Source organism: Phaseolus vulgaris, chromosome 5 (assembly GCF_000499845.2).
Source record: "Phaseolus vulgaris cultivar G19833 chromosome 5, P. vulgaris v2.0, whole genome shotgun sequence".
Taxonomy (NCBI): domain Eukaryota; kingdom Viridiplantae; phylum Streptophyta; class Magnoliopsida; order Fabales; family Fabaceae; genus Phaseolus; species Phaseolus vulgaris.
Genome location: NC_023755.2, coordinates 505188 through 649366, shown reverse-complemented (window position 1 = coordinate 649366; position 144179 = coordinate 505188). Strand labels below are relative to the sequence as shown.

The 144179-nt window shown below is 29.4% G+C and overlaps 11 protein-coding genes, 1 long non-coding RNA gene and 3 other non-coding genes across 21 annotated transcripts; 11 read left to right on the top strand and 4 right to left on the bottom strand.

Moving 5' to 3' along the window:
- The first annotated feature begins 8424 nt into the window (after positions 1 to 8424).
- Positions 8425 to 9130, top strand: LOC137834633 (uncharacterized). The gene is made up of 2 exons (XR_011084930.1): positions 8425 to 8732; positions 8826 to 9130. It is a non-coding gene; the product is annotated as an uncharacterized lncRNA (long non-coding RNA).
- A 16356-nt stretch (positions 9131 to 25486) lies between these two features.
- On the bottom strand, positions 25487 to 26621 carry LOC137834632 (21 kDa protein-like). The gene has a single exon (XM_068642716.1). It carries the CDS (start codon positions 26183 to 26185, stop codon positions 25616 to 25618), a length of 570 nt encoding a protein of 189 aa, XP_068498817.1. The 5' UTR covers positions 26186 to 26621; the 3' UTR covers positions 25487 to 25615.
- A 4693-nt stretch (positions 26622 to 31314) lies between these two features.
- Positions 31315 to 31386, top strand: TRNAD-GUC (transfer RNA aspartic acid (anticodon GUC)). The gene has a single exon. It is a non-coding gene; the product is annotated as a tRNA-Asp (tRNA).
- Positions 31387 to 43607: 12221 nt separating this feature from the next.
- On the top strand, positions 43608 to 43679 carry TRNAD-GUC (transfer RNA aspartic acid (anticodon GUC)). Its single transcript has one exon. It is a non-coding gene; the product is annotated as a tRNA-Asp (tRNA).
- A 15239-nt stretch (positions 43680 to 58918) lies between these two features.
- Positions 58919 to 58990, top strand: TRNAD-GUC (transfer RNA aspartic acid (anticodon GUC)). Its single transcript has one exon. It is a non-coding gene; the product is annotated as a tRNA-Asp (tRNA).
- Positions 58991 to 59236: 246 nt separating this feature from the next.
- On the bottom strand, positions 59237 to 62802 carry LOC137836183 (receptor-like protein EIX1). The gene has a single exon (XM_068645035.1). It carries the CDS (start codon positions 62438 to 62440, stop codon positions 59450 to 59452), a length of 2991 nt encoding a protein of 996 aa, XP_068501136.1. The 5' UTR covers positions 62441 to 62802; the 3' UTR covers positions 59237 to 59449.
- A 3586-nt stretch (positions 62803 to 66388) lies between these two features.
- LOC137834629 (DNA damage-repair/toleration protein DRT100-like) lies at positions 66389 to 68266 on the top strand. The gene has a single exon (XM_068642713.1). It carries the CDS (start codon positions 66704 to 66706, stop codon positions 68153 to 68155), a length of 1452 nt encoding a protein of 483 aa, XP_068498814.1. The 5' UTR covers positions 66389 to 66703; the 3' UTR covers positions 68156 to 68266.
- A 1448-nt stretch (positions 68267 to 69714) lies between these two features.
- LOC137834628 (uncharacterized) lies at positions 69715 to 72319 on the top strand. 2 transcript variants are annotated; one of them, XM_068642712.1, is made up of 4 exons: positions 69715 to 69867; positions 70600 to 70728; positions 71132 to 71269; positions 71921 to 72319. In XM_068642712.1, the coding sequence occupies exons 2-4, from the start codon at positions 70600 to 70602 to the stop codon at positions 72107 to 72109; spliced, it is 456 nt and encodes a 151-aa protein (XP_068498813.1). In that variant the 5' UTR covers positions 69715 to 69867; the 3' UTR covers positions 72110 to 72319. The 2 variants fall into 2 exon arrangements, with proteins under 2 accessions (XP_068498813.1, XP_068498812.1); XM_068642711.1 differs by having other exon boundaries at positions 69733 to 69867; positions 70590 to 70728.
- Positions 72320 to 74290: 1971 nt separating this feature from the next.
- On the top strand, positions 74291 to 79490 carry LOC137834627 (uncharacterized). Of its 2 annotated transcripts, none has more exons than XM_068642709.1 (9): positions 74291 to 74422; positions 75191 to 75410; positions 75550 to 75659; positions 76121 to 76161; positions 76254 to 76330; positions 77185 to 77293; positions 78064 to 78077; positions 78809 to 78910; positions 79323 to 79490. In XM_068642709.1, the coding sequence occupies exons 2-9, from the start codon at positions 75366 to 75368 to the stop codon at positions 79437 to 79439; spliced, it is 615 nt and encodes a 204-aa protein (XP_068498810.1). In that variant the 5' UTR covers positions 74291 to 74422; positions 75191 to 75365; the 3' UTR covers positions 79440 to 79490. The 2 variants fall into 2 exon arrangements, with proteins under 2 accessions (XP_068498810.1, XP_068498811.1); XM_068642710.1 differs by having other exon boundaries at positions 74349 to 74422; positions 75171 to 75410.
- Positions 79491 to 80453: 963 nt separating this feature from the next.
- Positions 80454 to 94089, top strand: LOC137834626 (mitochondrial intermediate peptidase, mitochondrial). The gene is made up of 17 exons (XM_068642708.1): positions 80454 to 80664; positions 81082 to 81163; positions 81757 to 81809; positions 82374 to 82428; positions 83195 to 83333; positions 83432 to 83486; positions 86321 to 86543; positions 87427 to 87522; positions 88239 to 88358; positions 88462 to 88587; positions 88679 to 88834; positions 89193 to 89309; positions 89767 to 89892; positions 90730 to 90797; positions 92373 to 92508; positions 92645 to 92810; positions 92937 to 94089. The coding sequence occupies exons 1-17, from the start codon at positions 80486 to 80488 to the stop codon at positions 93203 to 93205; spliced, it is 2166 nt and encodes a 721-aa protein (XP_068498809.1). The 5' UTR covers positions 80454 to 80485; the 3' UTR covers positions 93206 to 94089.
- A 1108-nt stretch (positions 94090 to 95197) lies between these two features.
- Positions 95198 to 100412, top strand: LOC137834625 (vacuolar protein sorting-associated protein 9A-like). Its single transcript, XM_068642707.1, has 6 exons — positions 95198 to 95445; positions 95911 to 96058; positions 97258 to 97428; positions 98815 to 98991; positions 99442 to 99742; positions 100054 to 100412. Exons 1-6 carry the CDS (start codon positions 95339 to 95341, stop codon positions 100311 to 100313), a joined length of 1164 nt encoding a protein of 387 aa, XP_068498808.1. The 5' UTR covers positions 95198 to 95338; the 3' UTR covers positions 100314 to 100412.
- Positions 100413 to 100606: 194 nt separating this feature from the next.
- LOC137834624 (peroxisome biogenesis protein 5) lies at positions 100607 to 112647 on the bottom strand. Of its 2 annotated transcripts, XM_068642705.1 has the most exons (16): positions 112344 to 112620; positions 112135 to 112263; positions 111872 to 112001; positions 110890 to 111083; positions 110044 to 110295; positions 109080 to 109196; positions 108255 to 108413; positions 106546 to 106739; positions 105842 to 106088; positions 105083 to 105167; positions 104615 to 104724; positions 104059 to 104283; positions 103533 to 103598; positions 101843 to 101937; positions 101234 to 101317; positions 100607 to 100969 (listed from the first exon to the last, which is right to left on the bottom strand). In XM_068642705.1, the coding sequence occupies exons 1-15, from the start codon at positions 112458 to 112460 to the stop codon at positions 101236 to 101238; spliced, it is 2202 nt and encodes a 733-aa protein (XP_068498806.1). In that variant the 5' UTR covers positions 112461 to 112620; the 3' UTR covers positions 100607 to 100969; positions 101234 to 101235. The 2 variants fall into 2 exon arrangements, with proteins under 2 accessions (XP_068498806.1, XP_068498807.1); XM_068642706.1 differs by having other exon boundaries at positions 100607 to 101317; positions 112344 to 112647.
- Positions 112648 to 116622: 3975 nt separating this feature from the next.
- On the top strand, positions 116623 to 122749 carry LOC137834623 (ankyrin repeat domain-containing protein 2B-like). 4 transcript variants are annotated; one of them, XM_068642700.1, is made up of 9 exons: positions 116623 to 116866; positions 116989 to 117044; positions 118025 to 118173; positions 118822 to 119031; positions 119118 to 119266; positions 119378 to 119546; positions 120576 to 120668; positions 122149 to 122288; positions 122399 to 122749. In XM_068642700.1, exons 2-9 carry the CDS (start codon positions 117011 to 117013, stop codon positions 122496 to 122498), a joined length of 1044 nt encoding a protein of 347 aa, XP_068498801.1. In that variant the 5' UTR covers positions 116623 to 116866; positions 116989 to 117010; the 3' UTR covers positions 122499 to 122749. The 4 variants fall into 4 exon arrangements, with proteins under 4 accessions (XP_068498801.1, XP_068498803.1, XP_068498804.1 ...); XM_068642702.1 differs by having other exon boundaries at positions 116727 to 116900; XM_068642703.1 differs by having other exon boundaries at positions 116792 to 116866; positions 117558 to 118173.
- A 1942-nt stretch (positions 122750 to 124691) lies between these two features.
- Positions 124692 to 127049, bottom strand: LOC137834622 (immune-associated nucleotide-binding protein 9-like). Its single transcript, XM_068642699.1, has 6 exons — positions 126945 to 127049; positions 126509 to 126733; positions 126060 to 126328; positions 125622 to 125786; positions 125441 to 125536; positions 124692 to 125068 (listed from the first exon to the last, which is right to left on the bottom strand). The coding sequence occupies exons 2-6, from the start codon at positions 126711 to 126713 to the stop codon at positions 124862 to 124864; spliced, it is 942 nt and encodes a 313-aa protein (XP_068498800.1). The 5' UTR covers positions 126714 to 126733; positions 126945 to 127049; the 3' UTR covers positions 124692 to 124861.
- Positions 127050 to 128068: 1019 nt separating this feature from the next.
- On the top strand, positions 128069 to 133503 carry LOC137834621 (immune-associated nucleotide-binding protein 9-like). Its single transcript, XM_068642698.1, has 8 exons — positions 128069 to 128132; positions 128268 to 128493; positions 129039 to 129307; positions 130142 to 130306; positions 130646 to 130871; positions 131781 to 132049; positions 132704 to 132868; positions 133103 to 133503. Exons 2-8 carry the CDS (start codon positions 128286 to 128288, stop codon positions 133328 to 133330), a joined length of 1530 nt encoding a protein of 509 aa, XP_068498799.1. The 5' UTR covers positions 128069 to 128132; positions 128268 to 128285; the 3' UTR covers positions 133331 to 133503.
- Positions 133504 to 144179: the final 10676 nt, after the last annotated feature.

Genomic DNA, 144179 nt, shown 5'->3' with positions numbered 1-144179 from the left:
CCTGGATCAATTCACAAAATTGAAAAATTGACTTTACACACAACAATTCTATTCCTCTTGAAGAAAAGTCCAAAGCTTTAGGAAATCTTGGAAAACTTGATTTCAAAAATGCAATCTGAATCTCTTGAAAAAAGTAATTTCAGTTAGGAGTATAAAGCCCTTTTTATAGCCTCCAAATAGTCCTTAAAATCGTTAAAAACAGAAGCCAAAGTAGTTTAAAAAACAACAAAAGTAGTTTTAACAAATGTAACAAAACTCTATTAAGAAATTTCAAAAATCAATCGGTTGATTTATCGAAACAACCGATTGAATTGGTTTGACATCGATTGAAACGATAAATCAACTAGCTGATTTTCCATTTAACTTTGAAAACTTATCTTTTTTAAAAGGTTTCAAGATCAAATGGTTTTGGATCAATGCTTTGAAATGGATTACAAATTCAAATACTACATAATACAAAACTAAACAAGCAGCCGCAGAACTTCACTCAATTCTTCAAGATTTGGAGTCATCAAAGCTTTTTCTCAATAAAATTTTCCAAAAATAATTCTGGTATCAATTTGTTATGGTAATACACAAACTTAAAATGTAATCAAACACAACAAATTGAGAAAATATGGTAATATGAACAACATATCAAATCTCTAAAAAAAATCATAAATTTTTTACGTGAAATGAAGTTAGAATAAAATTGTGAAATTATATCAAAACCTAATGAATTCAAAGAATTAAAGAACAATACAACAAGACACAATGGAGTTTATGTGTTAGATACTTACTAATGAAAAAATAGCAAGCCAAAAACTCAATGATTAGAAAAAGAAAAAGATTCAAAGGCTTATACAATGAGAAACATTTTCACAAACACTTAGTGTGCACTATAAGAAGCATTTACACAAACACTTTGTAAAATTCTTGGACAATTAATGGGAAAACAAGACATAACATACAACATGCAAGAGTTAAAACCAAAATTTAACCACTAATGCACACTTTGACCGATTGAAACACAAGAATTAAGAAAGAACACTAAATTAAACTACAAGCAGTGAACACACCAAAAATGCAAGAACAAACATGAATTTTTTAGGTTAGGCAACGAAATCATAGGAAACTTTTTGAAAAAATTAGGACTGGCTAAAACACAATACAAACTTTTTAAAAATTTTAGAATGATGATTAAATTGTGGAAAAAAACACAATAAGCACAGAAAACACAAGATTAAACTGTACAAATGTGAGTAAAACCGTGAATGAACACGAACAATGAAAATAAATTGTAGAACTTGAATATAATGGTAGAAGTGAATTATAAATGATGGAAATGTAAAAATAAATGGTGGAAATTGAAGAAGAATTAAGATAATACGGAAACAAGCTAAAAAAATTTGGATCATACACTTAGCTAGATCATGATACAACAATTATGGATCTTCTTTTCTCTGGTACCACATGATTCAAGTTGTCTTCCTTAATAGAATTTGATGATAGTTTAAATAAAAACAATTTATTAATACATGACTTGTAAAAATGAAAAGAAAGATAAAAGTATGGAGGGAAGTAGTTGGTAATTTTTTTGGAAAATATATAACAAATACTATTTATTGATTTAGATTTATTGCTCATCATTGTGTAGGAATAATATTTCTTCTAATAATTTTTCACTCAAAAATTCTTGTTAGTGAGAAATTCTTGTTACAAATTATAACTTTTTTCCACACTCTTGCATGCAAGTATTCATCATGTTATTCATAAGACCATGAGCACCTGAAAAAAAAGAGTAAAATTAATGGTCAAAATCATAACAAAGCAAAGTCAATTATCAAAATCAGGAAAAGAATAATTAATGAAATCAAATATAGAGAAAAACTAGAAAACCGTGAAAATAAGTAAATGTTTTGAGAGAGTACATACCAATATTTATAGCAATGGACTTCATTAAGCGACAACTAATAATACAATTATAAAAAGTATTAGAGGGTAATTCACCACAGTGTGATTGTGACTCACAATCTGACATACAAGTTGGTTTAGGATTTTTTTCTGATATACATATGAGAAAACATTGCATTTCACAAATATCTCTATCTCTGCTATTTAATTGGGCTTGTGTAAAACTCAATAGAATCATGATCGTGATTACAACTCCAATAGTTTTGATCTCAATTTTCCCCATAACTCTTATTTGAATCCTCTCTAAAGATTTAAGATTTGTGCAGAAGATCAAATCGACTTGTGGTATTTCAAGAAATCTAAACATAAATTTATAGAAAAAATATTCTAATATTATATTTTTTACTCTTGAAAATATTTAGTTAATAAAATATATTTTCATAAGGAAAAATATTAATGTAATATATACACATTAATTATTTATTTATTATCTTCTTCCAATAATTAATATATGTAATCAATGTTACATTTTGACTATGTATATTTTAAAAAAATAGTATATAAATCGTTTGTAAATATTAAAGCCGATTTAATTTAAATATATATATTTTTGGAAACTTCTTGTAAGTCCCGTAACAACGAGGCCCCATAGTCACCTTTCTTATGTGGAGTTAAGGAATATTTCTACCCGATCAGATTTTCAAACATAATAAGTTTATTTTTTCCCTAAAGATTCTTTATTCTCTGTTTTTCTTTATAATTTAGTCATCAATCTTAGTGAGGCTAGTTGAGAAAAGTGTTTCTCTCGACTTGATTAAGCTCATACTAAAATTTGGTAATGTTTTGGATAACTTGCTATAGGTTCCTAAATTTTGGAGTGTTCCCTATTCGAAGTAGAATTTCCATGAGTGAAATTTCATGTAAGAGAAGCTAACTTTAATTTTTAATAGCACCCTAGGCTAGAAAGGAGACATGGTCCCAATATTCAATTTTCCTTGTAGGGATGTTGTGTGTTTATATATTGTGTTGTTTGTTTATATATTATTTAAAATTGTAGAAATATTATATTTTCATGGTTTAGTATTTAAGTGTTGTTTTTTATGTTAAATAGATTTTTGAATGTTGTGGATCGCATTTTGAATGATACTGTATGATGAAAATGGTATGAAATTGAATTCATAGATTTGGAATAATGCATGGACTAATGTTTGTTTGTGTATTAAGTATTGATGTCTTTGTGGTAACAGACATCTGCGAGCTTCACTGATGATCTAAGTTACAAAGACTAAGATATCAGGTGGTATTGAGAAGCTAGTGGGGGAGTTCATGCACACCGTGACATATGAGATGCACGGCTTGAGTCGTATTGAACTTACCCTGATTCTTTCTCTTAGATTCGCTGGTAATTTTCAGATCAGGTGTTAGTCTCTAATAAAAGGTTAGTGATATTTATTCACAAAAATAATTAAGAATATGTTTATTTTAATAAAATGATTTAGAGTTCTACCATTCAAGATACTATACAAATTATATAGAAAATAGTATATACGAATGGTCATAGTGTCAAAATAAAATTTCAATAGTAGTTAACTATATTTTTACTATAATGATAATGGTATTTATAATTAGTTAATAGTTTTCATAATAGTTTTTTTATTTCCTCCATCACTTTGGTAGTCCAAAAATCATATTCTTTTGTTTTCTCTTGTAGTTAAGAGGGTGTGAAAAGCTTATTATTTGTTATTTTTATCAAAATAAAGAATCCATGATAATAAACATTTTTCTATTTTAGGTTATGTGATTGTTTACGGCTGTTGTCCAAATATCATATGTTCATATGCTCTTGAGTTTTCTTTTGACAACCAAAGAACAATTCACTTTGCTATTTTTTGTTTCAACAAATTAATCAATTTGATGATTTCCAGAGTGACAAACCCTTTAAACATGTCCAAACCTTTTTCAATTATAACATAATGGTCTACCTTATTCCAAAAAAGTTATATTTTATGATTTTTCTACTTACAAATTTCACAACATTTATTGAATCTCCCATTATTTTCTCTTAGTCTCTTCTTTTTTCATGAGGTTTTATCCTCTTCATCCACTTCTTCCAAATATGCCTCCTTTACAAGACTCAACATTATTTATTGATTCATATTTGAGATTATTTCAAGAGTTTAAACACACTTCTTATTGACTTTTCAACACCATACAACAATCTTTGTTCATAAAATCTAAATAATCACGTCAACCCTTGAACAGTCATGGTTGATAAGTTCATAATTTTTTTCTATTCTACAACTACAACAGTCGATCGAATTGTTCAACTAAACTAATAAAAATTTCACCAAAAATTATTCAATCATCAATTATATCTCATGAGACATATTTAATTGATAATTCATATTATAATGTCTTACGGTCCATCTCACACACAAGTTACAGATAACTTTCTTTTAAGAATATTTTTTAGTTGTCTTTCTTAATAGAATTTGATGATAATTTAAATAAAAATAAATACACCACTTGTAAAAATAAAAAGAAAGATAAAAGTATGAAGGGAAGTAGTTGGTAAATTTTTTGGAAAAGAAATAACAAATACTATTTATTGAATTATATTTATTGTTCATAATTGTGTAGGAATAATATTTCTTTTAAGCATTTTTCACTCAAAAAATCTTGTCACAAATTATAATTTTTTTTCACACTCTTTCATGCAAGTATTCCTCACGTTGTTCATAAGATCATGAGCACCTGAACATAAAGTAAAAGCAATGGTCAAAATCATAACAAAGCAAAGTCAATTATCAAAATTAGGAAAAAAATAATTAATGAAATCTAATATATAGAAAAATTAGAAAACCGTGAAAATAAGTAAATATTTTGAGAGAGTACATACCAATATTGATAGCAATGGACTTCATTAATTGACAACCAACATTACACTTATAAGAAGTATCAGAGATTAAACCTTCACAACGTGATTCACAATCTGAGATACAATTTGGTTTAGGATTTTTTTCTGATAAACATTTGAGAAAACATCTCATTTGGCAAAGATCTACTTGGGCTTGTGTAAAACTCAATAAAATCATGACCGTGATTATAACTCCAATAGTTTTTATCTCAATTTTCCCCATAACTCTTATTTGAATCTTCTCTAAAGTCAAATCGCACTTGTGGTATTTCAAGAAATCTAAACATAAATTTATAGGAAAAAATATTCTAATATTATATTTTTTTACTCTTGAAAATATTTAGTTATTCAAATATATTTTCATAAGAAAAATAATTAATCTAATATATACACATTAATTATTTATTTATTATTTTCTTTTAATAATTAATATATGTAATGAATGTAACATTTTGACTATGTATATTTAAAAAAAAATAGTGTATAAACAGTTTGTAAATATTAAAGCCGATATATTTAAATATATATAAATATCTTAGGAAACTTCATATATTTATTTTACAGTTAATTCTATGATATTAGCTTTAATTGAATATTTGTTGGGACTTTAAGTTTGTATGTTTTTTTTTTATTGAAAATCTCATTTGAGAGATACTATTTTATTAAGATTAGGGAGTCAGTAAAAAAAATCATTGAATAAAAATCAATTTTAGAAAAAAAAAATTAGTTGTTATAATGACTAAATTAGAGATCATTTTAGAGACTAAATAATTTTTTGTTTCTAAATTAGTTTCAATTATTGTTAAATAGTTTCTAAATTGGTATCTAATTAGATATCAAGGTTTTAACTACTAATTATTTAGATTCTAAATTTTGTAGCATAAACCTTGGTAGCTAATTAGATACCAATTTAGAAACTATTTAGCAATAGTAGAAACGGATTTAGAAACCAAAATTTTTTTTAGTCTCTAAAATGGTCTCTAATTTAGTCACTATAGCAACTACTTATTTTTTATCTTTAAAATTGGTTTCTATTCAATGATTTTCTTGTATTGAGTGTAGGGTTACGATATTATTGTGTCTATTTATGTACATATATTCAATATATGTAATGAGAAATAATAATTGAGAATTATTTCTTTTTATTTTTTTTATTTTGGAAAATATATTTTTACTTGTGTTTAATAAAAAAATTAATAAATGTATTATTACAAAAATGTAACCAATTTATTTAATGTGTTTGTTTATTATAAATTTGATAATAAGAAAAATGACTCTTGAATATTTTATTATTAAAATGAGAATAATATAGAGATAAAAAAAATAGTGATTCATATCTCAATTTAAAAGAACCACCATATCTCTTTAAATTTCCTTTTTTCTTCTCTAACTTTTTGAACCCCTTTCTCAAACTAACGATTATAGATCGTCATTGGAATTATGACAACAATTACTACAAGACTGTCTGATTAGAGATTTAGTTAGAGTAAGTTGATTTTTGTACATTTTTCTTTGAATCACTTTTAAACTTGTTAGGTTTGTCTTTGATATAGGTTTTAATATGTGGTTAAAAGTAATTATTTCATGTGTTTATATGATTTTTCCATAAATTTTGGTTTATTTGCTTTCTAAGCTTTGTTGTGATTAAATGGTTTGATTTTGTATAATTTAATATATGAAATATGAGGTTGTAATCCAGACATAGTATTTTCAGAAAAGAAAATTTCATGTTCAGATTGTTAGGATATTCATTGGCTACTGATTCATATAGAATGAGGTATCTTCACTCCACTGATATAATGAGATCACATAAATGAAATTATTTAAATGGTGATAGTTGAATGGGATTCATATGACTTTGTCTGAAATTTAAAATAATAATTTAATCTGACAATTACGTGGTTTGACATGTGCAAATATCGGAGTATTAGTCAATGTATGAGCCTTTCGAAATTAAAATCAAGTATTTATGTATGATGGTTATTATAAGTCTAACCTAAGAAACATGAAGTTATAAATTATTACATACACTTAATAAAAATATTTAAACCGTTCTATTCTCTTATAATATAAATAACTGATTTATTGGAACATATCCTAAGCTCATACTTTATATTGATAATATTTATTTAGAACGATAAATTTATATTGATAATATTTATTAAGAACGATAAATTGTTAATCATATATAATAATTTATACTTTAATATTTATATTTAATTATTTGACTATACTGTATATTTAATTTTATTATGTATATTTTTTTAATAATAATATATTTTAAATTAAAAAAGGTTAGTAATCACATAAATAATTAAGAATATGTTTATTTTAATAAAATGATTTAGAGTTCTACCACTTAAGATACTATATAAATTATATCGAAAATAGTATATCCGAATGCTCTTAGTGTCAAAATAAAATCTCATAGTACTTAACAAATTGTGATAAAATATTTTATTTTCTATATCTTTACTATAATGATAATGGAATTTATAATTAGTTAATCATTTTCAGAATAGTTTTTTATTTTAATAATTTTTTTATAATATGTTCTCAATTATAATTTTATTAATAAAAAAATACAATTATAATATGTCCATAATTATATTTTATTGAAATTTAATAAAGATATTATGTTTTACAAATACAAGTTAAACTGTTATAAATTTGACGGTTGAAAATGATTAAAGATTACATACATCAAATATAATATACATGGAGATCACTAAAGATAATACATTTTTATCTATAAAATTGAACATGTAAGAAGTCAAATCTGTTCCTTCATAAAATTTAATCTTCAATAAAACTAATGATACTTCTACTAGTAATATTGTTACAAAATTATATATATTCAAATAGTTAAGTATATTAAATATGATTAGAAAATCATACCATCCTATTGTAAAATATCAAATTTTTAATCATTACTGCAATTGCAATATTATAAAAAAAGTGTTATGTTTTTTCTTATTTTTATAAAATTTATGATGAAATAACACATTAAATAAAGTGGTTAATAATGCATTTATTAATCTTTTATTAAACACAAGTAAATATATAGTTTCAACTTCTCACCTATTATTTCTCAATAAATATATATAAATATTTCAATTAAAACTAATATGATAGAATTAACTGTAAATAAAGTGGTTAATAATGTATTTATTAATCTTTTATTAAGCAAGTAAATATATAGTTTCAACTTCTCACCTATTATTTCTCAATAAATATATATAAATATTCAATTAAAACTAATATGATAGAATTAACTGTAAAATAAATATCAGAAGTTCCTAATATATATATATATATATATATATATATATATATATATATATATAAATTAAATCGGCTTTAATATTTACAAACTGTTTATATACTATTTTTTTAAAATATACATAGTCAAAAGGTTACATTCCTTGCATATATTAATTATTAGAAGAAAATAATAAATAAATAATTAATGTGTATATCATATTAATATTTTTTATTATTAAAATATATTTGATTAACGAAATATTTTCAAGAGTAAGAAAATATGATTTTACATAAATTTTTCTATAAATTTAAGTTTAGATTTCTTGAAATACCACAAAGTGAGATTTGACCTTTTGCACAAATTTTAGATTTTTAGAGAGAATTCGAAGAAGAATTATGGGGAAAATTGAGATAAAAGCTATTGGAGTTATAATCACGATCATGATTATATTGAGTTTTACACAAGCCCAATCAAATAACAAAATTGATGTTTCATTTGGATGCAAAGCGAAGTGTTTTTTCAAATGTAATGAAGAAGCACAGCCTAAACCAAATTGTGTATCAGATTGTGAATCACACTGTAGTGAATTACTCTCTGATAGTGTTTACAATTGCATTACTAGTTGTCGCTTAATGAAGTCCATTGCCATCAACATCGGTATGTACTCTCAAAATATTTATTTATTTTCATGATTTGATAATTGACTTTGTTTTGTTATGATTTTGACCATTAACTTTACTTGCTTCTCAGGTGCTCATGATCTTATGAACAACGTGATAAATACTTGCTTGCAAGAGTGTGCAAAAAAGTTATAATATGTAGCAAGAATTTTTTAGTGAGAAATTCTTAGAAGAATTTTTATTCCTACTTATAAGAGAAATAAATGAATAAATATGTTTGTGTATTGCCTAAATTAGTGAATCAAATAAGTCCCATGGAGATTTAGTTGATGATTGAAAAATTGTTGGTAAATTTTTTATTAATTTATTTGAACAATTCGATCAACCGTGGTAGTAATAGAAAAAAGTAAGATGAACAAATTTTAAGATTGTCAATTTGATAAACAATTTTTATTAGTTTATTTGCTTAAAAATGACAAATAATAAGTTTTTTACAATTTTGTTCAACTCCGCCTCCTCCTCCTTCTGCAATTTTCTTTCTTCAATTTCATTCCGCTCAAATCCTGAAATTTCGTTCAATCGACGTGTGCAAACCAATGTCACTATGTACGTAGGGGTGGCAAAGTGGGGCGGGCCGTGCGAGCTGACCCACGACCCACTGAAAAAAAAAACGTGGGGCGGGTTGCTTATTTCAACCCACTAGCCTGCTTAGGTCCATCCTGCATAACCCGCAGCCCGTGTGGGCCAAGTGCGAGGCGGGCCGGGTTGGTCTGCATAATCCACAAAACTTTAAAATGTATAATTTTTTTCTACACTTCCATATTTTTTTCATGTAGCCTCATATTTTACATTCCGAAATTTTTAATAACATCTTATTACGCATGTTTCATGAAAATAATATTATGAGACCATTTACCTAATGCATCTAAATAAAAAAAAAATCAAAATTTTTATTTAAAAAAATATTTTTTATAATAAATATTTTTTATGCGGGCTGGTCCGCTGGCCCGCAGACCAACCCTTATGCGGGACGGGTTAGAAAAATCAGCTCACAAATTCTATGCAGGGTGGTCCAACCCGCATTGCCACCCCTATTTGTACGTCATGCCATCAATATTTAACGTCGTGAGTGAAAACTTAACGAATGGGAACACTTTGAACTTTGTATGAAAATTTGGGATCAAATTGATTTTTTAAAAACCAATCTATTAAATTAAATATTGACCTCCAATATAAGGACCAAAAAGGTAAATTATACATAAATATTATTAATATTATAACTATTATTAATATTATAAATATATTATAATATTATTTATATTATAAATATATTATAATATTAATTATATTATTATATTATTATATTTATATTATTAATTTTATAATGTTAATAGTATGCATACCTACCAACTCTAGTTCGTAGATAATATCAACCAACTCTAGTCCGTAGATAATATCAATCAACTTTAGTTTGTAGGTAGTACCCATTAGTTCGTAGGTAGTACCCCAATGTGTAGCTATTACTTACTAATTAGGATTTGTAGGTAATACCCACCAACTTGAGTCCGTAGGTAATACCCACCAACTTGAGTATGTATGTATATAAAAATATTTATATTAATAATAATATTGAATTTACTTAAGAATATAAATTCAAGAATATAGACTCGTGAATAAAATTTGTGAATAATGTAAAATTTACTTATGAAACCTAAATACCTTATTTTTTTATTTATATACTCTTTTCATTCTAATAATAAAATACTCAGGTGTCATTTAAAATATAACACTATTTTCTAGAGTCTTACATATTTTCATAATTTTTTCCCCTTTTTTATCAAATTTATAATAAAAAAACACATTAAATAAATTGGTTACATTTTTTAATAATGCTTTATTTTTAATTTTTGATTAAACACAAGTAAATATTTTTAGGAATAAAAAGATAATACACTAAATAATTTCCACTTCTTAATTCTCATTACATTATATATCTACATTTTAAGAGAATCTAACCATTACTCGTAATAAAATTGTATTCCAAATTATGAAATTTCAATACAAACAAAATATACAGACTTAAATCACAATAAATGCTCAATTAAAACATATAAGATAGAATTAAAATCAGAAAATTAAATATCAGAAGTTCCTAAAATATATATATAAATTTAAATTAAATAGGCTTTAATATTTACAAACGGTTTAGATACTATTCTTTTAAAATATACATAGTCAACTGTTACATTCATTACATATATTAATTATTAGAAGAAAATAATAAATAAATTATTAATGTGTAATTATTATATTAATATTATTACAAGTTTAATCCATTTAACCTAAAGGATTACTATCACTCGTAATAAAAGATAGAAGATCATTCTTATTAAATAAATGAGAAGAATAAATGAGAAATAGGAAAAATCTGTAGAACCCAAAATAAATATTGAATAGATTCCTCGTGTTTTTCACACAGCGTACACATAAAACAAATATGCATACCTATATTTTGAATATGTTGAACGGTAAGAAGCTTCCCATGAAAAACTTTCCTACCACATGAACTCTTGAATCCAAGAAAAAAGTCCTAGGTGATTTAAGAGTGAATCGACCAGACTCATATAGAATCCAAAAGGATGGACATCGTATAATCAAGTATAATATAATAAAACTGCTTAATTTCAGACCAAAAGATATGAAGATCTATACACCATTCGAAACTCGTATTTTGATTTAAGAACTTTGGTTTTCAAGAGCAAAGACCAATAGAAATCACTTTAAATACAAATAAATTTTTAGTCTCTAAAATAGGATCTAATCTTGTTAATATAGTGATTAATTATTTTTTGTCTCTAATTTTGGTTGTTATTTAATGAATTTCTTGTAGTGTATGTTTCCTTATTAAAATATATTTGATTCACTAGATACTTTCATGAATAAGAAAATCTAATATTACAATATTTTTTCTATAAATTTGTTTAGATTTCTTGAAATACCATAAGTGAGATTTAACTTTTTTTCTCAACTTTATATCTTTAGAGAGAATTCGAAGAAGAGTTATGGGGAAAATTGAGATAAAAGTTATTACAGTTATAATCGCCGTCATGATTCTATTGAGTTTTACGCAAGCCCAATCAAGTAGCGAAATTGATGCTTCAACTGGATGCAAACTGAAGTGTTTTTTCAAATGTAATCAACAAACATTTCCTAAACCAAATTGTATACATGATTGTGAATCACACTGTAGTGAATTACTCTCTGATGTTGTTTATAATTGTATTACTAGTTGTCGCTTAATGATGTCCATTACCATCAACATCGGTATGTACTCTCAAAATATTTACTTGTTTTCACAAATTTATAATTTTTTTCTATATTTCATTGATTCTTATTTTTTTTCATGATTTTTATAATAAACTTTGCTTTGTTATGATTTTAACCATTAACATTATTTGCTTCCCAGGTGCTCATGATCTTATGAACAACGTGATGAATACTTGCATGCAAGAGTGTGCAAAAAAGTTATAATTTGTAACAAGAATTTCTTTAATGAAAATTCTTAAAAGAACAATTATGAAAAATAAATCTTAATCAATGAATAGTATTTTTATTTATTTTCAAAAAATATCCTGAATACTTCCATCCATATTTTTATCTTCCTTTTTATTGTTACAAGTTATGTATTGATAAATTAATTATTTTTTGAAACATTATCATCAAATTATATGAAGGAAGACAATCAAATACAAATTTAGAAATTATTTATCAATGATAAAAATTAATTTAGATACCAATAATTTCTATTTAATGATTTTCTAGTAATGGTTGATGTAATTTGTTAAACTCATACGTAAACTTTGTTATATACATTCAATTCAATGTTTTGTTTTATTCTATCTCATTTTGTTCTTTATGATTGATATTTGTTTTTGGAATATAACCAATTGATAGATTATATTTTAACATAGGATTTAGGGAAAATTGGTAGTTATTTAGTATTTATGTTCAAATAGGTAAATATAGAACAACCATATATAGATGTTGAGAAACTCAAAATTATTCTTATAATAAATTCATTTTTCACTAAGAAAAACATCTTCATCAGATACATAGTGAGAACAATGATGATGTAATTGAATTTTGGGCCATAACAATAATGAAAGAAGCATGCAGAATGAGACAAACAAAGATCCCAAGTTTGGTGTTAATCTCTTAAGGTGGAAATTTGGACATAGCCCTAACCTAAAATGTCATAATCACATTATTGAAATCTTTAGTTTCAAATTAACAAACTTTGAATATTTTCCCATCTTTTCTTTCTTACCTAAACTGAACTATTATCAATATGTATTTGTTATTTCTTAGGATTCTAAACTAACATAAACTAATCCTGAAACTAGTAAAGTTATATAGAAAAACTTATACTAAACACAAATCTAACAAGTTCAAAACTAACTCAAAGAAAAATGAGAAAAAAAAATGAACTTATTCTAACTAAAATTATGATCGGATAATCTTGTAGTAATCGTTACCAGAAGTTCAAGGACAAACTCTGATCATTCGTTTGATGATGATAAAGGGGTTCAAAAAATTAGAGGGAAGACAGAGAAAGAAAAATAAAATTGTTAGAGAGATTATAGTTATTGTAACATCTGAATACCTTATTTTTTTTATTTATATACTCTTTTTATTATAGTAATAAAATACTCAAGTATCATCTAAAATACAACACTTTTATTCTAACACTATTTTCTAGATCCTTACATATTTTCGTAATTTTTTTCCTTTTTTATCAAATTTATAATAAACAAATACATTAAATTAATAATGTTTTTTTTATTATTACACACAAGTAAATATATTTTTAGGAATAAAAAGATAATACACAGAATAATTTTCACTCCTTATTTCTTATTACATACATTGAATATATGTACATCTTAACATAATCTAATCATTAATCGTAATACACTACAAGAAAATCATGAAATAAAAACCAAACCAATTTTAGATACCAAAAATAATTAGTTGCTATAGTAACTAAATTAGAGATCATTTTAGAGACTAATAAATTTTTTGGTTTTTAGAGCCTAATAAAACTTTTGGTTTATAGATTAGTTTCTAGTTGGTAAATAGTTTTTAAATTGGTATCTAATTAACTAACAAGATTTTAACTACCAATTATTTAGAAATTTTCAATATAAACAAAATATCCAGACTTAAAGTCTCAATAAATGCTCAATTAAAACATATATGATAGAATTAAAATCAGTAAAACAATTATTAATATTTACAAACGGTTTAGATACTATTCTTTTAAAATATACATAGTCAACTGTTACATTCATTACATATATTAATTATTAGAAGAAAATAATAAATGCATTATTAATTCATTACATATATTAATTATTAGAAGAAAATAATAAATGCATTATTAATGTGTATTTATTATATTAATATCACTATAAGGAAATCATCAAATTGTAGCTAATTTTACAGATTAAAACAATTAGTTACTATTGGACTAAATTAGAAAGTATCTTAGATACTAAACAAAAATTGGTATATAAAGTAGTTTCTATTGTTAATAAAAATTTATAAAGGAGTTGCTACCAATATTAATATCCTATTAGCGAATTTAGATACCAATCTAGAAACCATTTCATAAATTTTTATTAATAATAGAAATCACTTTAGATACAAATAAAAACAAAATTTAGTCTCTAAAATAGTATCTAATTTAGTTAATATAGTGATTAATTATTTTTTGTCTCTAATTTTGGTTGTTATTTAAAGAATCTTGTAGTGTATGTTTCCATATTAAAATATATTTGATTAACTAAATACTTTCATAACTAAGAAAAATAATATTACAATATTTGTTCTATAAATTTGTTTAGATTTCTTGAAATACCATAAGTGAGATTTAACTTTTTCCCCAACTTTATAACTTTAGAGAGTTTCGAAGAAGAGTTATGGGAAAATTTGAGATAAAAGCTATTGGAGTTATAATCACCGTCATGATTCTATTGAGTTTTAGACAAGTCCAATCAAATAGCGAAATTGATGCTTCAACTGGATGCAAACTGAAGTGTTTTTTCAAATGTAATGAAGAAAGATTTCCTAAACCAAATTGTATACGAGACTGTGAATCACACTGTAGTGAATTACTCTCTGATACTGCTTATAATTGTATTACTAGTTGTCGCTTAATGATGTCCATTGTCATCAACATCGGTATGTACTCTCAAAATATTTACTTGTTTTCACAATTTTATAATTTTTATCTATATTTCATTGATTTTTTTTTTCATTATTTTGTTAATTAACTTTGATTTGTTATGATTTTAACCATTAATATTACTTGTTTCTCAGGTGCTCATGATCTTATGAATAACGTGATGAATACTTGCATGCAAGGGTGTGCAAAAAAGTTATAACTTGTAACATGAATTTTTTACTAAAAAAATTCTTAACAAAACAATTATGAGAAATAAATCTTAATCAATAAATAGTATTTGTTATTTATTTTTAAAAAAATCCTAAATACTTGTCTCCATATTTTTATTTTCCTTTTTATTGTTACAAGTTGTGTATTGATAAATTAATTATTTTTTGAAACATTATCATCAAATTATATTAAGGATAAGAAGACGCTAACATATATATATGGATGTATAAAATTATGATAAGTTTAAAAATATTTAATTAATTTATACTTTTCAATTGTACAAAAATAAACACTTCAATTTATTTTCTTTATTGATGAATCAAATGAAGTCTCATGGAGATACAATTGATGATTGAATAATTATTGGTAAAAAATTTATTAGTTTATTTGAACATTTCGATCAACCGCGGTAGTTATAAAATAAATTAAGAACTTATCAATCATGATTGTTCAAGGGTTGACATGGTTACTTAGATCCTATAAACAAATATTGTTGTATGGTATTGAAAAGTAAATAAGAAGTGTGTTTCAATCTAAACCTATGACATAATCTCAAATATGAATCAATAGATATTGCCGAATCTTGTAAAGGTGACAGATTTGGAAAAGGTGGAGAAAGTGGAAAAAACCACTTGGTAAAGGAAGAAGCTAAGAATAAATAATGGGATATAGAACAAATGGTGTAAAATTTGTAAGAAGAACTATCATGAAATAGAAAATTGTTGCAATAAGGGTCATTAGTGCAGAAAAGCTCTTAATAGTGATCTTTAGAGCTCTTAAACATTGATTTTGCAATTGCAGGATAGTTCCAAACCATCGTTTATACGACACATTTAGACGATGGTTATTTTGACCAACCGCAATGTATATTGAAAATAAAATGTGGTCAAAGCATATCCAGATAAGGGTATAGACAGTATTTTTGGCCAAAACCATCGTCTATATTATATTTTAAAAGACGGTTTTGGCAACAACCGTCGTCTATTATGCAACTTTTTTTCTTTAGTTAATTATGTTTTATGTGTTTCCTCCTCTTAATTAACTTGTTCAAGCCAAATATATATTCAAGTACATTCTTTCAAACAATCAAATTATATAGTTTCTAAATCATTTAATTAGCTACCAAGGCTTTAGTTACCAACTTTAGAATCTAAATAATTGATAGCAAAAATATTGGTAGTGATAGATGTAATTTTTTAAACTCATACGTAAACTTAGTTATATACATTCAATTCAATGTTTTATTTTATTCTATCTCATTTTGTTCTTTATGATTGATATATATTTTTTGGAATATAACCAATTGATAGATTATATTTTAACATAGGATTTAGGGAAAATTGGTAGTTATTTAATATTCATGTTCTAACAGATAAATATAGAACAACCATATATAGATGTTGAGAAACTCAAAATTATTCCTATAATAAATTATTTTTTCACTAAGAAAAACATCTTCATCAGCTACATAGTGAGAACAATGATGATGTAATTGAATTTTGGGCAATAACAATAATGAAAGAAGCATGTAGAATGAGACAAAGAAAGATCCCAAGTTTGGTGTTAATCTCTAAAGGTGGAAATTTGGACATATCCCTAACCTAAAAGGTCATAATCACATTATTGAAATGTTTAGTTTCAATTTAACAAACTTTGAATATTTGCCCATCTTTTAAACCTTATTTTCTGCCATAAACTCGAGCCTTGTGCCATGAAAGTGATGAATCACTTTCATACAACTTTCAACAAAATCTCTTCCATGGTTTTGGGACCCTCAACAAGGAAAACTACCACAAAATTATGCTACAAAGTCCCAAATTTCGGTACTCTTATCCTCAAAAGCTTTAGCTTATAGAGGTTTGGCCACTTCTTTTTCTTTTCAAGTATATCTTCTTTCAGAAATCATATTTTTTGTTATCAATAATAAAATAATAAATAAATTTAAATAGATGTTTCTACTCTTATACAATTATATTTACATATTTTAGCTTTTAAAACAAGTGTATACATACGATTATAATTTATTTCCGTATTTTTATATAAAAAAATTATTATGTTAGGTATTATTGTAAAACTTAACATTTCAACTAAACTGACACCTCAAGAATCAACTATAGTCTCTTATCATATGAAAAGAACATTATTAAAAGAGAAAAAATAAAAGAAAAACAATCATATATGAGAAGCCAAAATTCATAAAAAAATTTAAGTAAAGTGATACTTAGATAAGATATATCTATTAATAAAAAATTTAAAAAAAAAACCTATTATACCATTAGAATTATTTCTTATAAATAGAACCTAAGTTAACGAAATTATTAATACAAGTATTATCTTCAAAAAAATATAATAAATTTAATTTTAATTTTCCTATAATAATCAATACATTTATTTCACATATTACAGAGAATTCAAGAAACATCATTAATCCTAAATCCTTTTAAAACCAGGACAAATTAATTCTTCTTACAAATTTAAATCTTAGTTTATCACTTTGATTCAACTCTTACTAGTTTTGTTATGGAGCCCTCCTATTTGTTTTCATAGTAATCACAAAACGATTTGGAATGAAGTACTAGAGTCCAAATTCTATACGTAAGTTGATTATTCAAAGAATCTTATTTTTCAATTATAAACCTCCTCTTTTTACCAATTCCAATACTAATAAGAATACTATATATTTATTAAAAAGTGATACACACTTAACTTTTCAGCTTGTAAAATATTATTTATTGGGTCAATTATGATATCTAATGAACGATAAGCATGAAAGAGATAGATAGATAGAAAGAAATAATATTTTACATTTTGTGTGCAAAATAACATCCTTTTATATTTATTTATTGGATCATAATATATATTAAAAAATTATTTAATAGCAACTAATTTAAATATAAAAAATAATTAATTATTATTTAATTAACTTAAACATTATTTTTTAAATTAAAAATTATTGTATCTAAAATATTTTTTATTATTAGTAAATATTTATAAAAATAATTTTTAATATCAAACATTAATTATCATTTTAACTACTAACTATTTTAAATTTTAAATTAATTTCTAATTTTAAATTGAAAATTAATTCAAAATCTAAAATAACTAATAATTAAAATTTTGATAATTAATATTAAATATTAATTTAGAAATTATTATTAATAATAAAAACTATTTTAAATATTATAATTTTTTAATTCATAAAATAGTATTAAATTTAGTTATTATAGTAATTTATTATTTTTTTTCAAAATAAGTTACTATTAAATAATTTTCTTGCACATGTGAGGTCAAAGTATCTAAGTAAATTGTTTTATTGGTAATAAAAAATATAGGATTTATCATAAAATTATTGCTTTGTCTTAAATATTAGAAATTAATTTTCAAAAGACGATTATTTTTTAGAAGGGGATTATTTATTGTAAGTGATTTACATAAACTTCTTCTTTCCCGGTTTATTTGACATTTTAACAAAATAATATTTAATGTGATTATATTTTAGGTTATGTTTGGATATCAAGATTAAAAGTAAAAATTTATCACCGTCTCATTTTCCCTAATGTTTGTTTACATAAAACATTTATGATAATTCGATTCATATTTTGATAAATCAAGAAATTTATAACTTGATTCTATTCACCATGAATTAGTGAGTTAATTAGGTTCATGTTTCACTAAACATTAACAATAACTATAAGTAAGTGGTGAAGATAGTAAGAGTTAACTTATATAATATTTGAACAAATTTAAATACTATTGAACAACATTCTAGTATTAAAAACAATAAAGTGTCAACTTACATAATAAAAAATAGTCAATAATTAAAATGAAAAGATGATGAAAAGAGTTATAAAGGGATTTGGGTCCATTTTGATACTCTAACTTAAAAGGGGAATCAAGAAAATATACAAATGGGGAAAATGGCTTCCCATGACCAAATGATCATAATTTAGCATAATAAGAGATTGTCAAAATTTCTATACTTATGATACATGTAAGGATCATTTTATAAAAAGTATCTAAAAAACAAGTGTGAATAATAAAATTTTACAATATAATTTTAAGAAAATAACATTTTTATTTCATTATATAGTATTTGGCATATCTCTTGAACCAACAATTTCATCTTATCTGGTATTTGGAATGATCATAATAGTCATCAAATAAACAAAATAACATTATTTTTCTCTAACCTTAATTGTTGTTTTACTAAATTGTTCCAAAAATTTAGGAAAGGTCCTATTTTTTTCCTAGGATGTTTGATTTGCAAATCAAATGTATCGCTACAAACCTAGTCTAACATAGATTCTTCTATTGATTTTAATCTCAGAATGAAGTAACAAAAACATTTATATCTAACTAAAACAAGAAAATAGACATTGAGATATGAAGGAAGAAAAAATGACACTATTTAAAATGTTAATCGGTCAAAATTGAGCATCATTTCGTCATCATCTCATGGACAGTATTTCTTGAAAAAGGAAAAATTTGTAGGCCTAATTACCCTTTTAATCCTTATATTAAGAATTAAAAGTCAATTCTCAAAATTTTAAAAATTCAATATGATCTCAATTTTTTTTTAAATAATTAAATATGATTTTTTTTTTAGATTGTACTCATTTAAACATCTTTATCTCAATAATTATTTCAGTGTACATTTAAAAAAGACTTAGATCACCATATTGAATTCGCTTTAAAATAATTGAGACTTCATTGAACTTTCAAACAAAATTAAGACCAAATTGAATATTTTAAAAAACATTAAATTGACATTTGATTTTTTTAAAGTTAGAAGATAAAATTAATTTTTGACCATTAATATAAGAACTAAAGGGATAATTAAACATAATTATTACTTTTTGAAATCATTTCTACACAAAACCAAATTCACAAAGTAATTATACACATGAGTATCTATTTTAAAGTTGATTAAGATTTGATTGTATTATATTTAAAATATATTTATATTTAACAAAATTGCATTATAATTTTTTAACTGTAATGTTACATAATTTATTTATAAACATATATAATATAAATTTAAAAACAATTATATAAATATAATTCACATAATATCTCTTTATTTAACACATTTATAGTTTTTTAAAATGTTGAAGAATTTTATAATGATAAAATAAGGCAACAGTATCAACTGAACTAGAAAATATTAATTTAAAATTTATATTAAACTAAAATTAAACAAATCCTGAATTGATGTTTTTGTTTATGTCATAAAAAAATGAATAAATTCGTAATTGTGATGGTGAAACCTTTCTTAATTGACAAGTGGGAATGGTGACAAAATGATGAAATGAGTGACATGTTTATGAACTATGAATCTGTTAAATTTGTCCTACATTCATACAATCAACATCTTTGACTCTCACACCACACACTTCTTCATCTTCTTCATGACCATGAAAACCCTTTGAGTTCTTTCCCATTCATCATCAACCACACACCCAACTATTGAGTTTATTTTATTTAATTAATGATTTTATCTCAAAAATTTCTACTTTTCAACTAATTATTGAATGTAGAAGAATGTATTACAAATTCTCTTATTCAATTCTCTTATTCACACAAATTACTAACTCTTAGTTATTTAAGTTTAGAATTTAGGTTTTAGAATTTGTATACGGACTCGGAAATCATAAAGTGTCTTTTATTATATTCTATTTTTATAAAAAAAATCACAAATCATGTCCCAAAACAATTTTAAATTTTTTTATGCATACAGTTTTCATCACACTCAATTTTTTTTACTAAATTAATTATTAAAATAGATAAAATTTTAAAAAATTATTAAAATATGTATATTGTGTCTTGACACAATTTTAGTGTGAAGAAATATTGTCACTTAACACGATTTAGTACATTTGAATTGAAATCGTGTTCAGATGGTGTTAAATCGTGTTAAGGTAGTACAATTTTGTTATAATTATATTTCAATTAAAATTGTTGACACCTTGACACAATTTAATAATTATTACACTAAAATCATGTCAAAATAATACATATTTCAATAATTTTTTAAAATTTTACTTATTTTATTGATTAACCTATAAAATTAATTTTAGTAAAACTAATTCATTTGACTTTAATTGCTACTCAAATTCTCAAGTATAGAATATATATATTAAAGGAAACAAAATTATTATGAAAAAGTTGGCAATAATGCAAAATGTTTACAAAAGAACTTCTGAAAGACCAGATGAAAACCACCACTGCTGGGTTATATATGGTTAGTATAATAATGCAAAGGGGAAAAAAACTAGGGTTATAAATAATTTGTTTCTCTTTTTTTTTTTATCTATAACAAACACCATCAATGATGTTTTAAATAATTTTAAAATAAATAAAATATTGAAGTAGCATCTTGATGATTTAAGCAAAATCAAACTGAAAAACTTAACAATAATTAAATAATAGAAAAAGGTACGTATATAATTTGTTTTCGTTTAATAGTCTATTTGGGTTGGTTAGACGTGTACCATTCTAGTTTTAAACAATTAATATAGCACGTGTACTTTTTAATTTACGCTAATTTTTTAAATATAAAGTAACTGAAATATATTTAAATTTAAATAAATAGATCAGTAAAATATAAATAATTCGAAATTAAGAACAAAAGAATAAATGTACATAAAGAAAGTTGAAAAGTAGTTATCAATTTAATATTTTTAAATAGACAGACTAAATGAGACAAAAAATTATTTTATAAAAAAGTTTGACCCAACATATCGTATAAAAGGATTAACAAAGCAAAGTATTTGAACCAAAAATAAATAAACAAAATTGTTTGGGAACTTGAAGATAAAATTTAAAAAATAGAGAAAAAAATACCAATACTAATAATTTATATTTTATGTATATGCTACATAATGTACTATAATAATCGCAGTTTTGATTATAAGAGATGAAGAAACATTTACAAGATTTTTACTGATATATTATAAGTCGACAACATAAGCAAAATTCTCACACATATAATTTGAGGGAGAAAAAAAAAATACTTAAGAAGATCTTCATCAATAAATTGTAAGTGAACCACAAGTAAACATAAGTAACACATTTAATCTAAAATCATGAAATATATATCATATTTTATTATCACATTTGGTAAAAAAAATATTACTTTGATAACTGTATACTGAAAAAACAAATGGCTCTGATACCATATTATGAAGTGGACTTTAAGCCTAACTCAACCCCATAAAATCGACTCATGAGGTTGAGGTTTGCACTCACTTATATACAATGAAAGGCTCTAATCTCTAGTCGATGTGGGATCTCCAACAATTATTTTGACAATTGCACAGTGAAAGATACTGGTATACAACTGTGATGTGCAACAATGTAATTTCAAAATTATTTTATTTCTTTACATGGAGGCAACAATTCAACAAAAAATAATTATCTTTAGTGTTATCTTATGATGTTTGATTGTCAAAATATCAACACTCTTTTAAAATTAATACATTTTAATACAAAATTATTTTTCTCTTATATAAGGTTATCAACATTAAAAAATTTAAAAACTATTTCTAAATGTTGTTGAATTAAAACTTGAAATTCATAGGTGTCCTCCATCATGGGTTTTTAATAGAAAAAGTTGAAATTTGATGGTGATAATTCAAATTGTAGAATAAAGATGAAGAAAAAGTAGGTTAGTAGGTAAGAGTGGGGAAGAGTAGAAGGTCCATTTGAACCAGTGATCACTTCAGACTACTTTTATTTCTTCTTCTACCGTATTCATTGCTCACATTTCTAGACTTCGATTTCTTTTTCTTTTTTCATCCATAATTTACGCTTCAGCATTGTAGGACATGGGTCTTAAATGTTTAGGGCTGACCTACCCTACAATTATCTTTTCACTCATAAATGTTTTGGTTTTGAGAACATGGTAGGAGTCCAATATTCATTAGAGAAAATTAATATAAATAAGATATGTTTCAATATTTTTAATATTGTCTCACGTTCTTAAGAATAGTCTATATATATCTTCTTTTCTTTTCTTAATTCTTTGAAGGGTATTTTAAATACAAAAACATCACCAAACTTTGAATTTTAAAATTAACAATACTCTAAATAAAATAATTAACTCTAACGATATTATCTTAATATTAGATCGGAATAATATATAAATAAAAAAATTTACAAATTTATTGTGGTAAAATTTTTTAAGAAAAAAAAGTTATAAAAGCTTTCATGTTAGGTATCATTATGCAACTTAACATTTCAACTAGACTGACACTTCAAGTAACAACAATTATTTGTCATTACATGAAAAAAATATTATTAAAAAAAAGAAAAAATACAAATATATGGGGACTAGGCCAAAATCCATATGTTAACAAAAACGATACATAGGTAAACTATACTTATTCATAAATAATTCTAAGAACAAACTAAATGAAAACCTATTATACCAATGAAATGATTCTCTATGAATAAATCTTAAATTAATCAATTTATCAGCACACGTATTCCCTTCACGAAAAATAGGAGTAATCCTATAAACCTGATTTTCACACAATAATTTAGACAAGTATTTCATTGATTACGAAGTATCTATAAAATATTAGTCCTAACAATAAATGCAACACAAACCAAGGCAGAATCACATTGTTCTATCACTTCTCTTCGATGAATATTTGCTTGTTATGTTCCTTTCAAAAGATTAAGCATTATTCAAAGTCTCAAATTTAGAATGTTTTTAATAATCTTCTTTTCTTAATTAATCTTGTATAATCTTTAGAATTACACTATTAAGTATAATATTCAAAGAATGACAACTTATTACATTAATATTTTTATTTTAAACTAAATTATTAATATATATTATTATATTATTAAAATAAAGTTGTAAAGCGAATGTTTTGTTGATAGAATAATTTTTCTTGTTACTCAATGTTACGTGATATGCTTGTTTTCTTTCTAATTATTAAAATTATGTTAATACTCTCAAACATAGTGAATAAATATTTGGATATCTTAAACATATTACCTAACTAAACGAATAAATTTTCGAAAAGCGTTTAGTAAAATAAAACATTCATTAATAACCGAATTTAATAGAATTGATATATTAACTTATTTCTTGACTTGAAGCAACTCAAAACTAGTTTTACATGTTTTTTCTTTAATTTTTTGTCATCATAAATTTATTTAAAATATTATTCCCCATTGATAAAATATATTTTAGTTAATTTAATTAGCTGTCTTATAATTTACCACAAATTCACAGCTAATCCGAAACATAATCAATTGAGTTTTACGCGCTAAGAAAGCGTGTTACGTTACCAACATTCCTTTCTGTCGGAAAATTTTCCGTAATTTCCTCCAATTTCCAACCCCATTGTTTCCACTAAGAAAACATTATTATAATTATTATTAATTCAACGAAATTATAACTACAGTTTTTTAAATAATTATTATTAATCCACTTTAAATGGCAATCTAGATTGAGCCTTAAGTGAGAAAACCAAATATGATTTTCGAAAACATTAATGAGAATGTTCTTCTAAAGGACAGAGACTAATTCTAATTGGATGAATAATTTTTTTTTTCATTTGAAAGGGGTAAGTATTTTTATATAATAAATATAAAATAATAACTTATATTTGTGCTGGTGGTATTGTGATACCTACTTATATGGTTTTGACGACTATTAAAGTAATGATTAAAAATATTATTTAATTTTCCATACTACTTTATTTTATATTTATGTAATATAGATATCGATACAAATAAAAAAAATCATTCATATCTATATATTTGATAATTACAAAATTATATAAATTGATAATAAAAATTTATAGATATAAATATGTTTTAATTGTTTTTAGCACAAAGATGATTTTTATAATTGTTTGAAAAGATTTTTCCTTATTTTTTTAATTATATTAAAAATTTATATAATAAATTTAAATTTTTAAAAAATTAATGTATTTTTTTTCAAAATTATCTTAAAATTATATTAAAATTGTCAAAAATTCAACACATTTTTTGAATTAAACATTTTACCAATATTTATTTTACAAGTATCGTATGAGAGTTCGTGCCATTTAAGAAATATATCCAACTTGATAGTATTACTAGTCATTCTTAATTAGTTGTTAACTTACTTTAATGTATTTTTTTTTACACTAATTTTAAGTTAATTGTTTACCTAATTTGATGTATTTTTACATGAAGATCGATTAACACCAAATATGGAGATATATTAGAGGCATTCTACAAGAAGTAATTTTGATCTTAGAGTATCACCTTATGATGTGTTACTAACCTCATATTTGACATTTGTTTGAGAAGAGGAAGAAGAAGCATGAGAATTATAACAAGATTCATATTTATATTTAAACTTTGAAAGTGGCTCACTTCTCTTACATACACAAGGACGAAACACACAAAAAAAACAAATTTTTTTTCTCAAAAGCAAAAGAAAAGGGCAAAAACTTGGACTAGTGTTTGGCAGCATACTGGTTGATGAGAGAGAGGGCATTGCTGGTGACCTGAGCCACATTCACCATTCTGCCCCTGATGGCGTCCTTGATCTTCCCGCTCAGCGCCTTTCCGGCGAACCCGTCGCCGCACGTGCTCTCGTCGGTGAGCGCAGAGCTGACCCACGTCTCCACGTTGCTCATGTGCCAGTCGAAGTCCTGGCCCTTCAGCTTGCAGAGCTTCAGCTCCTTCAGGGAGCGCGAGAGGCGGTCCACGCCGTCGCTGATCTCCTCCACGCAGTCTTTTAGGGCGGCGTATTCTCGCGGCTTCAGGCCCTTGAACTTGTTGCACTTGGCCACGAAGGTTTTGGTGGACTCGGTTTTGTTGAGGGCGAGGGAGAGGGCGGTCTGGACCAGCTGGTGGGGGTCCTGCTGGATGGCGGCGGCGTAGACGGAGAGCGACTCCACGCAGAGGGCGGGGTACTGGGTGGCGCTGCAGGAGGACTTGATGAAGTTGGTGGGGTTGGAGAGAGTGAGGGCGCACTGGAGGGTGCAGAGGAGAAGCAGAAGGAGAATCCCAGAGTTTGCCATTGTTTTTTTTTTTGTTTGAGGTTTGAGAGAATTGAGAATTGAGATTTGAGAGTGAAGGGGAATTTGGATCTGGATTTATAGAAGAAGAAACTCTCACACACAAACACTGCAACCCTGTGTCCGTGTCTATCTCTCTACCACTGTTTGCGTGGGGTAGTCGCACCACAATTAAATAAATCACGCTCTTTCGTGTGGGCTCTCCATGCCAAATATCTAGGTATTATACCTTAATTATTTTATCATTTTTTAATAATTATTTTTGACTTGAAACTAAGAAAACGATTATCTTCCTTCCTCCTCCGTTCATCTTTCCTTATACTCGAATGATTTTTTAGTATCCTTTTTGCTTTTATACTCTAAGTTTATATGAATTTTGGGTTGGATGGTATTTGTAAAATGTTGTTGCTATTAGTATGAATGATGACGTATTTGATTTTTGGAATATGTGTCTATTTATATATTTATATGATTGTTATAGACCTTTGTTATTACATTGGATTAAGAATTTGGATGGTAATTAAGAGTGTATTATCTAATGTTTAATCACTAATTAGTCTCGTTAATTTTTGTTTGGACATAATGGTTTGAATCGTTTTGGTCGATCTTGATCGGATGCTGAATCTTCAAGAAGTGTCGTATAGACCCAACTTGGTAGAATAATTATTCTTAGAGAAAATAAATAAATTTGTTGAATTTTGTTAGAAATCACACTTCGACTAGAGATTAGAGTCTTTCATAGTATATAAGTGGATGCAAACCTCATCCCATTGAGCCGATTTTATGAGGTTGAGTTAGGTTTAAAGCCCACTTCTTAACCAATTTTGAGGTGAAATAATTATGAAAAAATAGGAGTGAGCAATGTGGGAGTGTAGCTTTGGGTTTGATTTTAAAAGTTTACCTGGCCCCTACCGACGTTGTGAACACTCTATGTGAAAGTTTCTAAGAAATTCGCGTTCACACGTTACTCTCTCTGTTCTTCTTCTTCTCTCGGAGAGCGTGAAGTGTCTTCCAGTTAAAAATTAGAGACTAAGGTTTTGGTACACTCACAAATTTACAAGTGTTTCAATGTCGGTCAAGAATAAGCTCTTCTTCTTGGACCAATACCACAAAGACAAATCCACGGTATTTAAGAATATGCCATGCATTCAAAACTAATATAAACAAAACAAATAAGTAAATAAATATTGTTATGATGTAGTCTTAAATAAAATAAGAATGATAATTTATATATATATATATATATGTCTTTTTAATATATTTAAATGTAATTATAAAAATTAAATCGTAAAAAATTTTAAAATTGTTTTCGAACGAAGTTGGGACTAAAAAACGATTACCTCCTTTCTCGATCTGTTGGTCTATTCTCACTCTCCTCATAACAGATTCCTTATTTTTCCTTCACTCTTCAGCTTCTCGTTTTCGTAAACTCCAAACTCGGATGACAACAGCAAAAGACACTCTGATGCTCAAGTGAAATTTTGATATTCAGTTTTCGATGCTATTAGTACTGAATGATGACATACCTCATTATCAAAATTTATGTTTATTTATATGATTATCATGGATTCCTTATGATTAGACTGGATTAAAATTTTAGATTATGATTAAAAGTATATTAACTAATGTTTCATCATTAGTCTTATCAATCCTCTACTTAAGCATAATAAATTTAATCATGTTTATCAACACTTGACCAAGTGTTTAGATTTTCCTTGTTGTACAAACTGACTGGTACAAAATCAATATCTAGTAATTGCATTAACAAATAAATAAAATCATTTATTATGAGAAGCTCATCAAATGATCTTATGTAAGAACGTTTGCACCGATTTTATTAGTGTTGTATCCGTTAATTCATACATTCAATACTCAAAAATTGATGTTATTTGGCAATCAAATTTATGGACATCATAAATTCATGTCTTCCTAAACCTCACGACTTGTCGATTTTGTATTTAGTTTTGAGATATTTAAAATAATATTTGTATGAGTTAAGATATGCATTAAAAGAATGCATAATGGGGACACCCTCTTATATGAATGAGATTTGGTTAATTTTATAATGATGATTAGTGTTTTTTTAACCAACAAAATGGTCCTACATGGTCGACATTATTTCAAAGTATAGCTTTCAGACACGGTGTTGAGATGTGGTGGTGACTGCAGCCATGTGCACACACACCCTTTGATTACTGCAACTTGGACTCATCTAGAAGCGTCTGCTACGTTCCATTCTTTTCTTTATTCTTTTTTTTTTCTTCATCATGTTCTAATTCTTAGACCTCACGTGCTAAATCTCCATTTCTTTTATAAATGTTGGTTTCATTGATATTAATTAGTTATATATCTAGTGTGATTTTGTCTTCTTTAATTATTGAAAAGATTCGTTTACGGTTAAGCCAAGTTTAAGAAAATGACATGTTTCCTTCGTTTTCTTAAAACGTGTTTATGGAAAAACTCTCAAGAGAATTAATATTCTTTGTTCTCATTGTTTTTAAGTTGAATAAGGTTAATTGTGGTTGTCTACTGAATGCGACTGGTTATTTGGTTGTTATTCTTTAAATTATTATTAGAGTAAAAAATAGTTTAAAGATAATAAAACATGGTTAAAAGATTATTGGGTCCGTCCTAATCTTCGCTGAGCATAAAGTCCCATAAAAAATATAGATAGAGGTAGACCATATGATAAAAGGTAATAACTCGTTTGGCTTTGAACCTCTCATAACATATTGTCACTTACAACTAACTTAAGTGTTCGAGTATCTTTGCAAGTATTCCACCATTTGAATCCAACGAATAAACTAAGGAAGGAGATTACAGAGAGAAGATACTTGTTAGGGAATATTCGGTCTCGCACATTGTAAGAAGAGTGGTATAACACATTATTTAGCAGTAAAACAATATTAAGATGTGACAAATGATTTACCTTAAAACAAAATTAGACGGTTTGGTTGTGTAATTATTAAGGTATTTGAATTAGAGATTAAAAAGTTTTTCATGTATTCATATAAGTTAACTGATATGTAAAACTTCTATGTTTTATTTGGTTTAGATTTGTAATGTTTTTATATGTATGAGTTTTGACCCAGTCTCTCACATTTATTTTTATTTTTACTTTTGTTTAATAAAATTTTTATATAATAACAAATAATAGGTTTAATATCAAATGCCAGTTTAACCAAAATGTCAATTTACATAATAATATATCTAAACATCAAGTTTCATTAAAAAAATAAATAAAGAGTACATAATAAACAAATGAATTTGCAATATAAGACATGATGATGATGCATTAGAATGTGAGGAAAATAAATATCTAGTCAACAGTTAAAGTAGATAATTGAAAATAAAATTAGTTATAAAAGCTAGACCATATATTTTATTTTATTTTTTAGAATGAATAATATTCATTGTAATTAGTCTAGGAATGGAATGATTTAATAGAGGAATTGTAAGATTATAAGTTATTGGTATTTGAGGGTTGATTAGACGCAACATAAGTTAGAAAAATATCAACTTCAAAGAAAAAATAAAACAAAAAATGAATCTTATATCTAATTGAATGATGCAATGAAAAGCAGATAAAATGATGGTGTGAAACGTTCAAGTTCACACTTCTTTGGTATAAATGGGATGTGAAATGTCCAATTAACCAACTGTCCCCTTAAAGTATGGACACTCTCCTTTTTCTTTTCCTTTCTATCAATAACTTCCACCACAACATGCATACATACCCCACCAAAGGCCAATCATTTAAAAACACTAATTACTATTTATTCATCAAATTTATATATATATATATATATATATATATATATATATATATATATTTTCCCGTATGTCAATATAGTTACACATCGTTCAGGAATCGAGGTCAATGACAGTTTTATACTCCCTCCTCCTTCACATTTCGAGACGCCTTTTCAGGACAAAATCGTGACAGAGCATCAATTTCCAAAGCGGACAATACCTCGGATGCGGTGATTGACCCTAGCAATGTTGTCAAACGGACTTGAGGTCGGAACAATATATAAACAAAATGCATAAAATGGGTTTTTTTAAAGAATATGAGAAAACTTTTTCCACTAAATTTTTGTCATGATTTTCTCTATTTTTTACTACAAGAAAATTATTAAATAAAAACTAATTTTATATATAACAAACATCTGATCTATATTAAAATTATGAAATGAAACTTCCTAAATAATTAATATAATATATTTGTTTGACTATAAACAAATAAAAAAAATAATTTAATAAAAGCATAAACTTTTATACTTATCATTATAAGGTATTTCCTCAGTGTTTATTTGGGAAAAAAAATCAAAATTCTTTAGCTAGTCCTACAACAATGTATACTTAATACAAAAAAAATTCAAATTCTTTAGTTAATTTAAAACGAATTTATACTTAATACATTTGAAGAGAACAAAACACAAAAAGTTTTAACACATCTCACTTTCACAAATTTTTAAATAAAAAAAATCATTAAAAACAGAAACTTTTACACGTAATACTATAAAAAAAACTTTATGCATGTGGCTTGAAAAGAGAAGATTTAAACTATTTACCAAACACAAATTAGAATAATTTATTTATTTATTCATATATTAATAGTAGTTTATAAATAATTAATATCCCGTATTAGAAAAACTAGTTAAAATAGATTAGTGTTAATGCAATAAATATAAAAATAATCATATTTTTTATTTTGATTATTATGTTTATTTATATAATTTTGATAAATACTTTTACTTTTCGGCAACGATTAAAGTAGGTATCATGTATATCTTGATCATATTCATTTTGTATGGAATTTCATATCGGATATTTTTGTCTTATTTTTCTATGACACTATCAAATTTATATTTAAATTATATAATGACATTCGCTGTAGCAACGTTACATTTTTTAAATATTTAATTCTTTTAATTATTCTGTCACATTTAACATTGGTTAAGTCGATTTTATTAAAAATTTAAAGAATGTTGATCTAAAAATACAAATTTTAATACTAAATTATAATATTAAATTTTTACTTAAACAAGTATGAAAGCATAGTATATTAGTTCTAAAACTTAATGAACGTATATTACATATAGAAATATTCAGAGTTTATAATCAAATAAGTCGTTGTAGTATAGTGGTAAGTATTCCCGCCTGTCACGCGGGTGACCCGGGTTCGATCCCCGGCAACGGCGTTTTTCTTTTTTGACCTAAAAATCGTTTTTTATTTTTCAGTTTTTGACCTAAATAAGATTTTATAAAACTCTTTCATGAAGGTTATATGTATGGTGTTTTTCCAATGAGAATCTTTTTGTTGTTAACTGCATCTTCATATCAAAGCTTACATAAAAATAAATATACAATAAAAATAAAATATACAAAATTAAAGTCTCAATGAGTAACTCAATTAAAACTAATATGATAAAATTAAAATCAGTAAAATAAATATCATAAGTTTCCTAAAATAAGCATATAAATTAAACTGGCTTTAATATTTACAAACTGTTTAGATACAATTTTTTAAAAATATACATAACCAATATGTTAAGTTAATTAAATATATTAATTATTAGAAGAAAATAATAAATAAATTATTAACGTGTATATATTATATTAGTATTTTTCCTTCTTAAATTATATTTTTAATTAAATATTTTAAAGAGTAAGAAAATACAATATTGCAATATTTCTTCTATAAATTTGTTTAGATTTTTTGAAATATTACAACTGAGATTTGAACTTTTGCACCAACTTTAGATCTTTAGAGAGAATTCGAAGAAGAGTTATGGGAAAGATTGAGACAAAAACTATTGGAATTATAATCACAGTCGTGATTCTATTGAGTTTTACACAAGTCCAATCAAATAACAAAATTGATGCTGGATTTTTTTGCAAGCTGAAGTGTTTTTTCAAATGTAATGAAGAAGCACAGTCTAAACCAAATTGTATATCAGATTGTCAATCACACTGTAGTGAATTACTCTCCAATAGTGTTTATAATTGTGTTACTAGTTGTCGCTTAATGGAATTCATTGCCATCAACGTCGGTATGTACTCTCAAAACATTTACTTATTTTGATTTCATTAATTATTTTTTCCATGATTTTGATAACTGACTTTGTTTTGTTTTTATTTTGGCCATTGACTTTACTTGCTTTTCAGGTTCTCGTGATGTTATGAACGTGATGAATACTTGCATGCAAGAGTGTGGAAAAAAGTTATAATTTGTAATCAGAATTTTTGAGTGAAAAATTCTTACAGAAATATTATTCTACTCAATTATGAGAAATAAATCTTAATCAATGAATATTATTTGTTATATATTTCCAAAAAAAAAATCCTAACTACTTCCCTCCGTAATTTTATCTTCCTTTTTAATGTTGTAAGTTGTGTATTAATAAATGAATATTTTTAAAAACAGTATCATCAAATTCTATTAAGAAAGACAATTAGAAAGCATTCTTAAAAGAAAGAAATATGTAACCTGTGTCAGACACATAATAAGAAGTTAATATATATTTGGATGTATAAAATTAGGATATGTTTAAAAATATTTCATTAATTTATACTTTTCAAATACACAAAAAATAAAGTTAAATAAATGAATAAATACTTTCGTGTATTGTCTAAATTGGTGAATTAAATCGTTGATGAAAATAATTTTTTTTCGATACAATTAATGATTGAATAATTGTTGGTGAACTTTTTATTAGTTTAGTTGAACAATTTGATCAACAGTGAGTTACAAGACTGTTCGAATAGAATTTTAGTTATGGTAAGTTGACTTTTGCACATTTTTCTTTTAGTCAATATTGAACTTGTTAGGTTTGTCTTTGATATAGGTTTTAATATGTGGTTAAAAGTAATTATTTTATGTATTTATGTGATTTGTAGATAATGGTGGTTTGTTTGCTTTCTAAGCTTTGTTGTTATTAAATGGTTTGATTTTGTACAATTTAAGATATGAAATATGAAGTTGTAATCAAGACATAGTATTTTCAGAAAAGAAAAATCCATTTTGAGATTTTTATGATGTACATTGGTAGTGATTCATCTAGATTGAGGTATCCTCACTCTACTAATATAATGGCATCACATAAATGAAGTTGTTCAAGTGGGGAGAGTCAAAAGAGATTCATATGACTTTGTCTGCAATTTAAAAAATAATTTAGTGTGACAGGTCATATGAATTAACCTTGTCATTTGAGGTGATTCAATATTGAGATTATTATGCACATGACTATGTGAATTCACATTGAGGTGGTTTGACATGTGCAAATATCTGAGTCAGATGGTTTTTTGTTATTATTTTATGCTTTTAGTAGAGATTATATCTCGTGAGTAAAAGTTGTTAAACGAGAAAGTTATAAAAGGGTTTGAGACCCAAGGTAAAGGAACGCTATTTCTTAATTCTAGACCGAAATTGAATACTTATCTATTTTCATAAGCTTTCACTCATTTGATCGTCAGAGTGTGCAGGTAGAGCCTTCCACTCAAGTCAACTGGCGAAAACAATATCATAATCCTACCCTTAATATTAATAAAATTATATCCCTTAGTTATGGAATTTTTAATCAAAAAAAATTATATAATTAAAGTTCCAACAAATACTCAATTAAAACTAATATGATAGCATTAAAATCATTAAAATAGATATAAGAAGTTTAGTAAAATATATATTTAAATTAAATTGCCTTTAATATTTATAACTTTTTTTTCTACTAACTTTAAAAAATATACATAGCCAAATTTTACATTCATTACATATATTAATTATTAGAAGACAATAATAAATAATTTATTAATATGTGTATATTATATTAATACTTTTCCTTATTAAAATATATTTGACTAACAAAATGTATTAGAGTAAGAAAAATGATATTACAATATTTTTTTATAAATTTATGTTTAGATTTTTTTCAAGTACCACAAAGTGAGATTTGATCTTTTGCACAAGTTTTAGATCCTTAGAGGGAATTTGAAGAAGAGTTATGGAAAATACTGAGATAAAAGTTATTGGAGTTATAATCACGGTCATGATTCTATTGAGTTTTACACAAGCTTAATCAGCTAACAAAATTGATGTTGGAGTTGGATGCAAAGTGAAGTGTTTCCTCAAATGTAATGAAGAAACATTTCCTAAACAAAACTGTATATCAGATTGTGAATCACATTGTAGTGAATTACTCTCTAATACGGTTTATAATTGTATTACTAGTTGTCGATTAATGAAGTTCATTGCCAGCTATATCAGTATGTACTATCAATATATTTACTTATTTTCAAGATTTTATAATTTTTCTCTATATTTGATTTCATTAATTATTTTTTTTTCATGATTTTGGTAATGGACTGCTTTGTTGTGATTTTGACCATTGACTTTACTCGTTTCCTAGGGGCTCGTGATCTTATGAACAATGTGATGAATACTTGCATGCAAGAATGTGGAAAAAAGTTATAATCTGTAACAAGAATTTTTGAGTGAGAATTTCTTTGAAGAAATTCTATTCCTACACAATTATGAGAAATAAATATTAATCAATAAATAGTATTTGTTGTTTATTTAAAAAAAATGAACTACATCCCTCCATATTTTTATCTTCCTTTATATGGTTACAAATTGTGTATTAATAATAAATTAATTTTTATTAAGAAAGATAATTAGAAAATATTCTTAGATGTAAATTTGGTGAGACGGATAATAAGAAGTTAATATATATTTGAATGTATAAAATTAGGATAAGTTTAAAAATATTTAATTAATTTAGACTTTTCAAATACAAAAAAAATAAAGTTAAATAAATGAATAAATACTTCCGTGTATTGTCTAAATTGGTGTATTAAATGTTGATGAATAAAATTTGTGTCGATACAATTAATTATTGAATAAGTGTTAGTGAATTTTTTTATTAGTTTAGTTGAACAATTTTTTATTAATTTGTGTCTAAATTAGTTTCCATTGTTGTTAAATAGTTTCTAAATTGGTATCTAATTACCAACCAAGGTTTTTGTTATCAAATTTAGAAATTAAATAATTGGTAGTTAAAACATTGGTTTCTAAAATGGTCTCTAATTTAGTTACTATTGCAACTAATTATTTTGGTTAATAAAAATTGGTTTCTATTTCATGATTTTCTTGTAGTGAGATACCAATAATTTTTTTTAGTCTTTAAAATAATATTTAATTTAATCAATATAGTAACTAATTATTTTTTGTTTATAAAATTATTTTATATTTAATAATTTTCTAGCAGTGAATAGTCCTCTTCTTATATTTCAATTATTAAATATTGAATAAATATAATTTGTATATAATTTTATTAAAATAAATATTAAAGTGAGAATGAGAATGCATATAATTTTTTTAAAAACTATTTAGTATTCTCTTGTTTACAAATTAAAAATAATGAGTGTGACATGAAAGGTGATGGTGATTTGAAGAAATTGAAGAACCAAGAAAAAGATGACATTCCTCAATAATAGAAGTAATGTGGCTACAAACAAATATGATTTTCAATTTAATGTTGAACTGTTGTTTATAACCTTCCCCATATAAAAATGGAAGAAACTTGTGATTTAATAGCAATCGTTATTGAACAATACAACAATTCTTATCAATGAATATGACACTTATTATCAATATTCAAAGTTTTTTAGGGAATTTTTTAGATAGATTGATGTGACTTTATCTAGTTTTTTTTTTCCAAAGTTTTGATAAATTTAATTAGTTAAATTTAAATTATTAATTTATTAAAATTCAGTAATATCTGCATTATCACACTAGTTCAATTTATTAACATAATATCCATTTTAATAATATATCTAGTTTTTTAAGTTAAAAAAACATAGACAAATAAGAATGGGAGATATCCAAAACACTAAATCAAGTATATTTTATAATAAAAATTTATTAATAATTATTCTCGAATATCTATAATAATAAGAAATTTGTACTAATAATATATAATTATTTATAATATTGTTTTCAGAATATAAGACATTGTCTTTATTAGAACTATCTAGAGTATAACTCAGATTTTAAAATATAATTTCTAGAAGATTTATTTATTATTTTATTGTTATTATTATTTTTTTCTCCAAATCTAGAGGTTTATGTAATTGTTTTGGATCATCCACTTGAGACCCATTGGAGCAATTACTTTCTGCACCCGATAAAATTGCAACCTGCACTTGATTTTTATGTAAAATGATAAAAATAATCTTAAATAAAAGGGTGCAGATAAAAATACTTCTTGAATCATTTTTCTATAACATGTTTTTACATTTGGATTTTCAGAATCATTTTCTGAATTTCATAATTTTTTTCCAAAATACGTTTCTAGATTTTCTTTTCAAATTTTTATTTCATAACATCTTTTTTATATTTTGGAATGATTTTTTTAAAAAAGATTTTAATTTTCATGTTCTTGCGAAAAGGGTCGAGGACTCTGGTCAAGTTGATAACACAAACTTCACAAGTTGATCTTTCAGATTGGACTTTCAGGTTTGGGCTCTCTAAGTTGGACTTTCGGCTTCTCCTTTCATAGTGATGCTCTCTAGGTTGGGCATTCGGCTTCTCCTCTCACAATTGGGTGCGTGTACCTGTAAGGCGCTCCGATGCCAAAATCAGAAATAATTTATATATTCCTCAGATGAAATTCATTCTATTTACCTTTTAGACTGATGTCCTATTTATAGTATCTCCTTATTAGGCTTATAACTTATTTGAACCTTTCTTTTTGCACCACCTATTTATTTTATCATTTATATATATTTCTTTCAATTACACCTCTGGATCTTAGAGTACATTTCAGATTCTATTTCATAGTTTTGTATTTCCAAACAATAATCTATTATGAATTTTCTTTACCGAGATATATTTTTTAAATTCTAAAATTTCAATTACAGAATGAAAGATAATTTTAGAAATTTCAAAAAATATATCGAGTGCAGGTCAGAATTGGTAAGGTGCAAACCAAATTTGCCCTCCTTTCTTAAACTTCCACTTATAGGCCCAATAGGCCCATTCAAAAGATGCATGAGACTCTTGTGGAAGAAACTTCTCAATATCCAATATTCTTCATTCATCATATGCTTTCAACTAATCAACTACAAACTAAAATTATGGTATATATGTTATGTAAGTTTTACATATTACTAGTGAAAATAAGGATTAATTTTTTGTTTGATCCCTGTAATTAATTTATTATATACACATTAATTTTATAAGTCTTTGTTATCAAAATAAAAATAAAAAACATGTAGAATAAGAATATTCAAATTATATGTGTAAGGATTAAAATAAATTATTTTTATAACAAATAAAAAGTAACTACAAGAATTTAGATGAATAAATAAAAATTTAAAGAATTTTAATCTAAAAATACAATTTTTAATGCTAACTTATAGTATTATATTTTTCTTTAAACAAGTGTGAAAGCATAGTATATTAGTTCTAAAACTTAATGAAATAATAAATAACTAAGTCCTTATAGTATAGTGGTAAGTATTTCCGCCTTTAATTATACTACATGAAGGTTATATGTATGGTGTTTTGCCAATAAGAGTCTTTCCTTTTGTTGTTAACTGCATCTTCATATCAAAGCTTACACAAAAATAAATATACAATAAAAATAAAATATACAAAATTAAAGTCTCAATGAGTAACTCAATTAAAACAAATATGATAAAATTAAAATCAGTAAAACTAATATAATAAGTTCCCTAAAATATATATATATATATATAAATTAAACTGGCTTTAATATTTACAAACTGTTTAGATACATTTTTTTAAAATATACATAACCAAAATGTTAAGTTCATTACATATATTAATTATTAGAATAAAATAATAAATAAATTATTAGAGGGTATATATTATATTAGTATTTTTCCTTCTTAAATTATATTTTGAACTAAATATTTTAAAGAGTAAGAAAATACAATATTACAATATTTTTTCTATAAATTTGTTTAGATTTTTTGAAATATCACAAGTGAGATTTGAACTTTTGCACAAACTTTAGATCTTTAGAGAGAATTCGAAGAAGAGTTATGGGAAAGATTGAGACAAAAACTATTGGAATTATAATCACACTCGTGATTCTATTGAGTTTTACACAAGTCCAATCAACTAACAAAATTGATGTTGGATTTTTTTGCAAACTAAAGTGTTTTTTCAAATGTAATGAAGAAGCACAGTCTAAACCAAATTGTATATCAGATTGTCAATCACACTGTAGTGAATTACTCTCCAATAGTGTTTATAATTGTGTTACTAGTTGTCGCTTAATGATGTTCATTGCCATCAACATCGGTATGTACTCTCAAAACATTTACTTATTTTGATTTCATTAATTATTTTTTCCATGATTTTGATAATTGACTTTGTTTTGTTTTTATTTTGGTCATTGACTTTACCTGCTTTTCAGGTTCTCGTGATGTTATGAACGTGATGAATACTTGCATGCAAGAGTGTGGAAAAAAGTTATAATTTGTAAGAAGAATTTTTGACAGAAATATTATTCTACTCAATTATGAGAAATAAATCTTAATCAATGAATATTATTTGTTATTTATTTCCAAAAGCAAAAGTCCTAACTACTTCCCTCCATAATTTTATCTTCCTTTTTTATTGTTGCAAGTTATGTATTAATACATGAATATTTTTAAAAAAATTATCATCAAATTCTATTAAGGAAGATAATTAGAAAGCATTCTTAAAAGAAAGTAATATGTAACTTGTGTGAGACGGATAATAAGAAGTTAATATATATTTGGATGTATAAAATTAGGATAAGTTTAAAAATATTTAATTAATTTATACTTTTCAAATACACAAAAAAATAAATTTAAATAAATGAATAAATACTTCGTGTATTGTATAAATTGGTGAATTAAATCGTTGATGAAAATATTATTTTTTTCGATACAATTAATGATTGAATAATTGTTGGTGAATTTTTTATTAGTTTAGTTGAAGAATTCGATCAACAGTGAGTTACAAGACTGTTCGAATAAAATTGTAGTTATCGTAAGTTGACTTTTGCACATTTTTCTTTTAGTCAGTTTTGAACATTTTAGGTTTGTCTTTGGTATAGGTTTTAATATGTGGTTAAAAGTAATTATTTTATGTATTTATTTGATTTGTAGATAATGTTGGTTTGGTTGTTTTCTAAGCTTTGTTGTGATTAAATGGTTTGATTTTGTACAATTTAAGATATGAAATATAAAGTTGTAATCAAGACATAGTATTTTTAGAAAAGAAAAATCCATTTTGAGATTGTTAGGATGTACATTGATAGTGATTCCTTTAGGTAGAGGCATCCGGACTCTACTGATATAATGACATCACACAAATGAAGTTGTTCAAGTGGGGACAATCAAAAGAGGTTCATATGACTTTGTCTGCAATTTAAACAATATTTTAGTTTGACATGTCATATGAATTAACCTTCTCATCTGAGGTGATTCAATATTGAGATTTTTATGCACATGACTATGTGAATTCACATTGAGGTGGTTTGACATTTGCAAATATACGAGTCAGATGGTTTTTTGTTATTATTTTATGCTTTCAGTAGAGATGATATCTCGTGAGTGAAAGTTGTTAAACGAGTAAGCTATAAAAGAGGTTTGAGACCCCAGGTAAAGGTACGCTATTTCTGAATTTTAGACCGAAACTGAATATTTATCTATTTCCGTAAGCTTTCAGTAACTTATCATCGGAGTGTGATCAACAGGTAGAATCTACCACTCAAGTCAACCGGCGAAAACAATATCATAATCCTACCCTTAATCTTAATACAATTATATCCCTTTGTTATGGAATTTTCAATAAAAAAAAAATTATATAATTAAAGTTCCAATAAATACTCAATTAAAATTAATATGATAGCATTAAAATCATTAAAATAGATATAAGAAGTTTATTAAAATATATATTTAAATTAAATGGCCTTTAATATTTATAACTTGTTTTTCTACAAACTTACATTCATTACATATATTAATTATTAGGAGACAATAATAAATAATTTATTAATGTGTGTATATTATATTAATACTTTTCCTTATTTAAATATATTTGATTAACAAAATATATTAGAGTAAGAAAAATGATATTACAATATTTTTCTATAAATTTATATTTAGATTTTTTTGAAGTACCACAAAGTGAGATTTGATCTTTTGCAGAAGTTCTAGATTCTTAGAGAGAATTTGAAGAAGAGTTATGGGAAATACTGAGATAAAAGTTATTGGACTTATAATCACGGTCATGATTTTATTGAGTTTTACACAAGCTCAATCAAATAACAAAATTGATGCTGGAGTTGGATGCAAAGTGAAGTGTTTTCTCAAATGTAATGAAGAAACATTTCCTAAACCAAACTGTATATCAGATTGTGAATCACATTGTAGTGAATTACTCTCTAATACAGTTTATAATTGTATTACTAGTTGTCGATTAATGAAGTCCATTGCCATCAATATCGGTATGTACTCTCAATATATTTACTTATTACTTATTTTCAAGGTTTTATAATTTTTATTTATATTTGATTTCATTTTTTTCATGATTTTGGTAGTTGAGTGTTTTGTTGTGATTTTGACCATTGACTTTACTTGTTTCTCAGGGGCTCATGATCTTATGAACAACGTGATGAATACTTGCATGCAAGAGTGTGGAAAAAAGTTATAATTTGTAACAAGAATTTTTGAGTGAAAAATTCTTAGAAGAAATTTTATTCCTACACAATTATGAGAAATAAATATTAATCAATAAATAGTATTTGTTGTTTATTTTTTTAAAAAAATATTAACTACATCCCTCCATATTATTATCTTCCTTTATATTGTTATAAATTGTGTATTAATAAATTAATTTTTATTAAGGAAGATACTTGGAAAATATTCTTATATGTAAATTTTGTGAGACCGATAATAAGACATTAATATACATTAATATACATCTGAATATATAAAATTAGAATAAATTTAAAAATATTTAATTAATCTATACTTTTCAAATACACAAAAATTAAAGTTAAATAAATGAATAGATACTTCAGTGTATTGTTTATGTTGGTGAATTAAATGTTGATGAAAATAAATTTTTGTCAATATAATTAACGATTGAATAATTGTTGGTGAATTTTTTATTAGTTTAGTTGAACAATTTGATCAACAGAGTTATAGAACAAATTCAGAATTTATCAATCATGATTAGTCGAGGGTTGGCATAGTTACTTAGATCTTAAGAACAAAGATTATAGTAGTGTTGAAAAGTCAATAAGAAGTGTGTTTCAATCTAAACACCTAATATAATCTCAAATCTCAAGTATGAATCAATCAATAAATATTTTTAAGTCTTATAATGTTGGTACATTTGGAAGAGGCGAAGGAAGGGAAAAAACCATGTGGAAAAAGAAAAGGTTAGGAGGGAATAATGAGAGATCTGAGTGAAATTTCTATGAATAAACCATCTAGATTTTCTTTTCTAATTTTTATTTCATAACATATTTTTTATATTTCGGAATTATTTTTTTAAAAAAGATTTTAATTTTCATGTTCTTGCAAAAGGTGCAAAAGGGGTCGAGGACTCTCTTCAAGCTGATGACACAAACTTCACGGGTTGATCTTTTGGATTGGGCTTTTGGGTTTGAGCTCTCTAAGTTGGGCTTTCGGCTTCTCATTTCACAGTGATGCTCTCCAGGTTGGGCTTTCAGCTTCTCCTCTCACAGTGATGCTCTCCAAGTTGGGCTTTCGGCTTCTCCTCTCACAATTGGGTATGTGTACCTGTAAGGCGCTCCGATACCAAAATAAAAAAAGTTTATATATTCATCAGATGAAATTCACTTTATTTACCTTTTAGACTGATGTCCTATTTATAGTATTTCCTTATTGGACTTATAACTTATTTGGGCCTTTCTTTTGGCACCACCTATTATTTTAAACACAATCATTAATTTGGACTTTATCAAATTGGGCCTTGCTACAGTAATTATTTATTTATTTATCTTATCATATATATATATATATATATATATATATATATATATATATATATATATTTCGGTATAACCTCACAGTACATTTCATATTCTAGTTCAGTGTTATATATTTCCAAACAATAATCTATTACGAATTTGCTTTACCGAGATATATTTTTTAAATTCTAAATTTTCAATTACAGAATGAAAGACAATTTTAGAAATTTCAAAAAAATGATCGAGTGTAGGTCAGAATTGGTAAGGTGCAAAACAAATTGGCCCTCCATTCCTAAACGACAATTTCTTCCTGCACCCAATCAATTGTGATTGGCACCCAACGAACTTTCTAAAACTCTATTGTACCTTTGTCATCTTTATTTTAAAAAAGCGTGTAGGGTGTGGTACAGAAAAACATGGTTTGAGTTGGTGATGATTTGAGCTGCAGAGAAGCCATCCGCAGCACACCACTACGTGACGCATCAAAAGATCCGCAAGTCAAAAATCAATTCCGCCTAAAACAATCTGCAACGCATACGCATGTTAAAACTCATCTTGTCTTCTCTGGTGCCTTCCTTCACTGTCGTTGTCCTCACAGATGATGCCTCACGCAGTGCTCCTGGGTTGGTCTTCGTTGTTGGGTGCGAGGATGCGAGTTAGGTGCGACAATGGGGAACGAAAATCTTCGATGTGTGATTGGATACGAGAATAGGGGAACGTTGGGTGCAGAATGAGAGAACGATGGGTGCAGAATGGGAGAAACCATTGGATGTGTGATTGGGCGCAGAAATCACTTAACTCTAATTTAATTTTCATTAAGGACAATTCAGTATTTTCACAAACGCAATTGGGTACAGGTCTAATTTGATTGGGTGCAGGAGAATCACCCTTCCTAAACTTGCACTTGTAGGCCCAATAGGCTCATTCAAAAGTTGCATGAAACTCTTGTGGAAGAAACTTTCCAATATCCAATATTCTTCATTCATCATATGCTTCCAACTAATCAACTACAAATTAATTATGGTATATATGTTATGTAATTTCTACATATTTTCATCACTTAACTAGTGAAAATAAGGATTAATTGCTTGTCTGATCCCTGTAATTAATTTATTATATACATATTCATTTTATAAGTCTCTGTTATTAAAATAAATAAAAAAAACATGTAGAATAAGGATATTAAAATTATATGCGTAAGGACTAAAATAAATTAATTTTATAACAACTAAAAAGTAACTACAAGAATTTAGATGAATAATTAAAAATTTAAAGAATGTTGATCTGAAAATACAAATTTTAGTACTAACTTATAATATTATATTTTTCCTTAAACAAGTATGAAAGCATAGTATATTAGTTCTAAAACTTAATGAACGTGTATTTAGATATTAAAATATTTAGAGTTCATAAACAAACAGGTCGTTGTAGTATAGTGGTAAGTATTCCCGCCTGTCACGCGGGTGACCCGGGTTCGATCCCCGGCAACGGCGATTTCCTTTTTATAACCTAAAAATCGTTTCTTCTTTCAGTTTTTGACCTAAATATGGTTTTATAAAATTCTTTCATGAAGGTTTTATGTATGGTGTTTTGCCAATTAGAGTCTTTTTGTTGTTAACTGCATCTTCATATCAAAGCTTACATAAAAATAAATATACAATAAAAATAAAATATACAAAATTAAAGTCTCAATGAGTAACTCAATTAAAACTAATACGATAAAATTAAAATCAGTAAAATAAATATCATAAGTTTCCTAAAATATATATATATATATATATATATATATATATATATAAATTAAACTGGCTTTAATATTTACAAACTGTTTAGATACAATTTTTTAAAAATATACATAACCAAAATGTTAAGTTCATTAAATATATTAATTATTAGAGGAAAATAATAAATAAATTATTAACGCGTATATATTATATTAGTATTTTTCCTTCTTAAATTATATTTTTAACTAAATATTTTAAAGAGTAAGAAAATACAATATTACAATTTCTTCTATAAATTTGTTTAAATTTCTTGAAATATCACAAGTGACATTTGAACTTTTGCACCAACTTTAGATCTTTAGAGAGAATTCGGAGAAAAGTTATGGGAAAGATTGAGACAAAAACTATTGGAATTATAATCACAGTCGTGATTCTATTGAGTTTTACACAAGTCCAATCAAATAACAAAATTGATGCTGGATTTTTTTGCAAGCTGAAGTGTTTTTTCAAATGTAATGAAGAAGCACAGTCTAAACCAAATTGTATATCAGATTGTCAATCACACTGTAGTGAATTACTCCCCAATAGTGTTTATAATTGTGTTACTAGTTGTCACTTATTGAAGTCCATTGCCATCAACATCGGTATGTACTCTCAAAACATTTACTTATTTTTATTTCATTAATTATTATTTTTTCTATGATTTTGATAACTGACTTTGTTTTGTTTTTATTTTGGCCATTGACTTTACCTGCTTTTCAGGTTCTCGTGATGTTATGAACGTGATGAATACTTGCATGCAAGAGTGTGGAAAAAAGTTATAATTTGTAATCAAAATTGTTGAGTGAAAAATTCTTACAGAAGTATTATTCTACTCAATTATGTGAAATAAATCTTAATCAATGAATATTATTTGTTATTTATTTCCAAAAACAAAAATTCTAACTACTTCCCTCTACAATTTTATCTTCCTTTTTATTGTTGCAAGTTGCATATTAATAAATGAATATTTTTAAAAATATTATCATCAAATTCTATTAAAGAAGATAATTAGAAAGCATTCTAAAAAGAAAGTAATATGTAACTTGTGTGAGACGGATAATAAGAAGTTAATATATATTTGGATGTATAAAATTAGGATAAGTTTAAAAATATTTCATTAATTTATACTTTTCAAATACACAAAAAAATAAAGTTAAATAAATGAATAAATACTTTCGTGTATTGTCTAAATTGGTGAATTAAATCGTTTATGAAAATAAATTTTTTTTGATACAATTAATGATTGAATAATTGTTGGTGAATTTTTTATTAGTTTAGTTGAACAATTTGATCAACAGTGAGTTACAAGACTGTTCGAATAGAATTTTAGTTATGGTAAGTTGACTTTTGCACATTTTTCTTTTAGTTAGTTTTGAACTTGTTAGGTTTGTCTTTAGTATAGGTTTTAATATGTGGTTAAAAGTAATTATTTTATGTATTTATGTGATTTGTAGATAATGTTGGTTTGTTTGCTTTCTAAGCTTTGTTGTGATTAAATGGTTTGATTTTGTACAATTTAAGATATGAAATATGAAGTTGTAATCAATACATAGTATTTTCAGAAAAGAAAAATCCATTTTGAGATTGTTCGGATGTACATTGATAGTGATTTATCTAGATAGAGCTATCCTGACTCTACTCATATAATAACATCACATAAATGAAGTTGTTCAAGTGAGGAGAGTCAAAAGAAGTTCATAAGACTTTGTTTGCAATTTAAAAAATAATTAGTTTGACAGGTCATATGAATTAACCATTTCATCTGAGGTGATTCAATATTCAGATTATTATGCACACGGCTATGTGAATTCACATTGAAGTGGTTTGACATGTGCAAATATTTGAGGCGGATGGTTTTTTGTTATTATTTTATGCTTTCAGTAGAGATTATATCTCGTAAGTGAAAGTTGTTAAACGAGTAAGCTATAAAAGGGGTTTGAGACCCGAGGTAAATGTACGCTATTTTTGAATTCTAGACCGAAATTGAATACTTATCTATTTAATGTTGAACTCTTGTTTACAACCTTCCCCATATAAAAATGGAAGAAACTTGTGATTTAATAGCAATCGTTATTGAACAATACAACAATTCTTATCAATGAATATGACACTTGATTATCAATATTCAAACAAATAGGTTAATTATAAATCTTCCTTAGGGAATTTTTTTTAGATAGATTGATGTGACTTTTATCTAGGTTTTTTTTCCCAAACTTTTGATAAATTTAATTATTTAAATTTAAATTATTAATTTGATTAAAATTTAGTAATATCTGCATTAATATCACACTAGCTAAATTTATTAACATAATATCTATTTTAATAATATATCTAGTTTTTTAAGTTGAAAAAATAGACAAATAAGAATGGGAGATATCCAAAACACTAAATCAAGTATATTTTATAATAAAAAATTATTAATAATTATTCACTAATATCTATAATAATAAGAAATTTGTACTAATAATATATAATTATTTATAATATTGTTTTCAGAATATAAGACATTGTCTTTATTAGAACTATTTAGAGTATAACTCAGATTTCAAAATATAATTTCCAGAAGATTTATTTATTATTTATTTATTTTCTCCAAATCTAGAGGTTTATGTAATTGTTTTGAATCATCCACTTGAGACTCCATTGGAGCAACTACTTTCTGCACCCGATAAAATTGCAACCTGCACTTGATTTTTATGTAAAATGATAAAAATAATCTTAAATAAAAGGGTGCAGATAAAAAATACTTCTTGAATCATTTTTCTAGAACATGTTTTTACATTTGGATTTTCAGAATCTTTTTCTGAATTTCATAAAAAAATTTCAAAATACGTTTCTAGATTTTCTTTTCTAATTTTTTTTCATAACATATTTTTTATATTTTGAAATTATTTTTTTAAAAAGACTTTAATTTTCAGATTCTATTTCAGAGTTTTATTTCCAAATAATAGATTATGAATCTGCTTTACCAAGATATATTTTTAAAATTTTCAATTTTCAATTACAGAATGAAAGATAATTTTAGAAAATTAAAAAAAAAAAAATCGAGAGCAGGTCAGAATTGGTAAGGTGCAAAACAAATTTGCCCCCTCATTCCTAAGCGACAATTCCTTCTTGCACCCAATCAATTGCTTTCTGCACCCGACGAATTTTTTAAAACCTAATTCTACCCTTGTTTTCTTTATTTTGAAAAAGGTGTAGGGTGCAAAAAAAAACTTAGTTTTCCTCTTCTCTTTGGTTGGTGCTGGTAGTGGACGTGTCGTTTTCAGTGTAATACACTAAGAATTATGGTAAAACTTCCGAACATATGCATCCACAACACAAAGTTGCACTTCTGGATAACCCACATCCAAAATAGCGAAAGAACTTCCAGACATAGACATTCGCAGCACAAACTCACACTTTCGATAATCCACATCTGGAACAAAAAAAAAAAAAAATTCCAGATAAAATTATCCGCAACGCATAAATGCATTCCACTATATCTGGAAGGCAACGTCAATGAGAAAACTCACTTTTTTGCGTGTCGTCTCTCTTGGTAGCTTCGTTCTCTCTCGCCGTCCAACTCCGTCACATTCGATGTCGCCTCACTGACCACTACCACCACAATTGACGTCCTCGTTCAGTTGGTCTTCGACACAGGTAAAAGGTAAACGCTGCTACTGAACGGAAAACGGCACAGCGAAGAAAGCGGCAGAAAGATTGAAAACGAAGGGGTTGCAGTGTGTTGGGTGCAGGGAAAATTAAGAGACTAAAAAAAATCCTAATTTTCATTTCATTAAGGTTAGTTTAGTCTTTTTACAAAAGTAATTGGGTGTCAGCCATTTTTGATTGGGTGCAGGGAGAATCTGTCTTCCTAAGCTTGCACTTCTAGGCCCAATAGGCCCATTCAAAAGTTGCATGAGACTCTTGTGGAAGAAACTTCCCAATATCCAATATTCTTCACTCATCATATGCTTCCAACCTATATAGCAATGACACTGAAATGAACACTTATACACAAAGATATGTATAATCTCTAAAATATAGAACACGGTGTCACGGATCTATGTATTATATATTTATAAATTATATAAATTGATAATAAATATTTACGTGCACAAGTATGTTTCTGTTTTTTTTTTAACAGAAAGATGGTTTTCATAGCTGGTTCGAAAGAATTTGTTCTTTATTCTTATAATAATAATAATACAAATTTATACATTAAGCTTGAATTTTTAGAAAATTAGTGTATTTCTCATTTTTAAAATTGTGAACTGCATTAGAAATGTCAAAAATCCAATAAATAATTTTTGAATTGAACACTTCATCAATACGTGTTCTACGAGTGTCAGTGTCTGATATATGTGTCTGACACGGACACGCCATTTAAGAGAAATGTCCAAGCTTCATAACTTCCAACTAATACACTACAAACTAAAATTATGGTATATATGTTATGTAAGTTCTACATATTTTCATCATTTAACTAGTGAAAATAAGGATTAATTGCTTCTCTGATTCCTGTAATTAATTTATTATATACATATTCATTTTATAAGTCTCTGTTATTAAAATAAAAATAAAAAAAAGCATGTAGAATAAGGATATTCAAATTATATTTGTAAGTACTAAAATAAATTATTTTTATAACAACTAAAAAGTAACTACAAGAATTTAGATGAATAATTAAAAATTTAAAGAATGTTGATCTGAAAATACAAATTTTAATACTAACTTATAATATTATATTTTTCCTTAAACAAGTATGAAAGCATAGTATATTAGTTCTAAAACTTAATGAAAGTATAAATTCAATAACATAACATTCAGAGTTCATAATCCGGCAACAGCGTTATTTTTTTAACCTAAAAAACGTTTTTTTTTTCTTTCAGTTTTTGACCTAAATATGGTTTTATAAAACTCTTTCATGAAGGTTTTATGTATGGTGTTTTGCCAATTAGAGTCTTTTTGTTGTTAACTGCATCTTCATATCAAAGCTTACATAAAAATAAAATACAAAATTAAAGTCTCAATGAGTAACTCAATTAAAACTAATATGATAAAATTAAAATCAGTAAAATAAATATCATAAGCTTCCTAAAATATGTATATAAATTAAACTGGCCTTAATATTTACAAACTGTTTAGATACATTTTTTAAAAATATACATAACCAAAATGTTAAGTTCATTACATATATATTAATTATTAGAAGAAAATAATAAATAAATTATTAATGTGTATATATTATATTAGTATTTTTCCTTCTTAAATTATATTTTTAACTAAATATTTTAAAGAGTAAGAAAATACAATTTACAATTTCTTCTATAAATTTGTTTAGATATCTTGAAATATCACAAGTGAGATTTCAACTTTTGCACCAACTTTAGATCTTTAGAGAGAATTCGAAGAAGAGTTATGGGAAAGATTGAGACAAAAACTATTGGAATTATAATCACAGTCGTGATTCTATTGAGTTTTACACAAGTCCAATCAAATAACCAAATTGATGCTGGATTTTTTTGCAAACTGAAGTGTTTTTTCAAATGTAATGAAGAAGCACAGTCTAAACCAAATTGTATATCAGATTGTCAATCACACTGTAGTGCATTACTCTCCAATAGTGTTTATAATTGTGTTACTAGTTGTCGCTTAATGAAGTCCATTGCCATCAACGTCGGTATGTACTCTCAAAACATTTATTTATTTTGATTTCATTAATTATTTTTGTCATGATTTTGATAATTGACTTTGTTTTGTTTTGATTTTGGCCATTGATTTTACCTGCATTTCAGGTTCTCGTGATCTTATGAACGTGATGAATACTTGCATGCAAGAATGTGGAAAAAAGTTATAATTTGTAACAAGAATTTTTGAGTGAAACATTCTTACAGAAATATTATTCTACTCAATTATGAGAAATAAATCTTAATCAATGAATATTATTTGTTATTTATTTCCAAAAGCAAAAATCCTAACAACTTCCCTCCATAATTTTATCTTCCTTTTTATTGTTGCAAGTTGCGTATTAATATGCTGATAAAAAAAAAAGTTGCGTATTAATAAATGAATATTTTTAGAAATATTACCATCAAATTCTATTAAGGAAGAAAATAAGAAAGCATTCTTAAAAGAAAGTAATATGTAACTTGTGTGAGACGGATAATAAGAAGTTAATATATATTTGGATGTATAAAATTAGGATGAGTTTAAAAATATTTAATTAATTTATACTTTTCAAATACACAAAAATAAAGTTAAATAAATGAATAAATACTTCTGTGTATTGTCTAAATTGGTGAATTAAATCGTTAATGAAAATATTTTTTTTTTTCGATACAATTAATGATTGAATAATTGTTTGTGAATTTTTTATTAGTTTAGTTGAAGAATTCGGTCAATAGTGAGTTACAAGACTGTTCAAATAGAATTTTAGTTATGGTAAGTTGACTTTTGCACATTTTTCTTTTAGTCAATTTTGAACTTGTTAGGTTGGTCTTTGGTATAGGTTTTAATATGTGGTTAAAAGTAATTATTTTATGTATTTATGTGATTTGTAGATAATGTTGGTTTGTTTGCTTTCTAAGTTTTGTTGTGATTCAATGGTTTGATTTTGTACAATTTAAGATATGAAATATGAAGTTTTAATCAAGACATAGTATTTTCAGAAAAGAAAAATCCATTTTGAGATTGTTAGGATGTACATTGATAGTGATTCCTTTAGGTAGAGGTATCCAGACTCTACTGATATAATGACATCACATAAATGAAGTTGTTCAAGTGGGGAGAGTCAAAAGAAGTTCATATTGTTGAACAAGATGCTTTGATGTCTCCAAATCCAAGAGGAAAGCTTGAAGACCTTGCTGATGGGTGTGTGTGTGTTGTCTAGTTGTTTGAAACTTGTTAATTCACTTCTTAAGTTGATCCAAGTTCATTTGAATCTTTAACCTTTTGAAAAGATGTGTTTTCTAAAAAGTTGTCAAAATTTCAACAGGTTGTTTTACCTTAGTTTTTGAAAAAGGTTGAAAGTTGTTTGACTTGGTTGACTTTGTTGTCAAACCAAAACAATCGATTGTTTCGACAAAAACAACCGATTGTTTTCCTACAAACCTTAACAGAAATCTGTTAAGCGGTTTTAATATGTTTTAAATGATCCTAACTAACTTGACTCCTTTATTAAATGCTTTTGACCACTTGGTTTATCTATATAAAGGTAGTTTTACGCTCCTAATTTTGGTGTAATAGAAAAAGTTTATCAAAACAGTTTTTCTAAGATTTGAAAGAGCTTTGGATCATTCTTAAGTGTGTGGAATAGGATTGGGTTGTAATTCTGAACTTTAAGCTTTGTAATATCCAGGTGTATTCTATTCCCTTCTTCCTTGATTATTGTATTTTTGTAGTTGTGTTGCCAAGGAGTGTTGTGTGTTCTTGAGGGGTTCAAGATCAACATTCTTGGTGTGGTTTGCCAAAGGTAGTGTGTTTCTTGAGGGGTTCAAGGTCACTACTTTGGTGTGTGGTGTTTGTAATCTGGTTTTGATTGCATAGTGGAATACCCAGTGGTTTCTGGGGACTGGATGTAGCTCTTGGTGTAAGAGTGAACCAGTATAAATTGCTTGTGTGCTTATCTCTTACCCTTAAATCTTTAAATTCTGTTTTTAAGTTGTTTTTATAAACTGTTGATAAAAACAACCGATTATTTCGACAAAACAACCGATTGTTTTTCTGATATCATCTTAAAATAGTTTTTGGTATTTGTTTCCTTGATTCTTTTCTCTGTAATTCAGCATTGATTTTCATTATACCTTCAAAGTTTGCGAAAATCTATCTTAAACAATTCACCCCCCTCTCGTTTAAGGCCATATATTCTAACACATATGACTTTGTCTGCAATTTAAAAAATAATTTAGTTTGACTTGTCATTTGAATTAACCTTCTCATCTGAGGTGATTCAATATTGAGATTTTTATGCACATGATTATGTGAATTCACATTGAGGTGGTTTGACATGTGCAAATATGCGAGTCAGATGATTTTTTGTTATTATTTTATGTTTTCGGTATAGATGATATCTCGTGAGTGAAAGTTGTTAAACCAGTAAGCTATAAAAGGGGCTTGAGACCCCAGGTAAAGATACACTATTTCTGAATTCTAGACCGAAACTGAATATTTATCTATTTTCGTATGCTTTTAGTAACTTGATCATCAGAGGGTGATCAACAGGTAGAGCCTTCCACTCAAGTCAACCGGCGAAAACCATATCATAATCCTACCCTAAATCTTAATACAATTATATCCCTTTGTTATGGAATTTTCAATAAAAAAAATTATATAATTAAAGTTCCAATAAATACTATATTAAAATTAATATGATAGCATTAAAATCATTAAAATAGATATAAGAAGTTTAGTAAAATATATATTTAAATTAAATGGGCTTTAATATTTATAACTTGTTTTTCTACTAACTTACATTCATTACATATATTAATTATTAGAAGACAATAATAAATAATTTATTAATGTGTGTATATTATATTAATATTTTTCCTTATTTAAATATATTTGATTAACAAAATATATTAGAGTAAGAAAAATGATATTACAATATTTTTCTATAAATTTATGCTTAGATTTTTTGGAAGTACCACAAAGTGAGATTTGATCTTTTGCAGAAGTTCTAGATTCTTAGAGAGAATTTGAAGAAGAGTTATGGGAAATACTGAGATAAAAGTTATTGGAGTTATAATCACGGTCATGATTCTATTGAGTTTTACACAAGCTCAATCAAATAACAAAATTGATGTTGGAGTTGGATGCAAAGTGAAGTGTTTTCTCAAATGTAATGAAGAAACATTTCCTAAACCAAACTGTATATCAAATTGTGAATCACATTGTAGTGAATTACTCTCTAATACGGTTTATAATTGTATTACTAGTTGTCGATTAATGAAGTCCATTGCCATCAATATCGGTATGTACTATCAATATATTTACTTATTTTCAAGATTTTATAATTTTTATCTATATTTGATTTCATTAATTATTTTTTTCATGATTTTGGTAGTTGACTGTTTTGTTGTGATTTTGATCATTGACTTTACTTGTTTCTCAGGGGCTCATGATCTTATGAACAACGTGATGAATACTTGCATGCAAGAGTGTGGAAAAAAATTATAATTTGTAACAAGAATTTTTTAGTGAAAAATTCTTAGAAGAAATTTTATTCCTACACAATTATGAGAAATAAATATTAATCAATAAATAGTATTTGTTGTTTATTTTTTTAAAAAAATTTAACTAAATCCCTCCATATTATTATCTTCCTTTATATTGTTATAAATTGTGTATTAATAAATTAATTTTTATTAAGGAAGATAATTAGAAAATATTCTTAGATGTAAATTTTGTGAGACCGATAATAAGACATTAATATACATTAATATACATCTGGATGTATAAAATTAGAATAAGTTTAAAAAAATTTAATTAATCTATACTTTTCAAATACACAAAAATTAAAGTTAAATAAATGAATAGATACTTCAGTGTATTGTTTATATTGGTGAATTAAATGTTGATGAAAATAAATTTTTGTCGATACAATTAACGATTGAATAATTGTTGGTGAATTTTTTATTAGTTTAGTTGAATTCAATCTAAACTACGAAGTGGACTTTAAGCCTAACTCAATCCCATAAAACCGGTTCATAGGGTTGAGGTTTGCACCCACTTATATACAATGAAAGGCTCTAATCTCTAGTCGATGTGGGATCTCCAACGCACCCCCCTCACGCCGAGACTGCCAACTCGTGCGTGGGACTATATATTTTGGGTGGTCCAATAGCGGCCCGATAGCGGGTGGCACGATAGATCCAACACAAACACTCGCTAGGATAGGCTTAAAATGGCTCTGATACCATATTACGAAGTGGACTTTAAGCTTAACTCAACCCCATAAAACCAGTTCATAGGGTTGAGGTTTGCACCCACTTATATACAATGAAAGGCTCTAATCTCAAGTCGATGTGGGATCTCCAACAGAATCAATCAATAAATATTTTAAAGTCTTATAATGTTCGTACATTTGAAAGAGGCGAAGGAAGGGAAAAAATCATGTGAAAAAAGAAGAGGTTAGGAAGGAATAATGAGAGATTTGAGTGAAATTTGTACGTAGAATAATCATGAAATAAAAAATTATTAGAATAAGGGTAGATCATTATGTTATAATTGCAAGAGGTTTGAACATGTTTAAAGAATTTGTCACTTTGGCAATCATCAACATAATTGATTTATTGAAGCAGAAAAGGTGAATAAAATTGTTTTGTTTATCAAAAGACAATTCAAGAACATATAATATTTAGACAACAATTGTAACAACCACAAAATAAAAAATAATTTTTTTTTGTTAGCATGAATTCTTCAGTTTCCTGCAAATGACAAATAATAAGTTTTCCACAGCCTCTTAAATACAAGGGAAAACTCAACTTGATTTGCTAGAGAAGAAGAAAATTTTTGTTTATGGTAAATTCAACACTTAAATTGCAATGAACAATGAGCTTTCTTTTTCTCAAAAGAATATGGTGTTTGGGCTACCAAAGATTGAGAAAAGAAAATGAGTATTTGAATGATGTATGCATGAAAAATATCAATGTCATCCATTTTTAAAAGAAAAAAAATAAGGAGAGACAAAAGAATTTGTGTATATATATATATATATGTATATAGTCTTATGAGTATCCCTTATCATGCTAAAAAATAAATATTTTATTTTATTTATTGATGAGGACTTGGATGAGTGATGAGAAAAGCTTTGAATATTTAATACACTTTAAAAAGCTTAAAGCACTTTAGAAACAAAATATCATTTTCATAAAAAGATTGATAAGTGAAAGAAGAAAGGAGTAAGTCTCCAAATAGATTTAACAAGTTTTGTGAAAATAAAATAGATTATGATGAAAATTTAGAATAACGTCTTACTTTTATATAACTATATTAGTTATTTTATCTTCAATTTCAAATAAGAATTAGTAAATATTTTGCTTTATCTCTTATAGTTATAATTATATATATATATATATATATAATTAATTGTATCTAGATCAAGTTTAAACATTGAAAAATAACTTAAATGTTTTTTAAGAAATATTATGTCTAAATAAAAAAATTTATAATAATATTTTTCAGATACAATGTATTACAATTATATTATTTAAAAAAATTAAGGCTTGAAGGGAAAATAAAAAAATATTAATTATTAAAAGAAAAAAGCAATCATAATAAGTATAAATTTTAAGTAACTAATTTTTTTTTTCTAAATTAGTTTGTATTATTGTTAAATGGTTTCTAAATTGGTATCTGATTAGCAACCAAGATTTTTGCTACCAAATTTAAAAACTAAATAATGGGTACTTAAAACCTTGGTTGGTAATCAAATACCAATTTAGAAACCATTTAACAATAATACAAACTAATTTATAAATCATTTTTTTTAGTTTCTAAAATGGTATCTAATATAGTTACTATAACAACTAATTATTATTTTTTTTATCTAAAATTGATTTTTATTTCATGTTTTTCTTGTAGTGAAGTGAGTAAATTGTTTGTTAACAATATCAAACTATTGTGTTAGAAAAGAAAATTAAAAAGGAGTAGATGATAAACTTGATGGTGACAGCAGTTCTTACCTTCATTGCCCAATCTTTAACACTTGAAAATATTTAGTTAATCAAATATATTTTCATAAGAAAAAATATCAATCTAATATATGCACATTAATAGTTTATTTATTACTTTCTTCTAATAATTAATATATGTAATGAATTTAACATTTTAGTTATGTATATTTTTTAAAAATAGTACATAAACAGTTTGTAAATATTAAAACCAATTTAATTTAAATATATATTTTAGGAAACTTCTGATATTTATTTTAATTCTATCACGTTAGTTTTAGTTCAATATTTTAATTCTATCATATTAGTTTTAGTTGAATATTTATTGGGACTTTAAGTCTATGTTTTATTTTTATTGAAAACCTCATAATTTGAGAGATCTATTTTATTAAGATTAAGGGTAGGATTTATTGTGAATATATGTAATGAGTAATAATAATGGAGAATTATTCTTTTTTATTATTTTATTCTTGAAAATATATTTACTTGTGTTTAATAAAAATTAATAAATGTATTATCACAAAAATTGAACCAATTTAGTTAATGTGTTTCTTTACTATAAATTTGTTAAAAAAAAAAATGACTCTAGAATATTTATTATTAAAATGAAAATAATATAGAAATAAAAAAAATTAGTTATTCAGGTTTCAATTTAAAAGAACTATCATCACTCTATAAATTTTATTTTTCCTTTATCTGCTTTCTATCAAACTTTCTGAACCCCTCTGTCAGACTGAGGATCATAATTTGTCATTGGAATCCTGACAACAAATATTACAATACTCTTTGAATAGAGTTTTAGTTATGGTAAGTTGACTTTTGCACATTTTCCTTTTGGTCAGTTTAAACTTGTTAGGTATGTCTTTGGTATAGGTTTTAATATGTGGTTAAAAGTAATTATTTTATGTTTTTATGTGATTTGTAGATATATGTTGGTTTGTTTGCTTTCTAAGCTTTGTTGTGATTAAATGGTTTGATTTTGTACAATTTAAGATATGAAATACGAGGTTGTAATCAAGACATGGTATTTTCATAAAAGAAAAAACCATTTTGAGATTGTTAGGATGTACATTAGTAGTGATTCGTCTAGATAGAGATATCCTGACTCTACTAATATAATGACATCACATAAATGAAGTTGTTGAAGTGGGGAGAGTAAAAAAAGGTTCATATGACTTTGTCTGCAATTTAAAAAATAATTTAGTCTGACAGGTCATATGAATTAACCTTGTCATCTGAGATGATTCAATATTGAGATTATTATGCACATGACTATGTGAATTCATATTGAGGTGGTTTGACATGTGCAAATATATGAGTTAGATGATTTCTTGTTATTATTTTATGTTTTTAGTAGAGATTATATCTCGTGAGAGTGAAAGTTGTTAAATTATATAATTAAAGTTTCAATAAATACTCAATTAAAACTAATATGACAGCATTCAAATCATTAAAATAGATATAAGAAGTTTAGTAAAAATATATATTTAAATTAAATGGGCTTTAATATTTATAACTTGTTTTTCTACTAACTTTAAAAAAATATACATAGTCAAAATGTTACATTCATTACATATATTAATTATTAGAAGAAAATAATAAATAATTTATTAATGTGTGTATATTATATTAATACTTTTCCTTATTAAAATATATTTGATTAACAAAATATATTAGAGTAAAAAAAAATGATATTACAATATTTTTTCTATAAATTTATGTTTAGATTTTTCTGAACTACCACAAAGTGAGATTTGATATTTTGTACAAAGTTTTATATCCTTAGAGAGAATTCAAAGAAGAGTTATGGGAAATACTGAGATTAAAATTATTGGAGTTATAATCACGGTCATGATTCTATTGAGTTTTACACAAGCTCAATCAAATAACAAAATTGATGTTGGAGTTGGATGCAAAATAAAGTGTTTTCTCAAATGTAATGAAGAAAGATTTCCTAAACCAAATTGTATGTCAGATTGTGAATCACACTGTAGTGAATTACTTTCTAATACGGTTTATAATTGTATTACTAGTTGTCGATTAATGAAGTCCATTGCCATCAACATCGGTATGTACTCTCAATATATTTACTTATTTTCACGATTTTATAATTTTTCTCTATATTTGATTTCATTAATTATTTTTTTCATGATTTTGGTAATTCACTGCCTTGTTATGATTTTGACCATTGACTTTACTTGTTTCTTAGGGGCTCATGATCTTATGAACAACGTGGTGAATACTTGCTTGCAAGAGTGTGGAAAAAAGTTATAAAATTCTTAAGATAATGCAAGAGTGTTTCATTAATAAATATTTTTATCTACATCCCTCCATATTTTTATATTCCTTTTATTTATTTTTTTATATGTACATGTTCTACGTGTAGAAGTAGACCTTGCACTCAGTCAAAATAATTCAGGTAGATTTTTGGAGATATTTAACTCATGGAGAACTTAGTAATAATATCTCTAGAGAACGTATATAATATACCGATAATTCTCTATCCTAGTGTAGAACTCTTATTATTATGCAAAACTTACATAATTTTGTAAAATATTATGAATAATTATAAAGATGAAAAATGTTAGACAAACATTTATATCTATGCGTTATGGTATGATTAATATTTTCTTATTTAAAAAAAAAAAACTACTCTCAATTTCTAAATATAACATCTTAAAATTATTAGTATCTTATAATATAATATTCTTATATGTATATAAAATGTGTTTCTATCCGTATATGACTTTTTTTTCTGAGCAATTTTTCTCAATCATATGAAAAACCCATATATATTAATACTACTTACAGAAATTAAATATAAGTATTACAGTTGGAGATACCATTTGAATGGATACAATAGTAGAGTTTTGCATTAAATCTATAGTTTTAACCTTGTAAGAGAATATTCATCAATACTATATAAAAATGAAATAAAATAAAATGGTAAGAGATTATTGCAATTCTTAAATTTATAACAAGTATATAGCGTACTGCAAAAACTCATATTCATATATTTAAAATACAAATATACAGCTTTACAAAAATATTTTAAAATATCTTAATGATCTTAAAAAATATTTAATTTTTTTAGACAGATTGGTGTGACTTATCTAGGGTTTTTTCACCCAATTTTTTTTATAAAATTAATTAGTTAAATTTAAATTGTTGATTTGATTGAAATTCAGTAATATCTGCTTTAACAATATTAGACTAGCTAAATTATTAACATAATATATCCATTTCAATAATATCTATAGTAATAAATTAAGTAAACTATTAAAACTTTCAGAGTTCATAAACAACAATGTCGTTGTAGTATAGTGGTAAGTATTCCCGCCTGTCACGCGGGTGACCCGGGTTCGATCCCCGGCAACGGCGTTTTTTCTTTTTTTGACCTAAAAGAGTTTTGTAAAACTCTTTCATGAAGGTTACATGTATGATGTTTTGCCAATGAGAGCCTTTTTGTTGTTAAATGCATGTTCATATCAAAGCTTACATAAATCTCAATTGGGGGAACTGTGTTTAGGAGGAAATCATTAAAATTATGGGAATCTTAGGTGTTTTTTACTTGTGTTTTCATCTTATGATTTCACTTTTTGATTACAAGACTGCTGCATTGTATTCAATCTAGTTCATATTTTCACAAGTTTGCATGGGATTTGGGATTAGTAACGAGGTGGTTTTGATTCAGTAGTTTCACTTCAACAACTACAATACATAAAAAATGAGGAGCAAGGTTTCAGGCTGTGATTGAAATAGAATGTTTTGTTGAAACTTTTGTAGTGCAATCAATGCTATGAAACTGGTGTGATTTATTCATCCAGTAAAATACTTCACTCACTCTTTAGCTTGCCATCTTTCCCTTATTCTCTTCCTAAACAATGCTGCTCTCACATGAATCCAATCACTCACCTCATTCAAGAACCTGAAATAGGCATTTCTCCATGAAACATTAATCAGAAAACACACAAAAACTCCCCACAAGCCAGTGATGAATCCAGTACCCAAACTAGCATAAAATCCAAGGGATATGAATCCACTTTCATCTCCTTCTGCATCAATGTTTTGGTTGTCCCTAGGAAATGTGTGGTTGGTAGAACCTTCATCTCCTTGACAATCCTTTGTGAGTGGTGGTCCACAAAGTCCTTTGTTTGCAATATAAGCAGAAGCATCAAAACTTTGCAGCTGGGTGCCCAGTGGAATCCTCCCTGATAGGTTGTTGAATGACACATTCAAATGAGCAAGGAAAGATAAATCAGACAAACTAGTAGGAATTTCTCCAACAAGATTGTTTCTTGATAAATCAAGAGACTCAAGCATTGCCAGGCGACCAATCTCATCAGGAACCTTTCCTATCAAATTATTTCTTGATAAATTCAGAGAAACCAACTCCACAAGGCTGGTTATGTTGCTAGGAATATCTCCACTTAAACCATTGCTCGAAATATCTATGCTTCTCATGAATCTGAGATTTGTTCCATACTCAATTTCAATCCCTTTGATTATCAACTGCACAAAGTCAATGATGTTCAGATCCAACAAGTTGTAACTGGTACCAAAATAAAACAGATCAGTTGAACCATGCTTGTGAGACAAGGCAGTCAAATTGTTGAAACAGTATGGTATGGCCCCATGTAAGTTGTTTCCTGAGACATCTAATACTTGAAGGTATGAAAGATGGCACAAACTCAATGGTATGCTACCATATAACTCATTGGATCTTAGCCGCAGTATTACAAGCTTAGTCAAGGCTTCCCCTACCCAATTTGGCATTTCTCCAGAAAATCTGTTGTTTCCAAGATCAAGGACCACTAGTTCTGTGAAATTCTTTAGGAAGAACAATCCTCCGAGGAAGTTATTATTGTTCATATGCAGGTACAGCACCTGCTTTAATGCACCAATTGAGTTTGGTATTTCCCCAGAGAAGTTGTTATGTGCCAGATTCAGCATTAGCAACCCTTGAGCTTGCTTCCAACAATTTGGAAGAGCTCCTGATAACTTGTTATGAGAGAGATCAAGGTAAGCCAAGTTGCCACTCAATGTGCTACACAGTGAAGATACTGGCCCGGAAAGATTATTTCTAGAGAGAATCAACATGTTTGTACTGGGAGGAAATGCTGGTAGTGGACCATACAATTGATTAGAACTCAAATCAAACTGAGGAAGAACATATGCTTTTGATGATAAGTTTGGCAACACACCAGAAATAAGATTGTTGGACAAGTTCAAATACTGTAATTTTGTAAGGTTCCAAAACCAGCCAGGTATTTCTTCTGAAATTCTAACATTTGACATGTCAAGGATAGAAAGATTCTTTTGGGTTTGAAGCCAACGTGGGAAATTTGTCCCTAGTTTGCACCAAGACATTTTTAAGTATTGCAATTTGAAAGGTGGTATCCAATTCAAGCTTAAGTTGAAAGTGAATGAATTGCCAGAGACATCCAATGTTTGTAAATCATACAGATTTGACAGCTGATATTCACTTACAATGCCTTTTAAGGAATTGGAAGAAAGATCAAGAAGTCTGAGGTTGGAAAGATTTCCAATGCCTTTTGGGAGAATTCCATTAATTTTATTGTGGCTAAGGCTTAATATTTGAAGTGATGATACACCTGAAAAATCAGGTAATGGTCCACTTAGGAGATTAAAAGATAAGTCAAAGCTGGAAAGATGAGGTAATGTTCTCAAGCTCTTTGGAAGAGTCCCATTCAACTTGTTGGAATTTGCTTCAAAGGTTTTCAAGGATGTAAATTTAGCAATATCAGGGAAGGGCCCTGCAAATGAGTTGTTACTTAACTGAAGCAACTCAAGGGTATTCTTTGCACAAGATAATTTGTCCATTAAATCCTTAACTTGGCATACCAAAGTGTTTGAAAACAAATACAGTTCCTTTAGCTTACACAAGTTTTGGAATGAATTTGGTATTGGCCCTTCAAGTTCATTCTCAGAAAGAACAAGAATTTCAAGAGAAGACATGTGTGCAAATACATTTGGAATTTGTCCCCTCAAATGGTTTCTATCTAACCTGAGATCCATTAGGCTTCCACCCCCAACATTCCCTACCCATGTGAATATTGAAGAAGAGAGTTTATTTGAGCTGAGATCAAGAACTTCAAGAGAAGTTGAGAAATTAAAATGGGAGAGAGACTTGGGATTGACATCTGGAAGCTCACAACCCTCCAAATGAAGCTCAACAACACTAGGAAGCCTACTAACTGATTCTAGCCAATTAACTGCATTACTAAGATTAAGAAGTGATAAATCAAGGTATCTCAAAGAAGAAAGGCCAGATATCCAACTAAGATCATTGGTATTGATACCTATATTCCAACTTAGATCAAGGGTGTTCAGATTGGAGAGGTTTCCAAGTTGATGAGGAACTGCTCCTTCTAATCCAATGCCTGAAAGTTTGAGGTCCCTTAACTGAGTAAAAGAGCCAATAAAATTTGGAATTCCATTTTCACCAAAAATGTTGTAACTAAGGTCTAGGTACTGTAGATTTTGCAGTTGAAGCAGTGATGGATTGATCTCACCTATCAAAGGTTGCTCTGTCTGCACCCAAAACTGAAGATCCAACTTGATGACATGACCAGTTTCATTGCTGCATGTTACTCCCCTCCACTTGCAACAGTCTTGCTCAGTTTCCCAAGAGAAAAGAACATTTGATTCATCAATAAGGCCTTGTTTGAATATGAGAAGTGCTTGCTTCTCTCTCTCCATGCATTTCACCATATTTGAGCACTGAACCTGTAAGCACATGTTGGTTAGGATAATTGCACACAGAACCAGAATCTTAAGGTTTAACTTTGTACCAAACATGATGAACATTTTGTAAGGAAGTGAAATCAATTTTCTTTCTCATAAACTAAAAGCAATGTAGGAAAGAATTGAAGTGTTGTTGTGTATAATACTATACAGTTAATCTAGTCTTACATGACACCAAAATTCTTTTTTGGATAATATTTTTTTATCTTTTCTTCCTCTTGACTCAACCAATGTTGATTTCTCAGTAAATTCCTCATACTTTAAGAATTATGAAAATGTTGACCACTTCAAAATTCCTTTTTCTTTAGTCAATTAATGTAGATTATGCTACACATTTCTTGATCTTTTGAGTATGGTGTTAGAGAATGAACTTTAAATCTTAAAAAATTTGGACTTTAGATATAATTCAATTCTATAAAACCAAAATCAATGTATAACATGGTGTTTATATTTATTTATATACTCTAAATTAAATATGTTTATAGTGGAGTGGAATTTCTAACCTTATAACTAAGAAAAATAAAATATTATAAGTATAGTCCACATTAATTAATTAAAAATTATAAAAATTTAATATAAATAGCAATTACAGATATTACAATATATAGTCCACATCAATTAATTAATTGAAATTTTAACAAAAAATGGTTTCATGACTTGATTAGTTATTCTAAAATAAAACAAATAGCACTTCTCGTAAGTATAAGATTTAGGCAAGAGCTTATTTAACTGATTTAGAACAGTGTCAACAAGTAAAAAATGATTTAAGTATACTTTTAGAAAAATATTTAAAATATTTGTAAGGTAAATAAAAAAAAAACTTAATAAGGCAACACATAGGAATCAGTTATTTTGTCAATTATCGTTAATTTTATATTTCTTTTAGTGAAAATTTGTATATATCTTTTAAAATATAACTTAGTCATTAATATAATTTATATTTTCAATATTAATTTATAGTTTTGTTTTTTTGTTCTATATATCAATTTATATTTGGTAGTAAACAATATTGTATTTCTTTAATATATAAACCCAATTATTAGGATATATTTTATTTATCTTTTAGGCGTAGATTAAATATTTTATTAAAAAATATTTATGTATTGTTTTATTATTACTATTATTTTATTAATGATGAGTCGATTAAGATTAAACGAAGTTTTTTCTCTTTATCTTACTTCTTTTGAAGCTTTTATCTCTGTTTTAAAAAATAGGACCTAAAAATCAGCAAATCAGTCAAATAAGAGAATAAAAGAAATAATAAAATCAACCAAAAAATAATCAATTAAAAAAAAGAGAAAAACAATCAAAACAAAAAAAAAATCGATTGAAACCAGTTTAGTGAAATAATATTTATTAATATATTGTTTTAACTTTTAAAAATAAATAACTTAAAATATTTATTATTTACGAGTTATTCTACGTATAGTTATCTTTTTCTCTAGCTCAAAAGCAACATCATAAAACATTCTAATAATTGAGTTCTTTTATAACACGCATGTTAATAAATGTTAATAAAGGTTTAAGTATCATTAATAATGCGAATGGGAAGTACGTAACCTTTTTTACCACGTAATATATTTTTTTATTTATATTTTTTTAAAATTGGAAATGTTTTTACCTCTTAAATTTTGTAATTTAAATTTTTTTTAGGTACCAACATCCTAATTTCAATTAAAATTTTGGTTAGATATCTAACAAATTACAAATCATTTACAGGATATTTTACTTTGATTTTACATTTATATCGTTAAACACCTTATGACATATTTGTTTTCTTTTAAATAATTTATTCTAACTATGTTTAGGTAGAAAAAAATATTTACATGTTTTTTTAATTTATAAATATCCAAAAATTAGTTTTAAATATACTAATAGTAATAATAGTTAACTGTTTTTATATTTTACAAACTAATATATATAGATATATATTGAATTTTATTATTTTTTATTTTTCTTATAAAAAAGTTTATGTTATACATCATTAGTAAATTTGAGTATTAAATCCTTTTGTTTTTATGAGGTATAATTGGTAACAAATATATTAATCCATTAATGTGTTTAAATAAGATATCAATACTATACTTTTAAGAAAAAAAATATTTTTTATTTAGTAAATTAACTATACCTAAATTAATTCATTATTAATTAAAATTTACAATTTTATTAGTAAATTACGAAAATATGGATCCAATTCAACTTGGACTATTTTGGTTATGTTAAAGAATAAGTTTAATCAATTTGATTTCAATGAATTTGAAAAACATGTATTGAATTAATTCAATTGTAAACCTAAAGTGTTAATTTACAAATTCAATTCAAAACCTAAAGTATTAGTTTTGTATTATTCTTCTTCGCAATGTTGAATTCAAAACCTCTTTTCTCTTATTCGCATTCTTATTCTTCTTCAAAGTTCAAGAACCCTAAAATTTTCTTTTTCATTCCTTTCTGAAATTGATGTTTAAGTGGTCTTTGATGAGATAAGAAATATTTGTGCTTTATAAATGTGAAGACCATGAGTGTTATTTAAATATTTTATATTACAAGTTATACTTTCATATTTCATGTATGTGTATTTAAGGATAACCCTATTCAATTATTTGAGTTTTATACGAACTTTTGTTGATTAAATTGATAAGAAATTAGTCACATTAAAGTTTCTTACACTAGTTCTACACTCAAGGTACGGATACCATTTATGTCTCTACCATTAATATATAGAAAAGGATATGTGAAAGACACAAACAAAATAGAAAAGGACTTAATTAATGAGAGAGTCAAATTTTTAAGAAGTATTAAATTTTTTAAAGGAAGAGAAAGTGAAAATGAACTAAATAACATATTAAATTAGTATTATTTTATTATTTTTAATATATATATATATATATATATATATATATATATATATATATATAACAACAAGACTAATACATATTGTTATGATTTTAAGTTCTATAATATCATTAAAATTAATTAACATATTATATTTAAGATATTGTTTATTTTAAAATTTTATCACGATTTTGTTATTATAATACAAGAATATTTAGTAATATATATATAAATTATTATTTATCTCGATTTCTATGTAATATAAAACTATTAGCCATGTCAATCCATATATGATTATTAATATTAATTAGTTAATTATTAATATAGGATAAAAAATAATACTTAATATATTAATATACATGATAATTGAGGAGGTAAGGAAAAAGTTGAAAGAAACATGTGAATGAAAAATAAATTTTGAGATCTATAGAGAAAGTGAAACTTGCACGCAGTTCTTCTGATTTATAGATGAATCTACATAAACTTTTGTGCAAAAGTTATGGAGAAAACTGTTGCACATGGTCACGTCGGTGAGTCAATTGTGGTGGCTGCTTCCAGATAAATATCACCACCCACAAACAAAACCTTTCACAAAATACAAGTCAAGTTTATATCAAAATCTATACTACAACTATTTATAAAGAGTTCTCTTGAGGAGATTTAGATAATGTTCAAAAACAAAAATGATTTTATTTCTTTTCTTATCATATATGAATTCAGAAAGTCTAACTCTACCCAGGATTATAATACAGTTTTCTAGAGAATGAAATTTTAGTTAGTTTTCGGTGATGAAAGGAAAGATACACCTGAATTTTATTTTATTTTATGCTTAATTTAGTTTGAATATAAAGAATTAAATATAAAGATGGTGATAAATATTTAACAAATAAGAGAATAAAATTAAAACTATGAGATAAGATTTGTATTTTTTAAGAGTAAGTAGTTATAGATTTTTTGGATAACTTTAGTCGAGTTGAAACTTTTAAATTTGTCATATTTAGTTTTTTTATATAATTTATCATTTAAGATTCATTGATTAAATTATTTTATTTTATTTATAATTATCATTAATAACCATAAACTCATATTAAGAAATGTATACAATCCGAAACTCATATTAAGAAATGTATACAATCCGAATTCTTTTGATATTTCCATATCTGATATATTATCCGATTAAAACTTTATTTCGATTTTGTTCTTAAAAAACATTTTAATAAATTAAAAAAAGTTATATAAATTCCCCATGACCTATACTTCTAATCGTTCAACATACTCTATGTTATTGTATGAGACAAAACAATTAGAAATCTTCAGTTTTACTTACTTACTCCTTATCCATCTCAGAGTTTAGTGAACAAGTTGCACACGTAAAAGCCATATTCATACTATATAGAACCCGTTTTGTCTAGACAAACTTGGTAGCTTGGCACTACCCCTCCCATTAAAGACACTTTCAAAACCCTTTTCACTTCAAAACTCTCATACCCCAAAATGAATCTCTTCAACTCTCCCTTAGCCATCACCACCATCTTCATCTTCATCTTCCTCACAATCTTCACACCCCACAAGGCCACCGCCGCCACGTGTCTCCCCGACGAGGAAGCGGGCCTCTTGGGCTTCAAATCCGCCATCCGATCCGACCCGTCTGGCATCCTCAAAAACTGGATACCGGGTACTGACTGCTGCAAGTGGAACGGAGTAGAGTGTCACTTCAACAGTACCCGGGTCCAGAGAATCTCCCTAACGGGTCAACCCGATGAAAACCCCAAATCCATCTTATCGGGTACGATCTCACCCACTTTATCCAAGCTCCGACTCCTTGACGGACTCTACCTTTTCGACCTCAAAAACATTTCGGGTCCTTTTCCCACTTTCCTCTTCCAACTTCCCAACATCGAATACGTCTATTTGGAAAACAACAACCTTTCGGGTCGGATCCCCGAGAACATTGGCAACCTCACCAAACTATACGCGCTCAGTTTGGTGGGTAACCGCTTCACCGGAACCTTACCGAGTTCGATCACCGAGTTGACTCACCTGACTCAGCTCAAACTCGACAACAACTCGCTCTCCGGAACACTCCCCAAAGCCCTCAACAAACTCGTTAACCTGAACTACCTCTCCCTCGAAGGGAACCACTTCCAAGGAACCATACCTGCGTTTTCCTCCAACCTTCGGAGTCTCAGACTCTCCCGGAACAATTTTTCCGGCGGCATTCCGGCGTCGATTTCGAAATTGGCGTCCAATTTGGCTTACCTGGAGCTAGGGCACAACTCGTTTTCCGGCAGAATCCCCGATTTTTTGGGAAAATTCAAGGCGCTGGACACGCTGGACTTGTCGTGGAACAGGTTCACCGGAACCGTGCCGGCGAGTTTTGCGAATTTGACCAAGATCTTCAACCTTGACCTCTCGAACAATTTACTCGTGGACCCGTTTCCCGAGATGAACGTGAAGGGGATCGAATCGCTGGACTTGTCGAACAACAGCTTCCACCTGGGGAAGATTCCGAAGTGGGTTTTCTCGTCGCCGATAATCTTCTCCCTGAAGCTCGCGAACTGCGGGATCAAGATGAAAATCGAGGATTTCAAGCCTTCGGAGACGTTCTTCTACGATTACATCGATCTCTCGGGAAACGAGATATCGGGGAACGCGATAAGTTTGGTGAACAGCACGCAGTATTTGGTGGGGTTTTGGGCGGCGAGGAACAACTTGAAGTTTGATTTGGGGAAATTGAAGTTTGGGGAAAGGTTTAGGGTTTTGGATTTGTCGCATAACGCCGTGTTTGGCAAGGTTCCGAACAGCGTCGTTGGGCTTCAGAAGTTGAACGTGAGTTATAACCATCTCTGCGGTCAGATTCCCAAAAACACGTTTCCGGCAAGTGCTTTTGTCGGCAACGATTGTCTCTGCGGTTCTCCTCTGAACCCTTGCAAAAAGCCTAGTTAATTAATAATGTATTACATTAAGTAAGTTTCTGTTTTAAGTTTTGAGGTGTTTTATTTTGGTTTTAAATAATGGGTTCACTCAAATAAATAAATAAATAAACTTGTCTAAAAATTATTGTAATTTAATTAGTAGTGTAGTTAATTACATTTACTTACTAAATATATATTTTAAAATAACCTTACTCTCTTAATAAGTGTGCTATTTTTATTAGAACAAAAATCTATATGAAAATGAATATGTTAATATTGTTTAATAAATTAGTTTAAAAGCACGTGTGAAAAATAAAAGTCAAACATTTATTAATGCAAGAAAGAAATTAATAAATAAGAACAATCCTTATTTTACATCAAATTATCGATTTTGATAATTTATTTTTATAAGTTTTCTCCATTATTTTTTTTTTATTTTCAGTATATTGTGCACAACCTTATTTTAATTATGATACTTGTAAAACATATCTTTAGTAACCAAATGAAAATTTATATTCGCATAAATTTAAAAATACTTCAAATCTTATTACACGCTGACAATATTAATTTTTTATCAGATTATATGTGGTGTTTTTATGCATACATGTGATACATAAAAAATACAAAGTAGTCCAATAAATAAACTATACAATATAAAAAAATTTAAAATAAATTATTTTGTTATACTTACTAAATATTTGTGTATTAGTGAATAAACTAGTCAAATAAATGAGACGGAATAAATTCTTGTATCACTATATTTATATCTATTTTTTCATACCTATCTTTGTATTTGATATCACACAATTTGTAATTCAATGTGGTCCAATTAGGACAATTATACTCTAATTATTCATTCAATATATTCTTTATAAAAATAGAAATAATAACAAATAAAATATGATATTATTAATAATTCACTACTAAAAGAAAATATATTTCATTATCTAAAACTAAATAATAAGAACAAAATTATAATTACATAATTTAAAAAAAAATATCAAATAAAATAAAAATATTTTAATATATATATATATATATATACACATGCATACACTTAATTTAAAGAGTTGAGTTTAAATTATATATAATTTGATGCTTATCATCTCACATTTATTCTCATATATCAAATTACATTCTTATAAATTAGACTAAATGTTACACCATTAAATGTATTTATAAGTCAACCTTAGATTAAACATTTTATTACAAAACTTTTATTCCAAAATTTTATATTAATTTAACAAACAAATTCACTTTGTTTATATGGTATAACGTGATCTCTTTCATAAATTTTTCTCCACTAAACAAGTACGACAAAAATAATTTCAATAAATTTTTTAAATTATAAGAAATCCCATTTTTGGATTTTGATTTTTTTTTTACTAGATTTTACATTTTTATTGCACTTATTACTTTAATTGGGATCGTTTAATGTGTAAACAATATATAAAAGGATATAATATAATCAAATTATCTGTATTAATATAAATTAATTTTAATTAAATATTAAATTATATTTTTAACGATTTAATAATTTTAATATTATTATTATTATTATGACCTTTTTTTTTATTATTTTAGCTATATTTTAATAGTATTCGATGGGTGAGGATAAACCCTAGAAGAGCCATAAACCCTAAAAAAAGCCATAAACCCTTTCAAAGGAAATTGCAAATCAGAGTTTTCCAAAAGAAAATCATTTCAAGCATTTGCAACAACCAACGCCATCTACGTTTTCAGGTGATTATCATGGCTCCCTGCTTCGTTCTTCTATTCTCTTCTTCATTACGCTAAAACGAGTTTTGTTTTTCCAAATTCAATTTCAATTTGTTTTTGTTCATGATTGCAAGAGCTTCAATTATATCCATGGTCTTAGGTGCTGGATTCGTGGATTTCTTCTTTGCTCCTAATTTTTTATACTCTCTCGTTTTTTCTTCCTTATATGATCCTTTACCGAAACCTTGTTTGCTGAAAGTGAGACCTTGTTCGTGCATTCATGCTTGGTGATTTTTATTTTTACAATTACACATTGTTACTGACTAGGTGATTGAAAAAAAGTCAATGCTCAGAGAAGAAAGATAATGGGGACATTTGAGATTTGCATAACTATATTTTTAGGTCTTAAATATTGTTTATTTCCTTCCTTAGAGTATACACAGTTGGATTATATTAGGAGAGAATAAGAAGAAAACGAAATAAACTTACAGAGAAAATAAGAAGAAAAAAAAGTTTATTTTGTTTTTAATTTTATTTTCTTACTCTACAAGAGCTTATAGAGAAGTTTATCTGAGCATGTCTTTACTTTGTACATAACTGTGGTGTATCTCTACATTACATATTACGAAGCCTAGCTTTGGGAATTTCTGTTTACCTATGGTTGACATCCTTTTTAAAATGCAAATCAAACCAAATTTAGTAGTTTGTTGTCACCAAACTAAGGGTGCTGATCTCATTGTTGATAGTGAATATCAGATGGATCACTATGCAGCAAACGAAGAGCAACTTGCTTCTCAAAGAATGAGGCAGAAACTTGAAGAAGTAAATGTAGCGGCTCAAGCTAATCTTGCCCCTGTGCAAGACTATGTCAATTTTACGCTTCAGGTTCTTTCTGGTCCTTTTCTGTAACAAGTAATTCAGTATTTGTTCTTACTATTTGATGCCAGTAGTACTGAATATTTCATCAGAAGATTTAAAAGTGGTTATATGTCTTGATAACACAAATTGTATAACTAGCTGGTTTTTGTTTCACATTGTATCTTTAGTTCAAATTATTATGCCATGATATTCTTCCAGTCTAATAAGTCATAAATGCAAAATATTAGTTGACATGGATTTTAAATTTATTGGTATCAAAGGATTTGACTTTTTGTACATCGAGTCCTATATTTTTCTTTCGACCAGATTGATATAGTTTTGCAGACAATTGGTATATGTGGTAATTGGTTTCTGTGATAAAGCATACTTTCAATTCCATGTAGTTCATTGTTTGGTTGAATTGTTGTAGAAAGCCTATTTTAAATGTGCACACGAGTGCTTTGATAGAAGCAAAAGGCAGGAAGAGATAAGCAATTGTGTGGAAAATTGCAACATTCCTCTTACTAATGCTCAACAAACATTTGATGTTGAGATGGCAAAGTTTCAGGTAAACTACCGCATAATTTTGTTATCTTACTCTTTCTCTTTCTCTCTCTTATTTATTATCTGTTATTTCTTGTTTAAACTTCCTTTGTATGTATAAAATTGTTAAGGAATGTCTTATGAAATTGTTGAAAATGGAGAATTATAGCCTCAAGATCTTATGGCCTTATGCATAGGAAAACCAAGACTTACAGTTGTTAATGCCCTCATCATCGTTTTTACTACCTGCGGGTGGCATATTTACACATTTTTTTTATTGAATAAGGACTCTGTTCTTATCCTTATCCTCATTTCAAATTTGTAGATTGCATCAACATGTAGGCTTATGGTTAACTAGTTGTGCATTCAAGCTGCTTATAGTGTTATTGAATATCTTCATGATGAGAAATAATCGATTGTTCTTTCATGGTAAAGGTAGTGCAAAAAATATTTGCTTCTACTTTTTCATAGTATTACTGTGATCTTTGTGCGGTAGAATGGATTCTGTTGTGTTATCCACACACCCCATTGGGTTATCTGCTCTGCTTGTCGTTGCTCCTAATATTTTGCATGAATTCAGTATCTGACATCCACAGCATGTTCTATTTCCTGAAAGCATTTTGACATACAATACCTTCTTCCTCTTTGGTCTGACATTGTTTTCAACATGGTGCAGGAAAGGTTGAATAGATCTCTGATGGTGTGTCAAGATAAGTATGAGGCAGCTAAGCTCCAGCGTACTGAGGCTATGCATGATTTGGTTTCCTGTGCTGACCAGTCAATCCAGGAAAGTATCAAGACTCTGCCACATCTTGCCAACAAGTTGAAAGCTTCCTTAGGAATTAGGGACAATGGCTCCATGTAGCTTACTCACCTAGTGGGATATTCTTGTTTTTTTATTGATTCCTTGTAGCTTTTTTATTCATCCATACATTTAACCCCATATGCAAATCAAATTGGGTGCAATTCAATCTTGCATCTCAAACAAATCATAAGGGTATTTTATTCAATAGTTGAGAAATTCAGCCAACTGATGGATGTTGTAATTTGCAAAAGAAAAAGGGTTATCTGAACACTTCCAATAGACTATTATTTGTATACATATGGTTAACATTCGAGTAACAGGTTATAGTCATCAAATAAAGGATGTGTGTACAAGCTAAGAATGTGGTTTTAAAATACAATCCCCTGAGGTTAGGGTGGAAGATTTAAACATGGTTCTCTCTCTTTTGTCTTCTGTGAACTGCCACACTATGTGTGTTCTCTGATGAACAGATATTTCAACCAAAGAGGGAAGAAAACATGAACCAGGTGAAAGGTGTAGGAGAGAGAAGGGGAATGAAAGTAGTTTGGGAAAAAAGAAAAAAAACAACGAAAAAAATGGTAATAGATACAGTGTACTCCACATGAAAGCATTGGCTACGTACATTGTTTAAGGCAATTTCTTTCTGCACTATCACTTTTAACCTGCACCTTATCGTTTTTAAAAATTTCCAAAATTACTCTTATTCTGAATTTGAAAATTTGGAATGATAAATATATTTCAAAACTAAAAGATTACATTCCGGATAAAAAAATCTGAAACACAAAATTGAAAATGCATTTTAGATAAGAATTTTCAGAATTCAAAAATGTGTTCTGGAAATTTAAATTCAAAATATTTTTGGAAAAAGAGTTTCAAAAATAATTTGTATCCACACTCTCTTTTTATCTAAAGTTATTTTCATAATTTTTTAAGGATATTTTTATCTATTTCCAATAAAATTGAGTGTATGTTAGAATTGATATGGTTTACGGAGAATTTGCCATTGTTTGATTGTGTAAGTTTAAGGTATGCTTTCTTAAAGTGACTTATATTTTTTTTTTTCTTTTGAAGTTTGTATCGTTTACATGAAAAAGTCAAAAACAATGAATTGGAATATTTTTTCCTTAAGACATTAATAAACTTTAAAATGATTTATGATGATTTTTTTTATAAGTTAAGGACAATATCTTTTATTTCACTAGTGTTTAGAATTAGAAAATTATAACAAACTTACTTTCTAAACAGTTATTAGTCTCACAATGTGAAAGTTGTTAAGTGTAGGATTATGAGGAAGTTCCATCTTTTTTAAAATTTGAAGTAAACCCATATACCTGAATTGTTTGTACGCTAACCCTAAATTATAGCTACCAATAAATTATTAATGTTAAATTGCATAGAGTTTAATTATTTTCTGCTTTTGATAGACAAATTCTTCATGCACTAATCAATTGTGATCTACACCCAACACTTTACAAAAGATGTTTGTTTTACTTTTACTCTTCTGAACATCTATATCCACAACATAAATAAGACAGTTTCGGATATACAAATAAAAAACTGAGATGTATCTTCTGGATATGACCATCCTAACATAAAAATGTTGTCCAAACGTTAAGATTTAAAAGTTTTTATTTATTTTTTTATTTTTTTATTCTGGATGTGAAAATCCGAAAAAAAGACAATTTTGAAGGTTAAAAAAAAAAGGTGCATATTACAATTAATCTAGTGGGAGAGAATTAACCCTTAGAAAAGAATGAGTAGAGCTAATAGTTAACAATTAAATATGTAAATATTAAATTATATATATATATATATATAATAACTAATGCTTAAACAAGGTATTAATGTGAAGTAACAGTGTTGAATGATTTTTTTTATCAATATGTTTAATTAATAAATATTCACTCAGCTTTTTTATTAAAAAATTATTTTCATATTTTTCTATTAAGTACTCATAAAAATAATAAATATATATGTATATTTAAGATTGTATTATTTTAATATAGAAAAATGTAAATATACATGGAATGGATGTATAGACTTTTGCTAGTATTATATCATATAAATTAAAAGTATGGTTTATACTACTATTTTATAACATAAATTACAGTTAACAATAATGTGATATGAAAACATATTTAACAAGTATATTTAAAAAAAATTAAAATGTGTTCATGAAAATTAGAAAGAAAGATATTATTTTTAAGGAAAAAAACCCTATTCTAACATAAACAATTTACTCATACGTTTTCTTTCTTTGTACAGTTTTGTCATAAAAAAAAAGTTGTTTAAATTGGAACTTCCCAAAGCGAAACAGAGATAAGGCAGTGCCACAGCTTCTTCAGCAGAGTCTCGCCGTAGAGCCCTCCGCAGGTGATAACTTTTCTCTTTCACGTTATATGAAACTGAAATTATGTTAATGGCTTACACACTTGTGAAATTTCAATTTGGTGGCAGAGAACTAAAAAACTATGATTATGGGTTCAGTTCATGGATTTTATCTTTGCAAACTCTGTATTAGGATTTAAATTATGTCTTAAGGAAGAGAGACAACACATTGTTTCAACAAATTTTCTTATTTTGTTTAAATTTTTATTTTGGACTTAACTAAATCATCATTTGGGTCCACTTTTTGTTAGTGAAATATAAAATTTTACCCAAAAAGAAGTTCAAAAGATAATCTAACAATAGTTAATGCTTCCTTATGTAGTTTCATTCCTTTGTTAAATTTGGTTTTGGGTGTACTTTAGAATTGATGAATTAGTTCTACCTTTTGAAAGTTAGAGACTTTAGTCATTTTCATGCTTCAACTTAACATTTAGCTATAAATTTCTTTACTTTCACAAAGAAAAAAAAGACTAAATTCACGTATTTTTTTGAATTTTGAAGACTAATTCATCATTTAAAATTAAAAAAAACATGACTATGTTTGACAAAAATGTATGGGGGTATAAACATATTTTTTGGTTCCCCAATTGATGATATTTCAAGTTGAAGATAACTGATTGCATCAGGTTTCAAATTTTCTAATGTTTTAAAAGAGATAGTTATGTGAATATAGAGTTGTCAGATTTTTTAATGGATGATTTTGTATAAGCATTATCAGTATGATTACTTACAGGGTGCATTTTTCATCCTTAGAGAGGAAAACAATCTTACAGGTTCCAAGAACTGTGGGGCATATTTAATATTCTTCTGGCACACCCTCTCTTTTGGAGGTGGTTGTCATAGGTAGAAACAAAGAGAGGCTTTCCTCTTGGACAAAGAAAAAGACTGGATTCTAATCAGAGTACTGTGGTTACAATTGAAAGAAAGAATGCATGCAGCATCCCAAACTTTCATCTTAAATCTCACTCCACAGGTTATAATCCCTTTCCCATTTTCATTTGATTTTTTTAAAATTTTGTCCCCTTTGTCTTGTTTTTTCTATGTTTAAATAAGGCAAGTCATTAATGGTGGTTTGTTGCTTGTTCTTTGGTAACATATTTTTTTGTTTTCAGGTGACCAGGTGCAAGCAGAGAGTAGATGAGTATATTGTGCCTATCCTGAATTATGGACATTTTGGTCTTTCATGGAAACTTAAAGTTGGTGCAAGAAATATTTTAAAAAGGCACTTCTGCTTTCTGAATTGTATTTCAAATTGCATAGGTTATTTGAGTATGTACTTTATTATACAAAAGGCATTTAAATTTCTTAAACGATTACACTGCAAAGGTTGGGGGCATCATGACATTTTTCCTTAATTATAATATCAGTTGCTCTGTTTACTTGATAGAGTTTGTTCAACTATTATGGTCCAGTCTTGGTGAATAGTTCAAAAGGGTCTCACAGTGAATAATATCCCTGAAAATTTGGTCTTTAACCATGTTCAATGGTGTCATGCAATCCATGTGGCTGCCCTTACCTAGCGGGTTAAGGCTTCTGTAGTTGTTGTTATTGTATTATAGTCGAGTTATTACTCTATTGCCTCAGTGCAGCTAGTTTTCTAACAGTTGTTATCCATATGATTTTTGACTGAATTTATTTATAAATGACACAAACTGATTTTGAAACGTCATCTGCTTTTTACAGGCAAGACATTAAATGCCTTCCTGCTGTTGGTGTATTATCAGGTGCTGTTTTTTCTTTCTGGCTGCTTGATTATTTCAATCATAAATCATGATTTATATATAATTTCTTTTGGAATTTGATTTCCTTGTTGTAGATGCCGAAGTTTCTTCCAATCAGTTTGAGGACTTCTCTGTCTCTGTTGTTCAGAAGGATGATACCAGAGAACTAAAGGTATCATAAAATGTTTAATTGAAATAATAAAAAAAAGTGAAAATATCCATACAGAATAGAAAAAAAAGGAGAGGCAAAGGTGTAAGTAATATGGAGGAGATACACAATGATAGCTCAGAAGAGGATGATGGGTTGAACTATGGATCAAATCAATACCTTTGCTGAGAGCTAGTGCATTATAGGAATGGAATGGATCACAGTGTGTAGGTAGAGGACTAAAGCAGAAGGGTGAGTCAGCTGGAACACTTGTAGAGGCTAGATGGAAGCAGAATTATATGAATCCTGATCCTAACTCAGAAGTAATAAATTCATATTGGAGGAATAGGAGGTCATCAGCAGATAAATACAGTTTGCAGTAGTAGTGTAAAATGGGATAATGTCAATGAAAAAAACATTTGCAGAATTGAAATCGAAACTGTTGATTGGTGTCTGGTGAAAAAGATGAGTGCCATATTTTAAGAGTTAACACAAGAATAACTTGGCAGGGTTTATCTTGTGATGTTGAAAACATGCTTAACCAAAAATGCAGGAGGATGCATTGAATATGAGAGAAAACTTCTAGAACTGGAATACATAAGTGAGTGGGACAGCTTTATTAGCTCTATTTGCAAAGAGAATACTGCTGTGGTAAAATTATAGTTTAGCTATGTACACATGGTATATACATCAACAATAAACGTGGACAATATCTTGAATTTTCTGAAACATAAATATGTTTTCATATGAAGCTAAGTGTTTTGACAAAGATGGAGCATATATAATTTTTCTATTGATTTCTTTTCAAAAAATTTGGCAACACTCATGGTTGACATTTGCTTATAAATTTTGAACCCTCTTTTAACTTTTCTGTCCAGATAAGCATAGAGGTATATGGAAACAAAACTCAAAGGATATTCGATGATGTCTTTAAGAGAATGGTTGCAGCTGCACAACCAATCCCAGGATTTCGAAGAGTAAAAGGAGGTGGAGTATTTATGTGTACTGAGATATGAGAGTACTCTGTATGTAGTTTTATTTGTGTGTATGTTTGGGGAGGGTGGGAAGTATATACAAAGATAATGTGTTTTCTGCTGTTCACGAATGCATGGCATGCTAATCATAATTGTTATCATCTAATTTTTACATACTTATTCCCCCCTTAAGTGTTCACTTTTACGATGAATTTTGGTGTGATTCATGTTCAATTTGTTTCTAAGGCAATTAAGGATGTTTGATGCATAATTTTGTTAGTTACTGAGTTTGGGTTTCTAGTTTACAGAAGCTGTATAATATAGTTTTCACTTTCTATTTCTGAAAGATTATATTTATGTACTGGAAGCATACAATTTATTTTTAGCACAAGAAAAAAATGATAATAATGACAACAAAAACTGCAGCCCAACTATTCAGCAATGATGATAGTAGTAACTGATAAAGAAAAACCTATAAATGTTAAAATAAAGTAAAAGGAGGAATATGATTAATCCCTTGTGTATAATGAACACCCAGAGTTATGTATTTACAGATAAGAAACATACAAAACGTATGGACTAAGCTCGTTACATCTAACCATAAATATGATGAACTGACGGAGATTTCTGGGAATTTCAATTGAGTTCTCCAAATTCCTTTTTTTTTCCATTTAGGTTTTCTTGTGTTTGACTCTTTCATTGTAACTTCTATATCAATAAATTGACATTTTCCTGTGCTTGTTTGATGGCCAACTGCTGCACTAACAACTTGAGGACTACCAGGAAAAACGCCAGATGTAAGTTTCTGTTATCTATCTTATTGGCAATCTTTTGTCATGTAATTTTTTGATACTCATAGATATTCTAATTTTTCCTGTCTCCTTTACCACTAGAGGAATATATAATGCCACTCAAAGTCTGTATATCTAGGTTGAATTGAAACAAATGAGACTTATATTATGCCTTATTTTTTGTTGAAGTTGTAACATCCCCAAAATATATTATTATACACACATAGTATATATATATATATTTGATTATATTTACAAACATCAAAGTATAAATAGTTCAAGGACATCCCTAAGCCTTCCTTCCAAACTTATGTACCAGTAGAGTCATCTGCTTGTGTCAAAATACGATCATAGGAGGTTTGAAAACAAACCCAAACAAAACAGAGTAAGCTAGCTAATTTAAATGTTGGTATATCAAAAGAACAATTCAAATCATTCACATATATTGTCTACACAAAGACGACAATTTACATCATTAACCACAATTTGTGAGATTATTTGTTATTAGTGTATTCCATTATATTTTTAATGGGAGTTGTTATTTTATTGTCTCATTGTGATTACATAAAGTGTGGGAAAAGTTTGATCCTGTGATTATTAGTTACCTGCTAGCATTGCATAAAGGTGATTATACATGTATGCAAATTTAGTTCAACTACATATATTAAAATGCTGAAGTCTTTGTTATAAAGGATATCAATTCAATGTATGGTTGTATTATGTTTTGTGTTCAACAGATACCAAAAGACATTTTATTAGAGGTGCTTGGACCTTCCAAAGTTTTCAAGGAAGTTATAAAGAAGATAATCAACTCAACTGTAGCTGAATATGTAGAAAAGGTATTTTGCCATATGCGAAATCTAGTTTTTCTTAATTTTGTCTTTCAAGGATATTATGTAGGTAGTAGCATAAAAAGGGAAAAGTTAAGTATAATGTAGAATGATGGCAAGGGAAAGATCCTTCTATGGAATCCTCAACCACTCTCTGCATAAAGTTGTTCATATTCTTCCATTCGTTTAAACAAAGATCAATTAAAATATTAACAGTAAAGAGTTGATGGCATTCATTCTATAACTTCAAAACAGTTTTTGGTTTATGCAAGTATGTATATATCAAATCTACACTACCTTGTGTTTTAAATTTACAATTTGTAATTTTTATACCTTGTTCTCTTTCTAATATCTTTTTTGTTAGATATATGAACTTCAAACCTTCTGTCAATACCAATTTTTCTGGAAAAAATGATTGCAGGAGAGTTTGATAGTTAGCAAGGACCTGAGAGTTGAGCAAAGCTTTGAAGATCTTGAAACTACTTTTGTAGAAGGGGAAAAATTCAGCTTTGATGTTGTGCTTGAGCTTAAAAATTAGATTGAATTACATTTATTTGTTCAAATTTTATCTCAGATATTGCTTTTTCAATGTCATAGTTTTGATTACCTAACATAAATTACTACTAAATATTGCTCTATGAAAATAAAATATATCTTAAAAATCTTACTCTTAAATTATAGCAAACAAATTTTTGCATTCTCAGTGTAGATTCCTGCTTAATTTAATGTCTAACTCTATTCTCTTATCAAAAGCATAACAAAAGAAAAAAAATGGGGAGCACGAACGATGATGAAGAGAAAGTCCTCATGTATTCTAGTAATAGAAAAGAAACACGTAAAAGAAGTTTTTAAAACAAAAATGGGTTATCTACTAGTAAAAACCAACGTCAATGTATTTCACACTCAAAATTGCTCCTTATTTAGCAACCAGTCTCATATTCGAAACTCAGCAATAATGACACTATCCAAAATTGACAGTTTTAGCACGATTCTAATACAATTTTATAAAGGAGAAATACAATAATGATTATAAAAATAAAGAACAAATCTTTTTGAACTAGTTATGAGAAACATTTTCTTGCTAATTATAAATCCATGTTTCCGTGTCCTACATTTTATAAATTATTTGTATCTTCGTTTTCGTGTTATATCAATGTCCGTATCAGTGTCTATGTTACATAAAATAAGAAAAAAATTATGAATGAAATGTCTAAAATAAAATATTAATATAAAAATAAAATAGAAAATATTAAGAGACATTTTTTAGAAGAATTTTCATTATATATTATTATAGATAATAATTTAAAACTAAAAAAATAGTTAACATATAACTAGTTACTAAAGGTCAAAGAATCAACATACTTGCTAGAATTTTCAAATTTTTTGTTTGGGATCCAATGTTTTAGAAAAATCAAATTTACAATTATTCTTTTAATTTTTGTGTTCTGTAGGAAAATTGCACAAGTTTCGGTCCGGATCCGGTTCGGGTCGGGTCGGATGATTTGGCTTTAGTGCGTGGGTTCAGTTAACATATTTAAGCAGGTGTGTGCGCAGCGTTTTGAACGAGCTGAACGAGCAAGAAGCATGAACGGTGCGATGTGGAGAGTGGTGAGCAGAGACAGTTCGGTGATTTTCCATCTGAGGAAATGGAATCCTCTCGCCGTCACTGTTCGTGCGTTTTCCGCTTCCACTGGTCTCTATGGCTTCCCTCATTTGAAGACCGCAAAAGGCTTTCAATCCTTCGTCGATGAAGCCATTCAAAGGTATTCATCTTATCGAATCGTGTTCCTCACGCAATTAATATTATTGCTACTGTTTAAACTGATACTAATGCACGCGTGAGTTTCAGCATTTGTATTGTGATATGTTTGATGTATATTTTCTCTTATTATGCATGGAATTGTTTGTAATTCATTGTACTGGCTAATTCTACATATGTACTTGATAAATGTGCATTTGCTTCATTGTTTAACCTACAAAAGGTAAAATAGCTGCACTCAATTACTATTGCTACTGCTATGAGTTAATTGTTGCACGCATGTCTATCTGGTTGTAATGATAAATGTGCATTTGTTTTATTGGTTAACAACCAAAGTGTTAAACAGTCCGCACATGATCACTATTACTATTAGTAATGGTGTCATGACCACCGGTTGATTTTGATTTTTGTGGATTGTTAGGTCTGGAGAACTAATCAGTTACATTAGTACGAAACAGCCAGCTGCTGAAGTAATGCGAGCAATGGATGAAATTTCTGACGCTGTAAGTTGTTTTAATGAGAATGACTGAGCATGGTGGTTGATAAAATCGCACCAATTTGATTGATTTGGAAGCTTGGTGCTGGGAATTGGGTGCTTTCAAAATTTGTAAAACTCATGTGTAGATGATTAAGTTGTGTTGTGGGAGATTTTAAAACTCCTCCTCTGTTATTTTTTAATTTGTTTAGGCTATGTAGTTAATTGGGCTGCAATTTTAAGCTAGAAATCCCAACAGATAGGCATAGAGTTATGTTAATATGAATGTTTTGTTTTCATTTCTTGTTTTTCTTTTTGTTAGAATGATGCTATAGTTATGCTTTTAAGTTATTGTTGGTCATGGGTTTGTGCTTTTTGTTGTTGTTGGATTTGTGGTTTTATTTATACACACAGATTTGTGTATGTATCTCTGCTATTTTTGTTATTGATCGTGAATCTTAATATTCTCAATATGGTTCAATTTGTGATTCAAAAAATAGGCTTTCCAATTCACACTTTGTATCCCGATTCAACTATCTTGAGAATAAGTACTTTACTTGTTGTATTCACTCTTTTACTCTCTTGTTACATGTATTTCAATTTGCATGTTTCATTTCTCAGGTATGTTCTGTTGTTGACTCTGCTGAATTGTGTAGGCATACCCACCCTAACAGGTTATCTTCTTGTTAACATTATTATTATTTGTATTTTAGCTTTTGCCTTAGTTATAAAGAAAACATTTTTGTGGTCTAAATTATATGTTGGATTTACAATAAACAATTTAAACTCTGGTATAAGAATTAAGAAGGTTATTTTTAACTATTTTTTTTCAATTTCCTTATTTTTTTTATTGGATTTAAAAATGGAGATAAAGGAAGGTGAATTAAAAGAGACAGACAAATAAAATTGACTCTACAAGTAAAATAATTTGAGAAATAAACTTTTTGGTTAATGCACCTCAGAAAGAGAGAGGAGAAAAATATATTGAGAATCTCTGTTATAGAGAATGGGTGCCCCACACTCTTAGTTGTGAATTCTAATTTATAATATAAGAGTAAATTGCTGTTGTTATTATTATTACTATTTTTATTAGTGGTTGTAGTAATTGGTTTCTCTTTTTAACTAATTCACACTGTTGTTTTTTCTCTGGTAAATGACTGATGAAATCTTTGGCTATTATATTTTGTAATGCTTCTTTCATGATTGAAATTATGTTTCTGTTTTTTTGGGTAAATCAGAGAGTTTGTTGAGGAGGCCAGCAAGGCATCAATGAGAATTAATGAATATCTACATGTGAGTTGACCGGTGATGCTCACTGTTTTTTTTTATGTTTATTGTTAATTAACTTAACAAAAGCATAGCCTAAGAAAAATGAAAAATCATGTGCTGTTGTTGTTCTGTTGCATAAAGTGTTTAAAGTTTGAGTGTGTGCATGGGCTTAGCCACGTACTTTGGTTATATTTTTCTTGTATATTGAGGAACCTCATTCTCTACTATTAGTTAAAATTTACTCAAAACTGCAGATCTTTTGAGACTAGTCAAATGACAGGAGCGGACTCACAAAATTTTGTGATTTCTAGTGAATTTCAATCAATGGGATTGTGTTCGAAAGGATATGTTAGAGAGTTTATTGCTATTTTTTCTCTATAAGATATTTTCTGTATATTTGATAGAATGGGAAAGAAACACTTCTGGTTGGAATGCTGAAGTTAGACAGATTAGTTATGTTTGACCTTATAGTCTGAAGAAGCTCTTTAAATTGAAGTCGAGTACATGTGAATTTTTAATCATGACAGAAATGAGTGTAGACTTTAGAGTTAGCAACCAATTTGACATCACACAACCAACTAAACCAAGAAGTATAGTATTTGATTAAACTTGCCAATCAATCATGATTTGAGAAAAAAAGCATGTGGTAAACTTAACCATTGAAGATCTGGTCTTCACTGTATTCCTATAAGTAAGATGCAGACATTGTATTAACAAATGAGAAAACTCAAGTTACACAGAGGACTAACCCCAACACCTGTGCTCATTATTTTATCTTTTTGCTATGCAGTATCTGAACACAAATCATGATCTATATGATGCGATTAAGAAAGCTGAGCGAGAATGTCATACGCTTTCTGAGGAAGCTAAAAGGGGAGTTAGAAACTTACGTGTTGACTTTGAAAGGGGTGGAATTAATCTCTGCTCTGGTAATTATTTTACTCTTAATTTCATCTTTTATTCACAATAAAAATCTAGGGAACTTTTATCTCTAAATTGTTTCTTATGTGATGTGCTTTCTTTGCAGAGAAATTAGATCGAGTGAACACGCTAAATATTGAAATGTCTCATCTATGCAGAGAGTATGTTTATAACTGATATTGATGCATTGGTTGCAGTGACAATTCTGTTGCTTGTTATGAAAACTGAATAATTTTCTTTTATGGTGGAAGCAGTCTGTTCCCAAAACATAAGTTTATATTTCTAGTGCCTTTTCCCCTTATTTTTCGTTTATATAAACTGGTACCATGTAAAGAGGGAGGGTCCTTAAATACTACATGGTGACGACAAAGCAATCTCAAGATTCAAAATTTTCTTCTTCAAAACCTAAATATCATGAAGTCACATTAACAAATTTGATAGACTATGAAATTAACTTAACTGTGTTTAGACTAATTATATGATTTATAAGTACTGCTGCCACAAAGCCTTTTCACACCGTGTGAATTGTGGGGTTGGCTTATTAGTTCATGTTATTTGGACATATCTAAAACCTACTTTTATGGTTCCTGCTAATATAAGTGTTTCGGTTTGGGCCCAGCGAACTGTAAGGGTCTATTCCTGTAGGAACAAAATGGGTCAGAATGATCAAACTTGTATATGAACATTAGTTACATCGCTAGTAGTAGGCATGTGTGAACAATTCCATTTGAGCAATTAGCTTGTGGAACAGAAAAAAACCCTTTGGAGAGACTTGTGTCTTGATTGCATTACAAAATTCTTTTGTATTTATCTCGTTTTCTTTTCTCATAAATTGGGTGCCTGACTAGTTTGGTTTGACCTATTGGATGCAAAGGAAGGAGGAATGGAATCTAACGTAGATGCTTTAGAAAAGTTGTTGAAAACATTGAAGTAAGTAACATGGGAGCAAGGGAATCAACTATCTGAAATGATGATGCAGCTTGGAAAAATTGATAAGATTGAGACCACATTGGAATTTATGGTGAAAAAACTACGATTATTGATGGAGAATGACAAGACTAGCAATTAGTTTCTTAATCATTCCTATGAACAAAGAGGACACATGGGGTAATGGGTTGAACAATGGTAGTGATGAGATACCTCTCTGGCGCAAGAAAGGGGATCTACCAACCTTTGATAGGAATGATTTGTTGGGATGGGCTTGTAAGGAGAGATGTTCTTTGAGGTTCAACAAACTAAAACTTTTGAGAAGATGACTTGCTTTTATCAGCATGGAAGGAATAACAATGCATTGGTTTCGCTCTTTGGCTTGAAGAAGAAAACCCTTGGGTTATAATGGAAGGACATCACCACAAAGCAGAGACTGTTAATGGCAAACAATTATTGGGTTTTTTCTTAGGTGGGTTGAAACCAAATGAGATATAGGTAAAGCTAGGAAAACAGGCAGTAAGGTCTAGCTAACTGAAAAACTGTGCTGACTCGGCCTAACCCATATTTAAAATGGGCCACAATTTTTTGACCTGTCCTGGTCTTGTATTGGCCAATGGGTCATCTTGGCTCGATTTAAAAGAAAATAAAAATATTAAAACATAATTCTAAATTTAAAAGAAAATAAAAAAAGTCCTATTTTTTAAGGAATCTCCTCCAACTCCTCAACTTGTGCTCTCTCAGGTGCAGAGTCCTCTATCTCCACAATCTTGCAGTATGGTTGGATATGAGTTCTCTACAGGGTTCTGTGTTTGGATTGAAAAGGGTAGATGTGAATTTGGGAGTAGATGGTTGAATACTTTTGGGAGAGGCAAGGGTGAATTGGAACACTTATCAATGACATTTATGGAGCAAGAGAAGGACTATAAAATAGTGGTAGACTGAAACACTTAATCACTAATTCTTCTAAAGCATTGATGAATGTCCAGAATGCGGATTTTGCTTTTGCCTTATTAGCCTCGTCAGCACTATCCCTGGCAGCTGAGAAAAGTTCTATGGAGGATAGTGATTTGGAGCTGAAAATCACTCATTAGCTAGCAACTCAGTTTCAACAATTGTTGGACTAATATAATCTAGTTGTTTCCACTCCGAAAGGACTACCACCTATTTGTGATATCAATTGTAAAATTCTTGTGAGTTGATGGCATTAATACAAGACTTATAGGAACCCACATGCCCCAAAAGAATGAGATTGAGAAAATGGTGGCTGGGATATTAGAGAAGGGCATCATTTGGCCAAGTTTGAGTCCTTTTTCAAGCCCAATTATTTTGGTAAAAAAAGCGATGAAAGTTGGAGGTTCGTGTAGATTACCACGCATTGAACAAGGCTACATTCCTGTATAAATTCCCAATTCCACTGATTGAGGAATTGTTGGATAAATTACAAGGACATGATACTTTTCCAAGATAGGTATAAGGGCTACCACCAAATCATAATGAATGAAGCATGCATCCATAGGTAGCTTTTAAAACACATCAAGGATCTTTTAAGTTCCTTGTGATGTTGTTTGGACTTTCTAAAGGCCTTTTCCTATGTAAGTTCTTGTTAGTTTTGACTTGTTTCTCCCTCCTTAACAACCAGGTGCTTATCGATTGGTTTTTGAGTCTTCCAGTGTCTCTCGGCCGGACACGAGTGGCACAAGTGGTGCTGCCAGCATTTCAGTGTTTACACTGCCTGGGTGCTTGAGTTGTAGAGTGTGGGGGGTGCAAGTACTTAGGATCCAATTGCAAGGTATGAGACTTGGGTTTGTAAGTATGGGATTCTAATGTGGGGTTTATTATCCTCCAGCTAGATTTTGTGACATGGTTCGTTTAAGGTTCTTATCTTATCATGTTATAAATTGTATTTGACTACTAATGATCATGCTTGTGAATGTTTCTATGTCATTTCAATTCAGTCATTACTTTATGACTGATTCTCCTCAAAAGTAATCTGTTGTATGTTTGAATTAGGCTTATTTATTTTGTGATCTTGTTTGATTGGTTTACAATTTCTTGGTTTGGTTAGGTACAATGAAAATATTGTCATGGACCCAGGAAAGGTTGATATATATCCTTCTTCTCGCATCCCCAAGAATTTGCATTATCTTGTAAAGCCTGTATATCGGTCAGAATGGTTAATAACCAAGGATTTATCAGGGCCCAAGGGCACCCTTAAAGAGAAAGGATTTCGGATTACAACGGATCCACAAACTCTTGCTTCTGTACTACAATTGTCATCTGATGATAAGGTAGTTTCTATGCGGTGATTTTTAAGTTTACCTTAGTATATTGATACTACTAGTAAGCATTACTCACAAGTCCTATTAAGGACTGTGAAGTAAGTTCATGTGAACTAAAAACATTTGTAATCACATCTCATCTTCTAAACAATCTAGTATTAAGACTCTAGAGTACTCATGAATTCTGCTGGTATTCTCATATGATCCTTGAAGTAATGAACTTGTGTATTCCCTCCCACTTTTTGAACTATAAATTAATGGGATAAAACTCAATTCCACAGATAAAATGCTGCAGAACTTAAAGGGTCTGAACCTTTAACTGCCCAAAGGCTCTAGTTTCCTCTCAATTGAGAGGATGATGTCTCTCTTAACTTATGTTTTGAAAATTGAACTAGATTGTCCAAATAAATAAAAAAAACCTAGTGAACTGGTCCCATGTTCAATTCAATCCATTTGAACCTCTGAAGTGACCTGTCAAAAACTGGCAAATATAGTCAAAAATCAGTTTAAACCAAATCATTTAATTTTTTATTTTATTTTAATAATCTCTACTTAAAAAGTGTGATAGTTGAATAGACTTGACATTATTGCATTTTCACACATTTGAGGCCGTAACTAGTGTGAAACCTTGAGACTTGGAATGCATATTATGGAGTTGCTATTTTTTATTCCCATATTATATATTTTTATTAAAATATTATTTTATTTCTAGCAGTTCGAACATTGAACCTTGAAGTAGTACTTTAACCTGTTCCATAATCAATTTGGTTTTAAAAATACTGCTCTTAACTTCCCCTCTTATTTATGGGCAACATGCTTTTTTCTTCAACCTAACTAACTAAATACTGTAATTAACTAATGGATATCTGTCAATTTCTCTCTGTATTTTAAGGTTAGGAAAGAGGTATATATACGAGGAAATTCTGTTCCACAGGCAAATGTTGATGTCCTCAAAAGGCTTATATCTGCACGACATGAGCTAGCTCAGGTCTGTATCATCATGAGGCCCACTGACTCATTTTAACCAGTTTGATTTGTGCTGTAACATAAGTATGCTCTCTCTTCTTCCATGTTGCACTCTCGTGCAACATGTTTCTAGATCGCCATCATGCATTTGTATGCTTGCGTAACATATTTGATACTTCTGTTACTTTCTGTTTTTTGGGTATAGATGAATTTTATTTGGGAAGAGGAGTATTAAGAAGTGAGTTGAAGCCTAGCTAACCTCACAAAATTGGTTCATAAGGTGAGGATTACACCCCATTTATATATTATAATTCAACTATATTCTTAGTCGACGTGGGATCTCTATCACACCTCTTCACGCATAGGCATATACATATTGAGTGAGACTAGATATAAACAGGAGGGTTAATGACGGCCTGATAGTGGGTGAAATAATAGACTCAACAAACATCGCTATATGTCATAGTTACTATTAAAAAAGAAAAATAAATTACAGGTAATAAATCTGCACTAATGGAAACTGAAATAAAGAAATCAGGAAAGAGTATCATATGCTACAACAGTTGAGTAAGGTTTGAATTCTCTTAGGTCAAATTTTTTTTTCAATAAAAAGTGTCGGATGTTTATTTGTCTTTACTTTGCTTGATTATTTTTGTAGGTATTTAATAACAGAGCTAATTGTTTCTTCTATTTCGAATTTATAACATAATGATTTTTCCGTGTGATCATTTGATGCAGATAATGGGGTGTAATTCTTATGCTGAATTTTCTATTAAGCCTAACATGGCTTTATCACCAAAAGTTGTAATGTCATTTTTACTTGAAATGAGCAAGATGGTCCAGAGTAAGACTAGAGAGGTATAGATTCCTTCAAGGCATACTTTCTTGGGCATGAGGGTGTAATAGCTGAAGTTGCTTGTGCCTGTCACTGAGAATTATTCTCTTTTACTTATGATATTAGGAGCATAAGTTACTCACGAAATTCAAGAGAGAGAAATGTGGTCAAAGTGATGGAGATTTAAGGCCATGGGATGAGACCTATTACATGACAATGATGAAGTCCTCTGCCTATAAATTGGATGCTTCGGTAATTAAAATGTGACATGTTTTTGTGTCATTAATACTTCAACATATCCATGTTTCTATTTTTCACATAAATGCAAAAATCATGTCTGCAGGTTGTAGGTTCATATTTTTCTCTCTCAAACTGTATTGAGGGTTTGAAGGTGCTGGTGCAGTCATTGTTTGGTGCAACCTTTCATAGCATCCCTCTAGCCCCTGATGAATCTTGGGATCCACATGTGCTTAAACTATCTCTTCATCATCCCGAAGAGGTATTTGGTGCAAAGAATATTTTAGTCATACATTATATTTCTGTAGTTTTAACATTTTTACATAACTTGAGAATAATACAAAGGAATTAGAAATATAGAGATTGTATTTAGGATGTCACATTTATATCAGATTTAGATACAATGTATGAGAGGGAAGAGAAGAGAAACTAAGAAACTAAAAGGATACATCTAGGAACTAGGTGCAGTACAAAGCACCTTTACAATAAATTCTATTTAAGGCTATTTAATCTAACACTTTTATTGTTGAATATGAATTCTGTATTGATTTTTGGTCCAAATTTCTGTAAATTTTATCTATAAGGACTCTTAAAAATCCTGATACTCAAGCTCATTTCAGGGTGACTTGGGATATTTGTACCTCGATTTATACTCTAGAAAGGGAAAGTATCCTGGTTGTGCTCACTTTGCAATAAAAGGGGGTCGCAGAATTTCTCAAACAGAATACCAACTTCCAGTATGTGAAAATTTCTTTACGCTCAGTTTCTTACTCTGATTGAGGCATTTAACTAGAAATATAGTTTTCTCTTTTTGTCACACGTGTAGTTCCTTTTATATGAAAGTTTTCTATTCCATTTTTAATAAGGCCTAATATTAGTTAAAAGAGAAGAGACGCGTCATCCTCTAGTGGAAAAACTTGATGCTTGGTGATGTGATATGAGACTAAGGGAACCACATTATTTCACCAATTAATTGGAACTGTTCAACGCCTAATGTGCAATGCTCATTTTAAATTCATTTTTTTTTTACTAAATCACTGTATTCAATGAGTTTTTTCATAAAGACGTTTTCCTTTTTTTAGACAAATATCAATGCACAATGGTTATATTTAAATACATTTTTACTGTATCCACCATAGAGGAGGCAGACTTCTTATTCTTTCTGATTTATGCTTGGTTCTGATGATTTTGCAGATTGTAGCACTTGTTTGTAACTTTTCGGGTTCTCAAAATCCGTTAGCTGTAAGGCTCAATCATGGGGAAGTAGAAACTCTATTTCATGAGTTTGGACATGCTCTGCATTCTTTGCTTTCAAGAACGGTATCCTCTTGAACTAATGAAGAAATAGTTGCATAATTGCATTACAAAATAAGGATAAAGCTTTATGATGTGCAAGTTGGATTCACGATACAAATCAATTGTTGATGATATAAATAAATTTTTAGTTTTCAAAGTTAACTACTTTTAATTTTGTGATATCTCTACAATAACTGTGTTATAGTCAGGCTGTAAGGATGTCCAACCCTTAAGCATGTGATAATGTTGTAAAACCAATCCCCCAATTTTAGGGATTTGCAAAACCGTTGGGATTAATAACCTGTTTACATAACTTACACAAGATATTATCTATTTAGTTACAATTATGAATAGCTACAATATATGAGAAATTTCAACAATCTTATTATGTAAATAACAGAAAAATACATAATAAATAAGATTTACCCTTGCCCTTGATAATTTAATGGTTTTGTCTTCTCTTTTACTCTTCATTCACGAGTTGGCATATTGCACTAATAGCCAGATGTAACTGCCATAGGCCTTGATGATTCTCTGACCTTTATATAGAACTTGTGTAACAGAGAATCATAATAATTTTCTCCCTACCTCAGTCTAATACTAATATTTATAGAAGTTAAATTTCTTCCTCATCAAATAATATGAAGGCACAAGTATGAACATGATTTGAGCAAATTTAATTAATCTTTACTAACATGACATTTTTTTAAAAATCATTTTGAAATTCTAATTATATGAACTCTTTACCATATTGTTTAATGAACTAAATACCTTTGCAAACATTTCTTCATAATTAAAATGTTTGAAAAGTGGTTACTGCTGTCATTTATGTAATGAGATGATGCCATGTTCTTATTGTAGGACTACCAGCACTTTTCAGGCACCAGAGCAGTTCTGGATTTTGCAGAAATACCATCCAACCTGTTTGAGTGAGTAGAATGCAACAAGAACTATGTACTTTAAGTCTTATCCCTTAAATCAGGGTGGTAAATAAATACAATATAAAAGTTTTGAATGAACTGTTTAATTGGATGGTACTTGCTGTGCAACTGCCTATTTTTCTATGATATATGTACTTTGGTTTGATTTTGCAGAATTAAGCTAATATAATCCCAGTCTTGTAAAAGTGTATTACCTTAGCCTCTTGATTTTTTAATGAAACCTTAATTTACTCCTTTACATCCATCATCATCTTCAAGTCAAGTGTGTCCCTGAAATTTCAACTTTCTGAGTGGAACCATGACATTCAGAGACTCGTTGATCTTCAATTGGGATCTGCTATCCGAATGTCATTATCCACCACCAGAACAATATGAGAAAGATGTCTTATAGAAAGGTCATGTGACATGTTATACCCTGCACGGCATTGGGGTAGTGCCGAATATTTTTTTTACTGTCACTGACAAATGTCAACTCTATGTCTCTAACTCATAATGTGGCCCCTGACATTTAAATTTGTTATAATTTTGTTTGTAGCTAAACACATAAACACACTTAAATAAGTTGTTTTTAATGCTGGAAATTCACCTTAATTGTGTCACTTCTAGCCCACTTTAGTTTCAGCGTCTTTTGGGGATACTTTAATTGCAACCTCAGTTAGTAGTTTAGCTCTACATTGTTTAGATAGAGGTTATAAAGCTTATAACCCGGTTTTGTGCGATTTAGTTGTTGTTGTAAGTTTAAATTCCAAGAGTGATGGTTCATGGTATTATTCTAAGACTGCATGAATTTAATGTTAGTGTGGTCAATCAATTTTTCATGGTCCCCTGTAAAATCGCCTTTAGGCAGTTGATAAGATTTTCCAATATTTAAAGGCAAGTACAGGGGAAGGAATGTTATTCAGGAGAGAAGGTAAATTGTCCGTGGATTATGTCAAGTCAGTTGTAGACTGTAGGAGATTCACCTCCGAATACTGCATGTTTCTCAGAGGGAATATACTAATGGAGGAGCGAAAGAAAAATGTAGTATTGTTTGGCAGAAGCATAATTGCAACCTACGATGCATGCCAATGTGAAGGATTATGGATGAAGATGATTCTTGATGACCACTAAAAAATGAGGGACCTACGAAGCTGTTTTGTGACAGCAATTTAGCCATTAGTATTGCTCACGGTCCATTTTGACATGGCAAAACAAAGCATAGAGTTTGATGGGCACTTCACTAAAGATAAGTTGGATGGGGCCCTAATCGGTAGGTGTTTTCACCAAGGGGTGCTCCTAACGTGGACTAAAATAATGCGTTTGCAATAGAGGATCTATCAAACTAAGTGTAAGAACCATAAATCTAACCATAGAAACGTGATCTCTCTCCATAGGTTGTCTTAGAAACATCTAAGATAATGATTCAACTAATTGGATCATAGAAATCACATAAGAACACAAGAACAATGCAAATAGGACCAAACCCATATTTGAACTGATGAAAGAAATAACAAATTGAACCAATGCTTCTGAATAAATTTGGTTACCTCTCATTTCTGATAGAGGAATTGCTTTTCATGACAGATACTATGCATGGGATTATCGAGTTTTGAGAAAATTTGCTAGACACTATTCAACTGGTGAAGAAATTCCTCAGAAGTTGGTTGAGTCAATGCAGGGTGCTAGAGATATGTTTGCTGCAACTGAACTGCAACGTCAGGTTTGTTATATTTTCCTTTTCTTTTCATGCCTGTGTAGGGCAAACATTGGTTGTTAGCGCATAAGCAGAACTTGTTTTTTCTGTTTATAAAGGATAAATAGTTTACATAGTTTAACACTTTAATTATATTTGTCAGATCTTCTATGCTCTTGTTGACCAGACACTTTTTGGAGAGCAGCCACTCCCTCATGGTGATATTAGTTCTGTTGTTGCGGAACTGAGAAGAGAGCACACCAATTGTGAACATGTGGAAGGCACACATTGGGAGGCCCGATTCAGTCATCTACTTAATTATGGTGCAGGTGTGTCTGAAGTCTGAATTTTCTTATAATGTGGATGCCACCAAAAAGTGTTTGCCTTCAACTTGAAATTCTTCATTTATTGAAAATTTGAAGTTTAGGCCTATACTTAATATATTTATCGTGCAGGTTATTATAGCTATTTGTATGCTAAGTGTTTTGCTGCAACCATATGGAAGAAAGTGTGCCAGGAGGATCCACTGTCATCAACTACAGGATTTGCTTTAAGAACAAAATTCTTACAGCATGGAGGAGCCAGAGAACCAGATGCAGTGTTGAAAGATCTAGTGGGAGATGGAATATACAGGTATCATGATGGAGGGATAATGCCTGATATTTCATGTCTTTGTGATGAAATGAAGCTGGTTGAAGAATATATGCAGCAGGTCCATTTGTAATACAAGGAATTATAAGAAAATTCAGACTTCGGACACACCAGCACCATAGTTAAGCAGATAACTGAATCGGGTCTCCCAATGTGGGCCTTCCACATGTTCACAATTGGATAGCTCTCTTTTCAGTTCGGCAACAACAGAAGTAATATCACCATGAGCTACCACTCAGCATATTTTCCTCATGGACACAGCAAATAGTAGTACCATCCAAACTATCCTGTCAAAATTTGTAAGGCTTTGTTTTGGGCTGTGTCTATTTTTGTTTACACGACCCTATCATATGAAAGACTGTTTCTTCCTGCACCTCCATATGTTCTTCTGTCATCCCATACAAAATATGAAAATACTTTTTTATCCTTTTTGTGTCACCTCCATATTCTGGATTACATAATCCGAAAGTTAATCTCAAATTCGGAAATAGCTTATGAATTATATAATCCAGAATATATTTTTTAAAAATGATAATCCAGATTATATAATCTAGAAGTCTGGATTTGAGAGTACTTCCGAATTATGTAATCCGAACACGCATTTGAAAAAAAGGCTTCTGGATTATATAATCTGGAAGTTAATTTGGATTTCCAGATTATATGATCCGAAAACTAATCATGCATTTGAAAAACGATTTCTGGATTACATAATCCAAAAGCTAATTACGAATTTGGAAAAAAACTTCTAGATGACGTAATCTGGAATATTATAGAGGGACATTTTTGCAATATAAAAAATTTATGAAGGTGGGAGAAGAATATATGGAGGAGCAGGAAGAAACCGTCCATATGAAAGAAAGAGGATCCAATTTTGTTATAAGGCATAATTTCAAGTGTAAACTACATATGCACTCACATTGAAAGAAATGAAGTGAAGAAACAATTCTACATGGCACATATCATAGACCCTTCAGAAAATTGACGCCATTGTGCAGCTTTAAAAGCTATCATATCTTAAACAGAAATTAACGGTAAAGAGAATTTGTCCTAATAAAGTGACTTGTCATTGTTTCAAAGCCTCACAGATGTCCTATTATGTTACATGTTCTTTATTTTATTATAAGTTTCTTGAGTAGGTTTTGGTTTAGTCTTTCTACTCTTTTCCATTTCTTTTTCTTATTTTAATGCTATTTGGATATAATGCAAATGATAGATATAACATAGCATATCAATGTGTTATATTGTGATGCTCTGCGTGTTTTATATATTTTTTTTTAAAACAAAACAAGCCTCACAAATAAATAATTTTTTTATTGTAGTCATATTTTTTAGATTAAGTATTTTGATTCTTGCAATTCTCGAAATACAACTTTACTATCAATACGTATTATATAAAATCAAAATTAATACAAGATTTTGTAATTTAATTGCTGATTGATATAATCGAAATAGATATCTGGTGTTATCAATATAGTGTTCCTAGAGATGTTGTCAAAACTTAATTTATGTACTCAATTTATTTGATATTTCTAACATACTCCTTAAGCTGAGGATATTCAGATAGGTAAAACAATAAATTCAAAAAACCTTAACTTCACAAAAATTATTATTTTATATTGATAGATGCTAATGCTAAGTGATTGATACATTAATGGTAAAAAAATTATGATTTTAGTCCATAATTTTTATTCTAGATCTCACAAATTTTTAAAAAGTTATCTATTTGAAGAGTACAAAATTATTCAATCACATTAACAGAGAATGTATTTTTCAAAAATTGTGAATGAAAATGATTTTCTTTTTTTTAAATCACGGAAACCAAAATTACGTTCATCCTAATTTGAAGTATTAAAAAATTATCTTATATTTTAGTATAATATATAAGAGAAAAGTTTCTTTAACATCATCACTTAAGAATAAAAATAAAAATTATTAAAGTATTAATTTATTTAAATATGAAGTGTATATATTTACTGTTTACCGTGTCAACGTAACACCAATATAATATATATGACCACGTAGAAGAGAAGAAGAGTTGACGAATCAGTAGAGTAAGTATGTTGTACCGGTAGTTGCATAAAACGTGAATCACGTGTATTCATCACCTAATTCTTTTCCTCTCTTTCATTCTGGAACATGCTGCCTCTTCCTCTTCCTCTTTCTCTTTCAATCTCTCTTCAATTGCGATTCGATTATCATCAACAACATGAACACCGATACTCTCGCAGACTCAAGATCAAAAACCTCTTTCACTGATTTTCTCAATCGCATGCATCACCCTGCTTCCCTTGACCTCGTTCGATCCATCAAGAGGCAACCACCACTTTCACTCTACTTTCCTTTTTTCATTTTCTCTTGTTCAATTTCAATGCTTATGCTACACATTTCTTCCACTCTGTTTATGCATTCAGAAGTTCTAAGAGAAACTAGTTTGTGTTTATTGTTAGTTTTATTATCACTTCTCCGTTCACCACATTGCATTGCATTCAATTTACCATTTATGAGTTCAATTATTCAGTATTATTATCAGTATTGTGTGCTGTGATTCGCAAATGACTGTGTTTTTTAATAATGTGATCGTAAGTTCGATCGCTCAATTTATTTGTATGAAAAGGAATTTGTCGCAGGATATCGTATTCCAGCTGTATGATACTTTTTTGTTCAACAAAAATAATTATTCAGTACTATTGAATAAGCTTTGGTGATGAATTCTTATGTTAAATTTTGTTTTGTCTGTTTTGTGCTCCTATTAATCCTGACGGCAAATTATTTTATCAGCTTTATAGTATCGTTTTCGTTTTACCAACCGAAACCTGAGAACGATGGGAAAAGAGTTCAAGATTTTTTTCTGTCAATGGAAGCTGCAATGAGAGATCATCCACTGTGGACAACTGCCTCTGAAGAAGACATTGATTGTGCCATGGAGGTTCGTTCATCAAATAATTATAATTTTGTACCACACTACATCAATTTAATATATTAACAAATCAACAGATGTCTATATTATAAATAACTCTAATTTTTTATAACCATATTACAATTCTTAATATTATTATTTTAAATTTTCATATTATTTAATTACAAATTTACTCTTTATTATATATATTTATTTTAAAATTTATCCCAAGAATTGTATACCACTCAAGAGTTTTCAAATTATTATTTTCCATGTTACAATTGTCTTAATGGAAGGCAAGAGTGAAAATGAGTTGTCAGATTAAGTGATAGGAAATTTAAATTCTTGATTCTCGAATTTAAGATCTAAGTTTGACTTAAAATTTTATTTAAATCCTATTTTATAGTAACAGTCTTTTAAAAAGGTAAAAATGTTACCTCCTGTATAGGTTCACAAGTCTAAAAGTATGCTTCAGATTTAAGGCCCTTAAATATCCAAGTACATATACTATTCTCATAGGCTTTCATTATAATATTACATCATATATACCTAATCAAACAGGTTGACTTTAAAAACCATTTTCAATGAGTTTAAACCTAATATTTTCATACTGATTAACCTTTTAAAAAATGTTGTCCTAACTAATTTAATAAAACCTAAGCTAAGCTTCACCAATATTTGCCCAAAAATAGAAGGGTTATACAATATTATTTTTTTGCAAAAATAGAGGAATTTAGAATATTTCAAACTAAGCTCAGAGGAGTATTCAAAATTGCTATTCCCTCTTTTCTCGTCTCTCCTTCCTTACACAAACACGACATATGACAACAACTTGCTTCTCCATTCATTATGTAACACACAAAGGTTGAACACCACTTAAATATGTTTATTAGATTAATAACTATGTAATGTTAGTCAAATTTCTTACAATATCAATCAACCAGAAATTACCGTTGGTAGGTAGTAATTTAAGAAGAAATTCACCATACACAATGATTTGTGATTGAATAACAGTACAAAACTACTTTATATTATCAGTGTATTTGTAAGCAGTATTATGTAACTTCCTTAGTGAAAGCTATTAATGCAACACTGCCTAAGTTGGTATTGACTCTCTAATTCCTTTTTTTAAACCAGAGCATAGTGATATTTCTGCTTGCATTTCAACATCGAGGGGATGTTTTTGATTTAGTATATGAATATGACTACATTATGTATTTTACCTGCAGGGTTTAGAAAAATATATAATGATTAAATTGTTCTCTCGAACATTTTCTGCTACTCCTGAGGATGCAAAGATTGACAATGAAATCTCTGAGAAAATATGCCTGCTCCAAACCTTTCTGAAGCCTGAACATTTGGATATACCGCCAATTCTTCAAAATGAAGCCTCATGGCTGGTATGCTTCATTAGAACCCAAGATTAAATTTAATTCTGGTAATTTCTACCTAGTCATCAACTATTACATTGAATAGGCTCTGGCTTAGACAAATTATGCCATTACTTTTTCTTATCATGTAGCTTTTAACGCCTGTTCATAATGAAATTATATTTTAATATAAGCATTGAAGGAAACTGTCCATTTGTTAGCATTTTTGGTGAGACATGGAAAGAAATTTGTGGGGATAATGTTATTTTTCAGCAGTAGAACACTAGCTGAGAAGATAAGAAATGACACTTTGTTTCTCTTCTCTCTAATAATAAGCCTTTGAAAAGCAAATTCTTTTCACTCGTGGTTGGTATTCGTTAGGTTAGAGATGAAATATAAAATCATTTTAGTGTTTTCACCTAATACTTGGAACTCCTAATCTTCTAATAGAAGTTAGAAAATTTTCTCCTATCTCTATCAATAGGAAGTAATTATGTCATTATTGTTCAAAACAATTATTCTGTTATTTCTTTTACATTATTCACTAAAAATACTATAGTAGTTGAATTACTGATACAGAGAAAAAAGAGCCATGGGTTAAAAACTACTGACGAAAAACTATAATTCATTCTCTTAAAAATATATAGAAGTCTTCTATACAATTTTTAGTAAAATTGGAAAACGTTAAGCATATAGAATCATCATTGTAAATGAATGTTACTAACAAGTTGGACAGTCAGTGTTATTAGAAGAATGACAGTTCCAAGCATCAACTGATTCGTATCCTCTGTCTATGATTTATGTTTAAAGGACTATTGTCTGGAGGAATGTTAGAAATATGGTATAAAGTTGATCATGTGTCTTCAATTAATAAATTGAACTTTTGGAATAGTTGTATCTTGATTTGAGAAATCCTTAGCACCTTGTTATGAAACTGTAAGAGGTCAAGCAGAGGATTTTTGGAAGAAAAAAATGGAGTTTAAATTGCAACAGTTAATGCCAATTCCAATATTTAAATAAAAGGCCTTCAGCTTTTCTATAAATAAGAACTATTTATAAGTATTGCAGAATTTGATGACACCAGTTTGCTGGTTTTATGAAAGAAGAGTAAAAAGCAGAGAAGCATGTACGTAGGTAGGATTATTTTTAATGAGTGGGGAATTATTTTATTAATCAGCAACAGTCCAACTTATAATATTTCAGATAAAATGGAAAACTAACGTGCTACTAAGATTTAAACTATCTTGGATAACTGGCTACTAGGAATCACTTATTGCCTAAGTAAAAAAAAAACCTGAAACATTAAAAACAAATTAAAAGAAATAAAGATAATAAGGAGCCCCTTAAAATAGTCCAAAAGCGACTAATTAACAGGTATGAGGAAGAATATTGACACCATTTTCCTTTTTCACTCAGCTTGCAGAGAAAGAATTGCTGAAAATCAATGCCTTCAAAGCTCCCCATGAGAAACTCCTGAGCATTTTGAATTGTTGCCGGGTCATTAACAAGGTGCTGCTAAATGTTGCAGTGTCTGAGCATGTTCCAGCTGGGGCAGATGACTTTCTTCCTGTGCTCATATATGTTACGATCAAGGCAAGCCCCCCTTGGTAATGAGACATTCTACAGGGTGTCAAAAAAAAATTTAGGATAACGAGACCCTCTTTTGCTTATATTATAACAGTGTTACATAGAAGATGCTTTGTATCTAATTCCAACATAATATCATAATCTATTTTAATATTTGTTGACATCTTCCGCGGTGTGATGATGGTGTGTTAAAATCCAACATACTCTAGTGATACTTCAGTCCAACTTTTAAGGTCCTATGTAGAGAGAGAACTTGAGTCATGTTTTTTTCAATAAAAAATAAAAATATTTTGTAATAGCAATGACGGGTAAAGCCTCATCATGATTTCGGCAGCATTGTCTTGAGCCTATAAATTGTGTTTTAATTAAATTTTAACTTTTCATTTCATTGATTTTCGGTCGCTGTAGGCTTCACTTTACACTGATTGTTTATTCCTTTTGGTTTGTCACTTTCAGGCAAATCCTCAAAAGTTGCATTCTAACCTCAAATTCATCAAGTTGTTCAGAAGGCAAGCAAAACTCATCTCAGAAGCTGAATATTATTTTACAAATCTTGTGTCAGCAGCGGCATTTATAGTTGACTTAAATGCCAAATCACTTTCAATGGACGAAATCAAATTTGAGGAGAGCATGCAAGCAGCCAAGTTGATCAATAAAGTCACAAATGAATCGTCCTCTACATGTCAAATGAGCCAGCAAGAGAACAACAAGTGCAGTTGCTCAGAGAAAATGCACCACAAACTTGATGACACTGGAGGTTAGCATAACTTGTTTTCTTAATCCCTGTTTTTTTAGTATGAAGTGCACTGTTTGGTTTATTTTAAAAAATTAATAATTAGTTTATCAGTATAACTGTTTGGAAACGAGCTTTTCAAATAACAATTATTTACTCAATCAAAATAATCCTTACCAAACAGGCACTGTCATTTTGGATAAACTTTTAATGATTAAATATCCAAGTTAAAATTAACTTATGTTTTGTTTAAAAGAAGTTACGTTACTTAACTATGATTTATTTCAACTCTTTAATTTGATCCATTTCTATAAATACTTGTTGGAGCCTTGCAGTGTTTAAAGATGTAGAACATGGATCAAATTATCCTTACATGGAAGCAAAGAGCAAAGAGCTAACAGTCGGAGATGTGGACATGCTATTAAGTGACTACAAGGATTTAGTTGCTAAGTACACAATTCTATGCAAAGCTATCAGTTGCCTTTCAACATCAGAGAGAGAACCCCTCCTTCGTCAGATAGAGAAACAAAGTGCAGAAACTCTGCTTTCACAGCATCCAGGGATCAACACACCCACCACCCACCAAGATAATTAATGCATACATACACCAATTTCCGTCCTTACGTTAGTAATGTAATTTTTTAATGATACTAACGAAAATTTGAGATAAGTATGTTAACTAACTTCTTGATAACTTCGACTTAAATGATGCTAAAAAGATGAAGATAAGTATGTTAAGCTTCATTTGTAGATGAAGATACGTACTGATACACAAGATTATCCAAACAAGGCTTAACCTTGAGTGCCGAATACACACTCAGTTAAATGAGTGATACATAGAGATAATTAATAGAGTATAATCTCAAAAAGGATAATCAAATGATAATATAAGAAAATTAAATACATGATATGCGATTAATCTTGTATAGTTGTATTTATCTACATACACGACAACCCAACTTTATTATGGAAAGTAGTTTTTGTAACATTAAGAAATGGAGTCTGTAGCTGTGCCTATTTCATAATATACATACACCATATATGTTCAAAGATTGATAGAATAATAATGCATCGTATTCACCTGCAGGCTTAGTCACTTTATGGCCTTTCAATTCTTCCAGAAATCTCAATGGAAGCAGACATCTACTGCGAGCTTTAATGTCAGAAAAGGTACCGTTTACTCATCCAAAAGTATTAAGGAAAATTAGGATTCATGTTCAAGCAACCACCTCCACATAAGAACAGTTCCTCCTGTAATTCACCCACTCAGAAAAAGTCAAAGCTTATTTGAACTTATAATAGTGCCATTTGCGCAAGTGTGTGTGAAAACTTATAGAATCAGCTTATTACATGTCTAATAAGTTGTTTTCAACTTATTTTAATAAGCTCTCCAGTACACTCATAAAAATACCTCAAGTTTATTTGAAAATTCCTCTTTCAATTATAAAAATAACTTCTGCGGAAGTGCTTATAAGCACTTATTAGTGCTTAATTAAACAGTTTACTCAAACGCACCCCTACTGTAGTGGAAACTCCTTCTGGAGAAGGTCCAAATTACGCCTATCACAAGCTTCCAACATGTCATTCCTAGAAGCACAACTGGAAAATAGGATGAGACAGAAGGTAAGTCACGGGAATATAAAATCAACATCTAACACTACTAGAAAATTATTAAATAAAAACAAATTTTAGAGATTAAAAATAATTAGTTACTAATATTGACTAAATTAAATATTATTTTAGAGATTAAAAAAATTATTGATTTTTAAATTAGTTTTTATTATTGATAAATAATTTCTAAATTGGTATCTAATTAGCAACCAAAGTTTTCACTATTAATTATTTATATTCTAAATTTGGTATAAAAAAACCTTGGTAGTTAAATTTGATACCAATTTTGAAACTATTTATTAATAATAGAAACTAATTTAAAAATCAATATTTTTTTACTCTCTAAAATAGTATCTAATTTAGTTAATATACCAACTAATTGTTTTTTGTTTTTAAAATTGATTTCTATTTAATAATTTTTTTTAGTGTAATTTGAATTATCACTATCCTATTATTGTCAGTAAAATCCTGCAATACTTTTCTCTGTTAATAATATATAATATAATATCATACCTCAATGAAATTCTCAAATATTGCCATGCGTTCTCTGCTTTTGGATTCATGGCAAGTGCTCTAACATAATATCGAATGGACTCGTCGTACATACCCTGTAAGGAAGTGTGAAAGGTAGGTATAGTAAATTAGTATTATCATGACAGTTAAGATACAATATATACAAAATAGCAAATTAGATTAAAAAATAGAAAAGGCGAAATTGGTAGCCTTAGATAACTGTCATTTTTATTCCTGCATCTTTGACATCTATTACAGAATAGAGAGTAGGGATGACAATGCGGGACGGGCTATGCAGACTCACCCGTAGCCCGCTACCAAAGACCGCAGGGCGGGCTCACTAATCTAACCCGCTGACCCGCTTAGCCCGTCCCACATAACCCGCTAGCCCGCCTAAATAAAAAAGTAGTTATTTTTTTTGGCAAAAAAAATCATATCCCACTCACCCAGAGTGATCTTTATTTTATTTTATTTAAAAAAAATGAATTTAATGTACTAAAAAAGAAATGTTTCATTTTAATCATCTAAAGGAGTTAAGATTAAGAATGACAGTGGATTTAGTTTTAAATAAAGTGTTATATTTAAAATTTGTTAAAAAACTAATATAAAAAGAGATTTCAATAAGATAGTTAAAAAATTAGTCATCTTCCTTAAAACATTTGGTAACAAAACTTTGATAAGATACTCTTATATACATATATAGGAAAAATAGATGCAAAACAAAACTTTAATTATCTTTAATAAAGCCTTCTAGGAACCCTCATACTTAGAATTCATATTTGTATCTTAACTGAATGAAGGCTCATTAGGTTGGGTGCCAGTCAAAATTGATTAGGTGCAGGAAGCAATTGCCCTGAATGAATTGAAATAGGGATAAAATTCTAAATTTTCAACTGTAGGAATAAGATTTTTTATAACTAATGAAATTTTAATTTTTAAAAAATTATTTTTCTTATGCGGGTTGGTCCACAAGCCCGTGAGTTACCTCTTATGCGGGGTTACCTCTTATGTGGGGCAGCCAGTGAAATGTGCCCGCACTCCTTGTGCGGGACGGGTCAAACCGGTCCGTGTTTTGCGGGCCAAACGCAGAGGTGGGCTTATGTTGGACGGGTCAGCCCGCATTGCCACCCCTAAATACAACTTTTGGGAAATTTTAAATGGACCCCAACCAAAAATTATTCTTCTTTTTTATCCTCTCAAACAGTAAAAGTTAGGTATTTCCATCCTATCTTCCTCCTCTCTATTTCCTTCCTCTCTCTTTCTCACAAGTAAAAGGAAAATGGTGTCTTTCTCCAACCATTAAGGCAAACAACTGCACCATAATATCTCCACAACAAAAGCTAAACTTATCCAAAATACTTTACAGGCTTCCTTATTCCACAACAAAAAAAATCGCCCCTAACATGTTCCAACATGCTGCATAGATGGGCATCCAAAGGTACACCCACCAACACTACAATGTTTACTGCCTTGCTTTGGAGAAAAGATTGAAATCCAGAACCTAAAATCGTATAGTTGAGTATTTTTTTACTGATATAGCTGTAACACACATACATATTACAGTTTTACATTTGCAGCTGCGGAATACAGTTACCATAACGATAGTGAAAACTGATATGACAAGCATAGTTCTACTTCTAGCTTGATATGTATGATACAAATAAAGATAAATGTCCAGCAGGGAACTGACCTGGTTTGCATAGCTGATACCCATATTTGCCCAAGCACGAACATAATTAGGCTTTAAATCCAGTGCCTGAAATGATTATTGTTTTAGTCAAAGGGTGAATTGCATCCGACAAAGAATGTATTTAACTAAAAGAAATAGATTGCACGTTCACTCCAAAAACATGATTTTACAATAAAATTATAGAAAAGCCAGTTAACTAAACTTGCACAAAATGAATAAAAGCCTATTTGACTGTCATCTTCATAAAATTGCTCAACTCTTTTTTTGGTCACTTAGCATAGGATATACATAATACTCACTAATCATACAATTTGCAGATGGAAATATCTGTACAAGAAAATAACTAAAGAGCTAGTGATATATCATCAAATTAGCAAAATCAAGGATTTGGAAAGAGACATGAAAAACTCCGTAACTTATAGTTTGATAAATGTCCCCCTCATGATCACACATTTGATTTCCAAATATCTTGACACAATTACATTAAAGCTACAGCAATAACAGCATTAAATTCTATACACAGCACCTGTTGATAAGCCATTATTGCATCAGCACTTTGAATACTGTTTGCTTGTGTAGCACCCAGTTTGTTCCATAATGAGTAATCCTGGGGCTTAAGTTTCAATGCTCTTTCAAAAGATGCAATAGCTTTGTCATATTCTCTGGATAAGTTATACATAACCCCAAGAACTATGTGGACATCTGCATCATCCGGAGATAGTTCAGCAGCGTCATTGAATAACCTAGCAACCTGCAGAAAGGAAAATCAATTTTTCCAATCTAATACTCACTTTCGTCTCATATATAAGCAAAAATAACTAATTTCACATCTATTAAGAATGGTAGTTAGGTTCATTTAATACTCTTGATTTCATATAATATAAGAGTACATTTTCTAAATTATACTTAGTATATGTTGGAGATCCCATATCAACTAGGAATAAATGAGCCAACCGAATTAGAGGGAAATTAGTTCGGTGTCATTAAAGACCCGGGTAATGTATGCATGAGGTTTTAATGGCCCACTACTATATTTAATAATCCTTTACACAATTCCAAAACTAGGTAATCAATGCACTTACATCAGCATAGTACAAAGAATCGGACATCTCGGGTGGGGCAAGTGTTCCATATTTTGGGTGATGGCGCAACCATCCATATAGATACTTCAAAGCAGCAGATTGCTCTAGTTCTGCAAATATCAGCAGATAGCTCAATATCTTATATCTAGGAATACAATGGAAAAACCTAGAAGTCATTTTGCATCAATGCTTTCAGTTACAAATTCAGAAGACAAGTATAAATTGAAGTATAAGAATCCTTCCAAAGCAAGCAAATACAAAATAAAGCAAGTAAAAGTATATTAGCTCCTTTAAAGAAATATCCAACTTTTAGAATTTTCATCAAAGAAAAATTTCAAAACTGAGTAGGAATATACATATAAAATTAACTCGAGCATCAAGGATTAATGTGATAAATGATCTTTAAGCTAGATTGCTATTATCATTTATATCATTCATCGAGGCAATAAATCGGAGACCATCACTAACCATTTGTATGACTAACACCAAGAGCAAGAAGCACTTCCAAGTTTGTCGGGTCAGCCTCCTGCGCACGCATCATTGCTGCAATAGCCTGTGTAAGTTTAAATAGTTTTAAAACAGTAAGTTCTAAAGTAAACATTCTAAAATAAGAGTGATGCGCTCAAAGCAGTTAAATTGTGATAAGTGTTGACAAAGACAATTACACTGTGTAACAAAGGACAAGGTAGAAAAATAAAGTATTAGTCTTTTACCAAATAGTCTAATATAAAAAAAATCACATGATGGCTACATAAAATGTACACTGAAATTTGGCAGGTTTCCATATTAAAACAAGACCTTAGAGGCAGCAAAAAAGAGTAAAAATAGGTCATGAAATAATAAGATTTCTATTTAATTGCACCTAAATGCATATTCTACATCTTAAGTTACGAAAATAGTAATTTACTATTTTTTGTACATATGAAATGGCCAACAAATATACTATTCAGTGAACCATTTTTTTAAAAATGAAATTGGAAGCACAAAAGAATATATCTAGAACAATCATCTTATGGTTCACCAAAGAAGCAAATTTGAATAGCATAATACATTGAACAGAAATACGATCTCTGCCATAGACTGTTGACATATAAATTCAAACAAATTAATTAATAGAATTGTTTGTTCTGTATAACATGTGTATGGCTCCAGAAAATTACACCTACACAATGATACATGGGATTGCAGACTACACAGATATGGGATATCAATAAGGCATAAGCTAACCTGTTGGTCATCATCATTCTCTGCATGTGCTATTCCAAGCAGTCTCCACCCTTCAGCATTCTCAGGATTTTTTAGGACTTCAGCTTCCAATGCTAGAACTGCTTCACTTAAAAGTCCTTTTCTGAATAGATCTTGACCTTCTTTTAGGGGATTTGGATGACCAACATAAGGGTTTAAATCTGAAAAGACATACACACCCCTCGAACTGTCTAACTGCTGCTTGGAAGCAACTTGCTCATTTAAGAACCTTCATATAACCCCAAAGAAATTTTATTAATAAAGCAATAACCTCCTCACTGGCATGTAATATTTTTATGCTAAAGAGAAAACATATGGCATAACCCAAGCAAAAAGAGAAAAACATAAACAGTAGGAAAGGAACAAGAACAGACACTTTTTAATGTTAGTGAAAGAATAATTAATTGATGAAAAAAGTGAAGTTCTTAATAAAGAAAAGAAGAAAACCAGATTAAACATCAATCCACTAGAGACACATCAGCCAAAAGCAGCTTTCAAATTGCAACATCCAATTATATTCATAAAAGTTCCCCCAACCAAAAGTACACAAGATGATGCATACTTATGATTCATTCAATATATTCTTATTACTTAAAACAAAATCTGTTGTTTGTCACTCTATCCAGTATATATTATTTATGCTGAAAAAAATAATTTAGTTCACTCTGTTCAAAAGTGTGACTTACTCATCATATGCATGTGCCCAACTATCAGAAGTGCCATCTCCTAAGGCTGCTTCACCTAACTGCTGACCAAATTCATCTGCCCAATCATTAACATTCAACTTTGAAAATTCATTAACCCACTGATCATCAGGTGCATCATGCTGCCGTCCTTCAGTTGTATATTCATTCACCCACTGATCAGGTCCATGATAAACCTAGAGACACCACAAGTCAGCATTCAAAACTTTTAGGAAAAGAGATCGTCAATTAATTAATTTTCTATGCACATCAATGATTTCATTACTTTGTTCTTAAAATAAAATCAAGTCAAAAGTAAATCAAATGTGAGCTGTATCAAACTTGCATGCATATAAAAGGGTGACTTCATGCATGAATCTCCCACCAGTTTTGGGTATAGGGACGTTCAAATATATGCAGGCATACCCTATGTGTAGAGAAGCTGCTTTCATAATTCACCTCCAGGTCAGACAAAGCAATCTTACCTTTGCACCAAGGCTCCCGCATCCAAACATTAAGGAAAATTGGAATTTAGGAATAAAAACAACCAACAATCTAATCAAACAGTTGCACAAGTGTTCGCACACAGCATTACAATCACAAGTAAGAATACAGGGAAGTCTGCTATTTAATAGTCCCAAAAAAGGAAAAAACCCACTCTCAAGGATAAAGATCATAGAACCCATGCTAACACCCACTTCCCATATGGATATAGTTTCTAAAGAACTCTATCAAAAACTCAGATAACATTTCTGAACAAATGGTAAAGTACAAGCACCAATAGGACAGGAAATCTCCTTATCCTTCTCAGTCAAAGCCTTCAAAACCTCATCTGAATGAAAAAAAACATCCAATTCATATATTATTCTCCACAACAACCCAAATTACCATCAAAAGACATGGAAACTAACCTCAAGAAATTGCTAATAAATTAGAAATCAACTTATTGAAACTACAATCCAAGTAAGCTTCCCAACTCTTACAAACACCGTATCAAAATTTGGTCTGCAACTCCAGCTCAACCCAGCTAAGATAAAATGACTACAACCCTGTCCAGCTTATCTAATTCAAGCATTTTATCCTCATAATACAAACTTCCCTTAATTGTATTAAATATGAAAAGACTAACCCTGAAATTTGAAAGGATATTTACCTATAATGAGTCAAATTTTGCATTGTTGCACAGTTTATACAGTCCTTGGGTTTATCTACTTGAAGTGAAATGCTTGCATTTTCATATGTGCTTCTTTAACCCATGACTAACTCTGGGATGGGGTAGTTATCTTGGTCTCTATGGTACTCTAATGGGTGCTTGAAAGGAGTTGATTTTCCAATAATTAGCATATATTGGGCAACCTTGCTGCATTTTTTTCACCTGAAGTATTTTCTTCCTTCTGTTCAGGAGTATTTTAATCTTCACTTAACCTGAACATTCCCTCTTTTTATTCTATAATGCAACTAAGAGCAGCTGTGTTACCACTTATTACATAAGTATAAATTATTTGGAGATTAAGATCTGTGGTATATCATAATTATTCAGTGCCTTTTCAGAAAGGTCCACTCTTTTCATTTAGTTTTATAACCAAATACACGGTTAACAGTAACCAAAAAATATATCTTCATATAAGTTAGCCTTATAACTGAATATATGCCAATCAATAATATAAAACACTAGCAAAAGAATAATATGGTTCCATGCTCGTTGGACATGCCTTATCATTTAAAAATTCTCCAGACCATGCATGGCCACCATTATATTGCTGATCATATTCTGTAGCCCAATTTCCAGATGCATTCTCTTTAACCTGGTTGTCATCAATAATCAACTCGCCACGGCTCATCTTTGACACAAATTGAAGGAATTTTGAGTTCTGCATACCACAAAAGCATGTAATTGAATATTTTTATTTCAAGGAGGGAAAAGAAATGCAACAACAAAATAAAACACTCATCTTGGGCGCATGAATATTATAGCACTGAAAAAATAAGCTTATCATTATTAATCAGAAAGTTTTTTGTTCCATCCATGGGACTTTCAAGGAGATCCTTCGATAAAACATTAAGGCATAGCACATACAATCTACATAATCAATATTTCACAGTTTTTCCCATACTACTCGATGTGGGACTCAGACACCCCCATAATACCTAAGTCCTATCATTGTGCAAGACCAAAAAATTATGTGTAGAGCTCCTAAAATTAAGGCTAAGGAACACAGTGACCATCCATCCCAAAGTAGTCAAATTCTTGACACAAGTAGAAAATTTAGCTAAATTCAATATCTATTCACAGTACTCACTTTAAATTCAATGCTCACATTCTTAAGATTGCAAGAGTAAACAATTATCCACTAAGGGATTAATGTATAAATATTTCTCCCAAATTTCTCTTTTAATTATCTTAGTATACTAAAAAAAAGAACGAGCATGATAAGAAAGGGTGAGTAAATTAGCAAAAAGTCAAAAACTGATGAACTACTGTCTCACAGTTTGAAGTACTGGATTGGAAATATAAAATTCATGTGTAGTGGAGAAACCTGAAATTTAGGGTCACCATTTTGGGCCAATGTATTTGCAAGCATACGAGTCTGTTCCATTGCAGCAAAGTTTGACACGTTCATACCTTGCATTTGACCTACTGATGACAATTGGGACTGCAAAAAGATTGCAAGAGAAAATAATCTTAAATTAAGAAATGAATTACAAATAACAATTTATACTCAGGTACAACGAAAAATTGATTATTTTCTACAAGTACCAGTATAATCCAAGCTAGTGACACCAAAATTAAGACCAGCGAAGAAAAAAGGCATTGCATCAAAGAAACATTCTATAAAACAAGATATGATGCAACCCTTCCTTTTTAAGTTATATGTTCTTTCATGACCTGTTTATATGGGTTCTATTTGTTTTGAAATTCTGATTGAAATTATAATAATCTCAAAGCAGAAAATAAATAAAGCAGTCAGACATTCTGAAGACATTCCAGAAATTGCTCTTTCCTCCTCATATGTGTGCTACAAGTGATGGGTGCCAACATCCACACCAATGAAGAAATGTGACATTCCATCAAAGTTAAGAAAACTATTTGGAAGGGAAGCCCGCAGACAAAGGAAAAAAACGTAGGGATGGTGAAACTAAATTTTGGAGGAACAGACCTACAATGGATGAAAAGGCTGTAGAAGCATCGTGCTAGCCCAGGAAAATCTAAAATTAGAACTTGGAAATGATGCTCCGGAAGTAATTTCCACTAACTAAGTATATGATGAACTTGTTTGGGAGATTTCATGAATTGAGAAAAAATGGGTATTGGAAGTCTAACATTATTCAGACTGTATACAACTGTGAAACATAGATATGAGAACAATTGCCCAACGTTTGCATCAACAGACAATTAAGTATAACAAGTCTGCTCAATAAAGTTCAATACTATAATTTGCAGATAAAAAAGGTAAGTAACTTCAAATTATAGCTACAAATAGAACACTAAAGACTTCTCACATGTTCAAATTCAGACACCCAACCATTCGCACCATGTTGTTGCTCAAAGGAGTTAGCCCATGAATCGGGATTATCATATTTTCCCCTATGTTGACTAAATTCAGTAATCCACCCGTCTGCAGCAGGAGGACCAGGTCTCATATTGCCTTGAGACTCATTCCAGTAGTCCTCCAGCTCCCGAAATCTTTCAGGCATAGGTCCCTTACCACGGACATTGCTATCAATATCTAGAGAGCATAGAAGGGCGTTTACCTGAAAAGTAGTTACATATGATGAGTTCAGAGTCAAACAATCAAGAAAAAATAATATAGGCAAAGACAACATTTTATGTAAGACAACGAAGCAAAATATCTGGTAGAAATCATTATTGATCACAAGAAGATAGAATACATCATCACTACACATGCTTTATAAAAGGAAAGGTCGGTATACTCTAGCGGAAGAGCATTTCTAATTTCTAAGTAAATCTTTGGTGAAGATATAACTTAAGAACGAAGTGATGCTGATTGACATTTGACTCAAAAAAATAAAAGGTCAGTCAAAGTGCATGAAGAAACAGCTATGGTACAGGTGCAACTCCAAGCCCATCTAATCAAATCCAGGGTTAATTATCAACAAAAAAGGAAAAATCATTTTAGCAAAACATGAAGGTAGGTTACACAGGAAGAACATCTTGAGCAATTACACCAGAGCCTAAGTGATCATCTTTGCACCTAACCAGTAATCAAATATTGAACTCTAAATCTCTAATACACAAACAACTAAAAACTTTCTGCTACTCTTTTCCATCAACGAGTATGACTAAAGCAAGTGAAACCAGATGAATGTATCCATGAATTCCCTTACTTGGGCATCAATAAATTCTTCACTTTTATCTGCAAAGAGATGCCTGGCCATTATGCTGCTGCGGTCCCGTATGCATTGTTTATCACCTTCAGATAAACCCAGCATCGGAAGAGGGGTAGGATGAAAAGGCACTCCACCACGGCTGCTGTCAAGAAATGAGTGCAGAAAACTCGATAGAACTCTTTGTGGTGTCCCTGCAGAGAAAACAACATCAATTCCACACCTCTTCTTCTGTGCTCAGTTTGTCAATGCATCCATCCATATAACAAAATCAAGTCCACAGTACAACCACCACTAATTACAGCACTGCTACTAATGCCCACAAAAGGAACAACAGAAAACACCATACACAACTAACAGAGCATGGCAAGTCAACAGAATAAGATTATTTTCTAAGAACCGATTTGTTCAAGAAAATATTTTCGGTATATAATTTCTATTTTCACTTAATTTTCTGTTTTCTAAAATTTATACAGGAAAAAAAAGCCAATTCAAAACAGCCATGGCAAAAGTTATTTTCTAATAAGAGCCGTTTTGTTCAAGAAAACATTTTCTGTTTATATTTTCCATTTTCACTCCATTTTATGTTTTCTGAAGTTTATACAGGAAAAAACAGACGATTAAAAACAGAAACAATAAAAAAAATCACTTAATTTTGTTCACGAGAAACACTAACAACACTATCAAACACATTTTTGTTCCACTGCCGGACGAAATTTGCTGAAAATCACAAAACTGTCTGGTTAGTCCTTATTCAACGAAACACGCTCATAATTTGGTAGGTCGCACTCATCTCTGAAAGAACGTTTTCCGATATTATTCTCTGTTTTCACTCTATTTTCGGTTTCCTAAAGTTCATAAAGCAAAAGGAAGACAAACAGTAAAAACATAAAAATCTGTCTACACTTACTTTGCACAACCTATTGAAAGCCAACAAAATGAAAACATAAAACATCTTCTCACAAATCCAAACACAACCTACCATCCAACGGCGGCTGCTGAATCGCCGGCACCAGTTGCCGCTGTCCGGCAACCCCGCCCTCGCGCTGTATCTCATCCCACGTCTCCTCGAGCCCACTCGCGCCACGGAACCTATGCAAAAACTCCGAAGCCTGTTTCACGTCAACAAAAACACAATAACTCAAATAATTCATAATTGAGAAGTATCACACGATATAACATTATAGCAAACACACACACGGCACAAACAATCGCAGACACACAATAATCCAATCCAAACCGAACCTGATAGTTTGCATCCAATAGCGGCTTATCGAATTCGGAGCCGGGAAGGTGATTGACGGGGAGAGCGGTGGAGTAAAATTGCGAGGTAGGATCAGTGAGAGTGGACGTCGGAATCTCCTTCAGCCTCTCCTGTTACAGTTTCGCGACCAAACAATTGAAATCAGTGAGGAGTGAAGAAAGAGTAAGAGAAAAGGGGGAGAAACTGAGACCTGAGTTTTGGAGGAAGAGCCAACAAGGGCGTTGGCTAGAGAAGCGAGAGGATTAGCGGAGGAAGAAGAAGAGTCGCCGCAAGCGGCGGCACCGGAAACGAGGTCGCGCATCGCCATGGTCCACCGTTGCAGTTCTCAGTCTTCCGCCAGTGTTGTTCGGCGATTGGCGGTGGCTTTTCGATGGTTTTGTTTGGTGTGGTGTTTCTTCCCTTCTTCAGCCACCCTCGTTGGTTGCGCTCTTTTGTTATCTGTATCTGCCTCTATGCTTCTCATTTTCTTTTTTTATTCATTTTTTTTTAATTTTCATAAAGAATTTTAAAATTTTTATTATTTATATCAATATTAATAAAATATAAATAGATCATAAAATTTACCTCTTTTATTTGGATAAGTTGAAGAAGAAGAAAAAGTGGGAATTTCTACTTATTATTTTGTACATATTTCTATTATCTTATGGTTTTTTATGGTTTATGAGTTTTGTACACTCGTTATTTTATGCGTCGTTTGTGTCGAACATATATATTAGAAACAAACACTTCTACGATACTATTTGAACGATACTTGTAAAATATTTATTGGTAAAGTGTTCAATTAAAAAAATATTTGTTTAATTTTTTGTAATTGTAGCATGGTTCTAACACAATTTAACAAAAAAATATTAATTTTTCAAAAACTCAAATTTATTATATAAATTTTTATTATGATTGTAAAATTAATGAACAAATCTTTTTGAATCAGTCATAAAAAAACATTTCTACATTCCAAAAGAAAATTAAAACATATTTGTACACATAAATCAATTTACATAATTCATAATTATATAATATATAAATTCGTATTTTTGTGTCCTACATTTTTAATTTTAAAAGTTATACGTATTTCCGTCGTGTTCATGTTGTATCACGATGTCAGTATTTGTTCTACATATAATTCTTTTATTTTTGACATAGATTAAAGTATTGTCATAATTAATATTTGTATTATTTAATATTTGTATGGTTTAATAATGTTAAGAGGTGTTTTATTTAATAACTTTATTCTTATGTTGAAAAGATGTTTTTAATTTGAAATTTTTATAAATACACACAATTTTTCACAACATAAATCAATGTTCTTTTTGTTGCTAGAAATTTCATATTAGTTTTGGAGAGAAACAAGTTTTGTGTGGGTCTCACACAATTTGTATTATTTCCTTTTCATTTTCATCACAACCAAACTATCAAAAATTAATAATTTTATTTTCTTTCAATCATTTTCAATTCGTTTCCGTATTAAATAGTCCTAAAAAATATAGACTTAGTCATTTTCTTAACAAGATGTTTTAACTTTTATTTAATAAACAATCAAATTCACTTTCACTGCACAGTTTATTTAGTAGTAAAGTGATATCAATAATTATTAGTTTATGTATAAAATCAAAGATTCAAAGTGTATAATCATTAATATTAACATTTTTTTTTGGTAATTTATGAGTTATAACGAGAAAAATGTATTTGCACGACAAATTGTAACTAAATTAGGTTTGAGGATTGTGAATATAAAAAAAATGGTAAGTGGGTTGATGTAATATTAAAAGTGTCATTGATGTTATTTGAAATAAATGTTATTAATAAAATTTTAAAATAGTTATTTTTATAGAAAAAAAAAACATTATTATTGTTTTTGAATGGGGTTGGAACTAAGAGAACTATTCGAGCTTTCCTCTACCTCCTCGGTTGGTCGGCACTTCTTCCCTTCCTCTCCAAGCGAACTCCTTACTCTTTTTTTGTCACTCTGTCTCTCGGTCTCAACAAAGTTCAGATTCGAATGGTACCTGCAAAAAACACTCTGATACTCAAGTCAAAATTCATAATTCAGTAAAGTGTTTTGTAGTTTCGCTCATATGAAGGAGTGGAGAGTGATAAACGAGTATTACATGAGTTTATGAGTGTCATTTTTTATTATACGTCAAGGTTATCTATATGAGAATGATATCATTAATTTTTTTTGCAAAGGATGAAGATGTCTAAAAGACAACCTTTAAGTCTAAATTTAACCACCATGAGTATGTTGTGATGTTGTTTGAAGTTGAAGTGATGAATGTTTTAACTTTGTGTTATGAACAACATGAATATGATTTTTGTTTATTTTTGGACAAGTTTTCATAAATGACATTATTGTTTATTCATGTATTCATTAAGAACATGAGGAATACCTCAACACAATGTTGGGAATTTACAGGAAAAACAACTTAAAGCCAAATTGTTTATGGGAAAGTTTTGGACTAGACAAATGAAGTTTATGGAGCATATGATATTAACCCAGAGGAATGTAGTAAACCTCTCTAAAGTGGAGATTATATTGCAATAGAACATCACAATAATGTATAAGAGGTTACAATTTTTGTGGATTTAGTTTGCTATGATAAAAAATTTAGTGATTAATTTCTAGTATAATGACACCTTTAACATAGTTGACTCACAAAGATCAAGTTCTTGCTTGTAGATTTTTCTTGAGTTGAAGCAGATGATGCCTAGCTCCTCAGTCTTAATGATTCCCAACACTATTAAACTTTTTTTAGTTTTATTGTGATGTGTCACACCATGAGCTTAGAGGTGTATTCATGCAAGGAAATAAAGGGGTAGATTATGCTTAAAGATGATTGCAAGTTAGGGAAGAAATTATCTTGCTCGTGCCTTATGGTTTATGGTTTATAACAATCACTTTTGCTTTGAATATATGAAGGTATTATTTAAATGGAGTTCAATTTAATGTTTCAAGTGACCACACAAGTTTGAAGTACTTGTTTTTATTATAAAGAGTTAAACATGACATAGGAGATTCATGAAATTCTCAAAGGATTATGATATGCATCTTTCAGGAAAGGTTAATATGGTAGCAAATACTTTGAGTGAAAAAAACAATTCAAATATTTATTTTGAGTGAAAAAGGCAATTCAAATATTTCAAACCAACGTGATAATGTTCTACATTTTTTGTCATATAGTGTTTCATAAGGTGTCATACTTATATTAGAATGAAATCATTATTTTAAGTGAACTTTATTAATGGTAAGTATTGATGTCAACTACTTGAATTTTCTATCACATATGTTCTTAACAAATATCCTAAAGATTGGATAGCCAAAGTGGTTTGTGATGAAGATGGGATTTCACTTGAGAATTGAAAGAAAATATGAGAGAAACTTATCCTTACCTCTTTCCTATTAATTTAATTTTCAAAGAACAATAATTTTTATGTTCCTTAAATCTCTAAGTTCCATTTTCTAATTTCAATTGCAAGGATTTTTGTCACCACATATAATATCAAATTTGGATAAATTAATTTATTTTACACATCATAAGATTAAGTTTTTGGAACAATCCATTGAAAAACACAAGAATTAAGGTACGATTGAATAAATTAATCTCTATTAAACTATGTCCTTAATAAAATATTTCGTTTATGAATTAAGCATATGATATAAGTTAGGAGTTCTCTGACTATTCCAAATTTTTGGACCAATTCTTTAAAGAACAAAGATAAACCAACCCAAACCTACACGTAAGCTACCATAAAAATATTGTCATCTCTACTTAGAAGTTTAAGCTACCATAAAAATATAAATTTTGATTATAAAATTAATACACTTAAATCCACAAGTCTTTAATTAGTAACATATTAAAATAAATACTGAAAATTTAAATACATAATAAATAAAGAAAATTATAAAACATGTGAGACATTAATTAATCTCTTAAATAATTAAATTTCCAAATTATTCTTATCAAGAGGATGAAAAAATAAATAAAATAAAATAAAATAAATATAAATAATATACGGTAACAATTGATTTGTCTTCCTCAATCGTATTTCTCTTCCTTTTCTTCTTTTCGATTAAAATTTAAAATTTGACTCTCGATTACGAGTGCATTAACAAAATGTTATTTTACGCTCAATAGAATATTCGGTACTTAAATGCTCGTAATGTTGTAATAAACTTTTATTTTATCCAATATATTTATTTATATAGTTTTCAAATACGCTCCATCGTTATGGATTGTATTTAATGTGTATAATTATAAAAATAAAATTAACTGATTTATCGTTTTTTGGTGTGTTTATACTTGTCGGTCGGACGGTGCAGTCGAATCATCTGAACCTTACCTGTACAATATATATTTGTTCTTTTATTTTATTTTTATAAATAAATTGAAGCTACAAATTTTGGAAAAAAATTTGACATCTAACAAAAATTTGGTGTAAGAGTATATTATTGAAATAGCAAAAGTTGATGGAAATTGGGTATATCACATAAGAGAGGGAGCCATTCATTTGCGAGGATGGGGATTGAGGGGGCCCACAGATATCACTATTATTTGTGTGTTGTATTCTATCGTCATCTATTCTTCGATGTGGGGCTTGAATCCTTTGGCTCAATAAATAAATAAATAGCAAGAAAATAAGAAAAAGGGTTTTGTTTCATTTCACTTCTCTTCATCCATTCCTCACTCTCATACTTTTCTCTCACAGACTCAGATTCAGGTTCAAACTCTTCTTCTCTCCTTTCGCCGCTTAGGTTTCTTCTCCAATTTTCCATTTTCCCTCAATTCTTCAATCTGCTGTTACTCCTAACCTAAATAATTCTCTCTCTGTTTTTCTTTCAGCGATTTCTTAATTTCTTCTCCCATGGCTTCCGATTCCAAAAAGGATTTTCCTGCTGGTATGTTTTCTTTTCTAGATGTGGTGTGCGGAGTAATCACGTTATTGTTTTGTAGGGTTTTTTTTGTCCCATCTGCTGCAAATTCAGCTTCTTTTGTAGATTGGTATTGAAAAAAATAATTTCCCTAAATTAACAAAGTTTGCTTTCATTTTGATCTTAATTGATGCTTTGTCAAAAGATACGTGGGATTTGGATTAACGGATTAACGCCTTTTGCTTGCTGAATCGAATTTACAATATGAGTTTGTTTTTTAGAAGTTAATTATTTTCATGTGTGTTTATATTTATATATAAAGTACGGATATGAATATTAAGTGCATCTAATTTTGCCCCTTTATTCTTTTCTTTGGTTACACTCGACGGGGCTTTCTTTTTAACTTTTTGTTTTGTTTTTTTGTTTTAGTTCAACAAGCTTTCTTAATGCTGCTATATGCCCAGGATAAAGTTAATTATTTATTTATTTGCCTGAATTTTGATTTTGCTTGTTATTTTCTTTCTTCTTCCATGGAATCAGAACAATAAGGGGAAATTGCTTACCAAGTTGTGGTTCCCTGTTCGGATTCCTTCCATCTTATCTGCTGGTGGAAAAAAAGTTTGGATTTGTGTGTAGGCATTGCAAAGAGTAAGGGATAATGTTCTGGCAATTTGAAGTTGCACTATTATATAAAAGTACTTGCTGTATGAAGTTTTGCTTAATGAATCTTGATTGCACTCATCATCATGGGTAAATCTGCTCTACACTTTATGGTTTTGGATTGACTATCATTTCCTTGTAGAGTAAGCGGATATTTAAAAATTTCAGTTTGCTATCTGCCTATTGGTGCCTTCTATGTTTGACTTATTCTTTGTGTAATTTGTTTTTACTTTTGTCTCCATCATTTATATGTCTTCTACCTTTAGTGCTAGAGATTTAGCATAGCTGCAATGGTTTTTTGAACCCTTGAAAGTGCCCTAGTTTCACACATATTGAGATTTTCTTAGATGACAAAGCTGGTACAACAGAGAATAAAGCTTCCCATGACGAAACATCATCTAAAGATTCTCCAGCAGGACAAAGAGCTGCTTCTGGACCTGCAACTGGGTTTCCAGGCAACCCTTTTGATTTTTCAGGAATGTCTGGTCTGCTCAATGTAAATCAGTATCTCTGTTTTTTTCTTATCTGTATTATGTATATGTCTGTTATAATTCTATTTCTTAATAACTAGGCCATGTTAATTGTTAATGATGTTGGGTATGTTTTTTCATGCATTTTATGATCACAAACAATCTTTTAGATATTGTTGATTTTTATGAATGCTTGTTTGTACATGTCCTGGTGGTGGTTCTCTGGATTTTGAGCCTGTGGTTGGACAATGATTTTGGAATTTCTGAGGCAAAAAGACTATTTAGATATTTTTAGAAATCTTCACTGTTGTCTTTAAGACTTCATCAGAATTGTATTTGTCTTTTCCTTCAAAGCTTTCCAGAGTATGAGAGTATAGTAGTGAACATTTTGTGTATTTGGATTACATTCTGGTTGGTAGTTTCATTTCTTATAGCTTCTATCTTTGAATTAATCCTTTACAGTTTTTTTATAGGAATCTATTGAAGAGTATAAATGAGGGAATTTATTGTTTCTTTAGCTCTTTATATGGGTTGATCCTTGTCTTCCTTTTTTTTTTAATTTTCACTCTCAAGGGAAACTTGTTTGTCAGATGTTTGGAGTCGGCTCTCAGTTTCAATTATATAGTGGCATTTCTTCATATTGGCATACTAATGCTTAATTGTTAAATGCACAGGATCCAAGTATCAAGGAATTGGCTGAACAGATAGCAAAAGATCCATCATTCAATCAGATGGCTGAACAGCTTCAGAAAACTTTTCAAGGAGCTCCACCGGATAGTGTCCCTAACTTTGATAACCAACAATATTTTTCAACCATGCAACAGGTTATGCAGAATCCTAATTTTATGACCATGGCCGAGCGCCTGGGTAATGCATTGATGCAGGTCACTATTTTGTAAACTTCTTCATTAAATTTTTTTTATTTCAAAAAAAATTTACCGGTTGATAGAATTAGAGGCTGTCTATGCAGGATCCATCTATGTCTGCCATGCTTGAAAGCTTTTCTAATCCATCAAATAAAGACCAGCTTGAAGAAAGGATGGCACGCATCAAAGAGGATCCATCACTGAAACATATTTTGGACGAGATAGAAACTGGTGGTCCTGCTGCTATGATGAGGTTTAGAAGCTAAAAATATTTTTTTGATGTCTAACTCTTTTGACATTTCCATATGTTTTTACTCTAATATGTTATGTCAAGTAGCTTCTGAAGTGGTTCTCTCTTTTTCAGGTACTGGAATGATGAGGATGTTTTGCGGAAGTTGGGGCAAGCAATGGGTCTTGCAAATTCTGGAGAAGCAGGTGCCACTGCTGAAAATTCTGGGGTAGATGAGACAGAAGATTTGGGAAATGAAGATGAATCAATTGTTCATCATACTGCTAGTGTTGGTGATGTGGAGGTGAGATATAGCAATATTATCTACATGCATATGCTCTTTATTCTCTCTTTTTGAAGAAATCATGAATTTACTTTATAATTGAAAACTTGAAGTTATTCTGATGATAAATGAAGGACAAATAAACTCCTTTGGAAGTTGAGACTAAGAGCCCTCTAACTTCATATTGTTTATTGGAGAGCCAAGCTTAGAAATATTCTTCATCACTTGTCACAAGTTTGCTAGTCACACAAATGTCTTTTGCTGGAAATGTGCTTTAGGTTTTATTGTTATTTAGAATTATATCCTCATCTGTTCTGATATTATTTTAATTCAGTGGCTTTATGGAGTAGGTTGTCTGGTTTTTTGTGCTAAAGGACTATGGGTTGCCCATGGACTTTAGATTGATTTGGTTGAGTCCTTTTGGTTGAAGTGAAGATGCTATTTCTCATGCAAGTTGCAACATGTAATCTATGCTATTAGTTGGTCGATGCAGTTGGTAGGAGTGTAAACCTTGTATTTCTAAGGACATCTGTAGTGATTTTGAATTTGATTAGTTGATTTTCTAATAACTGTATAAATGTTGGGTAGCTTTTAGCCCTTGATGTTATCACTTGATTGCTGTTATATTTCCACTTTCTTAAATCTTTCTACAATGAATCTCTTCTTTTATCAATTTAAAAGTCCATCTTTAAGGTTTTGGATTATACAATATAAATTAGAACTGGTGAAATTATTTAAAAAAAGGTGGATTAAAGTATTTTTAAAACTTAAATAAGTTATGCGCGATTTCTTTTTTTAAATTTATGGAAATTAGCCATTTATTATGGCAGTTGCATGGACAGTTTTTTATGCTCTTATACAAGGGTAATGTGCTTTTCTTTTGTTAACTTTTGAAGAATAGATTAAATTGAATTCAAAACATTCATTTATTAAGGGTTGTTTAGGCTGCTAAGATATCTAGTTATATTTGTGAAATTCAGCCATTCTCTTTATTGGCATTGGGTATGATTTTGAAATATTTGAGAGCTAAAATTTTAGACATATCTTTAGGGCTTGAAAACTGCACTAGCCTCTGGTGCCGACAAGGATGAAGAAGATTCAGAGGGAAGAACTGCTTTGCATTTTGCCTGTGGATATGGCGAGGTATGCTAATAAATTGGTGTAAATATTTCCTCATCTTTTATATCATGCCTCTTGTTTCTCAGAATTTCTGCTTATGATATTGGGTGGTGTCCGTGACTTTGATTAGAACCATGGTGGGAAGGATATAAAGGATGTATTGAGGCTCAGGGTGTTGTCTAGTAAAAGGCTATAGCTTTGATTGTTTCTTCCACCTGGGTGAGCAGTTCAGGGTTGTCAAAGATGTTGTAATGAGAGACAATTTCTTAAGCATTGCTGAAATTAGGGGTGAGTACAGTTTGGGTTCGATGACATAATCATTGGATGCATCTGAAATTTCAAACTGTCATATTTCTCTGGATAAAGGAGACACTACCAGGGGCTGACTGTTCTAGTAAGAAAAACAACATAAAATGACTACGAATAAGATGGATTGCAATTTGGAGAAGAAAGTTTGAGAGCAAAGAGGAATGCAGTTGGAATGAGGAGATAATGTGCAAGTTGATGATATTATATGCAAGGCTAGTTTGGAATCATCTGCCTATTAGCTTTTTTTCATTGGCTGGCAGCTAATCTCTTTGGTGAATCATTGGATTTGCTTAATACTGGATTTGTTCTTACACCTTGAACTTAAGAATTTTCATGTGTTACTTAACAATTGGAAAAGTGACAAGTAGAATACTTGTAGCTAGCTGTTTAAACCATTCCCTGATGGTACTGCTTTGAAAATCTTGTCTGCTTTTCCCATTATACCGATCAAATATTGACAACTTAGCAAAAAGTTATAACTATTAAGTGGATATATTAGTTTTTGCTTGGTTGTCAGTATTTGTTTAGGGAGTTAGGAACATTAATAGGAGAATGAAAACAAGATCTGAGTTCATCTTGTTTGCAGAATGCTTATGATTTCAAGGGGCATTTATTTACCCTTAATTATTTGTGTTGTGGGATACCCTAGGTATGCCGTTTTTGCATGGTTATTTCAATGAGATTTATCTCTCAGAAGTGAAGGAATTGGACAGCTTCCTTTAATTTTTAAAGGAATTGGTTATCAATGCTATTTTGTTATTAGTCATCAATCAGAAAGTGTGGTTCAATCAACGTATGTTCATGTCATGAAGAATCTTGATGCTAACTGGTATAAAGTGGGGTGGTACAGAAGGTTTTTTAAATGATCAGATTCCTCCCATAGAAAAATTCTGAGATTTAATTCCTTTATGGTAGAGTGGAAATAACCATGGCAATGTGTAGCGACATTGGCAGCAGCAATGGCATTGTTGGTTGTGGTTATGTTGATGAGGGGTAGTGACATAGATGGCCAAAGTGGTTGTGGAGAGAGGCAATAGAGTCAGCGGTGAATGGATAATACTAGTTGGGTTCTACCTTGCTTCAGTTACCTCTCCCCTTTGTGTCCAAGCTAAGTGGAATGCTCATGAGGAATTTTTGTTGTAGACTCTAAGTAGCTTTTTCTAATACCTGGTTGACATTCTTCATATCCTTTCAGGTGAAGTGTGCTCAAATTCTCCTTGAGGCTGGAGCAAAAGTGGATGCTTTGGACAAGAATAAGAACACCGCTCTCCATTACGCAGCTGGTTATGGCAGAAAGGACTGTGTGGCCCTTCTCCTTGAAAATGGCGCTGCAGTGTAAGTAATCTTTTCCACCTTCAAATATTAATTCTAATGCTTACAATAATACCATGTAGTTACTATTGTTTTAATCATTTATTGTTCTTTCTTTGTTGTTGAATTTGCAGTACTCTCCAGAATATGGACGGGAAAACTCCTATAGATGTTGCGAAGCTAAACAATCAAAATGAAGTCCTGAAGCTACTTGAGAAAGATGCTTTTCTGTAGTTGTAATGTGTGACGCCATGCATGCTGTCACCAACAAGATGAGGGGAAACTGAGGTGAAGAAGGCATGATGACTTTATTTCTCCTTTGGTTTCTTCCAACCGTTTAGTGTGTTGAACTATTCGATTAACGTTGTTGGATGTGAGTCACCATAGAATTTGTTATCTCTGTTCTTGTAATGCATTGATTGTTACATTGCATGATTTTGAAGCTTAGTTCCTTCATAATTTATTCATGTTCAATTTTACTATTACGATGTTACTTTGTGGCAAGAATAGTTCAAGTGGTGTCTAATGAGAATAAAAGGCAAGTTGAAAACACAATATAAGGTGTGTTGTAGATTTTGAAAAATGATTCAATGGATCGAATCATCTGTTTTTATATTAGTCTTATCTAATTCTTAACGACGTATTTTCAGTAAAATATCATGAAAATTATTCTCTCGAAGAAATAGAGTATCAATTAATAGAATTTGGGATTAATGTTTTCTATGCATATGATTTGGGATTGAATTCATAAAATATGGTCATATGGTTAAAGGGTTGAAGCTACTTGTCACTTATGGTTATTTTAGTATATGTTGTTGCATGCTACTATTTACAACTACTCAAATATTCTTTTAACAAATCCAAGATTGCTTCATCTTGTGCCATATGTTCTTGAAAATACCTTTTTATTTTTCTTATGCGATCTCCATAAATTTATAAAATCTTGAAGAAATTTAAAAAATTTGAAAAAATTATATATATTTTAGATTACATAATTCGGAATATATTTAAAAAAAATGATATTTTCTATTATATACTTTGAAAGTCTGGATTCAGAGTAGTTTAGTGACTATGTAATTCGGATATGCATATGAAAAAAGGTTGTTTCTGGATTATGTTATGGAGGATATGAAAAGAAAAAGTTTTTGAATTACATAATTCAGAAGCTAATTATAAATTTGAAAAAAGATTTTCAGATTATGTAATCCAGAATATTATAGAAAGATATTTTTGAAATAAAAAATTATAGAAATGAGAGTAAAATATATGGAGGTGTAGGAAGAAGCAATCAAAAATCAATTACAATATTTTTGAAAGAAGCTAAAAAAAATGAATAGATTGTCTTAAAAGAATGTTAGATTTGGATTTTTTTTTAAATTGACTCCATTTCATAAATAAATTCCAGAAAGCTTTTGATCTCACTTGAAATATTTTTTTATTAACCATCATAATGGTTAAGCCTAAAAAATTAACCTAATAAATATGAAAAAGTAATAAATTTTTACATTAAAATTAAGCATCAAAATTCATGAAAAGTAACAAAATTCCTTTGTTGATTTTTCAGGCTAAAATATAACCAATCCATCAAATATATTTTAGTTCACATATCTAAGTATTAAGTACGAACTCATTTTTCTCTTTAAGTTTGCTAAAATTATCTTCAAACTATAGATTTAAACATTTCACGGGTTAAACTCCAATTTAGCTAAATTTTCTTTAACTTTTACTTTCATGACTAAGCTTTTGAAATTGTTTTTCTTCTTTTAGCTCTTGCTCGTGCAAATGGATCTTCCATTATCTGTAAAGAAAACTTTGAAATTTTTAAGTAGAAAATATAATTTATATTTGAAGAAGTCTTATTAATTAAGTGTAAAACACGTCATTCATAATTTCTTTAATTTTAAAAGATTACCTAAACAAAACCAAGGTAATACATTTATAACACATTAATAATATACAATTTATTATAAAAAATATAATAAAATATAAGAACATCATAAATAGTTGAAATGCAAACTGAAATTTGGCTGAAAGTTCAATTACATTTTAAGTTTTATACTTTAATCAAACATACCAACATTTTAAGAATAAATAAATCTTATAAAATTTACTTATAAGAATATTATAAAAATATTAAGAAACATACTTCAAATTTAATTTAACATTATAAAATTAAAGGTAAAGTTTGCATACACTTATATATTATAAAATATTCTAATTTCTATTGGAGGTAGGGTCCTAACAAAAGCGAAAAATCTAGAACCTTATTACAATAATTCACAATCAAAATATCCTTTTGAATTGATTATTTTTAAAGAAAAAGAACACATGAAAGCCAAAAAAAGAAAAAAAAAATATATATTGCTTAATAAAAATATATATAGTAATATGAATATAAAGTAATAGATAATCACAATAACATAAGAATTATGACCAAATAAGAAATGTAATTCAAACATAATTTAGTTACATACAGAATTACTTAGTAAATATATACAACAATATGAAATAAGAAGCATTACACCATAAATATACAAATACAAACACTTATAATGATAATGATGAAGATAAAACATAAATATTTGAAGGTATTACAATCAGAGAATGGCACATGTCCCACTCCTTCTTCTGCCATTTGTTTGTCTGCTATTTGCCACTTGAAGATCCCATTTCAATTTTTGAATTTCATTATTTGATGAAGATTGGATTGATTTATAATTTTGCTCAGCCTTACATCTTGCAACCTTCTCTTCTTCTAACATTTTCATAAGCTTTCCAATTTCTTCCTTTAACTTTGATTCAATCTATGTTTCACAATAAAATTATTATTTCAAAAGTGAAAGAAACAAAATTAAGAAACTGATAATATCTTTAACCTTCAACAAGTAAATGACAATCGAATATTGAGAATGTATACAGGTTTTTATGTGATGTTTTTGACTTATAGTTAGGTTTTTATGTTTAAACCATTTCATTCACAGGTTTCATGATATGTATATAGGATTTTGAGATGATATGTTGTTCGATTGTAATGAATTCTAACTTAGAGACATATAACCTCTTTTGTATATATGGTTTGCACATTCCTTACTTGTTCTATTTTATTTAATGTAATTAGTTCATTGTAGATAAAAAAATTAAATATTGAGAAAAATATTAGAAGATATAAAATGTACCATATGAGTCATTCGTTTAAGCTCATCATCATATTTTTTTTGCAGTTGCATTTTAATTCCCAACGTTTCTGCTTTTTCAGTTTCACTTGCTTTCTCCTACAACATTCATTGATATTATATATTATTTACCAAAATCTCAATATTTAATAAAAAATACTTTTAACATTTACAAAAATTTTACCTTTAATTGTTTGAACAACTCATTTGTAAATGGTTGTTTACCATTATGTGATATAATTGTATCCACAAGATTGAGAAGTTGCTGAACTTGTTCCAATCTCTTACTTTCATCTTTAGTTCTATTATTGAAAAGTACCTTACGATTGCCACATAAGGTGAGTATATCCTACAATAATCAACAAAATCAAATATTTAATTATAGATTTTCAACATACTAAAGAAATTGTACTAAAAGTAACAACAATAGCCATTAGTTTGATTCAACATGATACAATACTATGTATTTGTTTAAATATAAAATACAATTTAAATGTATACAAAGTTTAACAAATAAATAAAGTCTATATTAATCTATAGTTTTTCATTTCTCATCATAATAACAGTTTGCATTTGTGAACATTAAGAACGAAATAGGAAAATGTTTATCATAATAAGAAACCTGAAGAGCTTGTGGACAGTTGGAATCTAAGTAATCATCAAGTGTTTCTTCATTAGCTTCTAGGTCATCCCCTCCCGTGAAGACCACAAGCATGTAATCAACAATTTTGTGTCCAAATAAAGCTTGTATGGTAAGAAAAGTAGCTTGTTCTTCTTCAGAAAAACGAGTTCTAACAGAGAACACCAAAATGATAGCATGAATTCCATCTTTAGCCATATCAATGCATTTAACTATTTCCTTTCCAGCAGAATTAGTTCCATCAAATAATCCTACAAAAATTTGTTAAATTTTAGATTCATAATTAAATATTTTTTTTCTTTTTAAATATAATTTTTCTTTATTTTAATTCCCCCCTTTTTTTTATCTTCGCATTACAAAAATAAATTACTATATTTTGCAAGAACACAAATGTAGAATCATATAGTGAGTGAGAAGTTATGATGGTTCACCTGGGGTGTCAATAACATTAATAATTGGTCCATCTTTTATGGCAGTTGTTTGCATTTCACAAACACTTGTTACACCAGAGGAGCTTATCTTTGACTTGAAGCTCTTCCTTCCAAGAATATTATTTCCTGTTGCACTTTTTCCATTACCAGTACGTCCAACTAAAACTATTGTCTTCACCTCATTAGACAAGGGAGTTTTTCCCATTATAGGAAGTTTAGGTTACACTATAAGAAAAAAAAATTCTAAATCAGAAATATATGAACAAAATAAACATTGATTCTATGGACAATAAAAAAAGAGAAATATTTATGAAAGAAATAAGCTTTTTGAAACTTGAAATGTGTCTGAAATCAACAAGTAATTGTGTTAAATTAAATAACAATAGTGTTAAATGTAATTTGTTATAAAGAGATAAATGATGTAGTGGTTTCATGCCTATAAATATTTTGAAGAAACTTGTGTATGTGTGATGTAAAATCACTATGCACAAATAGAGGATAAAAAAAAATATATAAAGTGTTATTAAAATTTCAATGATATGATTGCATAAAATCTCAGAACCATTTTATACTAGAGAAAAACACATAAAAAGAATCAAGCATCTTAATAAGTAAAATCAATGTGTGTTTGAATCTAACAAGAAAATAATATACCTAGACTAAAGTTATGAGAAAAGAATGAACAAGAGAACTTAGAATGATAAGTTAGAAATGAAAGAAAGGTAAAATTCTCTTCTTAAAAAACTTGGGAAAATAGAAAAGGAACTTACAAAAACATGAAATCCACTAATAAAAGTTTCCAAATATTTCAAGTTTGATTTGTATATAACTTTTTTCATGTTTATTAAATTATTCAAAATATATGTTTCTTTTTGGACATGTTACAAGAAAATGAATACTTTTAAAAAACAGGTTAATATGTTTGTTTGTCAAATATGATAACAATGTGACCACAATGACACAAAATATATATATATATATATATATATAATTTTTGTTTCTCCATGAATTAAAAGCTTTTCAGATAATTTTTTTATTATATATTTAGTTATATCTTTACTCGTTACTTAAAAAAAAGATCATTTAAAAAAATTGTCATATCATTTTCTAATGAACATAAATAAAATAATAGTATGCTTTGCAAGAACAATTATATGTCCTATCATACAAACTTAAAAATTGACAAGTTAAAATAGTATATAATCCAATTAAAATTTGTTAATATTAATCCCATTAAAAATATGAATTTTATTTATAGACACACTTAAATATTAATTAAAAATATAAATAAATTTGTTCAACACAAAAATGTGAATCTGGTAGTCACTGGTTCCAAACACTAATGTGAAAGAATTGCTAATTATTAATTAAGATGGTTTGTTAATCTAACTTGCAATTAATTCCTTTTCCACATCTCATATTAGGTATATTATTATCTTGTTACTTTGAAACAAGTATATTATTATCTTCTTACTTTCAACTACACTTTGGTTTATACATTTCAATATGCTTTCTTTTCATCTGTGCTTTCTTAAACAAGTTTAGTTTCTCACTTTAACTACTATAAAATGGTTCTCAAACTTAGATAGTTCAATCAAAACAAGATTTCTCAAATTATTCAAAGGTCATTATGATTATTATATATATATTTTGCATGCTTTAAAACATTTTTTCTTAATTGTTTCAATATATTATTTTTATTATAAATATTTGTTTCTTGTATTGTTATTGTTTTATTTATGTTATTTTTTAATTGCAGTTGTAATCTGAATTTGATATGATGAGGCGAATTTCCTTAATTAAGGAAGAGAAGACACTAGTTTTAGTTGGACGAACAGGAAATGGTAAAAGTGCAACTGGAAATAGTATTCTGGGAAAAAATGCCTTCAAATCAAGAATTCAATCTTCTACTACATCTCGTAGTTGTGAATTACAAAAAAATGTCACTAAAGATGGATCAATTATTAATGTTATTAATACTCCAGGTAATGCAAAATTACTTGTAATTTATTATATTTTATTTAAATTAAAAAGTTAAATTGATTATTTTAATATTGTAGAATGCTAACAAATATTATTCTCTTTCTCAATAGTTAAAAATTATTGAAAATTGATAAGTCTCACCTTTGAACCAATAAAACTGAAAAATTATATATAAGAGGAAACATATTAGAAAGAGTACTTCTACTATTTAAAGCTTAAATATAATTTGGATGCAAGAATTAAAAGATTTTGGTTCGTAATTGCTTAACGTTGTTCTTATGATTTTTTATCTATCATCACTTATTTTTGTTGTTGTTTTTAGTAATAACAACTATACCCACACATATATATTAATTTATATTAATTTTGTTTTAATGTCTTTGAAAAGTATGATGATTTTTTTTTAATTATGGTGTTTTGTTTTAGTGATTGTCATTATGTGATTGAAAATTATAGTGATTTCTTGTTGTGTTGTGAAAACCATAAATAGTGTATGTATAAACATAAGGAATTTAATTTTAAATCTAAAACTTAATATATTTTGTAGGATTATTTGATGGAACTGATATTGATGGAAAAGAAATAATCAAATGCATTGATTTGGCTAAAGATGGAATTCATGCAATTCTTGTGGTGTTCTCTGTTAGAACTCGTTTTTCTGAAGAGGAACATGCTACTTTACGTGTCTTGCAAACTTTGTTTGGACACAAATTTATTAACTACACAATCATAGTATTCACCGGAGGAGATGAGCTTGAATACAATGAAGAGACACTAGATGATTATTTAGGTCAAGGATGTCCACAACCTCTTCAGGTATCTATAATCCTTTAAGATATTTGATCATGTTATCATTTTGATTAATATGAATAATTTTTTATTATCATTATTCTTAAATGATAATCCTTGTTTTTTTTGTATATAAACGTCTCAGGTTAGGTATCACTTTGAAATTTGATATCATCTGTCAATATTTGTTATTATACTTAAATTTCGTTATTCTTAGATAATAATCCTTGTTATTATACTTAAATTTCAAAGTTTTAAAAGTAAATACATATGATTATGATTATGTTAATATTAAGAAACTCTTAATTATAACAATATGCCTATCATTCCATTATTCAAATTTAGTTCTAACCTCTTTCATAAATTTCTTACCCTTATCTATCTTTCTCTATATATTAGATTTAAATTTCTTAATGTATAATTAAAAGATATTGTTACCAATAGATAGGTTAATCAGGGTTATTAAATACATGTTTAATTATTAAAAATGATAAATACTAGGGTTGTATATGATAAAATTTTTAATGTAACCAATTTAAGATACTTCCTTTTTATTCATAACATCACTAAAAAAATTTGAAAATTTACAATTGATCATACTAGAAAAAAAATAGCTAATTAAAAAATTTAGAATTATTATATACAACCAAAATAACTATAAATTAAAAAAAATATTCTTTAACTTATATTTTGTATATTCAAATTATATTTAAATAAATAAAGAATTATTATATTATAGATATATTGTTGAGCTATACATGTTTACCTATTACTCATTCATTTAATACTATTTTGTGTTAATTTCTTAGATTATATATTTAGAATTTTGATGATTTTGATAGAGTTTGAATATTGTTGTAGGATATTTTACTCCAATGTGACAATCGAAAAGTGCTTTTTGATAACAAGACAAAGGATGAAACAAAGCGATTTGAACAAGTTCAACAACTTCTGAATCTTGTGAACATGGTTATATCAAAGAATAATGGACAACCATATACAAATAAGACATTTGTAAATTCACAGGTAAAAACATTGCTTAAATTTTACTATATATATAATAGGTGTATGTTTCATAAGATTTTTTTTCTTAATTGTTTCAGCATGTTATTTGTTATTATAAATATATGTTTGTTATGTTTATTTTTTTTAAATTAAAACATCATGATCAACATTACAGTGAAGTTTGATATCTCAGATACACTGACAATCTAGATACCATTACAATTAAATCTGACATCTCAGATAGACTATAGACTGATAGTCTAGATACATTTACACCGGAACTTGATATCTCAGCTAGTCTGACACCCTAGATATCAATATATTTATTATTTTTATATTTATGTTATTTTTAACTTGCAGTTGCAACCTGGATCTGCTATGCTAGCACAAAATTCCTTATTTAATAAAGAGAAGACAATAGTTTTAATTGGACGAACTGGAAATGGTAAAAGTGCAACTGGAAATAGCATCCTTGGAAAAAATGTCTTCAAATCAAGAGTTCATTCTTCTAGTACATCTCGTATTTGTGAATTACAAAAAAATGTCACCAAAGATGGATCAATTATTAATGTTATTAACACCCCAGGTAACATGTTACTTATAATTCATTCATTGTGTAATTTGTAGTTGATTTGAGTTAAAACAAATGTAGTTAGCTTGATTATTTCACTATTAAGAATGTTAACAATATTCTCTTTCTTATTAGTTAAAATTTATTGAAACTTTGAAGGTTTCACACTAGAAAATCCTTAAATTCAATTTCAGAGACAACAAATATAACTAAAATCTTGATAGTTAATTAGATATCAATTTAGAAACTAGTTTATAAATTTTATTAATAATAGAAACTACTTTAGATACCAATAACTTTTTTAGTTTCTAAAATATTATCTAATTTAGTCAATATAATAATTAATTATTTCTTATTTCTCAAATTGATTTTTATTTAATGATTTTTCTTGTAGTGTCACCTCTAAATAAAAATAATTAAAAAACGAAACTATCCAACATCACAATTAACATATCAAAAAGAGTGCTACCAACACTTTTCTCCAAGTGTTTTTATAATTTTATCTTGTTTTAATGGTTAAATATATTTTGGATGCCGGAAATAAAAGGTTTATGTTCTTAATTCCTTAATTTTCTTCATATAATTTTTTATCCTTTGAAAAAAATTCAAATCACTTATTTTGTTCTTGTTTTAAATTTTTGTCATTAATACATTTTTTTTATAAAAAAAATAAATAAATTAATGTAGAATATTTTAAGAATGTTCTAACTCTATGTTATGATTCCTATATAACCTTTAAAAAAAACATAACCCAAACTCGACTTTGTTATTAATAATAACAATGATTTATGTATACTAGCATACATGTTAATATGGTGTTGTTTTTTTTTTAATCCATAGTGGTTTCTTTTTGTATTGAGAGAAAAATAGATACTATACGTGTATACATAAATTATTTAATCTAAAATCTAATATATTTTGTAGGACTATTTGATGGAAATGATTCGGTTGCAAAAGAAATAATAAAATGTATTGATTTGGCTAAAGATGGAATTCATGCAATTCTTGTGGTGTTCTCTGTTAGAACTCGATTTTCTGAAGAGGAACAGGCTACTTTACGTGTCTTACAAACTTTATTTGGACATAAAATTATGGACTATATAATTATAGTTTTCACTGGAGGAGACGAGCTTGAATATAACGAAGAGACACTGGAAGATTATTTAGGTCAAGATTGTCCACAACCTCTTAAGGTATTTTATCATATTATCATTTGGATGAATATTTATAATTTTTTGTTCTCGTTATTCTTAGGTAACACTAGAAGAGAATCATAAATATAAATCAATTTTAGATACAAAAAATAATTAGTTGTTGTATTAACTAAATTAGATATTATTTCATAGACTAAAAAAGTTATTGGTATCTCAATTAGTTTCTATTATTAATAAATGTTTTCTAAATTGGTATCTAATTAGCTATCAAGATTTAAACTACAAATTATTTACATTTGAATATTTAGACATGTTAATAAGGATTGTTAAATTTATGTTAATTATTAAAAGTTACAAATACATTGTAGTGTTGTATATGATAACTTTTTTTATGTAATAAATTTAAGATGGTTAACGTCACTAAAAAATTAAAAATTCATACTGGGTCATGTTAGAAAAAAAGAGCTTTTTAAATTTTATATATATATATATATATATATCCAAAATAACTGTAGATTAAAAATATTATTTAACTTATATTTTTCATGCACATTCAAATTATATTTAAATAAATCGATAATTATAATATCATAGACATATTGTCCAGTTATATGCTTTTCTTTTAATCCTATTTTCATGTTAATTTCTTAGATTATATATTTAGAATTTTGATGATTTTGAATATTATTGTAGGATATTTTAGTCCAATGTGAGAATCGCAAAGTGCTTTTTGATAACAAGACAAAGGATGAAACAAAGCAATTAGAACAAGTTCAACAACTTCTTAATCTTGTAAACATGGTTATATCAAAGAATAATGGACAACCATACACAAATAAGATATTTGTGAAGTCACAGGTAAAATCATCTTTTAAATTGAATATTTATTAAGAAGTGGACTTTAAGCTTAACTCAACTTCATAAAATCAGTTTATAAAGTGAGGTTTGCACCCACTTATATACAATGAAATGATGAAATGTTCTAATCTCTAGTCGATGTGGGATTCCACTTCATAATAATATTGAATATTGAATATGAGTTTATTATTGTTGTTTTGTTATTAGAAATGATAATTTAATTTGAATATATAGGGAGAATCAAAATTGATGAAAGAAGAAAGTAGAAACATTTTGGAGATGTTGGAAGAAGAAAGACTTGAAAGACTTAGGATTGAGGAAGATTATAAGTCAACACAAGCTGTAATGGATGATGAAACTCAAACACTAAGGTCGAACATTGAGTCAGCAAGTAGAAGACAACTTACATTCCAACTACCAAAACTATCAAAACTACCAAAGGTTGCCTGTCAAGTGCTCTGATTTTACCACTAATTTATCTTTTCAATTCAATTATATGTAATGTATGTGTGTGTAAAAATGTGTGTATTGCATTATCTGTGTGATGAGTGTGATGTGTGTGATGCATTGAATAAACTTATGTATTTCATCATTCCATTAAATAAAATGTATGATTGCATAGGATCCAAGAGAAATTTTCAATCTCTAATTTTAAATATTTTAGCTTAAAAAGTATAACATATGTGTGAAAGTTGGGTGAGTATAACTGATGTAATTCGTAACAAACTGTTGGGAAAATCAGAACTAATCATCCCTTTTGGTGTAGATACAAAATGGATACTTACGGACGCAATGAGTAAATAATAGAAAATAGAGCAAAATAGAATAATGATAACTTGGGAAACCTTTTCAACTTGAGAAGCAAAGCCCATGGGACCTAGTTAAGAAAATGTCTCCACTATGAAAGTAGGATTACAACATTTGTTTCTCTCAATCTGTGAGGATAACACTTAATTTCACCCAAGAAGGATAGAATACAAAGTCTCTCTAGTATTTCACTGGAATTTCTAATCTCACGCTATGGTGGATATCTATTCTCTCATTTCTCTGTATGTTGCTCTTCTCCCTTGTTGGCCTTTCTCTTACTCACAAGTTCCCTTTATATAGAAAATGAAAGGAAGACTTCTTTGTAAAGAGATAGTGAATAATTAATGCTTATCTACAACTTTCTAGGTTGAGTTTCAAAGTGTTCAAGAAATATATAATTCCAAGACTTTGGAATATCAATCATTGAATATACTCAATGGATCAATTACCAATATTTATTGGTCATGGTTTTCCACTAAATTAAAGAGCGATTCCCAAAGATAACTAAACCACATCAAAAAATTTTAAAAAGATTGATTTAAACCAAGTTAACATGAAAGGGAATCTGATTTGATAAGTATGAGTAAGGGTAATGTGGAGTTCATGTAAACTTTGTTTTGCTTCAGGACTATCCTCTCCCAAAACTTGTGAAATTTCATCCTACTTTCTGAAAATTTTATTCTGCGTCCGTATGCGCTGAAAAAATTCACACAAGTACATTCATATGTTGTTTGCACCAAGGTAATGAAGCACATCCATAAACGAATAACAAAAAAAAAATATAGGGAAGAAAAGCCAGGACGTTTTGTTTTCGGAAAACCAGTTTTGTTCAATCTCGGTCTGGGACTTACTACGCCTTACTCCTTGGGTGTTTTGGTATGAAATTTTTACCAGATGTTCGTTGCCGTGGCTATTAAGTTTTGGCTGAGATTTGAGCCCCAGATTCGTCCCACAAGATTGAAAATAAATTTTTTATCAATCACTGCCAGGGCGGAAAGGAAGGTTCGTTTATGTGTGAAACTATTTGATTTTTTTGGTGGGTGAATACTCATCCGTTTGACCTGAAATTTGTCACGATTTGTCTCGAATTTAGTGCAGGTTCTTACGTGGAATTTTAGGAAAAACTATATCGGAAGAATTTTTCAGATATTTTCACGCAAAACAAGGCTATCCTGTACCAAAACTTGTGAAATTTTGCCGTACTTACTACAATTTTATTCTCTGTCCGTGCTGCGCTGAAAAAATTCACACAAGAACTTTCATGTGTTGTTTGCACCCAGGTAATGAGGCACGTCCATAAATGAATCACAAAAAGAAGACACGGGGAAGAAAAGCCAGGAAGTTTTGTTTTCGGAAAACCAGTTTTGTTCACTCTCGGTCTGAGACTTACTACGCCTTACTCCATGGGTGTTTTGGTCTGAAATTTTTACCAGACGTTCATCGCCGTGTCTATTGAGTTTTGGGTGAGATTTGAGCCCCAGATTTGTTCCACAAGAATGACAATAAATTTTTATCGATCACTGCCAGGGCTGAAAGCAAGGTTCGTCTGTGTGTGAAACTGTTTGATTTTTTCGTGGGGGAATACTCATCCGTTTGACCTGAAATTTGTCGCATTTTGTCCCGAATTCAGTGGAGATTTTTACGTGGAATTTCAGGAAAAAAATATTTCGGGAGAATTTTTCAGAAATTTTCGCGCAAACCAAGGTTATCCTCTACCAAAACTTGTGACATTTCTGCCTACTTTCTGCTATTTTTATTCTGCATCCGTACTGCGATCAAAGAATTCACACAAGTAATTTCATGTGTTTTTTGCACCCAAGTAATGAGGCACGTCCATAAACGAATCACAAAAAGAAGATACGGGGAAGAAAATCCAGGACGTTTTTTTTTCGAAAAACCAGTTTTGTTTACTGTCTGTATGGGACTTACTACGCTTTACTACTCTGGTGTTTTGGTCTGAAATTTTTACCAGACGTTCCTCGCCGTGGCTATTGAGTTTTGGCTGAGATTTGAGGCCCAGATTGGTCCCACAAGATTGGCAATAAATTTTTTATTGATCACTGCCAGGGCTGAAAGGAAGGTTAGTTTGTGTGTGAAACTGTTTGATTTTTTTCTTGGGTGAATACTCATCCGTTTGACCTGAAATTTGTCGCGTTTTAACCCGAAATCAGTGGAGATTCTTACGTGGAATTTCAGGAAAAAATTATTTCGAGATAATTTTTCGGAAATTTTGTGCAAAGCAAGACTATCCTATACAAAAACTTGTAAAATTTCGCCCTATTTTCTGCAATTTTTATTTTGCATCCGTACGGCGCTGCAAAAATTCACACAAGTACTTTCATGTGTTGTTTGCACCCAGATAATGAGGCACGCCCATAAATGAATTACAAAAAGAAGATACAATGGTGAAAAGCCAGGACGTTTTGTTTTCGGAAAACCAGTTTTGTTCACTCTCGGTCTGGGACTTACTACACCTTACTCCTCGGGTGTTTTGGTATGAAATTTTTACCAGACGTTCGTCAATGTGTCTATTCAGTTTTGGCTGAGATTTGAGGCCCAGATTCGTCCCACAAGATTGGCAATAAATTTTTTATTGATCACTGCCAGGGCTGAAGAGAAGGTCGTTTGTGTGCGAAACTGTTTGATTTTTTTTGTGGGCGAATACTCATCCGTTTGACCTGAAATTTGTCACGATTTGTCGCGAATTTAGTGCAGGTTCTTACGTGGAATTTTAGGAAAAACTATATCGGAAGAATTTTTCAGATATTTTCACGCAAAACAAGGCTATCCTGTACCAAAACTTGTGAAATTTCGCTTCATTCTGGGTCCGTATTATGCTGAGAAAGTTCACACAAGTACTTCAATATGTTGTTTGCACCCAGGTAAGGAGGCACGTCCATAAAAGAATCACAAAATGGAGATATTGGGAAGAAAATCCGAGACGTTTAGTTTTCGGAAAACCAGTTTTGTTCACTTTCGATCTGGGACTTACTACACCTTACTCCTTAGGTGTTTTGGTCTGAAATTTTTACCAGACGTTCGACACTGTGTCTATTGAGTTTTGGCTGAGATTTGAAGCCCAGATTCGTCCCACAAGATTGACAATAAATTTTTTATTGATCACTGCCAGAGCTGAAAGGAAAGTTCGATTGTGTGCGAAACTGCTTGATTTTTTTCATGGGCGAATACTCATCCGTTTGACCTGAAATTTGTCGCGTTTTGTCCTAAATTCAGTGGAGTTTCTTACGTGGAATTTCAGGAAAAACCTATTTTGGGAGAATTTTTCGGAAATTTTGTGCAAGGCAAGGATATCCTCTACCAAAACTTGTGAAATTTCACCCTACCTTCGACAATTTTTATTCTAGGTCCGTATTGCGCTAAAAAAGTTCGCAAAGTACTTCCATATGTTGTTTGCACCCAGGTAAGGAGACACGTCCATAAAACAATAACAAAAAGGAGATACGGGGAAGAAAATCCAGGACGTTTTCTTTTCGGAGACCCGTTTTGTGAACTCTCAGTCTGGCACTTACTACGCCTTACTCCTTGGGTGTTTTGTTCTGAAACTTTTACCAGACGTTCGACACTGTGTCTATTGAGTTTTGGCTGAGATTTGAAGCCCAGATTCGTCCCACAAGATTGGAATAAATTTTTTATTGATCACTGTCAGGGCTGAAAGGAAGGTTCGTTTGTGTGTGAAACTGTTTGATTTTTTTCGTGGGCGAATACTCATCCATTTGACCTGAAATTTGTCGCGTTTTGTGCCAAATTCAGTGGAGATTCTTACATGGAATTTCAGGAAAAACTATTTCGGGAGAATTTTTCGAAAATTTTGTGCAAACCAATGCTATTCTCTACCAAAACTTGTGAAATTTCGCCAAACTTTCGGCAATTTTTATTCTGGGTCCGTATTGCGCTAGAAAAGTTCACACAAGTACTTCCATATGTTGAATGCACCCAGGTAAGGAGACACGTCCTTAAAAGAATCACAAAAAGGAGATACGGGGAAGAAAATCCAAGACGTTTTGTTTTCAGAAAACCAGTTTTGTTCACTCTGGGTCTGGGACTTACTAGGCCTTATTCCTTGGGTGTTTTCGTCTTAAATTTTTACCAGACGTTCATCACTGTGTCTATTGAGTTTTGGCTGAGATTTGAGGCCCAAATTCGTCCCACAAGATTGGCAATAAATTTTTTATTGATCACTTCCAGGGCTGAAAGGAAGGTTCGTTTGTGTGGGAAACTGTTTGATTTTTTTCGTGGGCGAATACTCATCGGTTTGACCTGAAATTTGTCGAGTTTTGTCGCAAATTCAGAGGAGATTCTTAAGTGGAATTTCAAGAAAAAACTATTTTGGGAGAATTTTTCGGAAATTTTGTGCAAACCAAGGCTCCTCAACCAAAACATGTGAAATTTTGCCATACATTCGGCAATTTTTATTCTGGGTCCGTATTGCGCTGGAAAAGTTCACACAAGTACTTCCATATGTTGTTTGCACCCAAGTAAGGAGGCACGCCCTTATAAGAATCACAAAAAGGAGATACGAGGAAGAAAATCCTGGACGTTTTGTTTTCGGAAAATCAGTTTTGTTCACTCTCGGTCTAGGACTTACTACGCCTTACTCCTTGGGTGTTTTGGTCTGAAATTTTTACCAGACGTTCGTCACTGTGTCTATTGAGTTTTGGCTGAGATTTGAGGCCCAGATTCGTCCCACAAGATTGGCAATAAATTTTTTATTGATCACTGCCATTGCTGAAAGGAAGGTTCGTTTGTGTGTGAAACTGTTTGATTTTTTTCGTGGGCGAATACTCATTCGTTTGACCTAAAATTTGTCGCGTTTTGTCCCAAATTCAGTGGAGATTCATACGTTGAATTTCAGAAAAAACTTATTTCGTGAGAATTTTTCGGAAATGTTGTGCAAACCAAGGCTATCCTCTACCAATACATGTGAAATTTCGCCCTACTTTCGGCAATTTTTATTCTGGGTCCGTATTGCGTTATAAAAGTTCACACAAGTACTTCCATATGTTGTTTGCACCCAGGTAAGGAGGGACGTCCATAAAAGAATCACAAAAAGGAGAGACGGGGAAAAAATCCAGGATGTTTTGTTTTCGGAAAACCAGTTTTGTTGACTCTCGGTTTAGGACTTACTACGCCTTACACCTTGGGTGTTTTGGTCTGAAATTTTTACCAGACGTTCGTCACTGTGTCTTTTGAGTTTTGGCTGAGATTTGAGGTCCTGATTCGTCCCACAAGATTGGCAATAAGTTTTTTATTGATCACTGTCAGGGCTGAAAGGAAGGTTCGTTTGTGTGTGAAACTGTTTGATTTTTTTCGTGGGCGAATACTCATTCGTTTGACCTAAAATTTGTCGCGTTTTGTCCCAAATTCAGTGGAGATTCATATGTTGAATTTCAGAAAAAACTTATTTCGTGAGAATTTTTCGGAAATGTTGTGCAAACCAAGGCTATCCTCTACCAAAACATGTGAAATTTCGCCCTACTTTCGGCAATTTTTATTCTGGGTCCGTATTGCGTTATAAAAGTTCACACAAGTACTTCCATATGTTGTTTGCACCCAGGTAAGGAGGGACGTCAATAAAAGAATCACAAAAAGGAGAGACGGGGAAAAAATCCAGGATGTTTTGTTTTCGGAAAACCAGTTTTGTTGACTCTCGGTTTGGGACTTACTACGCCTTACTCCTTGGGTGTTTTGGTCTGAAATTTTTACCAGACGTTCGTCACTGTGTCTTTTGAGTTTTGGCTGAGATTTGAGGTCCTGATTCGTCCCACAAGATTGGCAATAAATTTTTTATTGATCACTGTCAGGGCCGAAAGGAAGGTTCGTTTGTGTGTGAAACTGTTTAATTTTTTCGTGGGCGAATACTCATCCGTTTGACCTGAAATTTGTTGCGTTTTGTCCCAAATTCAGTGTATATTTCTACGTGGAATTTCAGGAAAAAACTATTTCGGGAGAATTTTTCGGAAATTTTGGACAAACCAAGGCTATCCTCTACCAAAACTTGTGAAATTTCGCCCTATTTTCGGCAATTTTTATTCTGTGTCCGTATTGCGCTGGAAAAGTTCACGCAAGTAGTTCCATATGTTGTTTGCACCCAGGTAAGGAGGCACGTCCATAAAAGAATCTCAAAAGGGAGATACGGCGAAGAAAATTCAGGACGTTTTGTTTTCGGAAAACCAGTTTTGTTCACTCTCGGTCTGGGATTTACTACACCTTACTCCTAGGGTGTTTTGTTCTGAAATTTTTACCAGACGTTCGTCACTGTGTCTATTGAGTTATGACTGATTTTTGAGGCTCAGATTCGTCCCACTAGATTGGCAATATATTTTTTATTGATCATTGTTAGGGCTTAAAGGAAGGTTCGTTTGTGTGTGAAACTGTTTGATTTTTTTCGAGGGTGAATACTCATCCGTTTCACCTTAAATTTGTCGTGTTTTGTCCCAAATTCAGTGGAGATTCTTAAGTGGAATTTCAGGAAAAAACTATTTCGGCATAATTTTTTGGAAATTTTGTGCAAACCAAGGCTCCTCTACCAAAACTTATGAATTTTCGCCCTACTTTCGGCAATTTTTATTCTGGGTCCGTATTGCGCTGGAAAAGTTCACACAAGTACTTCCATATGTTGTTTGCACCCAGGTAAGGAGGCACATCCATAAAAGAATCACAAAAAGAAGATTCGGAGAAGAAAATCCAGGACGTTTTGTTTTCGGAAAACCAGTTTTGTTCACTCTCGGTCTAGGACTTATTACGCCTTACTCCTTGGGTGTTTTGGTCTGAATTTTTACCAGCCGTTCGTTACTGGGTTTGTTGAGTTTTGACTGAGATTTGAGGCCCAGATTCGTCCCACTAGATTGGCAATAAATTTTTTATTGATCACTGCCAGTGCTAAAAGGAAGGTTCGTTTGTGTGTTGAACTGATTAACTTTTTTCGTGGGCGAATACTCATCCATTTGACCTGAAATTTGTCGCGTTTCGTCCCAAATTCAGTGGAGATTCTTACGTGGAATTTCAGGAAAAAACTATCTCGGGAGAATTTTTCAGAAATTTTGTGCAAACCAAGGCTATCCTCTACCAAAACTTGAGAAATTTCGCCCTACTTTCGGCAATTTTTATTCTGGGTCCGTATTGCGCTGCAAAAGCTCACACAAGTACTTCCATATGTTGTTTGCACCCAGGTAAGAAGGCACGTCCAAAAAAGAATCACAAAAAAGAGATACGGGGAAGAAAATCCAGGACGTTTTGTTTTCGGAAAACCAGTTTTGTTCACTCTCGGTCTGGGACTTACTACGCCTTACTCCTTGGGTGTTTGTGTCTGAAATTTTTACCAGTCGTTCGTTACTGTGTCTGTTGAGTTTTGGCTGAGATTTGATGCCCAGATTCGTCCCACAAGATTGACAATAAATTTTTTATCGATGTTCTTTTGTATGTGAAACTGTTTGATTTTTTTCGTGGGCGAATACTCATACTTCTGACCTGAAATTTGTCGCGTTTTGTCCCAAATTCAGTGGAAATTCTTGGGTGGAATTTCAGGAAAAAAACTATTTCGGGAGAATTTTTCGGAAATTTTGTGCAAACCAAGGCTATCCTCTACCAAAACTTGTGAAATTTCGCCCTACTTTCGACAATTTTTATTCTGGGTCCGTGTTGCACTGGAAAAGTTCACACAAGTACTTCCATATGTTGTTTGCACCCAGGTAAGGAGGCACGTCCATAAAAGAATCACAAATATAAGATACGGGGAAGAAAATCCAGGACGTTTTGTTTTCGGAAAACCAGTTTTGTTCACTCTCGGTTTGGGACTTACTACGCCTTACTCCTTGGGTGTTTTGGTCTGAAATTTTTACCAAACGTTCGTCACTGTGTCTATTGAGTTTTGGTTGAGATTTGAGGTCCAGATTCGTCCTACAAGATTGGCAATAAATTTTTTATTGATCACTGCCAAGGCTTAAAGGAAGGTTCGTTTGTGTGTGAAACTATTTGATATTTTTTGTAGGCGAATACTCATCCGTTTGACCTGAAAATTATCGCGTTTTTTCCCAAATTCAGTGGAGATTCTTACGTGGAATTTCAGGAAATAACTATTTCAGGATAATTTTTCGGAAATTTTGTGCAAACCAAGGCTATCCTTTACCAAAACTTGTGAAATTTCGACCTACTTTCAGCAATTTTTATTCTGGGTCCGTGTTGTGCTGGAAAAGTTCACACAAGTACTTCCATATGTTGTTTGCACCCAGGTAAGGAGGCAAGTCCATAAAAGAATCACAAAAAGGAGATACGGGGAAGAAAATCCACGACGTTTTGTTTTCGGAAAACCAGTTTTATTCACTCTCGGACTGAGACTTACTACACCTTACTCCTTGGGTGTTTTGGTCTGAAATTTTTACCAGACGTTCGTCACTGTGTCTATTGAGTTTTGGCTGAGATTTGAGGCCCAGATTCGTCCCAGAAGATTGGCAATAAATTTTTTATTGATCACTGCCAAGGCTGAAAGGAAGGTTCGTTTGTATGTGAAACTGTTTGATTTTTTCGTGGGCGAATACTCATCCGTTTGAACTGCAATTTTTCGCGTATTGTCCCAAATTCAGTGGATATTCTTACGTGGAATTTCAGGAAAAATGTATTTCGGGAGAATTTTTCGGAAATTTTGTGGAAACCAAGGCTATCCTCTACCAAAACTTGTGAAATTTCGCCTACTTTCGGCAATTTTTATTCTGGGTCCGTGTTGCACTGGAAAAGTTCTCACAAGTACTTACATATGTTGTTTGCACCCAAGTAAGGAGGCACGTCCATAAAAGAATCACAAAAAGGAGATACGGGGAAGAAAATACAGGACGTTTTGTTTTCGGAAAACCAGTTTTGTTCACTCTCGGTCTGAGACTTAGTACGCCATACTCCTTTGGTGTTTTGGTTTGAAATTTTTACCAGACGTTCGTCACTGTGTCTATTGAGTTTTGGCTGAGATTTGAGGCCCAGATTCGATCCTCAAGATTAGCAATAAATTTTTTATTGATCACTGTCAGGGCTGAAAGGAAGGTTGGTTTGTGTATGAAACTGTTTGATTTATTTCGTGGGCGAATACTCATCCGTTTGAACTGCAATTTGTCGCGTATTGTCCCAAATTCAGTGGAGATTCTTACGTGGAATTTCAGGAAAAAAGTATTTCGGGAGAATTTTTTGGAAATTTTGTGCAAACCAAGGCTATCCTCTACCAATACTTGTGAAATTTCGCCATACTTTCGGCAATTTTTATTCTGGGTCCGTGTTGCGCTAAAAAAGTTCACACAAGTACTTCCATATGTTGTTTGCACCCATGTAAGGAGGCACGTCCATAAAAGAATCACAAAAAGGAGATACGGGGAAGAAAATCCAAGACGTTTTGTTTTCGGAAAACCAGTTTTGTTCACTCTCGGTCTGAGACTTAGTACGCCATACTCCTTTGGTGTTTTGGTCTGAAATTTTTACCAGACGTTCTTCGCTGTGTCTATTAAGTTTTGGATGAGATTTGAGGCCCAGATTCGATCAACAAGATTGGCAATAAATTTTTTATTGATCACTGCCACGGCTGAAAGGAAGGTTCGTTTGTGTGTGAAACTGTTTGATTTTTTTCGTGGGCGAATACTAATCCGTTTGACCTGAAATTTGTCGCGTTTTGTCTCAAATTCTGTGGAGATTTTTACGTGGAATTTCAGGAAAAAAACTATTTCGGAAGAATTTTTCGGAAATTTTGTGCAAACCAAGGCTATCCTCTACCAAAACTTGTGAAATTTCGCCCTATTTTCGGCAATTTTTATTCTGGGTCCGTATTGCGCTGGAAAAGTTCACACAAGTACTTCCATATGTTGTTTGCACCCAGGTAAGGAGGCACGTCCATAAAAGAATCACAAAAAGAAGATACGGGGAAGAAAATTCAAGACGTTTTGTTTTCGGAAAACCAGTTTTGTTCACTCTCGGTCTGGGACTTACTACGCCTTACTCCTTCGGTGTTTTGGTCTGAAATTTTTACCAGACGTTTGTCACTGTGTCTATTGAGTTTTGGCTGAGATTTGAGGCCCAGGTTCGTCCCACAAGATTGGCAATAAATTTTTTATTGATCACTGCCAGGGCTGAAAGGAAGGTTCGTTTGTGTGTGAAACTGTTTGATTTTTTTCATGGGCGAATAGTCATCTCTTTGACCTGAAATTTGTCACGTTTTGTTCCAAATTCAGTGGAGATTCTTATGTGGAATTTCAGGAAAAAACTATTTCGGAAGAATTTTTCGGAAATTTTGTGCAAACCAAGGCTATCCTCTACCAAAACTTGTGAAATTTCGCCCTACTTTTGGCAATTTTTATTCTGGGTCCGTGTTGTGCTGGAAAAGTTCACACAAGTACTTCCATATGTTGTTTGCACCCAGGTAAGTAGGCACGTCCATAAAATAATCACAAAAAGGAGATACGGGGAAGAAAATCCAGGACGTTTTGTTTTCGGAAAACCAGTTTTGTTCACTCTC

Bases quoted from the DNA above. Each gene is read 5' to 3' on its own strand.
- LOC137834623 (XM_068642700.1), top strand. From the start codon at position 117,011: ATGGCTTCCGATTCCAAAAAGGATTTTCCTGCTG. The intron at 118,174-118,821 runs GTAAATCAGTAT...TTAAATGCACAG, and splicing joins GAATGTCTGGTCTGCTCAAT to GATCCAAGTATCAAGGAATT. The intron at 119,032-119,117 runs GTCACTATTTTG...CTGTCTATGCAG, and splicing joins TGGGTAATGCATTGATGCAG to GATCCATCTATGTCTGCCAT.
- LOC137834626 (XM_068642708.1), top strand. From the start codon at position 80,486: ATGAACGGTGCGATGTGGAGAGTGGTGAGCAGAGACAGTTCGGTGATT. The intron at 88,588-88,678 runs GTAATTAAAATG...TCATGTCTGCAG, and splicing joins CCTATAAATTGGATGCTTCG to GTTGTAGGTTCATATTTTTC. The intron at 92,811-92,936 runs GTGTGTCTGAAG...TTTATCGTGCAG, and splicing joins TCTACTTAATTATGGTGCAG to GTTATTATAGCTATTTGTAT.
- LOC137834625 (XM_068642707.1), top strand. From the start codon at position 95,339: ATGAACACCGATACTCTCGCAGACTCAAGATCAAAAACCTCTTTCACT. The intron at 97,429-98,814 runs GTATGCTTCATT...TTTTTCACTCAG, and splicing joins AAAATGAAGCCTCATGGCTG to CTTGCAGAGAAAGAATTGCT. The intron at 98,992-99,441 runs GCAAGCCCCCCT...TGTCACTTTCAG, and splicing joins TCATATATGTTACGATCAAG to GCAAATCCTCAAAAGTTGCA.
- LOC137834627 (XM_068642709.1), top strand. From the start codon at position 75,366: ATGCATGCAGCATCCCAAACTTTCATCTTAAATCTCACTCCACAG. The intron at 75,411-75,549 runs GTTATAATCCCT...TTTTGTTTTCAG, and splicing joins TCTTAAATCTCACTCCACAG to GTGACCAGGTGCAAGCAGAG. The intron at 76,162-76,253 runs GTGCTGTTTTTT...TCCTTGTTGTAG, and splicing joins TGCTGTTGGTGTATTATCAG to ATGCCGAAGTTTCTTCCAAT.
- LOC137834622 (XM_068642699.1), bottom strand. From the start codon at position 126,713: ATGGGAAAAACTCCCTTGTCTAATGAGGTGAAGACAATAGTTTTAGTT. The intron at 126,329-126,508 runs GTGAACCATCAT...AAATTTTTGTAG, and splicing joins TAATGTTATTGACACCCCAG to GATTATTTGATGGAACTAAT. The intron at 125,787-126,059 runs GTTTCTTATTAT...TGATTATTGTAG, and splicing joins ACTGTCCACAAGCTCTTCAG to GATATACTCACCTTATGTGG.
- LOC137834624 (XM_068642706.1), bottom strand. From the start codon at position 112,460: ATGGCGATGCGCGACCTCGTTTCCGGTGCCGCCGCTTGCGGCGACTCT. The intron at 105,168-105,841 runs GTTAGCTTATGC...AAACTTACACAG, and splicing joins AGAATGATGATGACCAACAG to GCTATTGCAGCAATGATGCG. The intron at 103,599-104,058 runs GTGCTGTGTATA...TAATCATTTCAG, and splicing joins CAATAATGGCTTATCAACAG to GCACTGGATTTAAAGCCTAA.
- LOC137834632 (XM_068642716.1), bottom strand. From the start codon at position 26,185: ATGGCAAACTCTGGGATTCTCCTTCTGCTTCTCCTCTGCACCCTCCAG.
- LOC137836183 (XM_068645035.1), bottom strand. From the start codon at position 62,440: ATGTTCATCATGTTTGGTACAAAGTTAAACCTTAAGATTCTGGTTCTG.
- LOC137834629 (XM_068642713.1), top strand. From the start codon at position 66,704: ATGAATCTCTTCAACTCTCCCTTAGCCATCACCACCATCTTCATCTTC.
- LOC137834628 (XM_068642712.1), top strand. From the start codon at position 70,600: ATGGATCACTATGCAGCAAACGAAGAGCAACTTGCTTCTCAAAGAATG. The intron at 70,729-71,131 runs GTTCTTTCTGGT...GAATTGTTGTAG, and splicing joins ATGTCAATTTTACGCTTCAG to AAAGCCTATTTTAAATGTGC. The intron at 71,270-71,920 runs GTAAACTACCGC...AACATGGTGCAG, and splicing joins TTGAGATGGCAAAGTTTCAG to GAAAGGTTGAATAGATCTCT.
- LOC137834621 (XM_068642698.1), top strand. From the start codon at position 128,286: ATGATGAGGCGAATTTCCTTAATTAAGGAAGAGAAGACACTAGTTTTA. The intron at 130,307-130,645 runs GTAAAAACATTG...TTTAACTTGCAG, and splicing joins AGACATTTGTAAATTCACAG to TTGCAACCTGGATCTGCTAT. The intron at 130,872-131,780 runs GTAACATGTTAC...TATATTTTGTAG, and splicing joins TAATGTTATTAACACCCCAG to GACTATTTGATGGAAATGAT.